This window comes from Haliotis rufescens, unplaced genomic scaffold (genome assembly GCF_023055435.1).
Source record: "Haliotis rufescens isolate VD_foot unplaced genomic scaffold, xgHalRufe1.0.p SCAF_103, whole genome shotgun sequence".
Lineage (NCBI taxonomy): Eukaryota > Metazoa > Mollusca > Gastropoda > Lepetellida > Haliotidae > Haliotis > Haliotis rufescens.
This window is the reverse complement of record NW_025963784.1, coordinates 834,004-972,401: the sequence shown is the minus strand read 5'-3', so window position 1 is coordinate 972,401 and position 138,398 is coordinate 834,004. Positions and strand designations below refer to the sequence as shown.

The 138,398-nt window shown below is 40.1% G+C and overlaps 4 protein-coding genes and 2 long non-coding RNA genes across 6 annotated transcripts; 2 read left to right on the top strand and 4 right to left on the bottom strand.

Moving 5' to 3' along the window:
- Window positions 1-42,197: 42,197 nt before the first annotated feature.
- Window positions 42,198-61,030, bottom strand: LOC124127419 (serine/threonine-protein phosphatase 6 regulatory ankyrin repeat subunit B-like). The gene is made up of 7 exons (XM_048391990.1): window positions 60,760-61,030; window positions 57,961-58,970; window positions 57,273-57,401; window positions 49,841-49,998; window positions 49,092-49,206; window positions 47,685-47,820; window positions 42,198-45,772 (listed from the first exon to the last, which is right to left on the bottom strand). The coding sequence occupies exons 1-7, from the start codon at window positions 60,941-60,943 to the stop codon at window positions 43,032-43,034; spliced, it is 4,473 nt and encodes a 1,490-aa protein (XP_048247947.1). The 5' UTR covers window positions 60,944-61,030; the 3' UTR covers window positions 42,198-43,031.
- A 1,514-nt stretch (window positions 61,031-62,544) lies between these two features.
- Window positions 62,545-75,859, top strand: LOC124114985. Its single transcript, XR_007219860.1, has 4 exons — window positions 62,545-62,676; window positions 71,135-71,349; window positions 75,345-75,393; window positions 75,520-75,859. It is a non-coding gene; the product is annotated as an uncharacterized LOC124114985 (long non-coding RNA).
- A 3,595-nt stretch (window positions 75,860-79,454) lies between these two features.
- LOC125377888 lies at window positions 79,455-81,857 on the bottom strand. The gene is made up of 2 exons (XR_007219861.1): window positions 81,777-81,857; window positions 79,455-80,072 (listed from the first exon to the last, which is right to left on the bottom strand). It is a non-coding gene; the product is annotated as an uncharacterized LOC125377888 (long non-coding RNA).
- Window positions 81,858-102,291: 20,434 nt separating this feature from the next.
- Window positions 102,292-107,008, bottom strand: LOC124125559 (serine/threonine-protein phosphatase 6 regulatory ankyrin repeat subunit B-like). The gene is made up of 2 exons (XM_048391965.1): window positions 103,665-107,008; window positions 102,292-102,931 (listed from the first exon to the last, which is right to left on the bottom strand). Exons 1-2 carry the CDS (start codon window positions 106,967-106,969, stop codon window positions 102,469-102,471), a joined length of 3,768 nt encoding a protein of 1,255 aa, XP_048247922.1. The 5' UTR covers window positions 106,970-107,008; the 3' UTR covers window positions 102,292-102,468.
- Window positions 107,009-107,027: 19 nt separating this feature from the next.
- On the bottom strand, window positions 107,028-113,460 carry LOC125377905. Its single transcript, XM_048391989.1, has 9 exons — window positions 113,275-113,460; window positions 111,442-112,511; window positions 110,600-110,734; window positions 109,932-110,089; window positions 109,274-109,391; window positions 108,854-109,172; window positions 107,279-108,729; window positions 107,091-107,203; window positions 107,028-107,046 (listed from the first exon to the last, which is right to left on the bottom strand). The coding sequence occupies exons 1-9, from the start codon at window positions 113,453-113,455 to the stop codon at window positions 107,028-107,030; spliced, it is 3,564 nt and encodes a 1,187-aa protein (XP_048247946.1). The 5' UTR covers window positions 113,456-113,460.
- Window positions 113,461-122,238: 8,778 nt separating this feature from the next.
- On the top strand, window positions 122,239-123,107 carry LOC124127415. Its single transcript, XM_048391963.1, has 2 exons — window positions 122,239-122,321; window positions 122,739-123,107. Exons 1-2 carry the CDS (start codon window positions 122,264-122,266, stop codon window positions 123,083-123,085), a joined length of 405 nt encoding a protein of 134 aa, XP_048247920.1. The 5' UTR covers window positions 122,239-122,263; the 3' UTR covers window positions 123,086-123,107.
- Window positions 123,108-138,398: the final 15,291 nt, after the last annotated feature.

Here is a 138,398-nt window from a genome sequence, read left to right as displayed (position 1 = left end):
AAATAGCAATAGAGTTCATTTCACCACTATACATTTCTACAAGGTCCCCAAAACAACATACTTAAAGTCCCAAGCAATCCCAGTTTGGGAAATATGTCTAATTTACATAATCCAATATGGCAACCAACTGTCAATAGTATTTCCATATGTTTTGAGGAAAAAACAGCATGTGTTGTGTTGCAAAATAACCATATTATGTTTCTAAAAAGATATTCACAACTATTGATCGTTTTCGACTTTTGAACAATCTACAAAACATCAAGATGGCCGGCAATTTCAAGATGGCCGACACATTTCCTAAATATGAGTTTAGACTGTTGAAGCTTTCATCTCTGAAACAGTGTGCTGGGACGTATATGCATAAAACTTGTCACACTAACTGACTGGCCCAAAACTCCAAGATGACCTCCAAGACATGGACAGACATGGAATATCAATACACTGTTGATCTCTCATGACATATTTGATTGATTAATTTGGGACTTTTAGTATGTTGTTTTGGGGGCCTTGTAGAAGTGCACTGTCCATATTATTTTTTAGCTGAAATAGATATTTTGATATATCTCTGATGGTACTGTCCTCTTCGAGGTCTCATATGGTTTCGTGAGGTTTCAAAACTGTTCTGCAAAACAGCGTATACAATATATGTGTTTGGGCTGTCAACTCAAGCATAATTTCCATATTGCTCTTACCTATCTATAATGTATATTTGTTGCCTCAGGTATAATCCTTGCAATATCATAGTGATGTTGTGCCTCTGCTTTTTGTAAAGCAGTTTCTCCTTTATCGTCTTTCTCATCCACATTTGCCTTGTTCTGTAATAACACCTCCACAACCTCCCTCTGTCCCTGGTCGGCTGCATGATGTAGAGGTGTGCTGCCATCTTGTCGTTTCTCATTCACATTTGCCTTGTTCTGTAATAACACCCCAACAACCTCCCTGTGTCCCTGGTAGGCTGCATCATGTAGAGGTGTGCTGCCTTTCTTATCTTTCTCATCCACATTTGCCTTGTTCTGTAATAACACCCCCACAACCTCCCTATGTCCCTGGTAGGCTGCCTCATGTAGAGGTGTGCTGCCATCTTGACGTTTCTCATGCACATTTGCCTTGTTCTGTAATAACACCCCCACAACCTCCCTATGTCCCTGGTAGGCTGCATCATGTAGAGGTGTGCCGCCATCTTGACGTTTCTCATCCACATTTGCCTTGTTCTGTAATAACACCCCCACAACCTCCCTATGTCCCTGGTAGGCTGCATCATGTAGAGGTGTGCTGCCATCTTGACGTTTCTCATCCACATTTGCCTTGTTCTGTAATAACACCTCCACAACCTCCCTATGTCCCTGGTCGGCTGCCTCATGTAGAGGTGTGCTGCCATCTTGACGTTTCTCATGCACATTTGCCTTGTTCTGTAATAACACCTCCACAACCTCCCTATGTCCCTGGTAGGCTGCCTCATGTAGAGGTGTTTTGCCATCATTACGTTTCTCATGCACATTTGCCTTGTTCTGTAATAACACCTCCACAACATCCCTATGTCCCTGCAAGGCTGCAAGATGTAGAGGTGTGTTGCCATCATTACGTTTCTCATGCACATTTGCCTTGTTCTGTATTAACACCTCCACAACATCCCTATGTCCCTGGAAGGCTGCATGATGTAGAGGTGTGTTGCCATCATTACGTTTCTCGTGCACATTTGCCTTGTTCTGTAATAACACCTCCACAACATCCCTATGTCCCTGGTAGGCTGCCTCATGTAGATGTGTGCTGCCATCTTGACGTTTCTCATGCACATTTGCCTTGTTCTGTAATAACACCTCCACAACCTCCCTATGTCCCTGTAAGGCTGCAAGATGTAGAGGTGTGCTGCCATCTTGACGTTTCTCATGCACATTTGCCTTGTTCTGTAATAACACCTCCACAGCCCCCCTATGTCCCTGGAAGGCTGCAAGATGTAGAGGTGTGCTGCCATCATCACGTTTCTCATCCACATTTGCCTTGTTCTGTAATAACACCTCCACAACCTCCCTCTGTCCCTGGTCGGCTGCATCATGTAGAGGTGTGCGGCCTTCCTTATCTTTCTCATCCACATTTGCCTTGTTCTGTAATAACACCCCCACAATCCCCCTATGTCCCTGGTAGGATGCACGATGTAGAGTTGTGCAGCCTTCCTTATCTTTCTCATCCACATTTGCCTTGTTCTGAAATAACACCTCCATAACCCCCCTATGTCCCTGGAAGGCTGCAAGATGAAGAGGTGTGCTGCCATCATCACGTTTCTCATCCACATTTGCCTTGTTCTGTAATAACACCACCACAACCTCCCTATGTCCCCGGTAGGCTGCATCATGTAGAGATGTGCGGCCTTCCTTATCTTTCTCATCCACATTTGCCTTGTTCTGTAATAACACCTCCACAACCTCCCTATGTCCCTGGTAGGATGCACGATGTAGAGATGTGCGGCCTTCCTTATCTTTCTCATCCACATTTGCCTTGTTCTGAAATAACACCTCCATAACCCCCTTATGTCCCTGGAAGGCTGCAAGATGTAGAGGTGTGCGGCCATCATCACGTTTCTCATCCACATTTGCCTTGTTCTGTAATAACACCTCCACAACCTCCCTATGTCCCTGGTAGGCTGCCTTATGTAGAGATGTGCAGCCTTCCTTATCTTTCTCATGCACATTTGCCTTGTTCTGTAACAACACCTCAACAACCTCCCTATGTCCCTGCCAGGCTGCAACATGCTGAGGTGTCCTGCCATCATTAAGTTTCTCATCCACATTTGCCTTGTTCTGTAATAACACCTCCACAACATCCCTATGTCCCTGGTAGGATGCATTATGTAGAGGTGTGCAGCCTTCCTTATCTTTCTCATCCACATTTGCCTTGTTCTGTAATAACACCCCCACAACCTCCCTATGTCCCTGGTAGGATGCACGTTGTAGAGGTGTGCAGCCTTCCTTATCTTTCTCATCCACATTTGCCTTGTTCTGTACTGACACCTCCATAATCGCCCTATGTCCTTGCCAGGCTTCATCATGTAGAGGTGTGCCGCCATAATTGTCTGTCACATGACTTATTCCCTTGTTCTGTAATAACATTTTAACAACTTCTGTATTCCCATATATACATGCCAAATGAAGTCCAGTTTCACCCTTCTTGTTTGGCATGTCAATGTATACTACTTCCTGTAACAGGTAACTTACAATGCTAACATTTCCAACTGCACATGAGTAATGGAAAGGTGTTGATCCTTCAGGACCTATGATATTGATGCTACGCTGTCCCTTCTTTATAAATATATCCATGATATCTTTGCCCTTTTGACACATGGCTGCATAATGTACATATGTATTCTTTCTTGACCTATACTTGTTCTGGCTCGTCTTCATCAAATGTGACAATCTGGAAGCCATTGCAAACAACCCACCCATACAGGCAATGTCCAAAAGTGAACATTTACCAAACTTTACTCTCAGATCATCTACAACTGCCAACTGCAGTTTGATGATAAGAGGTCTTGGGAGTTCGGGTAGCGTCATACACAACGTATCCAACTTCCAGTTATTTTTGGAACACAAGTTATCGAAGTTGGCCAAACTATTCCCAAAGCAACTTCCAAACAAAGCTTCCTGTCTGTCCTTTACCTTAAACTGAACACTGTTCAATGCTTTCTTCAGCAAATTCGAGTTTTCTGTGATGCTCGCCCAAAAAAGAAAGGAATATCCATATATAATGTCATTTTTTGACAATACTTTCAACAGTTCAGATTTGTCCTTGTTCAGATTATGCAAGAGATTCTCCCAAACCATATCAACAAATGTCTCTACCTGTAATAGGGAATGCATGCACACAAAGGCAAACGTTCTGCCAATTACAGCTGTAGCAAACCGCTTCGCTACAATATGCAGATCATCATGTTTCAATTCGATTTTAAAAGGCACATCTAGTTGTTCCTCTTCGGTTGGATCCCCGCTAGATGTCACATAACGAAATATGAATTCGAGATCCATCCTTTCAACCAACTGCCTCACATCACGTAGCAGTATTTCTCTTAGCTTTATTGCTACTTCATGATTTCTTATTCTATATGAGCCCGCTTCATGATGGAGACAGCATCCCGCCAATTGGGATAAAAAAGGTTTCATCATATTTTCAGTGTATTCTTCTTCATTGATGTCAAAAACCTTGAGTGCCCAAACAATATATTTTTTGTAGGTTTCTCTTTCCACGCGAGTCCCTGTGTCAGACCCTGCCCATAGCATCCTCTCCTCCAGGTTATTCTCCGCCAAAGCAACCACTAACAAGCACGCCATATTCTGCTTATGCAACAGGTGCTGATTCAAACATGGATAGTCCTCTGTATCTGTGAAAATAAATAACGTTTGTTAGAAGCAGTTTACAACATTGCACATGTGGATCTAAAATATAATACCTTGCGTAACGCCTTACAATTACGTAACATAGTAATGATCTCCAGAATGCATACTTTCATCACTGGCGATAGCACAGTCGGTTCCTTCATGTGTTTCATGTCCATCCTCTTCATGAATAGTTGGACCTCCTTGTTCTGTTGTCATTGTACAGCTATTTTCCAGTACATTTCTTGTCTCCAGTGTTACAGTTTGAATTTCGTTTGTGACATTACTCTGTACATCAACTGCCATGATGTGATTTCCTCCACCTTGCATATCTCCCTTGTCCTTGGCATACTGTAGTATCCTCTGAAGCACATACAGCCTGTATTTCTCAACGTGACAGTTCCTCATGATGCCTGGAGACGTCTCCGACAAAATTGCATCAGCAGCCTGAGAATATGAAGGTTAGAAATGAAAAGGTATCTTTTATACGTGGTTATTGAGACACATGTTGCCTTTCATATCAAAAACATAGCTTCAAACCAACCTACCATCAGAACGAATATCCCACAGCTGTGTCCATCAGACTGTTCTATCACTGGGTACTGTTTCTTCATCCATGACTTGCTCCCTTCCTTAGACGTAGATTTCAAGTGGTTTACAAAGAGCCTGAGGAATACATGTATATTACTCGATGGCGATAACATCTTCGACTCATGTGGACTGGTGTTAAAGTAAAGGTAGAGCAGAAGGTAAATACAGCAGTGCCTTGAATATCTGCTTAAGTTATATGACATTTCTGATGTTTTCTCCTGCTTTGTCCATCATTAGGTTTAATGTTAGCAAATACAGATGTTATTGTTTAAATGAATGAGTGACATAACTGTATTTATGGCGTTTAAGTCATTCCCACAGTGTACCCATTTGGGGAACTGAGTAACCCTGTGAACAAGTTGTTCTATATCTTCTACCCAAAAGTAAAAGCTACAAATGTGAGTGTATCGAGATTTTTTCGATGGATCTTATTTACATTCATGTTAGTTTTTGACAAATCACCATTTCAACATTTCAAATTGGATAGCTTGGTTTTAACATTTATAATGTGCAGCCACACGTTCTGTTTTTTTTGGGGTTTTTTTTTTTGGGGGGGGGGTTGTATCTACCTCTAGTGTTGTACAAATGGGTCTTCCACATCTAAGGCTAAGAATTGACCACGCCCACTGTTCTGTCCACCTACCTCCAGTGTTCTACAACTTTGTCCTCCACATCTAAGGAGGCTTTAGAATTAACCACGCAAACTGTTCCATCCCTGACATTAGCCACCAGTAGCACCCAATGTTGATTACGTGGCATGTTCACTGGCATTAAGATCCACGTGTAGTTTGTCAGATTTTCCTGAAAGTTCACAGCAAATGCCTTTCCAGTGTACGATCAATATATCCAAAAACACGTGCTTCACATAAGATGGATATGGTGTAGTAACAGAGATATAAGTGAATTGGTATCATGGACTTGGTACTGAGAACTTCTAAAGAACTCTCCCTGACAACCAGATTTTCACTTCGCACAATAATATGTAGCAAGATGAATATGTTCATGTGCAATATCTGCTTTTGTACCTGCATATTGAAAACGAATAGCATTATGATCAATGGGGTTACTGGCTTTGACTCAATCGAAACACAATTCAGTACATGAATCCATCATGTGCACAATTGCAAGTGGCAATTACTATCATACTGAATACGCAATCATGGCATAGACGAATCATATGTTATCGTAAGAAATATACAATTACTACAAAGTATCTTTCGAGTCTTGACCTTGTTCGTGGTAGGGTGGACATGCAATGGTACACTCGGAATGACAGAATCACAAGAAATATATAAATCTCACGTCACTCACATCTTTCCCCCTTATCCTGTCTGTGTACTGTCCTGCCTCCCACAGTATGATTGTCTCTGTAGGCAGCACCAGGCAGTGGAAGCTGACACGGGAACACCACTCTCCCTCCAGGAGGTGCAGGTATGTGTCCATGATCTGGACAGGTAAGAGTTCATTTATTAGAATATTTATTATATTGTTTAGTCCCCCAATGCTTTCGCTTCAAAAGGAACGCTTGTAATTTCAAATCAAAACAGGATCCGCTGCACATCACATATTCATCATGAAGAAAATATCTCGGCTGTTAGCAATGACTGACAATTAAACTGATGATGTACTAGATTGTGTGCACAATGCCCATAGCAGGTGGGTAGTGTTATCATTGCAGAATCAAGATGCATAGAAATGAGTTGTTACTTAGCACTATTATATGAATTGATAATCAACTAATACTGGTGTAAAAAGAAGAAACCGTTAAACGTTGCCGTATTAATCTTAAGATGGGGGCTCAGTGGTCCAAGGCGCCGCATTTCGCTTTGCAGATTCGCCAGGGGAATCAACAAAGTAGTAAACGTCTAAGATATGCATCACTTTGGAATTTCTTCATAATTTAATCCAACTCATCATGACACTTCTGTTCAAAGAGGCATTTAACCAAACTCACGCTCTAGCTTCCCTACCTCAAGGCACTATCAATGAGTATTAGGTGACTGAACCACTCACCACCCTCACGCCCCCAGTTAATATCCGAACTGACATCATTTGATGAAATCGAAAGCCTCCCATGCTCTATGAATGATTTTCTTGGATGATTAACTACGCATGTAGTTTGTGTGATTGTGTAAATAGAGCAGATGGACTACTTACTTCATCTGTCAGCCACTCGTTGGTTTCCAGGCGAGACAGAATATCTCCTCTGATGGTGTAGCAGCCAACTGTGTATGTACAGTCACGTGTCAGGGGGGCGTCCTCTTGTACATGCTGCAGGTGTGAAGGAGGATCCTTCAGTGTTTTCATAAAGTCCTGTACTTCAGTCCTGGTATGGCATGCTCCAACAAGCACTGCTGCGATGAGGTTTATGTAAACTGACCGGTCTTGGTTCAAGCTCAGCACGTCAGTATTTACAGAACATTTAACCCAGTTTCTTGCTTTGATTGCATCTAGATTCCAGTTCTTGTCGACCTCTTCAATGAGTGACAAGCACGGATTGCCTTTGTTGGTACAGTCCTTGTTCCAGAACCTAGATAATGCTAGGACTTGTTGCACGACCTTGATCACATCACGATTTCTTTCTACGCCTTCAAGAAATGTGTACAGATTAGTGTAGGGTGTGTTAGTGACACAGGTTACAACTGTGTTGTCATTTTCAACTTGAGACTGCCAACGAGGTTTCTTGACAGGGGAGCCTGACGTTGTACCCAAATATTCTATGTCATCATCACTTCTATGATCTCCTGTCGTGCTGCGTTTGTGATTTGTGTCATGATCATTCTTTGTTTCAGTCTCTGACACCTTTGCTTCATTCAGTGTTACCAGTGATTTACCACTGTCTTCCAATTTTGTCGGTGATGAATGATCTTCAGGGTCCAGGTTGGAGTTAGTGTTCTCCGTGACGCCCGACTGCACAGCTCCACCAGTTGATTCTACTTTTCTACATTTACTATCACCTGAAGAATTAACTGTCTGTTGACCACGCTTCTTGCGTTGAGGAGCAGGCTGTGCTTGTGTGTGGTCCCCGATATATTGCACTAGGACGTGTTTCAGAGGCTGGTTGTACAGATACGATGCTTCTCTGACAAAGGCCCTTGTTGTTGTCTTGTCCTCGGTGTAAGCCTTGTGGTACTGCTTCACTATGACTGGACTTGAGCCAGGCTGCTTCCGGGTTCCATCACTTCTAAAGTGATAGTTGTCGTCCTTCCAGATATCTGGAAATAGAATGTATCATCATAGTATTGCAATGTTGTAATCCTGAAGATGAACCGTCCGTCAAAAAGCTTTCTATGTTTGCGTGTCACGTGTAATGTAGTTATTTATTAATGAAACTGTGAAAAGTCAATAGTGTTAAGATACTATAGTATGAAGCAACCTCAATGCAACGTCAACTTAGTTTGTCACAGGCCAACGAACACAACACACACATAGAACTGTGAAGTCTTGAATAAGTATTTAGTATAAGAGGTTGTTGTAATATTGATCATCCTTGGCCATGTTCCTCCACATACGTTTACCTCACCCCCTTCTCCCCGAGGTGTAAAACAATAATTGATATTTGGTTAGCCTATATTGATCAATCTAACAATGGATTTCCTACAGGTTAACATCAGATAATGTTCACTATTTAAGTACTCGATTATCGTAAAGGGGACAGAAAGACTGAAAAGAACAAAATAGACATAACATATTGCAAAAGAGGTTGTTCTAATGATGACACAGACAACTGAACTGAATTGGTATTGCGATGTATTGTGCGACAGTCACTCGTCCCCAATATTAGCGCACATAAAATCTTTCATCACAGGACTGTACAAGGAAGTTGATACCAGGGCGGGGTGACCCCGACGTCATGCAGACTATTACTGAAAACCTACATGTATATGCATGTGTTTTTTTAGGAAATTGATCATGTGTGTTTAACAAACCCTTTGAATTCAAATTGTATAATAAATAATATCAGCTTTCCATGAAATATTAACATTGTTCCTATATATCAATCCCTGACTCATAGTGGCACCAAGCCTGAACGAAACTGCCTCACCTTCTCTCATGCCCGAGGGAATCTTATATAGGTACACCTCCCCTCCCTGGGGTGTGGAGGGGGGTGTCTGGATGGTCTTGCTCTCATCTGGACTCCTCAGAATGTTAACAATCTCCTCCAATTTAAGGGCTGATGTTCTCCCTGTGAGGTAAGGCTCGGGTGGCATCGGGGAATTAGACGCCATTTGCGTTTTAAACCAGAAACGTCACGAATGGTTATCCATTAGTCACACAGGCGTGGGCATCAAGTCCCGTCCTGTTGAACGTATAGATGACAAATGTTATTTGGTAAAATTTACAAATGCATAGCTTTGTTTCTGAAAGTGACTTACTCCGATGTTCGTGAAAACCTCGATACACCTGACTACACCCGAGCACTGACAAAACAATTGCTGAGCTATTGGATTACATTTCGTGATTTTGAACACTCTAATTTTCTTGACCGTCTCCGTGGTGTAATGGATAAGCTATTTCCTTCGTTTGAACATTGGCGAGTAACTATGATATATATATATGGGGGCTCCTTGTTTAGTCCTTGTCCAAGCTTCCTACTTTATAAGCATATATATCATAACTGATTTCACAGCTGCGCGAGACCTGAAATTTTTCAGTAAGGTACTCCATGGCTGGTATTCTGTTTGTTGTGGTTACCAGTCTTGTTTGTGTATGTTTTGGTCTAGTTGTAACGCCTCATTCGAGTACATGTTTAGGTTTATTGTTCTTTGTGAGTGGCGTGTGGGGTGGTTGAAAGATAAAGAGTGGAAGTTCGGTTTTTAGATCACCGGCCGCTCATACCGCATGGTGACACAGCACATAGACACACAGACACAGTCAAAGATCAGGTGAAGTTAAGAAACGTCAGTTGGATGGGGGACTACTGAGAGTTTCTGGGGCTTCGGTCCTGCCTCACACAGAAGCACATGTGATGTTTCCTTAGGAAAGTGACTCTGTTCGAAATGTGCCTCTGTTCACTCAGAAGTACCCGTTGGGATAAGATGACAATGTGACTGTTAACTTTCTAGCGTCTGACAAGGCAGCTTGGGCTGTATACTCATCAGATAGAAGAGAATGACCCAAAGAAGCGCTGCCTAGTCTGCCTAGCCAGGACTTTTCGGAGAATGTGAAGACTCCCCAACACTGCAGCCTTCTGCATTACCCAGATTGTCAGAAGGGCTGTATTCCTGGTAGCGAACCCGGGTACTGTCCCCACGTCAGTCAACAGATTGGGAGGTATCAAACCTAAGGCACTGAGAACATTGGGGAGTTGGACAACTTGGTACCTGGGATGCAAGCGTGACATTTCGAAAGAGGACAGAAAATTCGAAAATATAAATTATTTCATTGGAAGGACCAGATCATTTTATCATTTTCCATGACGCCCTCTACATATTCTGGGTCGTACCATGGATGGACCGGTTTGTGAAAACCACATGCATTGCGAAGACGGTAATAAAATGATCGAGCCACTCCATCATGTCACTTAAGATACTGTGTTGTGCCAAAGCTGGGCATCCACTGAAAATGTGTTGGACAGTCTCATTAAATTCATTTCATATTTACCTTTTTCGTGCAAAATCACACATTGATGGTTTGGAGTGGGAAGTGACTGGTTCTGAGCAGCAAACAGAAAGCCTTCTGTTTCACTTTCCAGGCCAACCGACCTCATCCAAGCGAAGGACTCTGCAGGGTTGCTGACCTTCTCAACACACTGCACATAAGTCGTTTAGATAGTCTATCCTTGCGTCTGCCCCGATTTGATATGGTACTTCACTTGGTTGACACCCATTTCTGTACCGTCCAGTAGTACAGAACCATCAACAAAATCAACACCGACATTAAGGTCATATCCCACATCCTTGGCTCGTCCACGAAAACTGTGGAATGTCTTGTCCCCAACATGAGGCCTGACATGCTTCACAAGAGGATCATCAGACAAGTAAATGTGTGCAAAAGTGCTCAAAACATGAAGAACCCCTCCCATTATGATTGGCAAATATAAGCGACCGAGGGAAGAGCGAGGGCGGTGGGACCCACATCCCTCCTCCCTGTCCAACCATCAACACCAAAGTACCACAAAGGACGGGCAGAGCACAAGCATGGCCCTAACTTCATAGCGATCACCCGTATCCGTACTCTGCCCGAGGTTTTTCCTTGACGTGGACATTCTGGAGTTTGTCCCTAATCTGCATCCCTAAGTACGAATAGGCCTGACCTTCCACGAGATGGTCAATAATTCCTCCTCCAAGTAAACTGACTGATCCTCCCTCTTCAACCTAGCCAGGTTTCAGATGAAGAATGTTGCATGCCGATATCATTAGAAAAGTACTCAACAAGGGGAATCAGTTTTTTTAGTGTGGATCCTCAATTGGCAATAAGTTCAAGGTCATCCATGTAAAGGAGGTGAGTAAGGGGTGTTGGGGATCTGTTCCTAGGAGGTCCAGGGTGATAACCTTCCTCTTTGCTGAGCAAAAAGCTTAAAGGATTTAGTGACAAACAAAAAAGCAACGGATTAAAAGAATCGACCTGAAATAGTCCTCTTCTAATAGAAATTGGTTCCGAAGTAACCACCTGCTTCTGCAAATACATCTCAAGTTGAGTTGACCAGCAATTCATAGGAGAATTGAGTAAAACAAGTTTTATTTCTCTACTTTGACAATAGTTCCTAAATTGAAATTTATAATCGAATCTGAAAGATTGCATAAACATACCTCTTTTAGTTGATGAAAGAGAAAGCTGGACTATTGCTGTTGTCAAACGATACATCTTTTGACTAATTGCCGGTCGTGCCGACGTCTGTATTGGGGGATAAAGGAGCTATTATTAGTTTTTGCTCGATATTTTATAAATTTTATTAATATATGCTGACATAATTGATCGTTATTTCTTGGTATCAAGGTTAGATATGACACTCTTCTTCGGATATAAGACCCTCGGAAAGAAAGCACAGGGAAAGTAATTATATTCCTTCAGTGTTCTTTCCACGAGTCTAACCTCGGAAATTGATTCTGTACATAACAACCAAGACTGCTTACGACAGGTGAATTGTACGGGCACTTAAGGTAGTAGATAGTTTAATACAACGATTGGCTCCTTTGTCCGGACTTTATAAACCTCTGGTGACGTCATCCCGTTGTTTAGTAAGGGGCTTTCTCCTCTGAGCAAGTTCTGGGATTGGACATTTTGTCAACCACTGTCCTGAACACTGGTGGTGTGCACTTTTTACTTCCAGAGGCTGACAGACTGCGAACTGACCTGTAATTATATTCAGCAGATCATAATGGAAGGTTTGTTTAGATTTAACCCTATTGATTTTATAGATTTAGTAAGAAATAAAAAACACTGTTTCAGCCCCTATCGCCTACAAACTCAAAGAGAGATATTTAAGTATACACGTCTGTCAAATGCTCTCATTTTAGGACCAAGGGCATTGTTCATGTCATACGACCGGTATTATTCAAACACTGGGATTCCCCATTATTGCCTCACGCCTTGTAACACACGGCGAGCCTATTGCTGGCGAGCTATGTTTCATTCCTGCCTGACACGGGTCACCCTTCACCCCGGGGCTATATAATACTGCATACATGTATGTGCTGAGAAATACTAATGTATATCTGTACCTAAGGTATACCTCACACACATAACTGCAGACGGAGTTTTGCCACGCTCATATTGCAATTGCATGTGACATAGATGATTATCTTTTCCTTCGACGTGTCCGAGGCCGACGGTCGACAGAGTTAACTCCCTTTTGTCAGCTGTTCCAAACACATACTGACATTAATGACGACTGACAGTGTATTGTCCACAATTTGTCTTGTTGAATAACATTAAAAAGACATATGTCAAGTCGATTACAGTTTGTGTGAGGCATGTGAAAATAACAATGTGTGAGACTGAAATATGACAAGTACTTTCTTATGTAATTCACACTGATTGATGCTATAAGCATTGGTGACACATTAAAAATGTATAATGCGTATATTTAACTTCACACCAGGTCAAGTTAATATATGCTATAACATCACTTGTCAGCTTCTCCTTAACTTGTTCAAATATCTTTATTAATTATACTCATTATAATAGTAAATTATATTAAATACATTTTCATTACGGTAATCCCACCCAACACAGAGCCTAGCGTGTATAGTTTAAGATGACTTGTATCAATTCCATTTCAATGCATTACATCCGCAGTCGGTAAGAATAAAAACGTACTGGCAAGGTTTCGAGGCAAAGTATATATACATATGTTTTGCAATTTTTGCAAAATACTTCAAACTTAAATACAAGTACATGGTATATTCAGTTGTTTGTGAACAGCAAATTGAATCACTTGACTCGAATGGATTTCTGACTACGTTTTCTACACTAATACATGTCACATAGTACCAACGTAATTTCTTGGATCAATAAAGTAGATGATAAGGGTTTAACCACTGGTGTTCATAAAGATAAATTGAAAAGTGAAATTATACTCTGTGTACAATACCTGTAATAAAACATATTATTTAAATTGTACAAATGTAGTCGATCGTCACGTCATTGCAGCTGACCAGTGTTCCTGCACAAGAGAAGACAATATTGTTTCGTTGGAGATGGCGAATTTCACTAGTCCGGACATTCGACACCTTCCATCAGAGGTTCCATGTTCAAACTGGGGATACTCACACGTCATAGTTCTGTTCCATAACTCACTCACTCACTCAAATGCATTTCAAAATATTTTTTTCAGTCATCCGTTATTCAAGATCTGACACTTGCTCTGTTATATCAGATGCTTACTTAATCAATTGTAATATCGGTACAATATCTGAAACCTATAATATTGAGTTTATTTGAGACAATGTGAGATTATTGAAAACTGTAACCATTTTCTATATTACTCTTTCTAACCTGCACATTCAGTTGATAAGAATAAGGTTTTCGCAGGTATAATAATATGTCTTATGATAATGAAAAAGATTACGTCACTTTCATTACTCTGCTTCCCTTCGTCTTTGGGGGATGTATCGGGAGTAGATGTGAGATGATCCGAAAATCCGCAGTCCGAAAGCCGGAACAAGATTGTCACACCTGGTCGCTGTAACGGCTGGTCTACCTGCATGTACATCGAAAGCATGGATATTGGGAGGATGGGTAACCTCACAGCGCCTACTACAATTCCCGCACAGCAAGCAGGGGGAATCTCCTTTCCCTATTCATAGGTGTTAAAGGTAGCTGTGTACAGTTGTCATATTGTCCCGGCGACTGAGGGTGTGTTTCATTTTCTCACTAGAAGTCGTAGATACAGGCAGCATGGGTAATATAGTTCCTTACTGGTCAAGATTCAGATATCAGGTAGGTGAAGATCCCCTTCACGTATTTTCCCAACAATTAATGAATGTTAGCTTGTCACTGTTCATCAGTGTTTATGCGCGTCCTCGTGTGTACACGTGCAATTGCGACTTTATGTTTATTTATGTATACTAGTGTATGTAACATTACCCTACTTCTTGTGACACTACAGTTCTCAATCGTGGTTTAAAACTTGTTTAAAGTTAACAATGTGCGGGATCCAAGCGTCACCAGGAATATGCCTCATTGTGTTCATTTTGATTCCAGAAAATGTCCACGACAGACGACCACATAACCTGCTGTTATAACCATCAGCTTGAACTGAGAGGTACGTTCAGTCGCATTTATCGTTTTACTAAATGTAAGATATGGATTGTGTGTCACGTTATGCTTTATCAGATGCAAGCTTGACATTATTCCCATTGTCTGTGCATCCACCCAAACGTTTTCTTTTTACGTTGTGGTACATTAACAATATCTCTTTGATTTTTGAGTGAATTTAATCTGAAGATCGGTTAAATTAACGTAGAATATTGATAGGGAATTTAAAAATTGACAGTAAATATACAACACAAACACCCCTCCCCCCCATCCCTAAACGTCATCCGTAGTCCGAAAATCCGGAAAAATAATTGCCTCTCACATAACAAATGTCCCGACTGTATTAAGGATTGAAAATTCTAAATATTTTTAGAATGTAATTTCAAGGGTACTGTCTGTCTGTTTATTCTGATTTTGAACATTATTACTAGGTTTGCCGGTTGTAGAATCGTTTTTGATTCATTAAGGACGCCATTTTTTTCTGACTTTATATATTAGCTCTATTCTACTTGTAAGGTCATGAGCTATAGTAGTTTTCAGGAATGATGACAGGTTATGACAGGTCACCTTGTACAGCAACTGGGGTGTGATCACATCTATAGAGAGATGCGCATCATCAATGCAGCATGGGCTGAGATATATATGGACATAAACATTTTCCTTAAAACATGCTTCCTGTGTATATGAACCAGTACCCCATAGTAATGTCTAAACAACGCCGAAATATAGCCTGGTAAATAACAATATGCAACATTTTCTATTGGTCTTATGGCTTAATATACACTAAATATTTTTTTAGATATATGAACAATTATTCATTATGCAAATGTTTTCTGGTGCTTGTTTAGATTGATAACAAATGACAACTGTTGCCATGTTTTCTTCAGTCGTTATAATGCATAAATCTTATATCACAGAAGCAGGTACTTATGTTACAAAAAAATTGCCTCGGACACACAATTTATATTATATTTTGTTATTTCAGTCGAACGGTCATTATTGAACAAATTGTCATGCCTATTTTCATCTTCGCAAATCTAACAAATAAAAAGAAAAGCGATAACATTATCATTTATTTTTTAATTACTATCACATAGTTATGATACCGAGTGTTAGCGTAAAGATGAGCGTGTCCTGTCCCACTGGTTGCACCGTCTTAAAAACATGGAAGCGAAAAGCCAGTGTTATTCAGTGCGAACAAACACTGGCTCATATAGTCCAAATCGGAAACTGCATCGCACGTCATTTTTGCCACTGATGCCACAAATTTTGAAATGTCCTCTTCACCTACCGTAAGACTTAAAACACTTTTGCTTGTAGACTGAGAAGGATGACGGAAGAGATTGGCGTCAAGACGAAGTATGTGTTGATACAGTTGTGACTGTTCTCTCATCTCTACACTACAGAAACAGATTTGTATTGGTGATAAAACTAGTGGCTGCAACAATTCGATTTTATGTGTACAATATTCAACAATATAACCTCTTACATTTTATAACTTTCATAGGACTAAGTATTTCAAGTAAGGTTGAACCATCAAAGGCCTGTTCAAGTCATTTCCATCATTTTATGGTAGACATTCAGAGGATTTTATCAAACATAAAACGCTGCTTGTCAACATCATGCGCGAGGCTTTCCCTTGCCATGACATTACAGGGACGTTTCAATCCTCCTAATAGGACTCATTTGAATTGATGGGATGGTCACGATTGCTCATGATAATGATCACTGGTCTAGAAACGATTATGTTCAGGCCAACGTCGTGGCAGGAACATTGCACACTTACTTCAGTAAATTTCTGGGAGTGGCGGGCCTCCCAAGTAGATCTAGAGCAGGACATGCTCAACATTTTCACGGAAACCTGCTGAAAGCAGATCGTTAAGAAAGGTTTGTTTTACTCATTCTTCATTATATATCTTTCGAAGATTGTATGAATACATTTTCTTCTGAAATTGTCTGGTAGTTTGTTTTTAAGCTGTTTAATAATATAGTTTGGTAACTGAGTTAGGTTAATTCAAAACATATTCTATATCAATAAGTGTTCATGAAATCAGAAGTCAAACCAACTTCTTCAAACTCCCTCAGCTGAGAATCCCCGGGTAACAACATCTATGTTCTGGCTGAATGCGTTTGTTTGTGAGGCCATCGGGTCTGGAATTGCCTTTCAAATGATTTGCGAAACGTTGAATCATATATAGGTTTCTGCAGGCTTCTTTGGGATTGGTCAGGCTCCATATAGAAATGCTCTATATGTAAAGCTGATACATGATTGTCCACTGTGGTTTCCTGTATTTCTCTTTAACTGTTTTACTGTACTATGTTTTAGCTTCCCATGCACATGTTATCATTTCAGGGTTTTTTTCTCTTTTAAATGTTTTGTCGGAATAACAGCTCTCGGGAACTAATATTATAATCTTACATCTAATTACAGCCGTTAAATAACCTTTTGTGCATCTTGTATTTGTCATATAGGTTCAGCACACTGTGTTAACGGAAAACTCAAGACTCCAGTGACTAGACGAGATCTCGGACTTGTTGCGAGACATATCGGGATGGGATTTGAGCATGTCGAGATTGAACTTGGGCTATCCAACAGGGCAGAGTTGCACACCCATGTTCAATGTATATGCAGATCTTGATTATGCTCACTAAATGGAAGCAGTGGAATGGCAGTTCGGCCACCTATCTGGTCCTGGTCAAAGCACTCTGGACAAATAAAGAGAGATGCACGATCGAATGGGAGGACATTCTCAACATCCTGCAGTCACTGTAATCTCAGTAATAATAAACATTCAATAAAGCATCAACTGATTTTGTGGTGGAATCATGATATTTTGATATCGATATCACCCCTCCTGTACAGCGATTAGATGTGTCGAGGTAAAAGTGGCTATGTGATTTGCCTTCATGTATAGCAAATATATATAGTTATCACACCTATCGGGGGATTTTTCCGCTCCCTGTCTGGCCTGTGTAATAATATGAAATACTAAATTCGGAATGCTTTGGATTCCATTTGATCTGTGAAATATTGCTCAGACATATATAAAGAATAATGAAAGATCGTAGTCTTGTGTTTTATCATATTTCAGTTAACTTCAATTGGAAGGAACATACACTACATTGATGAGCTCGGTAATGCGAACAACAATGATTTGTCACATATCCAACATTTCCACGGCTCAAGGTGGTGTCTTATTAGTCTGATGCGTTGCAGATAGCTGTACATAATCAGCGCGACGAAATCCTATGATTGTAAGTTCGAATCCCAGATTTGTGCTGATTATGATTGTTGGTTTGTTAGAAACATACCCATGATCGGAGGTTCTGCCAAAGTGTTAAACGTGAATGATCTGCGCTACAGTTTTCCTCCAAGTTAAGTTGACACTGCAAAAAATAACACATACTTATGGTAAAGTCAGATTCGAAAACTCTGCTCTACGTTTGGCAGATATTTCTAATTATTCTCTGTTCTGTTCCATCATATCTCCATTTCAGAATGTTGATATATGATTGGTTTATGTGATCTTGATAAAATACTATGCATTCTGCCTGGATGGAACATAAATGTCTCAGCGGGAGAATAATCGCTTATACCCCGCCACGAAGAAGACAGGCATCACGTGATCCCTGATCGGGAGAATGAATCCCTTCAACCCCGCTTCGAAGCAAAAAGCCGCACGCATTTTTCCGAGTCAGAGAAAGTCGCGTGACATAGCACAAGTAATCCTCAGCTCAATCGAACATCTGTTTTCTATCAATTTTGATTTTGCTTCAATTCTTTAACAAGTGCAACATGTCAGTTAGATAAATTCGTTTTAGCAGTACCAAGAGGTGTTCATGTGATTAATGCGTCCCGCCCTATGTTAAAAACCATGAGCCGGAGGCTTATAATACTTCCAACTCACAGTGATAGCAATGATAAAAAATATTCAAGTGTTTGTAAACAGTACTCAGAACATATTCGTAACGACATGCATTTCTATTCAATAAGCCTTTTCACGACAGTCCGAAAATCCGAAAGTCCTGAAACGTCGTACCGCCCGCTTTACTATTTACGCACAATTTAACTTTAACGGGGTACCACATACTACAGGTGATGCATAATTATCACACGAAACAGAATAATAAAAGTAACCACTATTTTGTATGCAGTCGTTATACCAAGGTTTTTAACATTTTAAATATTATGTCCACATACCACAAGTGCATCAAACTTGTCATAAACGTTATTGTCATGTTGAGAATCGAACCCGACGTAGTCGATCGTCAAGCCATTCAAGTAAGCCTGTGTCCGGGTACACGAGACGGTAAATATATTTTCTTTGTAAATGGAAAATTACACTTCATTGGTCCAAAAGCCTGTCCCATGTGATTTGTGCACACTTATATGATGAGACATGTGAATGTAGAAAACATGTTATATCATTTCCTCAATACCCCAATCCACATCACTGCTCATATTTCCCCTCATTTCTTCTTCATATTTTCAAGCCCATTCAGCACGTAACTTCGTATACGCCCCTACTGACACTACTCATAGTATGTCATTTCCTTTTCAGCACATCAACATAACTGTTCCTATGTACTGTGATCAACTGGAGAATGACATCATATATCCAACCAACCTTCCCGCAAAAAACTGACACAATGTACACATTCCGGTATGTACAGCTCCTCTAGCGACATGCTTTTACATGTATAACATTTTGTCGGATTTTTGGATCGATGATTTTAGTGTGGTAGATCGGTTTGATCTAATTGATCATATTACGGCGTAAGCTTCCAACACTTACCGATGTTTATACAATCATGTTCCTTGGTAATATTGCTTTGAGACACATATATCATATGCAAAAGTTTTTGTTTGAACATCCTTGCCAAAATACATAGACTGAAGACAGAATCATTTATGATCGTAACATCAAAAGAAGGATGGAATGGTTTTAATGGTTCTTGTCTTGATCAGTTTCTGCATACCGTGTGTTGATGATAAGAAAAATGAGAACACGCGTATCTACAGATGATCTGATGAAAGCCAACATGAACAATTAACTGAATAAACTTAAACAAGTGTAATATTTACTGCACCTGAACAAGACAGATGGCCCAGGTAAGACTAGTATCGATATGACTTGCGTGCAAGTATGATCCAAACACACGTGAAACTCTTATGGATCACAACTTCTCTATTGTTTGTAACGACATTTCAGGGCTACTTCGTCTCCCTTCACCTTCATCGTCACACGATGAACGGGCAAGAAGTTGTCATCCAAACACCTTTCATTTTTTTACATTCTTCTATCTTCTAAATGGCTATAAACACACGACTGACGCAAGTGTTAATACAACCGGCACAAGTATTTCACCCATGCCTATCAGCCTGATATGGCAAATGAAATCCTAAAATCCGAACTGCGATCGGAAAACCGGTAGGGGAATCCCCTTACGCTACTGCCATATACAATGTAAGAGTACTACGGGAATCGGGAATCGGATATATAAAGCCTGTCAGAACAGTCGACAGTATCAGACTGTGTAAGCTGGCTGTGGGATACACATGTGTGAAGTAGAGGCATAATTACAGACAGCATGGGTAATATTGTTTCATGCTGGCCAATATCCCGATATCAGGTGGGTCAAGATGTTATGTATACAGCCATAGGCATATTTCATGTGCTTTCCCTATTCGAACATTAGCGTGTTAATGTTTATAATGCGTTTGTACATGTTCAAGAGAATTTGTCAATGCATTGTCTTGTTTAGATCATGGAAGATTATCCTTGTTGTTTTATTGCTATGCTGGTGTAGCTATCAATCGTGTTTGAAACTGTGTTTATTCGATTCCAGAGACTGTCCACCTCAGAGAACTCGATAAACTGCCAAAATGAACCCAATCTGACAGAGAGAGTTACATGTACGTTAAGTTACATTGTTTGTTATTTTGTTTGCTTGTTTTTTGTTTATTTGCTGTTTGACGTCGCACGCAGCAATATTCCAGCTATATGACGGCGATCTGTAAATAATCGAGTCTGGACCAGACAATCCAGCGATTAACATCATGAGTATCGATCTACGCAATTGGCATACGATGACATGCAACAAACATGTTAGCGAGCCTTACCACCCGATCCCGTTAGTCGCCTCTTACAACAAGCACAGTCGCCTTTTAGTTTGATGTTTTAGTTTTATTGAATTTAAACAATCTGCTTGTCTTATTATGTTTCAGGAAGTTTAGTTCTATGTGTACCAAATGACTTCTTTTTACGTTTCTTTATGTATGTACCCTATTTTTTTGTTTAGTGAAGCTCATTTGGATAATGAATGTGAACTGAATGTTGTAACATCTATCAAACAAAATGAACACAAGTAAATAGGTAGTTTATTGAGACCTTATTGTGAGATGACTTTTGTAGGGCACTGGAACCAAGCATATGCTGTAAATGAAGAGATGTTGGATACTCCTGTATCTGGAAGAGATCTCAGCCTTGTTGCAAGTCACATCGGGATCGGGTTCGAGTCTCTTGGCATCGAACTTGGACTTTCTCTCGTGGTTATCGAACAAGTGACTTTTGCACATCTATGTTCACTATATATGCAAGTTGTACACATGCTTACCAAGTGGATGGAGAAGAACGGGAGAACTGCAACCACCCTGGTCCTTGTCAGAGCACTGCGGAGTTGCAATGACAAGTGTACCATTGAGTGGGAGGACATTCTCAGCATCCTTCAGGGACCGTCCACTGTGTCTGTGTAATCAAGTCGGAGAGCTGTTTTCACCTGACACTGTCTTGCTTTACGCTGTGAATACACGAGTGGGTATATAAGTAATGCTTCACTGAGTTTCCCCGACCACATACAGAGAAATCATCGGGATCGGGTTCGAGTCTCTTGGCATCGAACTTGGACTTTCTCTCGTGGTTATCGAACAAGTGACTTTTGCACATCCATGTTCACTGTATATGCAAGTTGTACACATGCTTACCAAGTGGATGGAGAAGAACGGGAGAACTGCAACCACCCTGGTCCTTGTCAGAGCACTGCGGAGTTGCAATGACAAGTGTACCATTGAGTGGGAGGACATTCTCAGCATCCTTCAGGGACCGTCCACTGTGTCTGTGTAATCAAGTCGGAGAGCTGTTTTCACCTGACACTGTCTCGCTTTACGCTGTGAATACACGAGTGGGTATATAAGTAATGCTTCACTGAGTTTCCCCGACCACATACAGAGAAATCATGCCTACATTTATGTTTTCTCATATACGAGCGCTGCACCGAACACTCTTCTCATGTACAGTTATCATTGTTTCATTGGGTTCCCGCTTTGAATTATCGAGTCGAGATGCTAGGTTCACTGAGGCTTTTGTACATAAATTGGGATCTTGACTGATCTGATTGATTTTCTGTTTCCTCAAGTTGTACACTGAACACTCTTCATTTGAACATTATTTTATTTCCGTTTGTAATACATTGTGATTTTATTTGTATGTGTTGAGAATAAATGCTTTTAATAAATAGCTGTGATGCCTTTTGTAATAACTTGACTTTCTGTCTCTTGTGATATTTGAGGAAGAACTAGCGAGGGATGATTACATGCGCCCTAAACGTCATCCGTAATCCGAAAATCCGGAGACATAATTGCGTCTCACAATATGATTTGATTTTACAGTGTCCCGTCACGATTGAACAGTCAAAATATTTGTGTTATGTTGTTCCAAATGAGCGGTTTCTCTGTTGTCTCCCTATTTGGAACAATTTCACAAGGGTTTGCCGGTCGTAGAATCTTGCTGATTGATTATGGACGACAATTTGTGTTTTACTTTCTATAGTAGCTGTATTCTATTTGTAAGAATATTTCCTGGTTTGAAGTTTGCAAATACTGGTGATGGGCTGTAGTGGTTCTCAGGTACAAAATCACATAGAGATGATACCAGAAGTTCGCGAAAAGGTATCCTGTCCCACTCGTGGCACCCGTCACAGACAAAGAAATGGTTATCCTATCCAGTCCTCTACACTTTTACCATAAAACATTTCGACAACTATCGAAGGATAATATGTGAAAGCTTTTGCATGCTGACTGCAAAGTGATAGCGGAAAAAGATTGGCATAATGACGAAACATGTGTATAAACAGTTGTGACTGCACTTATATCTATGCACCATTGCAACAGATTTGTAGTGGTGAAAAATCTAGTTGTTTCGAAAATCCGATTTTATGTATTCAATAATATACCCTTTTAGATTCTACAAATAGCTTGATAAAGAATTCGAATGAAATACTACTAATGCTGTACTTTTCGATAAAAAAATCTCCGCTTCAGAGTATTGGACAGGCGTAGTCGATCGCCAAGTCATTCAAGAGACGACAACAACGTTTAATTGTCTCGTGACTTAGCTAGTCCGAAAATCCGACATAGTCAATCAGAGATTCTCCGTTCCAACTACATTTATTCACATGTCACAATTCCATTCAAAAATATCAATGCATTTCAAAATAGTTATTCAATTGTCAGTTATTTAAGATCCAACACATGCTCTGCAATAACCAAAGAGCACTTCACCAACTGTAACGTTAGTATCTTATCTAAAACATAATATATTGAGTCTTTTTGGTATAACGTGACATTGTTGTACACTATAGCCATTTTTCTATATTCCTCTTTGTAACCAGTACATTCAATCCAACAGGATGAGAGTATAGCAGATATTCCTTTATCATCACGCATGTAACTTTAATCACAACTTGATGTGTAGGGCGTTGATGTGAGATGATTCAACTGCTGTCTGTTCACATCGAGGTCAATCAAACAGCAGAAGGTTCCGCCTTCACAATCAGTTCAAGTGAAGCTCTTCGCTATGTTGTTATATCCCATTGAGCTCTCAATGCGAACTGACTTACTCACCTATATATGTTTATCTTATATTATGTACTATTGAAAAGGACAACCTTCAAGTGTGTTGGTGCTCACTTACATGACGAGACAGCTTACTTTGGTTAACAACATGATTGTATCATTTCCACAGTATGCAAATCCACACCACCACTATTGTTCCCTCTTCTGTAGCTCTACGTGTTTTCAAGCCCATACAACTCGTAATTTTGTCCCATTAAGTATTTCCTGGATATAATACAATGTGGTCCTTTTCAAATTTCATTTTTGCGAAGGAAACATTCTGCAGAAAAATCTTCATGAAATGTTTGAAGTTGTTGTTGGTCATTTGTCACACACACACACACACACACACACACACACACACACACACACACACACACACACACACACACACACACACACACACACACACACACACACGCGCGCACATACTTATATCATTCATGTGACAATTATACTCACAGTATACAGGTAGTAGAGACAGCATGACCACACAACGCCACATGTTGACTACGAGGTATAGAATCTAATAAACTCTGTGTGTGTCAAGATATAGTATATAAGACACTTCCGTGTTGGGGGAATTCCCAAATTGCGATGTGACGCAGCGTGTTTTTTTGGAAATGTTTGAACAAAATTTCAGTTGTATTACGGCTCGTTTGTTGACACACACATGCATGCATAATACTGTTGTTTTGCCCTGGTCTAATCACTGCGAAACGAGCTAACTATGCCCAAAACAAGAGAATGCGGGATTACGAGATCGCGACATTGTTCAAGTATCGCGACCTCGCGTTCTCGCGTTTTGCTTCAATAAACGCCCGTGGAAAAAAACGCGGCGGTTTTGGTTTTCTGCAACAGAAATTATTGTCGACAAGTTTAGGGAAATCCCCTTCACAAAGCCTACATATAAATATCAAGCGATTGAACGGACAGCAGTTCAGTAAAGCAGAGGGTAAAACGTATGTACAGAGCGGATTTGGGTATCGGGTAAGTGAACTTTAATTATTAGAAACTAACGAGCTCATTGTTTGCATGTCGATGTGCGCGTTTGTGGTTGCATGGTCTCATACAGTCTGTCTTTATTTCTCTGTGTGTGCGTGCGTGTGTGCGTGCGTGCGTGCGTGCGTGCGTGCGTGCGTGCGTGCGTGCGTGCGTGCGTGTGTGTGTGTGTGTGTGTGTGTGTGTGTGTGTATGACAGCACGAAAAGTATATATGACATAAGCTTGCAACATTTAAGTTTATACATGACATGTGATGGTATAAACATCTCCTTCCAGAGACTTCACCAGCCCCACAACAAGATGATCCGTTCATATAATCCATTGGTCACATTGACAGGTTCGTTTATTTAATGTCATTCAATGTGTCCTTTTCATCTTTATCACTTTGATTATGTTAAATATACAATATGAACGTCGCATAATATCTTAAGTACACATATGCTATACTGTAGACGTGGAGAGAATATGTATTCTCCTCTGCATATATTAAGATGTACTATGTCTCGCAACATACTTTCCGTATCTGTTCTGATTTGTAAAGTGTTTGTTAAAATAAAATTTTGAAAAGTCAAAAACAAAATTAGACAAAACTCAAGACTCATCTATAATTTTCATTCACATTTGTTTTGTAGGAAATGAGGAAAGACTGAGAATCCCTGTTTCTCAGAAAGGTGTCGGCCTGGTGGCAAATCATATTGGGATCGGGTTTGAATCTATTGGAATCGAACTTGGACTCAATCTTGTGGCGGTCGAACAAGGCAAAGTTTCACACCCACATTCACTCTATATGCAGACCTTACACATGCTCACCAAGTGGAAGGAGAGGAATGGCAGATCTGCCACTGGCCTTGTGCTCGTCAGAGCGTTGTGGAGATGCAGAGGTAGATGTACGCTCGAAATGGATGCCATACTAAACATTCTCCAATCACCATCGACTTAGTGTGTCATTCGTACTGCACACCTGACCTAACAACAACACTGTCGACTCACTGCTCTAGTATATGTTAAGAATAACGTACATGTTTGATATTTCCTTATGTTTCACGAATAAATGTTGCTTTTTTAAAACTACAGGTTTTTGTGTTCATTTATACATTGCACATATGGATGTTTGTGTCTATGTTAGTCTATGTGGTGTTACTGACAGTCTGATAGTAGTTCCAAGCGTCCCAGCTTATGCTACTGATGATGATCATGTGATTATACTACATTGCATCTGCCCTGTGTATAATCCGGTGATGAATAAGGCACCAGTATCCTATGGTTGCTGCAAGAGCTGACTGGAGCGAATCAGGTTGTCAGAGTTGGTCACTTAGCTGTACGGGTGTCATCCGAACCCAACGGCGTCGTATGCTTTCAGATAAACCTTCATGTTGTTTGTAAGGGGGTTTCCTTCATCTCCATTACATTTAATACCACTTAGTTTTCATATATACCTCAGGGCCCAGCCTGTACATAATGCCTGATGAGCAGTATAACATGAGGTCCGTATCCTACCTAGAACTAACTGCTTGTCTCAACCACAGTGTTATGAACTGATTTTGACAAATAAACGAAACGTCATATGCTATGTCGGATTGTCGGATTGTCTTGTTCACATCTTGCATGAACTATCTGCCATATAGCTGCCCGAAGTGTGTTTCGTTTCGTTTCGTTTTATTGCGTAGTGCCCACAGACAACCCTCATTTCAGACAAACCAGAATTGTCCCTAGTTCGATAGATAGATTAGTATCTGCAGTGAGAGTATGCACAATTGGGTCATATTTTCGAATGAAATTGAAACGTTTATTCACTCCGGAAACGACAGGAGAACATCTGACAATCTAACACTAATATCATCATTATTACTGGAGAAAGTGAGGAAAGTGCAGAAATCCTGCATACGTGTCAGTGTGCCTGTCCACTTTACCGGATTCCCATGATAGGAGACAATTAATTGATACACCATAACTTATATTGATTGATATACTGCTCAACATCAACATATTGTGTTATCCCACACGAATTTAGGATTTTCGAGTACAATAAAACCTCATCACACATATATACAAAAGAAACAAATCATATATACGAGTTTTATTGGTAATAATATGGCGTCTCTCGTCTCAATACTATGATCAAACACGCTTTTACGGCATCTGAAGTAGACAGCTTACTCCACGTGGTGTTGACATTGAGAAGATTTGATAAGCAGCCTATAACCACTGAGTATGAATGAACACATCCCCCCCCCCCCCCCCCCCCCCCCCCCCCTCACCTCCCCGTTGTGACAACTATGTAACTGAATGACATGGCGATTCATAGCCGAAAATCCGGAAATCCGAAGTCCGTGATTTGGAGAAATGACAGCAATTTGTTGATTAGATACGTCTGAGATTTACAGTGTGCCGGTAAATTGTACAAGGGAGTCTCCCCCCCCCCCCCCCCCCCCCCCCCATCAGTTATGCATGTATAAACTGGGCTGGCTACATTGTGTTAGCTGTGTCACAATATCACACGCTGCGGATTCGAAGATCATGGGGAATATTAGATAATGCTTGTCAGGATTTAGATATCGGGTATGCCTTCTTTATCAACTGCAGTGCATGTGAAAGAGACGGCCATCACAGTGTGACACATATAAGGGTCATACTTCGTGTCATGCATGTTAAGTGTCGTGGGACATACAAGGAACTATTATATGTAAAGACATGACGCTACGGTGGTGTCAGAAATACAATGTTTGGTGACCTACGTGTAGTATGCTGATAATACGGGCATAAGGTAAGGATGTGCTGAGATCAGAGAGGGACGTCAGGGGTTGCATCATATGTTTCCTGTGCATGAATGTGTTCGAATGTGTGCACATGTATATGTGAATGCACGACTTTCTCAATATTGTTGGTGTTTGTACATATGAAAGACTCGTAAAGATGCGATTACTGTTATATATTAACGGCTATCAAAAATGTTTACAAGTATACAACCTTTGAGTTCCACACACCAAGGAATGTGTTTGAGTCTTTTGTTCTTTCCCGAGAATTGGCACGAAAGATAACCCATCCTTCCTTATTAACCACCAGTGACCGGCACAGAGCGGTACAATGATTTCATTTGTGTTCAGCGTTTTCTTTTGCTTTCATTGAAGTTGAACACATTGAGCACATGCTTATGATGTGCGTATAGTCGAGATCTATTCCAATTACAGAAAGGGTTTTATTTAAAGATGACGTAATTGAAGAATTGTATTCCATGAGGTCAAGTACGTGTGTTTCCAAATGTCATTCCTTTACAATGCCACACAACTGATGATAAGCTGGTATTGGGAAAAGAACAAATGTCATATATAGTAACAGGATATATATATCGTTTCTTCACCTCGTGTGTGATATGATATGCGACGTTGACTGTAACCTACATGTAACAAATGTAGTAGAATTATAATTCTGTGTAGCTGACGATGGGTGGGTGCTTAGTTTTGGTCTGTGCAACGAAATTTATCTTTTCTGAGCGACTGAATAATAACATCAGCGAATCGAAGATTACATTTTCTGCATGCTACGTTTCACACTAATTATATAAGATACCGTCAGCATGCATGATTTACTGTCATCTGGGCTTCAGAGCTACACATTTTATCTGCCCTAGCTTAACATACATGTTCAGTTGTTTCACAGATATTCTACATATCAACAGCAATAGAAACGCTGTAGTGCAGCTCTGGCTGGAGACCACATTATAACAATTATCATCCCAGAGAGACATTAAAATTGAGCAACTGCTAATTATCCATCCGTCTTTCGAAACAACTAGTCACTCTGCCTCATATGTACACGGGGAAGAGAGAATGAGTGATGGTGTAATGTTTACGCAGCTTTTAGCAATATTTTAGCAATATCACGGCGGTGGGCACCAGAAATGGGCTTCACACATTAAACCCATGTGAGGATTCGAACCCGGGTCTGAGGCGTGACGAGCGAACACTGTAACCACTGGACTACCCTACCGCCCCTCACGGGGAAGAATGGGCAAGTGATAACTAATTGTGTTCTTCTGTCATTAGCCATCTGAAATTCCGGAAACTGAAATTGATGTAACGAACGAACTGTTAATAGAAATGTTGTTGATCATCACATTACCTGCGTTTGAAAGATGTTTTACAAGGCGTAGGAACAAAGAAAGTCAACGATTAGAATGTATGTGAAATTATTGTCAACAAAATTCATGATACGTGGACCTTGCAGTGGACATTTGGAAGAGGTATGATAGTGTGTCCGTCTGTCCGTGTGGACGACTTGACTACAGCTGAAGAAGATCCAATCATGATTATAGTCCAATCATGGACATTTTCGTATTGCTGACACGTCTAAAATCAATTTCTAATCCATTCTATGGTCTTGTTCTTTCAGTTTTTAGGCTGCTGATTGCAGTTTACAAAGCCTAAAATATATAGAAAATATCTGTAGACAGCAATATGTTCCTTAAACACGCTACCTATTTATGTTAGCCGGTATTCCATATCAATGCCAAAATAACGCCCACATATATCCTACACGTTGACCAGGTCACCCAGTACCCACAATGTACCACAGCTTTTGTACACAACATGTATTTAGTTTTGTCTTGCATTATCACAGATATTGTCATGATTTCTAGATACTTATTTAGATTGAGACCTATTATCCTTTTAAAAAGACTATTTTTGTGACAATAATCCCATGTCTATTGTCTTCGTTGCAAGACTAACATATAAGTCATGACACCTTGAAAGGGCTGGTTTGGTTATTGACTGAACAGCTGGACGTAGTGGAGAAAGGCATCTCAGTGAAGTTGTCACTGCTCTCTTATCTATATGTGTAAGAGGCATACTGAACCGCATGTTGCTTTTGTGACCACACGTGAATTATCGACACTGCTGTGATGTTATTTCTTTATTATTGTTGGTCATAGTGTGTGACAACAAACTTAAAATGCACGATAAGAGGTATAACCCCCACATAGGTCTATTATAATCTCTTTCACATACACACCATTTTGCCAAACTCCGCCTTTATATCAGTTTTGAAATCCGAAAATCCGAAATTCCTAAATCTTTGGTTGAAGCTATTGCGAGAGAGAGTGAGACGTTGTGTCCCCTCTCGTGCCGGGGCATCCCGCAGTGCTCACATATAGCCTAGAGTTTTTGATTTAGTCATACCAGTTGAACACACAGAGTGGTGTACGTCAGTGTCATATATGTATAGGCAGCATGGGGAATATTGCCTCGTGCTTCTCCGGACTTCAGTATCAGGTACGTCTTAATAACGCCCTTTTAGATCTGTTCATTAAGGTACACTAATGGTAGTAATATATGTACACATCATTTAACACTACACGTGTGGCTTTCTGTATGCTTAATAGTGGATATAAGGTAACGAAAATACTGTTCAAAGTCTTTATATACTCACTCCTGTTCCGGCAGACATTGTCTCTGTTTATCATTCCATATTCAGTGTTATTGTGTTGAAGTTTATCATTCCATATTAAGTGTTATTGTGTGGAAGTTTGATCCCACCTGAAAAATAATACTGTATTTGAGTTCAACGCCTTTCAGGAAATACTACAGCATATCATCTCAACACACAATTGATTGTGTGTGTTTTTCGTTCTAGAGAATGCACCAGTCAAGCAACGAGCTGATCGAACAGATCATAAGCAGAGGTGCGTTAATTATAACTGCCCATTAAATTGATAATTTTGTGTGACTTCTTTATCATGATTTGTTGATTTCATTTCAGAAATTTGGCAATATATGCCATATTTTGATCGTTATTTTGATGACATATATGTATATGGGACGATTTTGGCAACTTTTTTTTCTGTCAATTTGTATTGCTTATTTTGAATATCGATGAGCATTGGAGATGAATAAAGGTTAATTCGATACCACATGTCAATCACACAAAACAGAAAGAAACCTGTTTATGTGAGCCTTTGTGGTAGAATTGTTGTTACATCAAGTAATACAGATTTCTGTGTAGGTTCAAAACGCTGTGTGAACGAGAGACTGAAGACTCCTGTAACTCCACGACATCTCGGCCTTGTTGCGAGACATATCGGGATGGGATTTGAGCACGTCGGGATTGAACTTGGGCTCAGCGTTGTGGCTATCCAACAGGGCAGAGTTGCACACCCATGTTCAATGTATATGCAGATCTTGATTATGCTCACTAAATGGAAGCAGTGGAATGGAAATTCGGCCACCTATCTGGAACTGGTCAAAGCACTATGGACATGTAAAGAGAGATGCACGATCGAATGGGAGGACATTCTCAACATCCTGCAGTGACGGTCCTCCTTGTCAGTGTAATTGCACCTTGGTAGAAGAAATATTATATAAATATGAAAACAAACTGTGTTTTTATCATTCCGACCATACGTTTTTACCTTGTTCCGAAATATTGTAATCTCAGGTCTACTATACAGCAATCAGTAAACAGGGTCATATCAACAGTCATCATGTTTGGGAAATAAATATATTTATCAAATCACAGTTTCTTTGTGTTTTCTGCATTTGCAAGTTTACCCTAAGAACACGTGGAGTCAGATTGTACCAATGGCGGCTCCTACACGTGGAGTCAGATTGTACCAATGGCGGCTGCTACCTGTTGGGCAGGACATGCGTGCACTTTCACAAGACGTGGTTTCATCAGTGATTATCAGTTATCCATTCCTATAGTTTTCCCCCCTATTTTGCCTTTTACGCCCAATGGAATGTGTTTCGGTAGATAATTAAGACTGGTTATTCTCTGGCGCTGTATATTTATTAAGTTTAGAATGCTACGGATTGGGGCTTACATGGGAAATATCTCCCGGAAATAATGAAAGTCCGATCCATAGTGATGCTTTTAATAAAGTCAGAAACGTAAAATGGAGTCGGCTTACAACAGAGATTTCTTGTGATTATGCAAAGGGTTTTGTCGCTCTTATCCGTACAAACATCTCTGACGAATTCAAATACCTCCACCTCACAGTGATAATGATAAATTACTCAGAAATTCACAAACTTTCTAAATTAAATTGAATAAAAAACTGATTATTCAAGTCAGTAATCAGAACATATTCGTAATTCGTAGTTCGATCACAGTGCTATACAACCTTCATATCGTACATCGTTTCAAATATTCAAATCGTACCTCTGTTTATATCACTAGAGACCGCCTCCGTGGTCTTGTGGTAGAGCGTCCGCCCGGAGAGCGGAAGGTCCAGGGTTCGATCCCGGGCCGCGTCATACAAAAAGACGTTAAAAGATTGTACTTGTTGTTACCCTGTCTGGCGCTCGGCATTAAGGGGCTAAAGCAAGGACTGGTCGGCTCGGAGTCAGTATACTGTGTCTGAGTGGGGTATTCATGTTAAACTGCGGCATGGTATCTCAGTGAGCTAGCACTATAAATCGGCATTAGTCCGGACTAGAACAAGCAGCCACACACACACATACACGTGCATGCACGTCGCTATATAAGTGCGATAATCTTGGACGCGACGTTAAACCCAATTTCACCTCACCTTATATCACTAGAAATAGCATAAGTAAGCGTAAACGTTTTCTCTCCCTTTCTAACAACCTGAACAATAGGTAACAGGTACAATGGTTGTGGTGATCAAAAGATCCAAGTTTCATGTACATGAGATGAAGAACACATTTCGTTCATGGTATGATTTAAAACAGGAAAATACTATTTCAATTCTGGAAAATGAGTTCAACACAAAACAGAACATTTAGAGCTGTTAAAACATCAGTGCACTTCATTTCATTGAACCTTTCGTCATTATTACGTACATTTGCCACATTCAGACACAAAGACATATTAGCCCAGTACGAATAGCTACAGATGATGCCTCTATTGACAATACGCCTGTAAGCATTTTACCCACAGTATCCAGGTCTCGTCAGGATAACTTCCGTACTTTTCAAATGCTAACATAATATCTGAAAACAGAGTTGCCTCCCTTTGACCAGCTACCATAAACGTGGTATGCATTATTCAACCTTTTCTATCCCTGACATTGTCTACAACTGACTTTGTTGACTTGATGCAAGACAGGATAATGTTTGTAACGGCGGTGGCAGTGCGGCTTGGGATAATATTTAATTGAAATGAAATCTTGATAACCTGAGATCGGCAAGGGACAATCCCCATGTTTCGTCAATATCGGGTGTGAGTGGGGCTGAATCTAATTTCCTTTCTAATTAAATCTCCAGAGTGTGTGAGTGAGTGAGTGAGTTGGGTTCAACGCTGCTTTTAACAGTATTCCAGCTATATCATGATGTGTCAGCTTAATGTAGGAGGAAAGCCCGAAGTGATGCAGGTCTCAGACGTTTACCACTTCGTTGAAACCCAAGAGGACGGGTATGGTGCTGACAAACCTAGAAACATAATCGGGGCGAACCGGGATTCGAACCCACACTCACAGGTTTCTCGCGTGCACTGTACACGTACACTTATAGTAGTAATATATGGACTCATCATTCAACAGATAGCGTATTACATTCTACATGCTTAATAGTGGATATAAGGTAACGAAAACATTGTTCAAAGTCTTAATATTCTCACTGCTGTTCCGGCAGACATTGTCTCTGAAAAGTGGAAGTCACCATGCACTGGCAACATGTGTATGTATGTTGTTTGTCATTCCATGTTCCAGTGTTGCAGTGTCAAAGTTTAATCCTATCTGAGGAAAGCTACTGCATTTGAGAGAAAACTTTCAATGAAAACTAATACTTCAGCATATCATCTCAACACACATTTAATTGTGTGTGCTTTTCATTGCAGAGCATTCACCAGTCAAGCAACGAGCTGATCGAGTACTGGATCGAGCAGATCATAAGGAGAGGTGTGTTAAATTCCAACATTAAATTGAGAATTTTGTGAGAAACTTTTTTATCCTAATTTGAGAATTTCATTTCAGGAATTTTATAATATACTAGTTTCAAATGTGTTCAGTGTAACTATTACCATATTTTACTCATTATTATGATGATATAAATCAGTATGGAGGACATAGGCCAATTTCAATTCTTTAATTTTGTAATGCTTATTAAGAATATCGATGAGTATTTGAGATATGGTAAAACAGAAAGAAACCTGTTTATGTGAGCCTTTGTGGTAGAATTGGTGTTACGTCACGTAATACAGTTTTCTGTGTAGGTTCAAAACGTTGTGTGAACGATAGACTGAAGACTCCTGTAACTCCACGTGATCTCGGACTTGTTGCGAGACATATCGGGATCGGCTTTGAGCATATCGGGATTGAACTTGGGCTCAGCATTGTGGCTGTCCAACAGGGCAGAGTTGCACACCCATGTTCAATGTATATGCAGATCTTGATTATGCTTACTAAATGGAAGCAGTGGAATGGAAATTCGGCCACCTATCGCGATCCAGTCAAATCACTATGGACATGTAAAGAGTGATGCACGATCGAATGGGAGGATTTTTTCAACATCCTGCAGTTACGGCCCTCCTTGTCAGTGTAATTGCACCTCGGTCGGAGAAATATTACAAGAAATGAAACTTTGTTTTTATCATTTCGAACATGACTATCGTCACACCTTTTTACCTTGTTCAGAGATATTGTAATCTCACCTCTACTTTACAGCGATCAGTAAACAGGGGGCATATCATCAGTCATCATGTTTGGGAAATAAATATATTTATCAAATCACTGTTTCTTTGTGTTTTCTGCATTTGCAAGTTTACCCCAAGAACACGTGGAGTCAGATTGTACCAATGGCGGCTCCTACCGGTTGGGCAGGACATGCGTACACTTTGTGGAGACATGGTATCATCAGACTGAATGATTTTCAGTAATCCATTCCTATAGTTTTCATCACTATGCCTTTTACGCCCAATGGAATGTGTTTCGGTGGATAATCAAGACTGGATATTCTCTGGCGTTGACGTTGTATATTTATTGAATTTAGAATGCTACGGATTCGATTTTACATGTGAAATATCTCTAAGAAATAATGTAAGTACGTAGTAATGCTTTTAAGTCGTAATATCTTAAAATGGAATCACCTTTTAGAAGAGATTTCTGATGATTTTGGAAAGGATTTTGTCGCTATTATCTGTACAAATATCCCTGTCGAATTCAAATACCTCCACCTCACAGTCATAGCAATGATAAAATACTCAGATATTCACATACTTTCTAAATTAAATTGAATAAAGAACAGATTATTTAAGTCAGTAATCAGAACATATTCATAATGTGACCTCAGGTTTTCCTTTCACTGAAACCTGCCTTCCAACGGCAGTCCGAAAATCCGGCATCACTGACATCTGTCCCCGTCCGCCCGCTGAAGACTGATTTCATGGTTTACTGTCTACACACACAAGTTAACTGTCACACTGCAGCACGACTTGAACCATAATACACAGCAGGACCAGAATAATGACATCAACCAATGGCTTGTAAGCAATCAATGTTCAACATTTTGTTGATGTAATTATTAGTCAGTTTCATTTATTAATTCCATATCACGTAAGGGGCACCAATAATTATCTTAAAAATTATTCATGTTGAGAATGGAACCCCGTCTTAGCCGTGGCGAAGCCAATGCCTCAAGCACAAAGTGACTCCACAACTACGAACATTAACAGAAGCAGGGACTCTGTTGCTCGGCAAACGTCTTCTTTCTTTATTTTCCCTGATGCGTGTGCGGTGCATCAAGTATAGTCAAATATAGAAAATGTGCCAATGGGATGTGACGATTACCTGAAAACTTGGAACTGTTCATCTTCACCAGTGATCACAGTGCTACAAAACCTTCACGTTGTACATGGTTTCAAATATCCAAACCGTCCCTCTGTTTAGAAATAGCATAAGTGAGCGTATACGTTTTCTCTACCATTCTCATTACTTGAACAATAGGTTACAGATACAATGGTTGTGACTGTGAAATGGGCTTGGACCACATCAAAAGATCAAACTTTCACCCTATCATGTAAATGAGATGAAGAACAAATTTGCTTGATGGAAAACAGGAAAATACTGTAATCATTTTCCCACAGTATCCAGGTCTCGTTATGAAAACTTCAGTACTTCTGGCATAATATCTGCAAACAGAGTTGCCTCCCTTTGACCAGCTACCGTAAACGTGGTTTGCATAGTTTCTATGCCGGACGTTGTCTACAACTGACTTTGTTCACTGGACACAAGACAGGATACTGTTTGTAAAGGCGGTGGCAGTATGGCTGGCGATAACCTGCGATTGAAATGTAATCTTGAAGGATTTGAGATCGGCAAGGGACATGCACCATGTTTCATCAATGGCTAGTGTGAGTGGGGCTGAAAACTAATTTCCTTCTCAATCTAATCTTCCCATATGACTTCACAAACGATATTCAGTACAAATACGTTTGCCAAGTATAAATAAGTAGGTTTTTTATTTGATTAAGTCTTTTAAGTGAAATGGAGTTTAACGTTGCGTCCAAGATTATTGCACTTTTACAGCGACGTGTATGCACGTGTGTGTGTATGTGCATGTATGTCTGCTCATATTAATCCGGACTTATGCCATTTTTACAGAGCTAGCCACTAGTACAAGATGCCGAAAGTTTAAAATGAATACTCCAATCAGACACATTTCTGAGACATAAATACAAAGTTTAATTAATAAAGTCTACTCTCAATGTTTGCATTGATAATTAACTCTTTAGTTAATTTAAAGATTTACAGTACATACTATTCAAAACGAACACCCGATTCTTTCATATGATTATGGTTAGTCATTAGAGAAAGCGATAGAGAGATAGTGAGAGAAAGGGATAGTGTGAGAAAGCAAAAAATCGATAGAGCGAAAAAGCGATATTTCCCATAATGCAATACATTAAAACGGTGTTTCCTAATATTCAGTGATCCATTCATATAACTATCACCGCTATTTTGCCTCTTATAATTATATATGGTTAGTCATTAGAGAAAGCGATAGATCCAGATAGCGAGAAAGTGATAGAGAGATAGAGAGAGAAAGGGATAGTGTGAGAAAGCAAAAAATCGATAGAGCGAAAAAGCGATATTTCCCATAATGCCATACATTAAAACGGTGTTTACTAATATTCAGTGATCCATTCCTATAACTATCACCGCTATTTTGCCTCTTATAATTATATATGGTTAGTCATTAGAGAAAGCGATAGAGCCAGAAAGTGAGAAAGTGATAGAGAGATAGAGAGAGAAAGGGATAGTGTGAGAAAGCAAAAATTCGATAGAGCGAAAAAGCGATATTTCCCATAATGCAATACATTAAAACGGTGTTTACTAATATTCAGTGATCCATTCCTATAACTATCACCGCTATTTTGCCTCTTATAATTATATATGGTTAGTCATTAGAGAAAGCGATAGAGCCAGAAAGTGAGAAAACGATAAAGCAATAGAGAGAATAAGAGGGATAGAGCGAGAAAGCAAAAAAACGATAAAGCAATAGATCGAGTGAGAAAGCGATATTTCCCATAATGCAATACATTAAAACGTTTTTTACGGATATTCAATGATCCATTCCTATAACTATCACCGCTATTTTGCCTGTTATAATTAGATTTGTTCAACATCTTGTAGTAGATAAATAAGTTACATATGCATACATGTACATAATGTTATCGCGTTTAGTGTTTATTTTCTTGTAGTGTAGTAAATAAGCAAGATTCACAGACTACAACAGAATAGTCGCTGTTCATATTTTCATTTTGTTCATAAAACACACACACATACACACACACATTCTTTCATCAATCTTAAAACTGAAACTTTAAAGGTTAAATTGAACTGGCACAAATAATGATTTACATATAGATCATAATATTGACAAATAATTGTCAGTATTATCAGCCACTGTTTGTATTGTTTGTAACGTCCAAAGAATTATTTTGTCGGTCATCAGATTTCAAGTTGAAGCCCTAATGTGTGTTCGTCCGATTGCGGGATCACAACTGCATTGATAAAGATGCATGTACATCATGCAGAAAAAAAGTTATACATTTACACAGTTATGTTTCCCTTCTGAATACAGATGGATTAGATATATATTAGGTATATATACACAGACAATGAGTCAGACACACACACAAACACACACACACACACATATATAATTATGACAAAACTAAACTTAATATATTTACATAAAATATTACAATGGTAGCTGATTTAACATATGTTATAGATAATCATAGTAATGCACTTCATATTGTTATCAACGTTAACTCTGTGGCCACACTAATTAGGATGTCTCTCCATATGTGTAGTTTACACATGTACACATATTAACTGTGATAACGCCACAACGATAGGGGGCAGTGGGATAGCCTAGTGGTTAAAGCGTTCGCTCGCCACGCCGTAGCCCGAGTTCGATTCCCCACATGGGTACAATGTGTGAAGCCCATTTCTGGCGTTCCCCGACGAGATATTGCTGGATTATTGTTAAAAGCGACGTGAAACCATTCTCACTCACTCACAGTGGTGTTTATCAAATTACTATATGCAAGTACATATACTTGTAGATGTGCATAAAACAAGAGACACAATTCAAATTGATCATACAGCAAATGTCAAAATGAATATTTACGGACATTAGTATGACATACTGTAACATCATACACTACCGAAAACAAGTTATAGAACACCCACATTTATAAGATTGTAGTTTGCAATACAATCAGCCTTGACTAATTAACCATAGTCTTCTGAACTTCTTTTGAAAAAGTATATATTTAGATTTTAACTTGATTTATTTAAAGCGTATTTCCTTGATCCGCAACACGCTTTCGACGTGATGGTCAGATAAAACTACATAGGGCCATAAACCAATCACTTAAATTGTACGCAAAAATCTGTGGAATGTTTTAAAATCACCTACGACTGTAAAGTTAAATAATGTTTTAAGTAAGTTTAAGTATGTACTTTTAATTCTGCTTCATTCACATGTGCAGTTTAGCTCATTTGGTAACGTCGCTGACTGCGGGTGAAGGGAATACGAGTTCGAATCCAATTCTAATGTATGTTTTTAATATAAAAACAAGTATTATGCACAAAAAAAAAATTGGGGGGACAAAAATAACCAAAATCATCTTAATAATCTTCATTTTATTTACACCTTTCAATTTTGTTATGCTCTGGGCATAGATAGGTGATGTTTTGTAAATCAGCCACTTTCCTGACGTAAATCCCGATGCATTCCCAATGCACCCAATAATTGCAAAAGGTTTCCTTTTAGTCACAACCAATCCACTTGGCATTATTGTCCACAGTGCACCCATATAAACTGTCACAAATAGGACAAATAGTTTGGTTATGACTGCTTTGTTTTTGTTTACGTCTTTTGTTGGACCTTTTTGTGATGTCAGTTGTGGTTTCAACCGTGGGAGTTCTTGACTCGGGGTAAGTGATAGAAGTAGATGTTTGGGGTTTGAAGTTGACCATACAGTGTTGGAAGCGGTTCAGGAGTTTGGGTACTAACATGCGAGGTTGTTGAAATTGGTGCAGCCTGAGTTTGCGAAAGATGTGTGGGTTTCATTAAATGAATCGTTTCATTGTTAATTGGAACGCGTTTGTTAAGCTGGAAGAAAATGAAAACATTAATATATGCATATTTGCGGTTCATTAAACCTACATAATGTGTTTTAAATTGATTGTAAAAGTTTGTAAAATTTATAGTATATCACAACATGTGAAATGCCTTTGGGACTCATTGATACCCCGGTGTGGCCATCTGATGGGGATCACTTGCATCAGATCCTCTGATCTCCAAGTAGGCTTCTATAATCAATAATTTTGTATAACAGATGAAAACCAACATACTGATGCCAGTTGGTGATGAGCTACTGACAATTCCCTGTCGCCGGAGATAGCAGGGTGGAGATCTTGGCTTAGAAAAAGCAAGCATTTAGAGGCAAGCCCTTGCACACCCCACCTGACAGGCCTGGACAAAATCACGTGTTAGATCCAGATGTATAGCAGTGGCACGACGCCATTTTCTCTGACTCTGACGCACGCACGCACACGCACACGCACGCACACACACACATACACAGATTATTTTTTGTGTTTATTAGGAAAATAGTGACATTTATTTCCGAAATTATTTCAGAGAAATAATGATTAAGGAGAATCTTCTAGAAAAGGGTGGAAGACCCACAGTGAAGAAACTCTTCATTACGCCAGAAGATCGCAAAGAGTCAGAAAAGCCCACCCACTGCCATTGATTCCTCTTTGTGGATTTTTTTACTTTAACATCCTGAAACAAATTTTACCAACATAACAATATTTTATACTTCTTTTCATAAATAACAACGAAATTTATTTGTAATACATACACATGTATATTCAACAGTTAAATGTCCATAAAAACATTATGATACAGCACAAAGACTATGAATTGCCTACACTTATTGCTACTTTTAGCAATGCAGCGCGAACTATTTCAAAAAATTTCCATTGATCACTGACGCCAAGGCCCGAATTGGGCGTTACCTGACTGCCTGGACTGCAGGTGGCGGGTCAGAGTAGGAAGCATGGTGGACGGAGAGAGTGGTTGACAAAGTACATTTCAGGTAATTTTTGACTTTCAATTTAGTGTTTTTGACTGATTTAAAGCACAGAATGTGTCCAAATGGTGTCTTCACGTTACGCCGACCTTTAGACATTTGGGGTCAAAATAAACTTTAAAAATCATAATAAATTTTAATTTATTTTCATCAGATGGACTTCGAAGTCGCTGCCAGGAATGCTGCCATATCGCGGTTTCCTCGTGCCACATGGAAGGGATGCTTCTTCCACTTTGCCCAGTGTGTATGGCGGAAGACCCAACAGTGCAACATGCAGAAAGACTATACTGACAGACCAGAGATTACAAAGTTCGTCAAGCAGTGTGCAATAATGCCACTCATTCCTGTTGGCAATGTAAGTAGTAACCAGACCGTTAGATTAGACTCTATTAACTTGATATACGTAATATACATGTTAATGTGTAATATATTCAATATGCATGTTAATGTGTGAAACTGACAGGATTACATTTTTATCTTAAGGTTGAAGACTACTTCCTTGACCTAATGGAGCGCGTTCCAGACGATGAAAGATGTCAAAGACTTGCAGACTACATGACCAGCAAGTGGATCGAGTGCGATCTCCACATCAACCAGTGGAACCACTTCAACAATGATGGGCCAGGTACAAACAACTACCTGGAGGGATGGCACAGTCGACTGAAGATCACGTGAAAGGCACATCCCAACATTTTCGAGATGATTACCTTCCTTTCCAAAGAGCAGAAGTCCTCGGAAATTCAGAGCGCAGTACGAAGCAGTTCAGAAGAGACCTCCCAAGAAGAAGAAATACTCAGAAGTCGACCGCAAGATCGCCAATTTGAAGATGAGGCTGGAGAGGCAAGAAATCGACATCGTCCACTGTGCCGATGTTGCATCAGCCATTCTAATCAAGTTAAAAAAATGTAATAATTCATGTAAATCATGTTCTGTTCGTTGTACCAAATTGAAATTTGTCATGTCGCTGCTTTTGATACTATATAATGTGTGGAATAAACGACACAAAATGCATCATAAATCTGTTGTTTCTACTGTTAGAATGTGTCGTGAACACCATCCAAAAACACCATTCATTGCTTGCTTGTAACAACCTCGTGTGTTAACATAACACGCACACATCAAAGAAAAACCGCGTAACGCGAATAATCTTTTCTGAAAGTCGGCGTAACGCGAATGAACCGTCCAAATGGCGAAGAGGTACTCGGGTTCACAATAACCTGCGCAACAAACGGGGTAATATTATAAGAATCGATGAATGAAAGAAGTTTTCATAATGAATTTTATACGCACCATCATGCGCCAAGTAGTACAGACAACGCACGGACAAAACACCGCAAGGTTTTTGTAGCCACACAGGACCAGTTTATTCTACCAGTTGGGTTCATGGTCACCAGTTGGGTTCATTGTCACCAGTTGGGTTCATTGTCACCAGTTGGGTTCATTGTCACCAGTTGGGGGTTTTCCCCGACCTGATAAATCCAGTTCCTTCAGCCATTTGCTAAGATTTTTAACATATGGCTAGAAATTAAGATGGTCTTTAAAACTTATTCCCAAGAATTTGGCTTCCTTTTTTTAATGTGAGTGCCCGATGGATGTAATTCTTGGTCACTATGTGGTTTATATTTTGGAAATGAAATTCAATGCATTCAATTAAGAATTGATCTTCACTTTGTGCGAGTTCATTGGAGTATGAACCTTCATAGAGTGTAGGGCCAAACTGTATGAACGTCCGAGCTTGCGACTCTATGAGCAGGCATTGTTTGCTGAAGACCTAATTCTAATTCTCTTCACGGGCCGGATATTTTGTCTGCTGGCGTACGCGTGTTCTAGTCTTGGTAACTTATTCATTTTAAATTTAATTTAAGTAAGTTCAGTTATCAGTCAGACAAACTGATGTAAATCATGTTTTTCAACCAATCGGATTAAAGAACACAATCTTATTTTTAGTATTCCAGCCTTGAGTTTCACACAATGTACCAATGTGGGGAATCAAACTCCCAGAACGAACGGACACTTTAACCACTAGGCCACCTCTTCTCCCCAGAAGATGAAATGATTTAACAGAATCGTATAAACATTTAAAGTTTTATTTAAAAAATCCAAAAAAGAATAAATGTTCAACATGGTATTGTTTTTCTAAAGGTATGCACTTGGATTGTGAGTTTTACAAAACCAGTTATGACTCATAGGATAAAAGCAATTATTGGGTGCCATAAGAATGATTTCAATCATGAATCTATAACTCGGGGGGCACGGATGCGCCGCGATTCGCTGTGCAGAGTTGCGTCCCTTGGACACTGAATCTATAACTCAATATTTGACATTGATAACATAACTGAAAGTAGGTCATGTTCAGGTATTAGACACAAGTAACTCAATAACATTTTGTAATTTAGCTGAAAGGCACCAATAACATTCTCTGAATATTTCTTTTTATTATTCAAAGCATTTTAAATATCATTGGACAGTAATACAAATCAGACATGTATTTGAGTAAACGTTTCATGGTTTATATGAACCTCTGTCCATGAAACAAGGACAGTTGCGAAAACTGACATGGTAGGCAACTCCTATGACCTTGCAACAAATAAAAATCAAACCCGAAAGCGGACATAAAATCCACGTTATTTGAATGGCGCTGTTCTCCATGCACAAGCATACTCTAAGCTTAGACATTGAAAAGTGTTCACCCAAAAATCATTCTCAGCTCAATGGAGAGTATACAAACAAAGCTGCCTGTTAGGCGCTAGAAGGTTAACAACCACATTGCCATCTCATCCTACCGGGTACCCGCTCACTGCTGGGTGGAAAAAAGGGACAATTCGAACAAAGTCACTTGCCCAAGGAGACGCGACATCTGTTACACGTACTTCAGACTGTAATAGTAGTACTAAAGTTGGCTATTATTTACTCTTTATTCCATCCGTCCTTGTCCTCAGCTGTAATACTTGCACAATTCTTGACCAGAAGTGCGGCTACAGATTCATTCCCATTCAAACAAGCTAGATCTAGTGCCGTCCATCCGTCCTCGTCCTCAGCTGTAACACTAGCGCCACTCTTGATCAGTAGTGCGGCTACAGATTCATGTCCATTCTGACAAGCTCGATGTAATGCCGTCCATCCGTCTTTGTGTTCAGCTGTAACACTTGCACCATTCTTGATCAGAAGTGCGGCTACAGATTCATGTCCGTCCTGACAAGCTCGATGTAGTGCCGTCCATCCGTCCTTGTCTTCAGCTGTAACACTTGCACCACTATTGACCAGAAGTGCGGCTACAGATTCATGTCCATTCTGACAAGCTACATATAGTGCCGTCCATCCGTCCTTGTCCTCAGCTGTAACACTTGCACCATTCTTGATCAGAAGTGCGGCTACAGATTCATGTCCATTCTGACAAGCTAGATGTAGTGCCGTCGATCCGTCCTTCTCCTCAGCTGTAACACTTGCACCATTCTTGATCAGAAGTGCGGCTACAGATTCATGTCCATTCTGACAAGCTTGATGTAATGCCGTTCGTCCGTCTTTGTGTTCAGCTGTAACACTTGCACCACTCTTGATCAGAAGTGCGGCTACAGATTCATGTCCATTCTGACAAGCTACATGTAGTGTCGTCCATCCGTCCTTCTCCTCAGCTGTAACACTTGCACCATTCTTGATCAGAAGTGCGGCTACAGATTCATGTCCATTCTGACAAGCTACATGTAGTGTCGTCCATCCGTCCTTGTCCTCAGCTGTAACACTTGCACCATTCTTGATCAGAAGTGCGGCTACAGATTCATGTCCATTCTGGCAAGCTAGATGTAGTGCCGTCGATCCGTTCTTCTCCTCAGCTGTAACACTTGCACCATTCTTGATCAGAAGTGCGGCTACAGATTCATGTCCATTATGACAAGCTACATATAGTGCCGTCCATCCGTCCTTGTCCTCAGCTGTAACACTTGCACCACTATTGACCAGAAGTGCGGCTACAGATTCATGTCCATTCTGACAAGCTACATATAGTGCCGTCCATCCGTCCTTGTCCTCAGCTGTAACACTTGCACCATTCTTGATCAGAAGTGCGGCTACAGATTCATGTCCATTCTGACAAGCTAGATGTAGTGCCGTCGATCCGTCCTTCTCCTCAGCTGTAACACTTGCACCATTCTTGATCAGAAGTGCGGCTACAGATTCATCTCCATTCTGACAAGCTAGATGTAGTGCCGTCCATCCGTCCTTCTCCTCAGCTGTAACACTTGCACCATTCTTGATCAGAAGTGCGGCTACAGATTCATGTCCATTCTGACAAGCTACATGTAGTGCCGTCCATCGGTCCTTCTCCTCAGCTGTAACACTTGCACCATTCTTGATCAGAAGTGCGGCTACAGATTCATGTCCATTCTGGCAAGCTAGATGTAGTGCCGTCAATCCGTTCTTCTCCTCAGCTGTAACACTTGCACCATTCTTGATCATAAGTGCGGCTACAGATTCATGTCCGTCCTGACAAGCAACATGTAGTGCCGTCCATCCGTCCTTTTCCTTAGCTGTAACTCTTGCACCACTCTTGATCAGAAGTGCGGCTACAGATTCATGTCCATTCTCACAAGCTTCATGCAGTGCCGTCCATCCGTCCTCGTCCTCAACTGTAACACTTGCACCATTCTTGATCAGAAGTGCGGCTACAGATTCATGTCCATTCTGACAAGCTACATATAGTGCCGTCCATCCGTCCTCGTCCTCAACTGTAACACTTGCACCATTCTTGATCAGAAGTGCGGCTACAGATTCATGCCCATCCTGACAAGCTTGATGTAGTGCCGTCTGTCCGTTCTTATTAACAGCTGTAACACTAGCGCCACTCTTGATCAGAAGTGCGGCTACAGATTCATGTCCATTCTGACAAGCTACATATAGTGCCGTCCATCCGCCCTCGTCCTCAGCTGTAACACTTGCACCATTCTTGATCAGAAGTGCGGCTACAGATTCATGTCCATTCTGACAAGCTACATATAGTGCCGTCCATCCGTCCTTGTCCTCAGCTGTAACACTTGCACCATTCTTGATCAGAAGTGCGGCTACAGATTCATGTCCATTCTGACAAGCTACATATAGTGCCGTCCATCCGCCCTCGTCCTCAGCTGTAACACTTGCACCATTCTTGATCAGAAGTGCGGCTACAGATTCATGTCCGTTAATAGAAGCAAGAAAAAGAGCTGTTGTTCCATTTTCACTTTTGTCGTCAACATTTGCCTCGCTATTGATCAAAATGTGCGCTACATTCTCATGTCCATTTAAACAAGCAATGTGGAGTGGATATGCTCCTGCTAGATACGTATACTCCGTTCCTAAGACAGGATTGTACAATGTAAGTTGAGCTCTATTTTGTACGTCGCCCGTCCTCCTGGAAACCAGATCAGAGACAGCTTCAACGTGACCGTTTTCACAGGCACAGTGCAAAGGCGTCCATCCTCGGTCATCGGTACCTGCTACATCCTCCCCCTGGTCTATCAACAAGTGCATGCGTCTTATATCACCGAGGCTGGCTGCTTTATGCAAACTGTATCTCGTATCATCTATGCTGGTCGACATATTGACTATTGTATACGCAAACGCTCTGGCATTCGTTGACGCTGGATTATTTGTCAGCTTTTCACATGGAGACTCAAGCACTGCAAGAAGGACAACGATATTTCAAATACAGAACCAAACAGGTTAATTCATCATTTAGCAATATATTTGAAATAAACACACTTTTAATCATTATATATTTTAACGCTTACAATGTTTACTACTTGAATCGACATTAAAGAGATTTTGGCTTTTGTACATGCTGTTTTCTTTGTAAATCTATGTATCAACCACAATAAACACCATGTGCCAACATATAAAATTCACATATATTTGATGATCCTCTATGACCGTTCATGAGCATGTGTTTTTTAATCCCTATCAAATATCAGGTGTCCACGAAAAGGCGAACATATCCTGTCCTGCTGGTGATACACATCACAAACACATGCAAAGGCAAGTCAATTGGTAATTTGCGAAACATGGTAACATATGGTACAAGTGAAAACACGGAATTTAGGAACATATTTTAATAGTTGTCTTCCTTTATCATAACCGACATACAACCCCTCTACATTGTTATATTTCGTCAAATCGGGATTTGTTGAATATCCTGTGATAGCAATATTAATATTAAGTTTTTGCCCATTGCGAATATAGAGGTCCGGACACTTTCCAGTATGCCAGGCTTCACTCGTACTTGAATAACAAGAAATATTACAAACATTTCAATACAACCTGTAACATGTACGATGTACTTGCTTTAATATTTCACTTCAACATTGGAAATAATACCAGTCGTTACTTCATCATTAAAAACATGTGAATAATAAGTGAGTGAGTGAATGACAATATTCTCTCAGCAATGTATCAGCAACGATGGTTGACTGATATCTGAGACTCTGATAGAAGGAATTGCGCAAAAGTAATCAAAACAAGCAGAGGTCTGTGACCTTTGGAAAATGGACAAATTTTAGGAATGTGCAGTCAAGTGGAATTGCAGAAAAAAAGGATTTATATAACAAAGCCAAAAGCCATCCATGAAGATATGAATACAGCACTAGGGAAGTATGTCCCACTGTCAACATAACGAGTTAGGCAGCAGAGTTTGAGTGTAACAGGGAGTGCCTTGAAGACGACCCCCGTCCTGGAAGGCCTGTGAAGTCAGCAACACCAGAACTGATACAGAAAACCCACGTTGTGGTGATGACCGACCGGCGAATGACCGAGCGTAATACAGCTAATTCAGGAGCAGTGGATTCGCTACTGGTTTTAGTTTTTCGAATAGCTGGAAACAAGCCAGCAGCGGGTGTCAATCTAATAACTCACGTTAATGTCTCTAAGCATTCTAATGCAATTTGTCTAATATATAGTTATTCAGTAGTATTGAACTACTTAAAAACCTAACCATCAACATGCTTGATATTCAGTTCCGCACAACACATGTAACAAATATTAGCTTCCCATGTTTGACTGTAAAAGGCGACTATGCTTGTAACGGGATCGGGTGGTCAGGCTCGCTGACTTGGTTAAGCATAACAGCGTATCCCGATTGCGTGAATCGATGATCATGATATCAATCACTGGATTGTCTGGTCCAGACTCGATTATTTACAGTCCGCAGTCATATAGCTGGAATATTGCTGAGTGGGGCGTTAAACAAACATATAAACTGAACCGCTTTATGAATTGTCCCTAACTTGCGTCTTACAGTACATAAACGTGGTACGACAATGCTAGATTTAGCGGGAAACGAATAATAACAAAGTTTTCTGACATAAGAAGTACGCCCAGTGGTACGTGGGTTTGGACATTCTAGTTTTGTTGTGGGATATATATTGCTATTGGCAGGATATGTTCACCTTGTCGTGAACACACTATTTGGTAGTGATTCATAAACACATGCCAATGACATGGTCGACTCTGATTGTGTACCATGAATATGGAATGTTTTTTGTCTTTTGTATGTATTTAGGTTTTGAGGTATATTTGGAAAACAATACTTATACTCACTATGTGTGTCAGTATCAGGCGGAATATGTTCACCAGCATATTCTCGCAACCTGCGCCAGATGTACTTCCTGTACCAGACAGTGTGGCAGCTTCTCATGACACTGGGAGGCACCTCCGACAGTACAGCTTCTGCTGCCTGTAACAATATAGAGCCACTGGTGACGAATAATTGACAAAAAAATAAAGCACTGTTCTTCAGTGTTTGACCCCTAAGGTGTCTATAGTGGCAGTATACGGTGTCATATTAGGTAAAGAGAAAAACATTGGGCAAGGCGTGTTTCCGATACAACGCTCTAATGTAAACACAAACGTTAACAATGGAATAAATAAAGCACTAAACGTTAACGTTTAAACAAGATAGAATTATAAGAAAACTGACCTATGTTAACAGGAGTCTGGTGTCAACTGTAACTTGATAGCAGTCCGCTTATCCCTAACAATGGACTTCTATCTGGTCTACTGCTATGTGACGTTATTGGCGTTGCGTTTCTTGTTCGTGACGTCATCTTTTATGTTCAATGACCTCTGTTGTGAGCCTTTTTCCTCTATTAATTTTAGTAATGAAGTCACGAACGTAGTTGTTTTAAAAATTGATGTCTTTGCACATCACAATTAATTTCATTAATACACAAAACCGTGTCAAATAACGGATTTCTGTACCAGAATATTCTTGTGAAATATGTGAAGTTGGTGTATGAAAATCCTAAATGGCTGTTACTGACGGTATACGGTCTCATATCAGGTCAGTGGGGTGGGGTAGCCCAGTGGTCAAAGCTTTCACTCATCACGCCGAAGATCCGGGTTCAATTCCCGGGTACAATGTTTGAAGCCCATTTCTAGGGTCCCCTACCGCGCTATTGCTGGAACATTGCTAAAGGTGGCGTGAAACCAAGCTCGCTTGCTCACTCACTCACTCACTCAGAGCCTTTTTCCAACAGCATGATCCCGTTGAATGTCGATTTAGAGTGCCAGAATACATTGTACACATTGAAATATATTATATTTAAAAATAAAAGTCCACATTGTCTTCTTGCTTTTGTTTTTAATACAAACGTACTGTATAAAAAAACTTGTTAGAACTATGGAAATTTAAGTAAACACATATCGTAGAAACGGATCAGTATATTAATACTGATATGGTATGTTAAGATACTACTAGAAATATTCAGTTTTGATAATGACACATTTGAATGGCAAGTACCCAAGAGCATGCTCATGCGATTGACATTTGTAATATAGTTCCCATGCTGGGTGGAATTGCAGAAGATTTAGTGAAAAAAGTGGAAATGTTGAGAAATTTAAACTGTATAATAAATTATAGCAATTCATCATGTTTAGCTGTATATGCTCTTATCATTGATATTATTCAATAATGAAAGATTTATATATCTTATCTAGCTCACGTACCATATTCACAAACACGCCACAGCTATGTCCATCACTTTGACTCAGTACTGGATATTCTGTCTTTGTCCATGTGATCACTGACCCATCACCTCTCCTCAAACAGCGTGTATATTTTCTGAAATAGATATAGGATATAGTTTACGACCTCTATTTGTTTCCCCTGACTCAAACCCACCTACAACCTAGCGCTATACATTTAGGACTGATTAACTATACATGTTTGTAGCTGAGCCAGATTGCAGCTTTTGTTTCAAAATCGGTAGCAGACATTCATCAGTGTGTACCTCAGCTCTGGTCAGCGCAGTAGTCTTCATCAATTGTAGGCTGTGAGTTGACCACATCACCTGTTCGGCCCACCTACTTACAGTGTTGTTCATAGAGAATCTCACTAGAGTGTCTTTTAGAGTAAAAAATATCAACGAGTGTTGATATATTTGACATCAAAAGACACAAGGGTGAGCTTTAATTTATCATCCAACATCATTCTGCCAGCTGTTTCAGTTTGTAGCAGTAATACGCAGTGTCTTTAGTGTAAAAAGTATTGCTAACAGCTTCAGTAGCAGTCATTAGTGATGTCATTTGTGACGTCGTGGTAACCAATGACGTCACTATGGTCTGCAAAACAGTGTGATGCAATTATGTTGCAGCAATATCTAAACTATATATATCACTTGATCTCACCCAAGCGATATCAGTTTTGGATGATAAAGGTTTATCTCTACATATAGCTGACCACGCCCTCAAATTACCTCCAATGTTGTATAAGTTTGTCCCCTACATCAAGGACAGGCTTAGAGTTGACCATGCCCACTGTTCCATCCTGGGCATTGGCGACCAGAAGCACCCAGTGTTGATTCAGTGGCATGTTCACTGGCATCAGGATCCACGTGTAAGTTCCAAGTTCCTCCTAATATAAAATAAATCCGCAAAATCATTGCCATAATTAAAACAAACACCTTGAATGATACCGACTATATCACGAGCATGTGCTAATAAATCACTGGCAAATAGTGACAATACCAGTTCGCAAAAGGTGACCGTATTCTGTCCACCGGTGGCACCTGTCACAAACACATGCAAAGACAAGTCAACCGGTCGCCCGAGAAACAGAGACATAATTATTGTACAAAAGTCAAAACATGGAATTGCATCGTGTTTGTCACTGATACAAACCAAACATTTTAATGCTTTTCAGACTAACGCCTGGTTTCCAAAAAAGGAAAGAAGCACATACATTTATATTAAAAAAGGAGCTCCACTGAGATGGGGGACAAGCTAGAATGAGGAAAGGGTTATGTCGCTTTTATTTACAGTAAAGGTTTTGGTGAAAAGGAAAATAATATGGTCTTGAATGTTTTACCCTGATCAAGCAAGGTTCATTTGATGCTCTTTAACCACATAGACGTATGTCTATCTACAGATTACTGTATTATAATTTACAATAAGTTCTTTTCCATTTGATCAAGTTTACTGATATTAGCATATCCATATGATTACTTCCCTCTGATTTGGATACATGCGTATGATACTTATGTTGAAATGGCTATGATATTGAACATTTCAAACTCAATAACTAAAGTGGTTAATGTCTGAAACCTGCATCACTTCTTGCTTTCCTCCCACATTAATCTGACACACTGTGAAATAATTGGAACACTGTTGAAAGCGGCCATTAAACCTCGTTATAACCGTAGTTTACTGCACATAGCATGTTGACATATGTCCAGTGATGATATTCTTGGAAAAGGAAAACTGCTGCTCTAGATCTTCAATGAACTGTCTCCAAAACCGACCTCATATCTCTTAGAGCCTAAAGTAGATGCTAAACAAGGATCCATAACCGAATCGAAGATCTTCAAAAGTCTCTTTGGCACTCGTGAAGAGCAACCTCCTCGTGGTGAGTGCTGGGTAACGCTAATCGCTCTTCCCCCGTGTGGAACCGGGGCAGAATATTTCCACAGCACCCCATTGCTGGTCGTAAGAGGCGACCAAAGTGGGCAGCCCGTTTGCCGTGGGTTGCGTCCCTGTGTCGGCGGAGGACGGGAGACTGGTAGTTGAGGGCACTGGTTCCTGGAACTGTGTTCCTTTGCCCAACACACTACTTCGACCCTTACTTCGCCTAGACGGGTGGTAAGATGGGCCCGGTCTTATCAATCGGCTGGTCATGCCAGGCCCTGTGCGTAATATTGTAAATGCACACATGTGTTGTATTTTGATGTATATTTTGGCCTTGGCCATGCATAATTTGTGTGAATTAACTATTTTGGATTATATAAATTGCCTAGAGTCTTACGCCAGAAGGCGGTGGCTCATGGGCCAATCTGGTGATGTTGACCTCCAAATTCAATATGTATCCAATTACTTGTCATGGGCCGAACCAGCCTGGCATTTAATTTGGTATACAAATATTGCTATTTGCGTCATACTTGCTGGAGTATATCATCCCTGTATCCCTGGTGTTTGCATGTTGGAGTTCCGGTGCAACAAAACATCGCTCTTTGTAGCACTCCTTGGTGGGTGGGGAGCAGGGGTGCTGAATTACTATATTTCACCATGTCACACCAAAACCCTGGTTCAACCCGTTCCAAACGAAGACATGTCGATCTTGATGACATTGATCAAAGTGAACAATTATCTCGTGGCTTAGATTCCTGGTCCCGTTTTATTGTGATTGAGGCAGCTAACAAACAACCTATTAAGCTAAATCCATTCGCCATTTCCAAAGCTGTTTTAGGAATTTGCGGAGAAGTGAACAATGTTACACGTCTTCGCAGTGGCTCTCTTCTCGTTGAGTGTACACGGAGACAGCAATCTCTGAATCTTTTGTCTGTAACTACATTCGCAAATATTGAGGTTGCTGTGTCCGTCCACAAAACCTTGAATTCTTGCCGAGGCATTGTTCGAGACAGAGCTCGCTGCCTGTCCGACATGTCAGAGCAGGAAATTACTGATGAACTGACAACTCAAGGGGTAACAGCAGTTAAGCGTTTTACTATGAAATCGAGAGATGGTGACATCATCCCGTCAAACACTTATCTGCTTACATTTGCTCTTTCGGCCCTTCCTAAGTCAATCAAAGCTGGTTATCTCAACATCGGAGTGGAGGTGTATGTCCCCAATCCACTCCGTTGTTTCAAGTGCCAAAAGTTTGGACATGGTTCTAAATTTTGCAATCACTCTGTAGTCTGTCAGCGCTGTGGCGAAGGCCATGACAACACTGACTGCACGGCTGAAGTGAAATGTGCCAACTGCAAAGGAACACATCTGGCTTCATCAAAGTTATGTCCTGAATGGCAAAAACAGACAAAAATCCTGAAGCTCAAACATGAGAACAATATCTCGTTTTACGAGGCTAAGAAGCTCATTGAAAATCAATCTCCACAAACTCCACTAACCAGAACATATTCTGCTGCTGTAGCTATCGCTACTCCTGCAAATCCTACAAAAACATCCATTTCTATCCAGACAGATTTGACATGGATTACATCCGATCAACCTGTTAACATATCTTCTGTAGTAACTTCACATACATCTTCCACTCAAACAGTAGGCCCATCCGAACCTTTGACTGCTGAAGCTGGTGTGGAGTCTGTTGCTAAAGATCCAGAGGCTGTAGAACCAGCTACTATCGAATCTGCCGTTGTTACTCTGACAAGAAAAGAAAGAAAAAATAAAAAGAGAAAGAAAAAAATTAAACAGAAAACAAACTCCTTTGAAATCCTCGTCTTCAGAGGTTTTTCTCAACAACCCCTTTGATGCTCTTGACATGGATGTCACCCCATCTCCAGAGACCAGAAGGGGTTCTTCTTCCTCACATTCTCGTGAGCGTTCACCAATTGAGCCACCGTGACTCAATCATCACATTTAATACAGTGGAACTGTAGAGGACTTAGGAATAATTATAACGATTTACAACTCTTAATTCAAGATTTTAAACCATCAGCGTTATGTTTACAAGAAACATACTACAAAGAAACCGACACATTTGATATACGAGGTTATTCCTCCTACAATGTATTTTCACCTCCTGGTGCTAAGGCCACTGGGGGCTCTTCAATCTTCATAAAACAAGGTGTTATCCATAGCCCCGTCCATCTTGCAACCCCCCTTCAAGCTGTTGCAGTCCGTGTGACTCTGCACATTGTGTTTACATTGTGCTCACTCTATATTCCACCATCTTCTTCTCTCCGACAGTCTGAACTTCAAGCTCTCTATGATCAACTCCCAAAGCCCTGTATTATCATGGGCGATTTAAATGGACACAATCCACTTTGGGGTAGTGTTCAGACTAATAACAAGGGAAAACTTTTGGAAGATTTCATTTCCAGCAACGATTTGTGTATCCATAATGATGGTTCAAATACGTATCTGCATCCCGGTACAGGTACCTACTCTGCTCTCGATTTGTCAGTAACAGATTCTGAATTATTAAACGAATTTGAATGGTCCGTACATGAAGACCTCTGTGGAAGTGATCATTTCCCAACCATTTTAAAACCCGTCTTACCTTCCGATGTTCCTCCTTCAACAAGATGGAACTTTTCTAAGGCTAACTGGCCTTTATTCGAAATACTTGCATCCAAAAAGTTACAACCTGATCTGTTTCTTGATGCTACTGACCCTGTACAATTATTTTCTGATGAATTAAACAAAATCGCTGATGACTGTATTCCTAAGTCCTCTACAAATCCTCACATTCGTAAACCATGGTTTAACGATGACTGCAAACAAGCTAGGAAGGCACGGAAAAAGGCTGAACACTACTTCCGTCGCCATCCAATGGTACATAATTTGAATAAATTTAAAATTTTAAATGCTAAAGCCAGACGTACGTTTAAACAAAATAAACGCCAATCTTGGCAAAATTATGTTTCCAAGATAAATTCTCGTACGCCCATGTCTAAGGTATGGAACATGATCCAGAAAATTAAAGGTAAAGGTTCTAAATCTAGCATACATCACCTTAAAAATGGAGACGAACTATTGACTGATAAATCGGAAATTGCAAATAAACTTGGTGAAACATTAGCAAAACATTCTTCTTCCTCTAACTATGTGCCTAAATTCCAAAACTACCAAAAACTGCAAGAAACGAAAATCATAAATTTTAAATCAGATAATGGGGAAGATTATAACGAAATATTTTCAATCCATGAGCTTCATACTGCTCTTGGACAAGCACACGATACTGCTACAGGAGCTGATAATATACATAATCAACTCCTGAAACATTTACCAGACTCATGTTTAGAAACCCTTCTACTAATTTTTGATGAAATCTGGACATCAGGTGAATTTCCATCCTCATGGCGAGATGCTATAATTGTTCCAATACCTAAGCCAGGACGTGATCATACTGATCCTTCAAATTATCGTCCAATTTCATTGATCAGCTGCGTTTGCAAAACCATGGAACGCATGATCAATAATCGCCTAGTTTGGTACTTAGAAACCAATAACCTAATTACAAATATTCAATGTGGTTTCCGTAAAAATAGAAGTACAATTGATCATTTAGTACGTTTAGAATCATTTGTTAAAAATGCCATCATAAACAAACAACATGCAGTGTCTATCTTTTTCGATCTCGAAAAAGCATATGACACTACATGGAAACATGGTATTTTAAAGGACTTACACGATTTTGGATTGAGAGGCCGTTTGCCTCAATTTATATCCAAATTTTTAACTGACAGACAATTTCAAGTCCGCGTGGGCTCAACCCTGTCTGATCATTATAATCAGGATCAGGGTGTCCCACAAGGCAGTATCTTGTCTGTTACACTATTTAGTATTAAGATAAATAGCCTGTCTAAGGTCTTAAATGATTCCATAGATGGGTCGCTTTTCGTGGATGATTTTAACATATCTTGTTGTGGTAAAAATATGCATTCAATTGAAAGACAATTGCAGTTATGTCTTAATAAAATTCAAAGATGGTCACTTGAAAATGGCTTTAAATTTTCTAAAGCCAAGACAAATTGTATACATTTTAGTCGCAAATATAAACCACATCCAGACCCTGTACTGTATTTGGATGGCACACCTATCAAAATTGTAAAGGAAGCCAAATTCCTGGGACTTATTTTTGATAGCCATTTGACATTTAAACCCCATATCAAATACCTTAAAGCTAAATGCCTGAAGGCACTCAATGTGTTAAAAGTCGTTTCCAATTCAAAGTGGGGAGGTGATCAGAAGACCCTCCTCCAACTATATAGATCTCTCATACGTTCTAAACTGGATTATGGCTCCATCGTTTATGGGGGTGCTTGCAAAAGCAATCTAAAAATTCTGGATTCTATACATCACCAAGGACTACGGCTCTGCCTTGGCTCCTTCAGAACTTCTCCAATTAACAGTCTATATGTAGAGGCTGATGAACCATCACTAAAACTCAGACGTCTAAAATTATCTTTACAGTATATTACCAAATTATCTTCAAATCAGTCAAACCCTGCATATGATTGCGTTTTTCACCCCCTATATGAAGACCTCTACCCAAAGAAATCTTCTCTTATTCCCCCTCTTGGAATAAGGTTGAAAACTGCAATTTCTGATGCAAATTTACACCTTGAAAATATTTCTACTTACCGCCTTTTGTCTTCACCTCCTTGGCAACTTATAAAGCCCGTAGTAGACCTGACACTCACACAACTAAAGAAATCACAAACTAATCCCCTAATTTATCAACAAGAATACCATCAACTGAGAACTAAATATGATACATACAAATCTATTTTTACAGATGGATCCAAGGATGGTGACGCAGTTGCTAGCGCTACTGTCATTGGAACCAGAACAATATCGTCCAGGTTGCCACATGACAGTTCAATTTTCACGGCAGAAGCACACGCCATCTTAACAGCTCTTAAATACATTCAAAATCAATCTAAGCATAAGAAGTTCATAATATTTTCAGACTCTCTTTCATGTCTTCAGGCTATTCACAATATGTCCAGCACACATCCACTTTTGCTCGAAATTGTCGAATTATACAATGATCTAGCTACTGGCCAATACGACATCGTTTTCTGTTGGTTACCCAGCCATGTAGGAATCGTAGGTAACACAATGGCTGATGCTGCTGCAAAAGCAGCACTCAACAAATCTGTGACACCACTTCTTCTACCCTACAGTGATTATAAACCTGTTGTTAGATGTTATATCAGAGATCTAATGCAGAAGAAGTGGGACACCCAAGTGGGTATAAATAAATTACATGAAATTAAACCAAATATCGGTTACACCTACTTGGGCTGTCAGTCCAGGTTTGAAGAGGTCATTATGCGACGATGTCGTATTGGCCATTCAAGATATACAAATGAATATCTTTTAAAAGGTGAGGATCCTCCATTTTGTATCCCTTGTGATGTGAGAATCACCGTCAAGCATGTCCTGCTTGATTGTGTTGATTTTTCCATCACAAGGGATAAATATTTCAAAGTTTCATCCTTAAAGGATCTTTTTAGTATCAATGCTCGTTTAATTCTTGCTTTTTTAAAAGAAATTGAATTGTTACATAAATTTTGATTGATATGTTTTGTATATAATATAGTTTTTATAATTGGTAAAATAAAGTTGATGACTGAGATTGTTAGTGGCTGTATCCTTGAAGGGGGTTGAAGTAACGTAAAATTATTGTCCCCCAGAGAGGATATGTAAGACCACATCATTCAAAGTACATTTATTCTTGCCACAGTTTTAGACGTAGAATATTTGTTTATTTTAAGTGTTGGCTAAATTGCATATAATCACCAGCGGCTGAAGGGATGGTGTAAATCCTGCTGGGGAGTCGTGCAGGTAGCAAAAGTATTGTAAGTCCCCACAGTCCCCAGTACGGTGGCCTAACTTTGGTTGCTGGTGATCTATAGCCCATTTTTATATTGTATTGTTGATTGAAAATGTATTCTTTTTAAAGCTCTCAACTAGTTTTAAAATCACAACTGTGATACTCTAGTTATTTTTACTGTCCTTCGATGACAGGTATTTACTCCATTCAAATTTTTGTATTTTATGTCAGTTCTCGTCACGATATGGCTGAAATACTGCCGATGTGACGTTAAATATTAACTCACTCACTCACTCAAAAGTCTCTTTAATTTCCATCTTTGGACGAAAACCTAATACCAGTACTTTACTCATCACTTTATACAATGTACATGACTATGCTCGTCCAACCTTGCAGGGGTGCACGTCATACTCGTCTTTCTCCCAATGGTTGACAAGGAAAGAATCAAGTACAGCGCAGTGGCGACTGTGGATCCTATTCCACGTGGTCTTCAGGACATGCATGTATGCATTCATCACCTGCAATGGAGGTTAAAGTACAGTTATAACGAACACGCTTATAACGAACTGACGGATATAACGAACTTACTTTTTTGGTCCCGACTATTTGCTGTAGTTATGCTATATATATGCTTATAACGAACTACGGTTATAACGAACTAAAATTAGCAGTCCCTTTGAGTTCGTTATAACCTTAGTTTCCTGTATACAAAACCCCTTCGTCACGTGTTACAACCAGCAATTTAGAAAAACATTATTGCAACATATATCCTGTCTGAACTGCTCAAATAACGATTGAGCGAGTTAATGTTATTTGGCCTGTAAGCAATTTCAACTATTGGAACAAATGTTTTTTTTATCATCTATCAATATTGTACAATTTTCATTTTTAATAATGTTATTCCTGATATCATTATTTGACATGGCCTACCGACCACGACCGAGAAGGAAGATGGTCCTGGTCGATTTTGTACCTTTAATTTGTCCAAGTAATGTTAAACTTTTAGAAAGGATTTTCAGAATAAAATTATATAATACATAAAGAGCAAAATATAAGCTACGAAATCGTAAAAATTACCTCATCGCCAAGCCATGCTGTTTGATCGAGGAGATGATTCCTCTGTATGTTGTGGGGCCCCACCTTGCACATCTGAGGATCCGTCCCATCGTCGTCATCTGTTAAGGCGTTGTCACCCATCACATGTGATGGGTACATATAGAGGGTGTCAACAAACTCTGTGATGTCCGTCTTCATGTGATATGCACCTACTATGACAGCAGATACCAGTGTGTGATACGTATCCTTGCACTGGTCTTCGCCGAGAACATCCGGGCTAAGTCGTGACCACTTCAACCTGTCACTGACTTCTGTGAGGTCATTTCTCCATTTACAGTCGATGTCAGCGATTAATGATAAACATGGACTGTCAAAGGTAGGAAATCTGGTGCTTTTCTCCCAGTATTTTGCCTGCTTCAACACACGTCTTGCGATAACGATATGAGTACGTTTGTTCAGCAAACATTCGGTGAGTGACTTGAGGTTGGTCGGTCTTTCATCATGTTGATGACTAACACTTTCGGTGGTTATGATGTCTATCAAATTGTTTTCAATTACTTGTTCGTTTTCTGAACGTTTAGGAGTTTTCACACGATTTACCATATCAGGGTCATGTGTCCTTTTCCTTGAGCTAACTTCATCTAAGGAAGCCAGGAAGGTAGGAGAGTTAGTATTTGCACGATCATGATCACATTCCATATCCCTGGTCTCCCAATCTCCACCATCTTCATCTCCAGAACCAGCTATTCTCGCGTAACTGTTCACTATCTGGGATTCATGGTGGAGGGCTGTATTCAAACGCTTCTCATATTTTGGATCGGATAATGCTACTGTGCATTTCCCAATGTAGTGTACTAATATATATTTCACGTCTCCCTCGAGCAAGTTGTATGCCTGTCGTTTAAAAGCCTCGGTGGTGGTGCCATCACTTTTATAAGCCACGAAGTCCTGCTTGAGAACCTTGGGTGAAGGTTTAGGCTGTTCACGAGAACCATTGTGCTTGAAGTAGTAGTTGTCATTTTCCCAGGAATCTGTAGAGCAATAATAACTTAACTTAATGATTACAAGACGTCATTTCGGTCGGTTAGGTGTTAGTTTCGGTTATATATTTGGGATATATATTTGAGTTATATATTTGGGATCTGCTGCAATAAAAATAATTCATATAATATACATACAGATTCGATCATGTTTTCCCCCTAAAATTCGCGTTAGTTGATTCAATGTTTCCTGGTTTATAGTTGGTATCTGCTGCAATGAACATAATTTAATATAAACACAGAATCAAGCCTACATCCACGTCCACCATCAAACAGAATGATCAATAACGAACTATTATTAAGGACACAATGTGAAGGTTATAGACAGTGTCTACTAATGACGAATCTGGATGTAACGTTGTTCACGGCAAACAGTCTAAATCCAAATTTAAGAGGTTCTAAGTCGACACAAATTGTAAGTGAGTTTACATTTAAATTCAAGGTGGCTTTCTTCAGACCAAAGATGACAAGAACACGTTCTAATTTATGAATAAATTGAAACTTGTAAATATGAAACAATGTAACAAATATCACAAAATGTTAAATAATGTTGCCACAATATTATGTACAAGGGATTTATAGTGCATCTGCTACCTGATCAGTACCGCACATGCAATCAAACTTTCTTAGTGAATATTTGCATAGCTTTCGGCCCAATCAATACATTGACAATCAACTTCATCGTATGTTCTTTAAGTGCAATTCTTTAGTTGTTTTGTTTTTCTGCATCAAAAGTAGCGTTTGGAAAGAGAAACTGCCAATGCTTTTTAGCGTAAAATGTTTTCATTATCACTGCCTAGCTACGTGCATTGATCTGCAACCTGAATCAATACAAAGAGCTTGGTAGTGCGTTGCATGGCCTCAGATCGGGGTGCTATTTACGAGTTGCAGTCGGGAACGTTTTTTTCATTACAGGTAACACGAGTACGTATATTCCCTTGCAAGATCCGGCTCATTGCCACGAAGTGCGAGCGATGAGCTGTCATTCCATATATACGTGTTGACTGTGTCAATAGCGGGTTATATTTAAACCTTACGTGTGTGTAAATATAACTGATATCACGATCGCGATCACAGCATACTAGTATGTGAACGTTTAGTCAACTATATTTGTATTGTTCATAGGGATCAGTGGGTCTAGTAGGTCGCTATTCATCTCTACATTGTGAAGGCTAAAGCATGAGTAAAGTAACATTTGGTAAAGTGGAGTAGTGGCGTAAAGTGGCGTAGATCTTCATAGGTCATCGACGTTTACAAGCCTAGAATCACATAAAAGACAAATCTGAGATTCGAGCCCAGGACTATTTTAGAAACAATGACTACCCTCCTTCCAAATGCCACTCCGTCTTTTGTGTGTTTGTTTTTGTTCCAGTGATTGATATCATGAGCCTCGATACACGCAATTGGGATTGACGACATGCATCAACCAAGTCAGTGAGCCTGACCACCCGATCCCGTTAGTCGCCTCTTACTACAAGTATTGTCACCTTTTACGGCAAACAGGTGTTGCTGAAGACCTATAAATTCTTCCCCGGATCTTCACTGGTCTGTGGCTCCTTTGACTATTTGACACCTGCTACTTGCTCCCAATACCCACCCATACGACCCCATCACACCACATCCCACAACATGTCACATGACAATAAATAATACAAATAATCAAATTTAGTGTTTCATTAATACTGTCTTATTCCATTATTAATCCTCCCTTTATTAATACTCATCAGATTATGCATTTTTATTAATGTTAAAACTTCAAGACATGCACTCTTTAACCTACCTTCCGCCGAGTCTGCCTCCACCCTGTACAAGTACCCGTCTCCTCCATGGGGTTGAGCAGGGGGTGTTACTATAGCCCGTGTGTCATCAGGGTTCTCCAGTATCTCCAACACTTCAGTGAGCTTCAGTGCCTTGTTCTTCCCCGTGAAGTACGGAGCTATCACCTCTCTGTCCTCCCTATCCATAGCTCTGTCTACTCAATGTCTGCTGTATGACTATGTCCGCGCATCCTTTTGTACAACGCATAACGAAAGAGAACTAGGGCTGTAGTGACGTGGCACTTGATATACGACATGACGGTTGGCTGCCTGTAATACGGGCACACCCAATGAATACCACTGTGCTGTAACGCCCTGTTCGCAGTATACATTATACACATCCATGTCATTATCATATCCCAAAGCAGAACGTTTTGAATAAACAAGGAAACTTTGACGTCAGGCAACGGACTATAGCTTCAGATTCATGAACCCCTGTAATACAGATAGACATGTTTATGTAAAACGTTTAATTATTTTCATGGATTTAATGCCTATGATATCCCCGTATCATTGCCTTGTATCTGAAACTCCGAAATCCGAAGTCCGCTGTACGTTGTCCAAACGTGTGCAGCGACCAGAAGTGGGAAAAACACCAGAGATTTTTTTACGTGTCGCTTGTATTTAAGAAACAGTTAATAAGAGTACTACCATCTGCCCTACTTGTGTTGATTTAAACTGTCTCGCGATGTGCTCCAATGGCAGTGTTAATGCGTCGTCGTCGGACATAGTTGTTAAATGGAGCAATGTATGACATAGTAACGCGGTACAAACCCGGAATACAATTTACAGTTCGCTTATGAATACTTTCTTATTTTCATGGTTATGTGTAATTTATGAATAATTATTGACTATTGAAGTATGTCTTTGCATGTGGGTATTTGTATGAGCAGTTCAAATGAAGGAAATTAGTCACAGGCACTGTGGTAAAAAGGCAAAATAAAGTGCAACTCGTTTTGATTTTTATACAATAGGATATTTTCTAACCAAAACAAAATAGATTTATATGTTTACTTTTTTAACAATATCCTTTGACGACAGGTGATGTTTGCAAATATTGCAAAAAATGAAGCATAGGAAGATAAATATCACCAACAAATGTATTATGTGAAGAAATAATATATCATAGCCTTAAATGTGACAATCTAGTTATATCCAATATATTATAAAACGAGTTTATTATGCTTTATGATGGCGTGGACAATCATGAAATTGTCGTTGAAATATAAACATGTCAATGATATTACAGCTTACAGCTGCGTAACTGAAATGATTTTTGTTGTTGTTGATTAATTATGCAGGTCTTAAATTTCAACATTTCAGAACAGGATGATATGTGTGATAGTATTTAAGATGTTGTGTTATTAAGTAGCAATCTTGGCCTGTAACCTTAGACTCATATTAAGTACCCAAAGACAGATATTGGCGTGAGTAAAGCTTACTCTACAGCCGATCATTAAGATAAGCAACTGAACATGTAACTGAACTGATTGCAAATGTGACAGGAACCACACTAATGATTCATGTACGCAAACATAAAATCGCGTTGTAGACAATATAATGTAACACGATTACATTCAATATCTAACGCTTACTTATACCATCACTACACATGCAATTCACTCCCCTCATTTCAAATCCAAGATCATACACTTGTATCCGGGATCCGAAATCCGCTATTTCTCGTCCAAAGCGATATTCCCCGTCGTCGAAGGGGAATCCCCTTTCTAACCACTATAAGTACATGTAGTACCCTGGTGCACATTCTATTCCAGCTTTACAAGCGATGAACAGTTTCCATATCAGGAGTAGATGCAGTCATAGTGTTTACACTTAACATGGGAAATGTTCTTTGATGTTGGCCTGGATGTCGGTATCAGGTAGGTCTAAGACATTTTTAAATAACCATTGCTTCCTTTACCTGTTAATGTTTTGAGGTACAGTGTAATATTTACATAATCAAAGCTTTATTAGGTCAATTGCACTATAGCAAAATTTGAATTGGGTGTTGTGCTCGTGTGCATATTAGTAATAACTTCAGGCTTACCTCCCTCACCAAGTTGACACGTATTGATAAAGGCTTAATTTAAGTGCGTGAATTGTTTTAACACCACTTTGGACGGGACTGCCTAAAAGTCGGGCCAAGAAAAGTCGGGCCGGGTCGAGCCAGCGGGTAATACTAAAAATGGATTGCAGAATAATAAAACGAAACGTGCATATCTAGGCAAATCTCAAATGTCCAGAAACGGATAGTTTTGCTCATTTAATTGAGTTTGAATCAAAATGTATCTTCAGCAATGTAATGAACTGATAATTATAGCTACATACCGAGAGTTCATACCGAAAAGTCAGTGTTTTGACTGTGTCTTTACTTTGATGAGAAGGTTTCTCACCGACACTAACGTGCAGGGGTGTGATGTCCTGGGCAGGAATTCGAAATGACAGTGTTTTGACTACTCTTCTTTCATTAATTAACATGTTTGGCATACCTAATTAACCTTTACTAATTCATGTTAAACCAACACAGGATGTTTTCTGCAAGTGGATATTCGCGAATGTCATAGGACTGACACGACACGTGTTAATAACTGTCAAAGCGCTTCTAAAAATACAACACATACTTTACATCTATAGACTAATTATAATATCATATCTACCTATATAACACTGAAGTGTCTCATATTGCAGTAGAAAACACGGTGCTGAAAAGTGAAGCCTTTTTCCCTCTACATTCTCTCTATCAGAAGTGCGTTGCTTGTGTTGGGTCCGACTTGGCCCGGGATGTCAAAATCAACTTTAAAAACAGAGATGCATCTTCAAATGTGTTTACATCTATAGATTAGTGTTATATCTACCTATATTCCACTTTATAATGTCACGGTACATCGTATTTAAAGAAAACAAGGTGCTCAAAGTCAAGCATTTTCACTGTATTTTCTTAAGAAAATCTCTGTCAGAAGTGTTCGGTCCGACTTGGCCCGGGCTCTCAAAATCAACTTAAACCTCACAGATGTATCATCAAATGGATTCACATCTTTAGATTAGTATTATATCTACCTAAATACCACTTATAGTGTCTCAGATCGATGTACATAAAGAAAACAAGGGGCTCAAAGTGAAGCCCTTTTCCCTTTACATTCTCAACATAGTCTCTATCAGAAGTGTTTTACTTGTGTTGGGTCCGACTTGGCCCGGGCGGTCAAAATCAACTTTAAACACACAGATGTATCTTCAAATGTGTTTACATCTATAGATTAGTGTTATATCTACCTTTGTACCACTTTATAATGTCACAGTTTATCGCATTTAAAGAAAACCATGAGTTCAAAGTGAAGCCCTTTTTCCTCTACATTCTCAACATGACTAGTATTATATGTACCTATATAACACTTAATAATGTCGCACGATAACTCAAAGAAAACTGGTCTGTTAAAGTCGAGCACTTAGGTAGGTTATTGTGTTTTTAGATGCGTTTTATTAGTTCCGTTTTGATTGAGAATACGCCTGAGGCCTTGAAGTTTTCTAGTTTATTTTGTTGGTTAAGTATTGCTTCTAGAGTGAGAGCCTTGTTTAGATTGAGGGTGGTTTGTTATGTGGTTCGATGTGTTAGGTAGTGTGTGCAGTGGATGAGTGCGTGTTCTGGGGTTTCTAGTTGTTTGCAGTGTGGACAGTTACCTGTAGTGTGTTTTTTTTATATTTTTTAGGGGGTTATTTAGGTTGGCGTGTCCTGTTTGGAGTTTAGTGATTACTCTGTCGATTTTTTTTATGGATGGAGAATTTTTGGTTTGGTTAGTGGTTGGCTGAGCAAAGTTAATCGAATTACTTTCGTGACGTATTTTAGGCCTGCCATACAGTTCCTGAAACAAATATATACAATACAGCCGATGTAAGTCAATCATATTTGGCAAGACTAGATTACGGCAGTTATATAGTTTATCAATATAATCAAACAATTGTTTTATTTTTGTAAAATATATGTTCATTTCAGAAACTAGATGTTAGTCTAGCCAGCGGTCTAAACTCGCATTAATTTGGTTACACGTTTCATGATTTACAGTATTCGTGAAGAATATGTAAAAATTAGCCACAATTAGAGCGTTTGGTAGGAGTAGAGGGATTGGTAAGCATAGACTTGTTAAGTATTTTATGATATTCATGATAGCTCAAAAGAAAATTTGACTTATGTTTGTAGTACACCCCAAAAAGAGGGATAACACAAGTGATATATTGAGATGACATGACATACTTGCGTGTATAAACTACTATCAAACAGTCCGGACAACAGGTGTTTGCATAGAGGTGAGCGTATCCTGCACCACCGGTGGAACAAACACACGCAAAGGCAAGTTAGTTGTTAAACCCGAAAAACACGGAAACGATTAGCACAAGTCAAAACAGACAATTTCATCGGACATAACGCCATTTGCTACTTCTGTGGTAGTCACCAATCAACCCATTTATACTTCATAAAATAGCTTTAACCCTTATAAAGCTTTTGAGAAATTCAACAGTATGGGTTTGGTCTGACAAAGCAAGAAGCACAAATGGGGAATGTTTCGGCCAATGATTAGAGTATTCTTGCAAGTCTAAGGGTCCAACAGGAGGTATTTCTGCTACATGCTATTTCAAAACCCAAAGGTATTAATGAGATTGACCTGGATAGCCTTTTCGCATCTGATAATATTAACATTATCACTGAAGATCTGACTTGTAGACTTAAAGACATATTTGATAAATACATTCCAACTAAAACTGTCACAATACAAACAAAGGATCCTCTATGGATAAATAACGAGATACGCTCTCTTATTAGGAAACGTAATCGTATTCACAAAATTGCTAAAAACAGATACTGACCGTCAGATTGGGAAAAATTTAGGCTTTGCAGGAATAAAGTAATATCATCAGTCAGAATAGCCAAAAGAGCTCATGAACTAAAAATAGATAACATCATAAATACTTCATATGGTACTAAGATCTGGTGGCGACTAGTTAAAAAATATGTCAAAACGCACACCGAAAATTCGTCGTTTCCGTCAATAGTATCAAATAATGTTTTATATGATGATATTGAAGATATTACCAATGTCCTAAATGAATTTTTCACTGACCAAGCAAGAGTAAGAAATCCCGATTCTGACCTTGCATCTATTGGACCATATACAATCGACGATCCATTACTATCTGTGAATTTAAATCAAGAAGAAGTTCAAGATATTCTTCTTTCTGTAGATACAACTAAGGCAACAGGGCCAGATGGTATAGGTAACAAGTTACTTAAATTAACAGCGACTCGTCTAGCTCCGATCCTGACAAAATTATTTAACTTGTCGCTCAGTAACAAAACCTTCTCGTTAGTTTGGAAACAAGCATCAGTAACACCAATTCACAAAAAGGCGATGTACACGAATGCTCAAACTATAGACCTGTAGCACTTACATGTTGCTTAGCCAAAAAATTTGAAAAGTGTATACTCAAATATGTGTTTAACTTTTTCAGAGAAAACGAATTGTTGAAAAATTTACAGTCGGGATTCGTGCCTGGCGATTCCCCATCTTATCAACTGACTTTCCTATATAATCTTATTGCTAGGGCATTAGACGAAGGTAAAGAAATCAGAGCTGTTTTTTGTGATGTCAGCAAAGCCTTTGAAAAGTATGGCACAAAGGAATTATTCATAAACTCAATGCTTACGGTATCCAAGGTGATCGTTTGAAATGGTTTGAAAGCTACTTAGAACATAGAGTCCAAAAAGTAGTCATTAATGGTTATACCTCAGAATCAAAATTTGTACAAGCTGGGGTCCCCCAAGGGTCAGTCCTTGGACCACTCCTTTTTATTGTTTATATAAATGACATTGTCGAAGGTATCGAGAGTAATATACGCCTGTTCGCAGACGATACATCTATATATGTCATCATTATTGATCAAATCTCTGCAGCAAATTGTATCAACAATGATTTGGCAAAAATCTCAAACAAGGCCCAAAAATGGCAAGTAGGTTTCAATCCCGATAAGACCAAAACTATAACATTCAGTCGCAAAGTCAATTCTGGTTTTAGACCAAACTTATACATGGAGAGTACTGTTATTGAAGAAGTACAAAGTCATAAACATTTAGGAATTACACTTCAATTTGATTGTCCATGGAAAATACACATTAACGAAATTACTAGAAAAATCAGTCCAATGATCAACTGCCGAAGGAGCTTTAAATACAGGCTAACAAGAAATACGCTTGAAACTATGTACACATCTTTTATCCTACCAAACTTCGACTACTGCTGTCATATTTGGGACAACTGTACAAACGAACAATCATTTTTACTCGAGAATTTACATTTGGACGCATTGAGAACTATTTGTGGTGCGGTTCGGGGTACCAGTCATGTTAAAATTTATAACGAAACAAACTTTCAGTCCTTAAAAGAACGACGACACCGCTTCAAATTGATTACATTTTACAAAATGAAAAACAGTATTTCACCCGTATATCTCAACGATCTCATTCCAAGTCCAGTCTCTGAAAATAGCAATTATAACCTTAGAAATATATTTAACATACAAACAATCAAATGTAGAACCCAGACCTATGATAAATCATTTCTTCCGGATACGATTAATTTGTGGAACGCTCTACCCAATGAAGTTACTAATTCTTGCTCATTAAAAGAATTCAAATCCTTAATTAATCGTTCTGATACAATTATTAATAATTTTGACCTAAAATACGGTCATAGATCATGCCAAATTGTCCACTGTCTCCTTAGGCTCGGCTGCAGTGACCTAAACGCTGATAAGTTCAGACGACATGTATCAGACATATCAGACTGCACTTGTGGGTATCACTTTGAAGACGCAATTCACTTTTTCTATACCTGTCAAAAATACCATAATATCAGAAACACTATGTACCTCTACACCCATGGGTATGATTTAAAAACGGTATTACATGGCAATAGTTCAGTTAGCAGTTCTACAAACATGACTATTCTTAAATCAGTTCACGATTTCATTGTCAAAAACAAAAGATTCGAGTAGCTTAATTTTATGCATGTAGTAACTGCTATATCTTATTTCACAGACACCACTTGTACTGGCTTCATATATTTCATTTGTGCATTTATTATGTTTATGTTTAGCACTATTTTGCATATAATCTGATATATAACCAGCTGTTGTAAAGTTATTACCTGGAGAGGTATTTACATAAGCAAGTTTTGCTTGTTTACCGATCCAGATTTCTTTTGAAATAAAAATATGTTCAAACCAAAACCCAAAATTCAGAGGGATATATATGAAAAGAAAAATTGAAATAATACAAATATAAATTCCTTCCAGGTGAAGGCTATCACTTGAAATCAAATTAACAAAGCAGATTTTAGTCAATGACACATCGCTTGGGGTAGAAGTTCATCTCTGTCACCATGCTATGGTATTTCTGGAAAGGAAAGTTAACTTACAAAGTTGTAATAAACGTGAAAGGCTTAATGTTGCTGATTAAGCGCAAAGATATAAACTCTTACTGACTGCTCAGTAACATTCATGTAATATTAGTAATATTCAAATAAGTGTGCTTGTTCCAGGTGTGTGTGACGTAGGTACATATATATACTAGCCACATACAGAAACTGTGCACGGAGAAATATAGATATAAGGGCACACCGTCCACATATGAAATATAGGTTTGAACACAACAATTATTGGAGACAGGCAAACGCTCATGCACGTGCCATGCGATATGACGTCATTGATGGGGGCCTATGAACGTGCAATGTGTTACTGCACGTGCACCCTGTGCAGCTGTACACAGAAAGTGCAACTCAAAATTCGCTGTCGCTTTGGAAAGCATGATCTGTGGTCGTTCAAAAATTCAAAACTTCTCAGGGGCAGACACAAGCATATCACAAGCAAATCATGCCAAGATTGACAGCTGTACAGCGTCATGAAGCCATTGGAATGATCCGAGCGGGAAGGTGGCAACAACAGGTGGCAACACATTTCCAATGCCATCGTAACACGATATCGGCATTGGTGAGGCGTTATCAGAACACAAATGACGTTGCCGACCACCCACGTTGAGGACGTCCCCGAGTAACGACGCCAGGACAGGACAGATGGATTCGAGTTACACATCTCCGACACAGGTTCCAAACGGCAGTAACGACGTCCCAGACAATTCCTGGACTGCGCCGTATCCAACCCAACACTGTCAGGAATCGTTTACGTCAGTACGGGATTCGACCACGACGCCCTGCCATACGTCCCACCCTGACACACCGTCATCGCGTCAACCGTCTAAGATGATGTCGAAATCATGTTCGCCAACCTCGAATATGGTGGAGAAATGTTGTCTTTACAGATGAATCGAGGTTCAACATTTCCCACAGTGACGGGCGCCAACGTGTCTACCGGCGTTTGGGAGAACGTTATGCACGCAACTTTATTGTGGAGAGGAATCGTTTTGGAGTTGGCTCTTGATGATTTGGGGTGGGATAACCGCACGGCACCGAACCCCTATTGGTTGTTCAGGGCAATCTCACCGGTGTTGGCTACAGAGATCAGATTCTGAGGCCTGTGGTCATTCCTTTCCTGCAACGACATGGCCCGGGATTGACATTTCAACAGGACAACCCTCGTCCTCACACGGCTAGGGTCGCAATGGATTTCCTTCACCATAACAATGTCATTATACTGCCATGGCCTGCAAATTGTCCAGATCTCTCCCCAATAGAGCATGTGTGGGATGAAATGGAGCGCCGTCTGCGTCGTCTTCCACATCCTCCAGATAACGTCCGTGACTTGGCACAGGATTTGAGGAGGATATGGCAGGCCATTCCCCAGGCCTTCCATGTCCATTTGGTGGACTCCATGCGTCGCCGATGCACTGCTGTGATTCACGCACAGGGTGGTCATACCCGTTATTGACTTTGTGGCTTTGTCGTTTGACCCCTACTCAATTTTGATCTTCTGACGTCATCGTAACAGATGTTGTTCAGGTCCCGTTGACATTTTCTTATGGTCCGATCATTCAGCTGCTACAGCGTCTGCATCATTTTGTTCTTGCTGTGTTGTATTTCAATCCAGAATATATTTTCTCCGTGCACAGTTTCTTTATGTGGCCAGTATATAAGCGTATAGAAGAAACGTCAACAAACTTGTAACTATGTATAAAATAATAAATAAGCCATGTTCTTCATATATAACTGATCTTATACCACCAGCTGTGTCACAGAAGGTCAGTTATAATCTCAGAAACCGCCATGATTTTGTAGTTCCATTTGCACGGACATCTACGTTTTAAAGGTCTTATAGTATAGATACATTAGGCCAATGGAATAATCTAGCATCAGGAATCAGGGATAATCCGTCAATATGTTATTTTAAAGCTGTCGCATCTGAGCAGCCTACATCACCACCTATGCACTATAATGCGGTGGGAGATCTACAAACATATTGCACACTAGATTGAGACACAATTGTAGCACACTAAATTCCAACCTGTTTCGTGTTAATTATCTGATACTATTTCCTGTTAATGCGGAGCTCCTTGTGAAAATTCATTCCATTTCTTCTTCCAATGTACCTTATATGATGATATTAGGGAGACATTACTGACAGCTATCGATAATCTTGGAGGACAAACAACTCTAATTTGTATTCTTTTTGTGATCCAAGACAAATTTATAGAAACGACTAACAGATTCAGTAGCTAGCATATTATTGTTTCCAAACTGTTAATCATTAATATTGTTAAATCTATATACAACACTAACATGTATAATATTAGCATATGTATGAGATGCACACTGTCTTCACTTTCCAGCATATTGTACATATCCTTCATATGAGCACTGTATATACATTTATATTGCGCACTATGTTTCCACAATGTGATGCTTCAACTGTAAATTGTTAATTTTCATTATGCAATATTATTTAAAACTGTATATAGGGAGAAGGTGGTAATAAGTACTGCACTTGTGCCCAATCCCTTGCATGGTCATGTATTATGATCAGGGTCCATTGGTATCCCTTCAGCAAGTGCGAATCAGGTCCTAACACATCTGTTTTGTCATGTATCACGCGCTATACAGTCGAACCTCGCTTATCCGGACAATTTTCTAACCAGAAGTCCTTCCCCTACCTCATTTCTACCGAGGCATATGTGAAATGAATGGCAAAAATATGATTTATGAAGGATCTACCAATTACTAATAAAATACATTGTGCTGTACAGACTAACACAGCATGCTGTGACAGCGCGCTGCATTATTAAAACGGCTGAAGAAATGCATTTGTAGCCTAGTTTAGACTATAGACTTGTTTTGTGTACAGATACGACGGCGAGGTTGGGGCAACCTGACACACATGAGCATCAATAGACATGTTTACCTGTACTAGTTGAGAGCCAAGGTTGAAGTCATCCATGTGTGAAAAATGCTGTCTTTGTCGAACTGCATTATTAAAGTACATCAAGCTGAGACATCATATGCGTTCATCACAGTTTGTGACGGATTACGGATACCAACGAACTAGCACTTGTTTGGCAGGTAGGTTTTGTTCAGATTTATTATCTTGTTCTCTCTCTACCCTCTACTTCCTTAATCACAATTTAAATCCTAAATCGACTTTCGGGCCCAACACTGTGGCAATTTACGACCCTCTGTTTCTGTATTTACTTGAGCTCATTTCCCCTAAGGTTTACACATCTCATAAGACTAAGTCATCAATGATGTCAAAGCTGTCTGTCATGTTTCTTATGAACAGTTTATGAAGCTAAACAATGTCCAAGTGACTTAAACACAAAAACACTTCTGACAGAGATTTTCTTAAAAAAATACAGTAAAAATGCTTAACTTTGAGCACCCTGTTTTTCTTTAAATACGATGTACCGTGACATTATAAAGTGGTATGTAGGTAGATATAACACTAATCTATAGATGTAAACACATTTGAAGATACATCTGTGTGTTTAAAGTTTATTTTGACCGCCCGGGCCAAGTCGGACCCAACACAAGCCAAACACTTCTGATAACTACTATGTTGAGAATGTAGAGGGAAAAGGGCTTGACTTTGAGCTCCTTGTTTTCTTTAATTACAGCGATCTGAGACACTATAAAGTGGTATTTAGGTAGATAGTATACTAGTTTATAGATTTGAATCCATTTGAAGATACGTCTGTGTGTTTAAAGATGATTTTGACCGCCCGGGCCAAGTCGGACCCAACACAAGCCAAACACTTCTGATAACTACTATGTTGAGAATGTAGAGGGAAAAGGGCTTGACTTTGAGCTCCTTGTTTTCTTTAATTACAGCGATCTGAGACACTATAAAGTAGTATTTAGGTGGATATAATACTAATCTGTAGATGTGAATCCATTTGATGATACATTTGTGAGGTTTAAGTTGATTTTGACAGCCCGGGCCAAGTCGGACCGAACACTTCTGACAGAGATTTTCTTAAGAAAATACAGCAAAAATGCTTCATTTTGAGCCCCTTGTTTTCTTTAAATACGATGTACCGTGACATAATAAAGTGGTATATAGGAAGATATAACACTAATCTATAGAGGTAAACACATTTGAAGATACGTCTCTGTGTTTAAAGTTGATTTTGACCGCCCGGGCCAAGTCGGACCCAACACAAGCCAAACACTTCTGATAACTACTATGTTGAGAATGTAGAGGGAAAAGGGCTTGACTTTGAGCTCCTTGTTTTCTTTAATTACAGCGATCTGAGACACTATAAAGTGGTATTTAGGTAGATAGTATACTAGTTTATAGATTTGAATCCATTTGAAGATACGTCTGTGTGTTTAAAGATGATTTTAACCGCCCGGGCCAAGTCGGACCCAACACAAGCAAAGCACTTCTGATAACTACTATGTTGAGAATGTAGAGGGAAAAGGGCTTTACTTTGAGCCCCTTGTTTTCTTTAACTACAGCGATCTGAGACACTATAAAGTAGTATTTAGGTGGATATAATACTAATCTATAGATGTGAATCCATTTGATGATACATCTGTGAGGTTTAAGTTGATTTTGAGAGCCCGGGCCAAGTCGGACCGAACACTTCTGACAGAGATTTTCTTAAGAAAATACAGCAAAAATGCTTCATTTTGAGCCCCTTGTTTTCTTTAAATACGATGTACCGTGACATAATAAAGTGGTATATAGGTAGATATAATACTAATCTAATCATATGAAGCCATTTGATGATACATCTGTGAGGTTTAAGTTGATTTTGACAGCCCGGGCAAAGTCGGCCTAAACACTTCTGACATAGATTTTCTTAAGAAAATACAGTAAAAATGCTTGACTTTGAGCACCTTGTTTTCTTTAAATACGATGTACGTGACATTATAAAGTGGTATATAGGTAGATATAATACCAATCTATAGATGTAAACACATTTGAAGATAAATCTGTGTGTTTAAAGTTGATTTTGACCGCCCGGGCCAAGTCGGACCCAACACAAGCCAAACACTTCTGATAGAGACTATGTTGAGAATGCAGAGGGAAAAGGGCTTTACTTTGAGCACCTTGTTTTCTTTAAGTACAGCGATCTGAGACACTATAAAGTGGTATTTAGGTAGATAGAACACTAATCTATAGATGTGAATCCATTTGATGATACGTCTGTGAGGTTTAAGTTCATTTTGACAGCCGGGGCCAGGTCGGACCGAACACTTCTGACATAGATTTTCTTAAGAGAATACAGTAAAAATGCTTCACCTTAACGGCGCAGATTTCTTTTTAATGCGATACACCTGGACATTATAAAGTGGTGTATAGGTAGATATAATCCTAATCTATAGATGTAAACACATTTCAAGATACATCTGTGTGTTTAAAGTTGATTTTGACCGCCCGGGCCAAGTGGGACCCAACACAAGCCAAACACTTCTGTTGAGAATGTAGAGGGAAAAGTCGGAACCGAACACTTCTGACATAGATTTTCTTAAGAGAATACAGCAAAAATGTTTCACTTTAACGGCGCAGATTTCTTTAAAAGCGATACACCTGGACATTATAAAGTGGTGTATAGGTAGTTATAATACTAATCTATAGATGTAAACACATTTGATGATACATCTGTGTGTTTAAAGTTGATCTTGACCGCCCGGGCCAAGTCGGACCCAACACAAGCAAAACACTTCTGATAAAGTCTACGTTGAGAATGTAGAGGGAAAACGGCTTCACTTTGAGCACCTTGTTTTCTTTAAGTACAGCCATCTGTGACATTATAAAGTGGTAATTAGGTAGATTATAACACTAATCTATGGATGTAAACACATTTGAAGATACATCTGTCAGGTTTAAGTTTATTTTGATAGCCCGGGCCAAGTCGGACCGAACACTTCTGACATAGATTTTCTTAAGAGAATACAGCAAAAATGTTTCACTTTAACGGCACAGATTTCTTTAAATGCGATACACCTGGACATTATGAAGTAGTGTATAGGTAGATAGAACACTAATCTATAGAGGTAAACACATTTGAAGATACATCTGTGTGTTAAAAGTTGATTTTGACCGCCCGGGCCAAGTGGGACCCAACACAAGCCAAACACTTCTGATAGAGACTATGTTGAGAATGTAGAGGGAAAAGGGCTTCACTTTGAGCACCTTGTTTTCTTGATATACCGCGATCTGAGACACTATAAAGTGGTATATAGGTAGATATAATACTAATCTATAGATGTGAATCCATTTGATGATACATCTTTGAAGTTTAAGTTGATTTTGACCGCCCGGGCCAAGTCGGAGCGAACTGTGTGACTGTTGAGAGTATAGGGAGAAGAGAGCAACTTTAACCAACGTGTCTGCTTTAAATACAGTGACGTTATAAAGTAGTATTTACTTAGATATAGTACTATCCTATAATATAAACGCCATGCCGATAGATGGAAATTCGTATCACGATATCTGAAAGTATTTGATACGTGTCAAATCTTATTTCGTTTAACGATTGCTCTTTTACATGTTACCTAGATCAGCGACGCTAACACATAGCTCCACTTTCCAGTTTTCAAGTGATTTACTCCGAATTACTTAATTATGCTGCACGTTTTGGATTGGTGATTGTTCAGTAATGTCATGTGTGTATGTTGCAGCAATAATATGTAGGTATGATCGCCGATAATGAAGTAATTAGCCAATAACACTTTGGCCCGTCTTGGCCCGGCCCGGCCCGACTTTTAGGCAATCCCAGTTATATCACGGAGTGTCGACTTAGTGTGGGAGGAAATCCCGAAATGATGCAGGTCTCAAACGTTTACCCAGAGCACGGGTATGCCGCTGACAAAACCTAGAAACATATAGGCACCAATGGACGCAAGTCTGCACAACAAATTGCGGCACCTCAGACGACTGGGCCCCACGTCTTGATATAAATGTAATACCGTTAACCAATACACACTCACTACTATAACATGAACCCTTTAAACCCTACTCACTTATACTGAACAATTTATATGTTCATTATTTTGTACATCTTTATTCCATATTTACAGTTAGAAAAATGTTAACATTTCCATTACAGCGACTAGACACTGAACCGGTTAACCACAATCAAGAGAGAGACAGACAAGGTTCGTTAGCCGTTCCGAAAGATACTCAGAATGAGGTTACTGCTCATGTAGCATTTCTCAAATCATTTGATCATGCAAGATTCCATTTAATGTTAATCACATATTAATAAAAACATGTTTTCCTAGGTTTATCACACCGCAACTCGCCATACGATGTTGACGAGGAAACACTAATGATTACTGTTTCAAGATCAGATCTTGTGGCAAGACATATCGGTTTCGGGTTTGAGGTCCTCGGCGCAGAACTTGGACATTCTCTCATTATAATAGAGCAAATCAAAGCTGCACACCCTCTCTCACTTTATATGCAGATCTTATACATGCTTGCCAAGTGGAAGGAGAAGAACGGGAGATCTGCCACCAGACTGGTCCTCGTCAGAGTGTTGTGGAGATGCAATGGCAGATGTACCATTGAGTGGGAGGAAATTCTCAACATCCTTCAGGCATCATCATCTGTGCCAGTTAACTAAATCTAAGAATGTTGCCCGAGGGCCTTCTTTATCCCATCTACCGATTACCTTGTGACATAACTGACCCCTTGTCCTGTGGTTTCTTGGGAAAACAAGCGGCAACATAGAACATTTGCCTGTTTCATTGGCGGAACAAAGCAGAGGTGTGCACTAACTCTTTCCATGCCTTTACAAGTTGAAGTTAGGAGGTGGGATTCGTGTTTTTTACACAGAAATCATGATTTCTTCCCACAAAGAGTTTTAATGTCTCATAAATAAAGATTGTTTTCGTGTAAATATTTGTGTATGACTTGTTGATATTTACACATATTGTATGTATTTGTATTTTCTCTAACAAATAAAGTTTGTTTACGAGTAAATATGTGTTCATGTCCTGTTGAAAGATACGGAATAGGTAGAACATTTTAAAGTAGGTCGACATTAATAATAGTATTGTATCTAATTGTTTTGACACGGATAAGCTGGTCCCTGATGAGCGGATATGTTTACGTGATGCAGACGGGATCCACAATCCAGAATTTGACAACCCGTACAATCCATATTTTCTATGTATGTCATAGATAACTACTGTGCTTGTGTCTATGCAGCATAAGTCATTATACTTAATCATACCACACATCATTGCTTCAATAAGTGGGAGTTATATGTCTTAAGCACAGTGTTGATGGAGCCATACTTGCAGTGGTGAGACGTTGAGTAATAATCGATGTGTCTGTCCAAAGTGAAGTCGATCCATATCATGAATATTCGCCTATGCAGAGCGAGTGTGAATTAAACGTAAGCATTTATGTTAGGCAAGAATAGTTTCCTTAACACCCACCCACGTGACTCCTATACCTACTAAGTAGGAAATCGGAAAATCCGAAATCCGAAATCCGCTATGTCATGCCCGAACATTGTTTGTATCACATATTTCCTCTACCCTATCGTCTGGGGATCCATGGTCTGTAAAGTACAAATTATACACTTCATTTCTGTTCACAAACCACATGAATCATGTTCATCAATATTAAACGGAAAATGTTTTTAACACGGTATTGTTTGTGTCCAGGGTATATTCTTAATTACCGTTGCAAAAAATGTATCTCTAAATGTGCTTCTAATAAATCGTTGAATGTTGTTGAGTCATGTTCATGAGGGGACACGGGTGGCCCAGTCGTCTAAGGCGCCGCGATTCGCTGTGCAGAGTTGCGTCCCTTGGGCACGCCAGAAACCTATGATTGTGGGTTGGAATCCTGGTTCGCCCCGATTATGTTTCTAGATTTGTCAGCACCATACCCGTGCTCGTGGGTTTCACCGAAGTGGTAAACGTCTAAGACCTGCGTCACTTCGGGCTTTCCTCCCACATTAAGCTGACACGCCACGATATAACTGGAATACTGTTAAATGTGGCGTTAAACCCAACTCTCTCACTCACTCATGTTCATGAGTGAATTGATATACTAGGGTCTTAACGATGTAAGCAAGTCTATCAATAGCAGCAATGCGACAACGACTTACCCTGTCGAACACTAAAAAGGGATACAGGCCGTCAGCACTGTAGTGGCGATTTATAACAGAAAATGATTCAATCTCAGGTGTAAATGACGGAGAGCTATCCGAATTATTTTATTATTTCAGGAATGTTTGGATGGCGCTATATATATGTGTACAATTCGAAATATCCGAATGTATGTTTATGTTAATTCAACGAATAAACCTGAAAGATACGGAACTGGCCTATCACTTCAAATATCAAAGCGCAGACATAGGCTTCTTATATCTCATCAATATGAAAATAGTGAACAGCATTTCAATGAAATAAACAACTGCTACATTTTGACAGATACTCCAGTATCTCGTTTCGCAATATTGTTGTGCCCCGTGGGGATTCCGGTTTTATATTCCGGGCACTTATATTATACCCAGGGCACAGTGAACACCAAACTTAAAAGGATCCCCTTCTTTGAGATGAATTGTTTAGTTGTAACATTCCATAAACATTTGTGTGTCTTACTCAATGGGATTTGTTCACGGCGAGTGCTCTCCTTCAACCTCCAACGTCAATGAAGGACGTGAAGTGTCTTTTGTGAACTGGCTAAAAAAAACTGTCTTGTCATATAAATCAATTTTGGGGACCATGTGGAGCATGGTGAAAGATTTTATGTTTTCTTTGACCATGAGGGGGCACGGGTGGCCCAGTCGTCTAAGGCGCCGCGATTCGCTGTGCAGAGTTGCGTTCCTTGGGCACGCCAGAAACCCATGATTGTGGGTTGGAATCCTGGTTCGCCCCGATTATGTTTCTAGATTTGTCAGCACCATACCCGTGCTCGTGGGTTTCACCGAAGTGGTAAACGTCTAAGACCTGCGTCACTTCGGGCTTTCCTCCCACATTAAGCTGACACGCCACGATATAACTGGAATACTGTTAAATGTGGCGTTAAACCCAGCTCTCTCACTCACTCATGTTCATGAGTGAATTGATATACTAGGGTCTTAACGATGTAAGCAAGTCTATCAATAGCAGCAATGCGACAACGACTTACCCTGTCGAACACTAAAAAGGGATACAGGCCGTCAGCACTGTAGTGGCGATTTATAACAGAAAATGATTCAATCTCAGGTGTAAATGACGGAGAGCTATCCGAATTATTTTATTATTTCAGGAATGTTTGGATGGCGCTATATATATGTGTACAATTCGAAATATCCGAATGTATGTTTATGTTAATTCAACGAATAAACCTGAAAGATACGGAACTGGCCTATCACTTCAAATATCAAAGCGCAGACATAGGCTTCTTATATCTCATCAATATGAAAATAGTGAACAGCATTTCAATGAAATAAACAACTGCTACATTTTGACAGATACTCCAGTATCTCGTTTCGCAATATTGTTGTGCCCCGTGGGGATTCCGGTTTTATATTCCGGGCACTTATATTATACCCAGGGCACAGTGAACACCAAACTTAAAAGGATCCCCTTCTTTGAGATGAATTGTTTAGTTGTAACATTCCATAAACATTTGTGTGTCTTACTCAATGGGATTTGTTCACGGCGAGTGCTCTCCTTCAACCTCCAACGTCAATGAAGGACGTGAAGTGTCTTTTGTGAACTGGCTAATAAAACTGTCTTGTCATATAAATCAATTTCGGGGAGCATGGTGAAAGATTTTATGTTTTCTTTTACCATGAGGGTGTACGGGTGGACCAGTCATCTAAGGCGCCGCGATTCGCTGTGCACAGTTGCGTCCCTTGAACACGCAAGAAACCTATGATTGTTGGTTCGAATCCCGGTTCGCCCCAATAATGTTTCTAGGTTTGTGAGCACCATACCCGTGCTCGTGGGTTTCACCGAAGTGGTAAACGTCTGAGACCTGCATCACTTCGGGCTTTCCTCCCACATTAAGCTGACACGCTCTGATATAACTGGAATACTGTTAAAAGCGGCGTTAAGCCCAACTCACTCACTCACTATAAATCAATTTTCTATTTGAGTAAAGTTTAATTCCTTTGTTTTGTTGTACTTGTATCTACTTTGATGGCTTTTTCTTTTGTCATTTATGTGAAACACAGTAGCAGTAAACGAATGGGAATTAAGGGCTACAATTCATGTTACATATGTTTATTGATAAATCATAAATGTAAGGTTATAACATCATTTTCAGACACCAGATATAATAACACATACCCAATGCACAATCGGCGTTAAATTGATATTAAAAGAAAAGTATACTTCGTTTTGTTGTAAAACGCCACAGGCAGCTACATCCCATCTATGTTTCGGTGGTCTGTACACAATCGAGTCTTGGGGTCTATTTTAACCTGCAAAACCATGGGGGCGTCTGTGATAGATGTCCCATGTTTGCAAGTGTCTGTTATAAAAATGAAGTTGAAATCCTGATCTCACAACAGATGATATGGAAGGCCATACAGTCCAAATAGCCTTCCCAAATAGCTCACAGACACCAACTGTTTCTTTTCATCCATCAAGTAACTCTCATAGAATGTCCAAGAGTGATGACGTATCGCCAAATCACAACCTGCAGACTGACAGATGCGCAAAGAGTACCATGCTGTTCCAAGACAAGATCATATTTAGAGAGATATGATAAGCACTGATGTTGATTCCAATGGCAACATGTCCAATTCTCATGTGCACAGACATATGCTGATCTTCCATGACACCATGAATGATACCTACGTAGTTTGGCCTGGTCCGTGGATCTGAAATGATAAATGACACTGTAGACTACACTGCAACAAGAATACATCCCATTGACGTCACAGTATATGTTAATATTAAAGTTGTTGCCCCCTTTTGTGCTTAGGTAAATGATACAGTTAAATGATACACACTGTGTATTAAGACTTTGGGTACCTTAACATGTTCCCCATACCGCACCAACTACTTACTGAACATATAGGGACGTGAACTACCGTCACCTAGCAATTGCAATTAGTACGGATAATTGGATTGGAAATACCTGCCAGGGTGGAGTGTATTTTCAGATTGTGCATGATACCATTACAATGCATCCATACGAATACACTGTCATTGACAATACGGTTAGTTCCATGACTGAAAAGGTTTGATGATTGATCTACATGTTGTTTATACATTATCTAATCTGTAGCCGCACTTTTGATCAAGAGTGGCGCAAGTATTACAGTTGTTAATAAGAACGGACGGACGGCACTACATATATCTTGTCAGAATGAACATGAATCTGTAGCCGCACCTGTGATCAAGAGTGGCGCTAGTGTTACAGCTGTTAATGAGAACGGACGGACGCCACTACATATAACTTGTCAGAATGAACATGAATCTGTAGCCGCACCTGTGATCAAGAGTGGCGCTAGTGTTACAGCTGTTAATGATAACGGACGGACGGCACTACAAATAACATGTCAGAATGAACATGAATCTGTAGCCGCACCTGTGATCAAGAGTTGTGCTAGGGTTACAGCTGTTAATGAGAACGTACGGACGCCACTACATATAACTGGTCAGAATGGACATGAATCTGTAGCCGCACTTTTGATCAAGAGTGGCGCAAGTATTACAGTTGTTAATAAGAACGGACGGACGGCACTACATATATCTTGTCAGAATGAACATGAATCTGTAGCCGCACCTGTGATCAAGAGTGGCGCTAGTGTTACAGCTGTTAATGAGAACGGACGGACGCCACTACATATAACTTGTCAGAATGAACATGAATCTGTAGCCACACCTGTGATCAAGAGTGGCGCTAGTGTTACAGCTGTTAATGATAACGGACGGACGGCACTACAAATAAATGTCAGAATGAACATGAATCTGTAGCCGCACCTGTGATCAAGAGTTGTGCTAGGGTTACAGCTGTTAATGAGAACGTACGGACGCCACTACATATAACTGGTCAGAATGGACATGAATCTGTAGCCGCACCTGTGATCAAGAGTGGCGCTAGTGTTACAGCTGTTAATGAGAACGGACGGACGGCACTACATATAACTGGTCAGAATGGACATGAATCTGTAGCCGCACCTGTGATCAAGAGTGGCGCTAGTGTTACAGCTGTTAATGATAACGGACGGACGGCACTACATATAACTGGTCAGAATGGACATGAATCTGTAGCCGCACCTGTGATCAAGAGCTGTGCTAGGGTTACAGCTGTTAATGAGAACGGACGGACGCCACTACATATAACTTGTCAGAATGGACATGAATCTGTAGCCGCAAGTGTTGCAGATGAGGACAAGGAAGGATGGACGGCACTACATAAACCTTGTATTGTTTTTTATTCTCAACTCCCTGAGGATTTGACACTATTCTTGAAACCATAATATTTTATCAAATGAAATGCATATTTCCCAATAATTCATTCGTATGAAAATAGGTATTTTCCGGTTTGAATATTAAAGAAAATTACAAACACTTACCTCTAAACACTGGAACATGGAGAGCGACAGTTAGGAGCCCGCTGACACCCATACCGGATGAAACAAAATGACATTGGGCTCGCCACAAACCTTTTTATACCTTACTATTTATTTCCTGTTTCTATGATTCTATGTTACTTAGTGCTCTGACATTCCTACATTGTTAGCTGAGATCCTGGGTATAAACACCTTCCTTGCCTTCAGCGATGCAATGTACAATGTAGAAGTACTGAGGGATGTATTTCTGCACTATGTTCTACCCTGGTCATTAACGTTGTTACGAATGACTGTTTTCCCACAATCAGCCCGACAGGGTGTGCTGATACGTGTTTCTGTCACTGTGCATCCGTGTGTGTGTATTTGTACGTGCGTCTCTCTCTCTCTCTCTCTCTCTCTCTCTCTCTCTCTCTCTCTCTCTCTCTCTCTCTCTCTCTCTCTCTACCTCTACCTCTACCTCTCGCTACCTCTCGCTACCTCTCGCTTCCTCTCTCTCTCTCTCTCTCTCTCTCTCTCTCTCTCGCTACCTCTCTCTCTCGCTACCACAAGCAGATATAGTTACTTTGACAAGGTAAAGAGGACTTGCCCTGAACATATTAGTGTTTGTATATGGTTAAGTCATTCAGAATTATATGTTTACACAGCCGATAGACGACTGGCTGTGTGACCCGATTTGAAGCGCTCAACGTTGATCTATTTATAACACAGATGGTCCCGACATTTGCCAACAACCTGTCCTCTCAAAAGCTGTCGCCGGTGAACTGTTTATAGCGTGACGTCACACGTCACACCCCTTTTCTTATCATCAGTGAATGACCTGCGCGACAGTTTTCCTCCGAAATTAAGTTGACACTGCATTAAATAACACAAACTCTCCATTTAGCAGATATTTCTAATTATTCTTGTAAAGGGTTTTGTTGCTATAATAATATCTGCCAAGTTCAATTGGAGGTATTCCATCATACCTCCGATGTCAGGATTTTGAGATCTGATTGGTTCACGTGGTCTTGATCAAATACTATGCATCCCGCCTGGGAGGGATTTTTTTTTATCGATTTTACTTTTACTTTTACTTATTAAGCAGTATGTATTAGCAGTGTAGCAGCAGTATATCAAAGGCATTATGACGTCACAAACATACTGATATCCGTCAACTATGATTATGTTTTTACGTCACCCTCTATTGTCATAAACTGTTACGTCACAGATATTATGACGTCACAAATACTGCTTTGCGTCGCCTATACCCCGTTAAAGTTTTCACCTAAAGAGCCGTTCGGCGGAGAAAGATTTTGTGTGCATAAAAGAGTTTTGACAAGCACACATATCTACACAATCCTTTTTGTTTATTTGAAGCTTATACACCTGAAGAAATTACTTGTTATCCATTTGACATTCCTAATCAGCAATACAAGCTGACAGAAAAAGAAACTGTATATTTTGTCCCGTGTCCGTGCGTGCGTGCGTCAGTATGTTTCCTGTTTTCTAAGCCACATGATTGTCGCACATATGTTCCTTATGTATCAAAAGAGATGAAGAAAATATGCTGATTGGACGTGACATCAACCTACATATTTGGACATTGTAATCATCTTCATCCTGTGTACAATCCATATTGTGCAATGTGTATCTGTGCCTGTATACAAACTTGCGTCCCAGTCTTACTACTTTACACTAAGTGTACATGGATTTGTCTCATTTCCTTATCCATGTTCGAAAATCTGGAAACAGAGTCGATAGAGTTACCTCCCTTTAATCAGCTATCACAAACCCACATTGACATCACTGACAATGTATTGTCTACGACTTTTCTTGTATATTAGTGCACACTGGAGACATGTGAAAACCATGTTAACAACGACCGTGGCAGATTGTGCTATGTAGTGGGTGATGTATGTGATAAGAGAGGTTTGATGTGAAATTGGGATAGGTTCTAACGACAACACTTCACCAACAGTGCAATGCTCAGGAGGTCAAATGTATACAAAAATGTTGCGTATTCATCTCAGAAACAAATGGTGTATGGGGACTAGCATTGTTAAAGATGTATAGTGGAAAGATTCAATTGTAACTTCTGGTGATTGGCTACTGGTTATTTGAAAGAAAGAGTTTTCGGTTTCACAACGTAAGTAGATCAGAATATCTTATCATGGTGTACAAATATCATTCCCATTTTAAAATGATAATCATTATGCTAATAATTCTACCATAAATTTGTAAATTACTCGATTCTGATTGGTCAATCAGGGGGTATTAAATCACAAGAAACCCCCTCTGATTGAAACAGCTGGTTTGACGGTCAAAGGTATCATTTGTATCTATTCTGGCCGAAGTCAATTTTACACTAAGTATTTATCACTGCATGATTATCTTATGCACTATTAACAACAAAACAAGTCCAAGTGTTTTAGTGCAAACTTATATGATGAAACATGTGAATGTAGATAACCACGTATATTATCATTTCCTCAATATCACAATTCACCGCTCATATTCCCGCTCATTTCTTCTTCAAATTTTCAAATGAATGCAGCACGTTAAATTGCATACATCCCGCTACTGACATATGTAATTCATGTATATCATTTCTGTATCGGCACAGCAACATAATTTTTCCTATGTACTGTGATCAGCTTGAGTATGACATCATATATCCAACCAGCCTTCCCGAAAAGCCCTGACACAATGTTTACATTCCGGTATGAGATCCTGGGTAGTTCCTCCAGCGACATGTATTTATAGCCTTGTTCGGATTTTCGGATCAAGGATTTTTATCGAGATCGATCGGTGCAAACAAGGTTCACTTTCAATGTATTATATACCAGTGTCAGATTCCTACACACACCGATATATACATATAGTTTTCCTTGGTAATATTGCTTTGAGCCACAAATATTATGTGCAAACACCTTCAAGGCATTATGTCGGATGATATCTGAATGTGTATACTATTAATTGACTATTTTAGTATTTATGATTTATTGTCTGTAACATAGACTGAAGACAGAAGCATTTGTATCGTAACCTCGAAGGAAATGTGATGGGATGTATTTAATGGTTCTTTTATTTATCAAATTCTGAATACCGTGTATTGGTGATAAGGAACATAAGAACGACAGGCTCATCTACATCTGAGCTGATGAGGGCCACAAGTGAACAAGTGAACTGAATACATCAAGTAGTGAAATGGTAACTACAAAAGGAATCAACTCATTTTGGTTGAATCTTGCTGTTAATATCTCTGGATAAATTTAAAGTATTAAACCAGGTTCAAGACAAGTTATTATAAGTAAATACAACTTTTAATAATTCAAATCACCATTAACAATCTTCAGCCTAATTTATAAGTACATTTTGTACAATTATCGTTTGCAACACAAGACGTCTTATTCAATCAATAATAATTTGAGTGAGAGGTAAAGTTTTACCCTGCTTACATTCCAGCAATCACGACGAGAGACACATGACGTCCTACATTGTCCCCATGATGGGAATTTTAACTGGATCGTCGTTGTGTTGAGCCAACGCTTCAACGGCTTAGGTATCACACCATCCCAATATCAAATCACAATCTGACTTCATTGAACATAAGGCAACATAAACACGTTTATTATTTACTGCATCTGAACATGACAGATGGCCAAGAAAGGACACATATCGATATGACTTGTTGAACAGCCTACAAGAAGACAGACATGAGACTCTTATGGATCACAATTTTCTCTATGATTTGTAACGACGTTTCAGGACTACTTCTTGTCCCTTCACCTGCATCATCACCGGCCTATTTTACCCATACCCATCAGCCTGATATGAAATCCTAAAATCCGAACTCCGCGATCTGCGATCCAAAAATCGGTTGTAAGTTGACTGTAACATATGCCTGTGACTGACAATGTACTACAATGTGCTACACCACAGGGGAATCCCCTTATGCTACTCCAATATATAAATCCTGTCAGAAGAGTCGACAGTATCAGATTGTGTCAGCTGACTGTCGGATACACATGTGTGGAGTAGAGGCATAAATACAGACAGTATGGGTAATATTGTTTCATGCTGGCCAATATCCCGATATCAGGTGGGTCAAGATGTTATGTTTACAGCCATAGGCATATTTCACGTGCTTTCCCTATTCGAACTTTAGCATGTCAATGTTTATAATGCGCGTCGGCGTGTGTACATGTTCATGTGAATTTGTCATTGCATTGTCTTGTTTAGTTTATGTAAGATTATCCATATTGTTTTATTGCTTTGATGGTGTAGCTATCAATCGTGTTTGAAACAGTGTTTATTCGATTCCAGAGACTGTCCACCTCAGAGAACTCTATAAACTGCCAAAATGAACCCAATCTGACAGAGAGAGTTACATGTACGTTAAATTACATTGTTTGTTGTTTTGTTTGCTTGTATTTTGTTTTGTTGTTGTTTAAAGTCGCACTCAGCAATATTCCAGCTATATGACGGCAATCTGTAAATAATCGAGTCTGGACCAGACAATCCAGTGATTAACATCATAAGTATCGATCTACGCAATTGGGATACGATGACATGCAACAAACATGTTAGCGAGCCTTACCACCCGATCCTGTTAGTCGCCTCTTACAACAAGCATAGTCGCCTTTTAGTTTGATGTTTTAGTTTTATTGAATTTAAACAATTTGCTTGTCTTATTATATTTCAGGAAGTTTAGTTCTGTGTGTACCAAATGATTTCTGTTTACGTTACTTTATGTATGTACCATATGTTTTTGTTTAGTGAAGCTATTTGGAATAATGAATGTGAACTGAATGTTGTAACATCATCTATCAAACAAAATGTACACAAGTAAATAGGTAGTTTATTGTGAGTTTAATGTTGTAGGGCCAACACACTGGAACCAAGCATATGCCTTAAATGATGAGATGTTGGATACTCCTGTATCTGGAAGAGATCTCAGCCTTGTTGCAAGTCATATCGGGATTGGGTTCGAGTCTGTTGGCATCGAACTTGGACTGACTCTCGTGGTTATCGAACAAGTGACTTGTGCACATCCATGTTCACTATATATGCAAGTTGTACACATGCTTACCAAGTGGAAGGAGAAGAACGGGAGAACTGCAACCAGCCTGGTCCTTGTCAGAGCACTGCGGAGTTGCAATGACAGGTGTACCATTGAGTGGGAGGACATTCTCAGCATCCTTCAGGGACCGTCCACTGTGTCTGTGTAATCAAGTCGGAGAGCTGTTTTCACCTGACACTGTCTTGCTTTACGCTGTGAATACACGAGTGGGTATATAAGTAATGCTTCACTGAGTTTCCCCGACCACATACAGAGAAATCATGCCTACATTTATGTTTTCTCATATACGAGCGCTGCACTTAACACTCTTCTCATGTACAGTTATCATTGATTCATTGGGTTCCCACTTTGAAATATCGAGTCGAGATGCTAGGTTCACTGAGGCTTTTGTACATAGATTGGGATCCTAAATGATCTGATTGATTTTCTGTTTCCTCAAGTTGCACACTGAACACCCTTTATTTAGACAGTAATATCTTTTCCGTTTGTAATACATTGTGATTCTATTTGTATATGTTGAGAATAAATGCTTTTAATAAATTGATGTGATGCCTTTTGTAACATCTTGTCTTTCTGTCTCTTATATTTGAGGATGAACTAGCGAGGGATGAATACTTGTGGTCTTAACGTCATCCGTAATCCGAAAATCCGGAGACATAATTGCCTCTCACATAACGATTTGCCTCTACAATATCCGGTCACGATTGAACAGTCAAATTATTTGTGTTATGTTGTTCCAAGTGTACTGTTTATTTGTTGTCTCTTCTTTTGCACAATTTCACAAGGGTTTGTCGGCCGTAGAATTTTGCTGATTGATTATGGACGACAATCAGTGTTCTACTTTCTATAGTAGCTCTATTATAGTCCTGGTTGGAAGTTTGCAAATACTGGTTATGGGCGGTAGTGGTTCTCAGGTATGAAATCAAATAGAGATGATACCAGAAGTTCGCGAAAAGGTATCCTGTCCCACTGGTGGCACCCGTCACAGACAAGGAAATGGCTATCCTATCCAGTCTTCTACACTTTTACCATAAAACATTTGGACAATAAGTGACTGCATTCATATCTATGCACCATTGCAACAGAGTTGTAGGGATGACAAATCTAGTTGTTTCGAAAATCCGATTTTTTGTATTCAATAATATGCTCCCCTACATTCTACAAATATCTTGACAAAGTATTCGAATGACAAACATACAAGTCATATTCTCAATAATAGAGAAGCCTGAAACACTGTCACATTTTTATGCATAGAAAAGATGAAATAGTGATGAAAAGTATATGAATGGATCACCGGAAATCAGTGATGACACCAGGTATTCCACAGAATGATTAGCATGTAATGCTCTACCAGAAGCACCCGCCACACTCATAAAATTCATAAAAGATGTAAGCTGTTTGTTGTTGCCAAATGCCGCCACCAGCAATACTCCTGACATATCACGGTGGCCTGTAAAGTATCGAGTCTCGACCAAAGAATCCAGGGATCACTATCATGAGCAATGATTCACGTCGTCGGGTTACCACTTCACGCTGTCAACCAAGTCAAAAAACATGACCACCCGATCCATTTAAGTAAGTGAGTAAGGAGGTGTGAAATCTCCCTGTAAAGGTCATAGTATGGGATAGAATTGAAAATCACTTTGACAGGCAGCATGTCATATTTCGTAAAAAAATCTACCTAATTTCCTACTTCTGGAATGACTTGATCAGGCCTATGATGCCGAACCTTGATTTAAGTTTAGCTTAGTTGTAAGAAAAATGTGTGTTTCCAGGAAATTTAATGATATGCACATGCGTTTAAGTACATAAGCAACAGGGAAATATGGATGACATGAGTTGAAGCTTAAGGCATATTATTCCACGTGACATTCACTTTGAAACATCACTAGAACGAGATGTTTGTATAGTTTGTCCCATTTCTACACTAATGTATGTCACATATGCATTTTATCCCTTGGGTTCAATAACATTGTCAAAAGCGGGAGTTTAAAATGTTACTTCATGTAAAATACCTGCACTCTAACTATGAAAACCATTGAAATGAAATACTATTTACTTTGTACCTTTTCGACAAAACAATCTCAGCTTCAGGGTATAGGACAGAAGTAGTCGAGACCCGGTACAAGAGACGATAAGAACGTTTACTTGTCGGCGGCGATTGTGACGTAGCTAGTCCGAAAATCCGACACAGTCAATCAGAGATTCTCCGTTCCAACTGGATTTATTCACGTATCTATTCAAAAATATCAATGCATTTCAGAATAGTTATTCAATTGTCAGTTATTTAATAATAACACATGTCAAAATTCCATTAAAAAATATCAATGCATTTCAAAATAGTTATTCAATTGTCAGTTATTTAAGATCCGACACATGCTCTGCAATAACCAATGCGCACTGCAGCACCGTTACCTCAGTACCATATCTAAAACATATTATGTTGAGTCTATTTGGCTAATGTGACATTGCTGTATACTGTAACCATTTTTCGATATTTCTCTTTGTAACCAGTACATTTAATTGAACAGGACGATATATTTGCAGATATTCCTTTATTATTACCCAGATATTCTTTTGTAACCAGTACATTAAATTGAATAGGAGGAAAATATTAGAAGATATTCCTTTATTATTACCCATGTCGCTTTTATCAAAACTTGATGTATAGAAAATAGATGTGAGATGATTCAACTGCTGTACGTACACATCGAGGTCAATTAAACAGTAGAAGGTTCCGCTTTCGCAATCAGTTCAAGTGAAGTTCTTTGCTATGTTGTTATATCCCATTGAGCTCTCAACGCAAAATGACCTGCTAATGTGTATAAGTTCATATCATATTATGTACTATTGAAAAGCAATTCACGTGTATTGGTGCACGAGACGATTTACTTTGGTTAACAGCATGCTTGTCTCATTTCTCATGTATGCCAATCCACACCACCACTATTTTTCCTCTTATGCAGCTATTCATGCTTTCACGCCCATTCAACTCGTAAAATTTGCCCCATTAAGTATTTCCTGGATATAAAAACATATGATCCTTTTCAAATTTCAGTTTTGCGAAGGAAACATTCTGCAGAAACATCTTCATGAAAATGTTGAAGTTGTTGTTTGTCTTTTGTTCGTTCAAACACACACACAAACACGAACACACGAACACACACACACACACACACACACACACACACACACACACACACACACACACACACACACACCCACACACACACACACACACACATACACGAACACACGAACACACACACTCACACACACTCACTCACTCACTCACTCACTCACTCACACACACACACACACACACACACACACACACACACACACACATACACTATTTTAACTGTATGTATGCCAAATGCCGCTACCAGCTATACTCTTGACATATCACGGTGGCCTGTAAAGTATCGAGTCTCGACCAAAGAATCCAGGGATCACTATCATGAGCAATGACTCACGTCGTCGGGTTACTACTCCACGCTGTCAACCAAGTCACCAAGCATGACCATCCGATCCATTTAAGTAAGTGAGTAAGGAGGTGTGAAATCTCCCTGTAAAGGTCATAGTAATTATAAGGGATAGAATTGCAAATGACTTTGACAGGTAGCATGTCATATTTAGTAAAAAAATTACCTTATTTCCTATTTCTGGGATGACTTGATCAGGCCTGTGATGCCGAATCTTGATTGAATTTAAGCTTAGTTGTAAGAAAAATGTGTCTTTCCAGGACATTTGAATGATATGTGCATGCGTTTAAGTACATAAGCAACAGGGAAATGTAGATGACATAAGTCGAAGCTGAAGGCATATTGTTCCACGTGACATTCACTTTGAAACATCACTAGAACGAGATGTTTGTATAGTTTGTACTATTTCTACACTAATGTACGTCACATAATACTAACATTATATCCAGGAACACTAACGTGGATGTTAAGTGCTTTTTACCCCCTGGGTCAATAACATTGTCAAAAGGGGGAGTTTAAAATTTTACTCATGTAAAATACCTACAATATAATTATGAAAACAACTAAAATGAAATACTACTCATGCTGTACTTTTCGATAAAAAAAAAAGTATAGGACAGGCGTAGTCGATCGGCAAGTCAATCAAGAGACGACAAGAACGTTTACTTGTCTTGTGACTTAGCTAGTCCGAAAATCCGACACAGTCAATCAGAGATTCTCTGTTTCAATTGGATTTATTCACATGTCCATTCAAAAATATCAATGCATTTCAGAATAGTTATTCAATTGTCAGTTATTTAATAATAACACTTCATCAACTGTAACGTTAGTATCATATCTAAAACATAATATATTGAGTCTATTTGGGATAATGTGACATTGTTGTACACTATAGCCATTTTCTATATTCCTCTTTGTAACCAGTACATTCAATTCAACAGGATGAGAGTATAGCAGATATTCCTTTATTATCACGCATGTCACTTTAATCACAACTTGATGTGTAGGGAGTAGATGTGAGATGATTCAACTGCTGTCTGTTCACATCGAGGTCAATCAAACAGCAGAAGGTTCCGCCTTCACAATCAGTTCAAGTGAAGCTCTTCGCTATGTTGTTATATCCCACTGAGCTCTCAATGCGAACTGACTCATCACACACACACACACACACACACACACACACACACACACACACACACACACACACACACACACACACACACACACACACACACACACACACACACACACACACACACACACACACACACACACACACACACACACACACACAAAACACACCAAAAAACAACAACACAAAACCAAAAACACACACACACACAGCCTAGGACGTTTCCGCTAACTAGTTGACATTGTGAAGTGAATGTACAACAAGTCGGATTTTCGGATTTATGATGTATAGCATGCATTACCTCTCAGTCTTCTTAGTTGCTACACCCTGGGAAAGACCTCGCGTTCTCGCGTTTTGCTTCAATAAACGCCCGTCGATAAACACGCGACCGCTTATATGCAACAGTATTTTTTGTCGACAAGTTTAGGGAAATCCCCTTCACAAAGCCTGCATATAAAGAGCAAGCGATTGAACGGACAGCAGATCAGTAAAGCAGAGGGTAAAACGTATGTACAGAGCCGACAATGGGGAATTATGTGTCATGCTGGTCCGGATTTGGGTATCGGGTAGGTGAACTTTAATTATTAGAAACTAACGAGCTCATTGTTTGCATGTCGATGTGCACGTTTGTGGTTGCATGGTCTTATACAGCCTGTCTTTATTTCTGTGTGTGTGTGTGTGTGCGTGCGCGCGTGCGTGTGTGCGTGTGCGCGTGTGTGTGTGCGTGTGTGTGTGTGTGTGTGTATGACAGCACGAAAAGTATATATGACATAAGCTTGCAACATTTAATTTTATACCTGACATGTGATGGTATAAACATCTCCCTTCCAGAGACTTCACCAGCCACACAACCAGATGATCCGTTCATATAATCCATTGGTCACATTGACAGGTTCGTTTTTTTAATGTCATTGAATATGTCCTTTTTATCTTGATCAATTTGATTATGTTAAATATACAATATGAACGTCGCATAATATCTTAAGTACACATATGCCATACTGTAGACGTGGAGAGAATATGTATTCTCCTCTGCATATATTAAGATGTACTATGTCTCGCAACACAATTTCCGTATCTGTTCTGATTTGTAAAGTGTTTGTTAAAATATAATTTTGAAAAGTCAAAAACAAAATTACACAAAACTCAAGACTCATCTATAATTTTCATTCACATTTTTTAAATCATAAAACGTGATGTTAATTTGTTTTGTAGGCCCTGTAAATGAGGAAAGACTGAGAATCCCTGTTTCTCAGAAAGGTGTCAGCCTGGTGGCAAATCATATTGGGATCGGGTTTGAATCTATTGGAATCGAACTTGGACTCAATCTTGTGGTGATCGAACAAGGCAAAGTTTCACACCCAAATTCACTTTATATGCAGACCTTACACATGCTCACCAAGTGGAAGGAGAGGAATGGCAGATCTGCCACTGGCCTTGTGCTCGTCAGAGCGTTGCGGAGATGCAGAGTTAGATGTACGCTCGAAATGGATGCCATACTAAACATTCTCCAATCACCATCGACTTAGTGTGTCATTCGTAGTGCACACCTGACCTAACAACAACACTGTTGGCTCACTGCTCTAGTATATGTTAAGAATAACGTACATGTTTGATATTTCCTTATGTTTCACGAATAAATGTTGCTTTTTAAAACTACAGGTTTTTTTGTTCATTTATACATTGCACATATGGATGTTTGTGACTATGTTAGTCTACGTGGTGTTACTGACAGTCTGATAGCAGTTGCAAGTGTCCCAGCTCATGCTACTGATGATGATCATGTGATTTTACTACATTACATCTACCCTGTGTAGATTCCGGTGATGAATAAGGCACCAGTATCCTATGATTGCTGCAAGAGCTGACTGGAGCGAATCAGGTGGTCAGAGTTGGTCACTGAGCTGTGTGGGTGTCATCCGAACCTAACGGCGTCGTATGCTTTCAGATAAACCTTCATGTTGTTTGTACGGGGGTTTCCTTTATCTCCATTACATTTTATACCACTTAGTTTTCATATATACCTCAGGGGCCAGCCTGTACTAAATGCCTGATGAGTAGTATAACATGAGGTCCGTATCCTACCTAGAACTAACTGCTTGTCTCAACCACAGTGTTATGAACTGATTTTGACAAATGAACGAAACGTCATATATTATGTCGGATTGCCGGATTGTCTTGTTCACATCTTGCATGAACTATCTGCCATATAGCTGCCCGAAGTGTGTTTCCTTTCGTTTCGTTTTATTGCGTAGTGCCCACAGACAACCCTCATTTCAGACAAACCAGAATAGTCCCTAGTTCGATAGATAGATTAGTATCTGCAGTTAGAGTATGCCAGTTGCTTAACAAAATTGGGTCATATTTTCGAATGAAATTGAAACGCTCATTCACTCCGGAAACGACAGGAGCACATCTGACAATCTAACACCAATATCATCATTATTACTGGAGAAAGTGAGGAAAGTGCAGGAAGCCTGCATACGTGTCAGTGTGCCTGTCCACGTTAGCGGTTTCCCATGATAGGAGACAATTAATTGATACACCATAACTTATATTGATTGATATACTGCTCAACATCAACATAGTGTGTGTTATCCCACACGAATTTAGGCTTTTCGAGTAAAATAAAACCTCATCACACATAAATACAAAAGAAACAAATCATATATACGCGTTTTATTGGTAATAATATGGCGTCTCTCGTCTCAATACTATGATCACTTGTGATTAAAACGTACCTCCTTTTTCTACAACCTGATCTTCATCACACAGCTATCAAACAGGCTTTTACGGCATCTGAAGTAGACAGCTTACTCCACGAGGTGTTGACATTGAGGAGATTTGATAAGCAGCCTATAACCACTGAGTAAGAATGAAAACATATCCCCCCTGTTGTGACAACTATGTAACTGAATGACATGGCGATTCATAGCCGTAACCCGGAAATCCGAAGTCCGTGAATTGGAGAAATGACAGTAACTGGTTGGTTACATTCGTCTGAGATTTACAGTGTGCCGCTAAATTGTACAAGGGAGTCCCCTCCCATCAGTCATGCATGTATAAACTGGGCTGGCTACGTTGTGTTAACTGGGTCACAATATCGCACGCTGCGGATTCGTAGCTGGGATAATGATCATGGGGAATATTAGGTCATGCTTGTCAGGATTTCGATATCGGGTAGGCCTTCTTTATCAACTGCAGTGCATGTGAAAGAGACGGCCATCACAGTGTGACACATATAAGGGTCATACTTCGTGTCATGCATGTTAAGTGTGGTGGGACATACTATCATATGTAAAGACATGACGCTAGGGTAGTGTCAGAAATACAATGTTTGGTGACCTACGTGTAGTATGCTGATAATACGGGCATAAGGTAAGGATGTGCTGGGATCAGAGAGGGACGTCAGGGGTTGCATCATATGTTTACAGTGCATGAATGTGTTCGAATGTGTGCACATGTATATGTGAATGCACGACTTTCTCAATATTGTTGGTGTTTGTACATATGAAAGACTCGTAAAGATGCGATTACTGTTATATATTAACGGCTATCAAAAATGTTTACAAGTATACAACCTTTGAGTTCCACACACCAAGGAATGTGTTTGAGTCTTTTGTTCTTTCCCGAGAATTGGCACGAAAGATAACCCATCCTTTCATATTAACCACCAGTGACCGGCACAGAGCGGTACAATGATTTCATTTGTGTTCAGCGTTTTCTTTTGCTTTCATTGAAGTTGAACACATTGAGCACATGCTTATGACATGCGTTTAGGCGAGATCTATTCCAATTACAGAAAGGGTTTTATTTAAAGATGACGTAATTGAAGAATTGTATTCCATGAGGTCAAGTACGTGTGTTTCCAAATGTCATTCCTTTACAATGCCAAACACCAACTGATGATAAGCTGTCATATATAGTAACAGGATATATATATCGTTTCTTCATCTCGTGTGTGATATGATATGCGACGTTGACTGTAACCTACATGTAACAAATGTAGTAGAATTATAATTCTGTATAGCTGACGATGGGTGGGTGCTTAGTTTTGGTCTGTGCAACGAAATTTATCTTTTCTGCGCGACTGAATAATAACATCAGCGAATCGAAGATTACATTTTCTGCATGCTACGTTTCACACTAATTATATAAGATACCATCAGCATGCATGATTTACTGTCATCGCTGTAGTGCAGCTCTAGCTGGAGACCACATTATTACAATTATCATCCCAGAGAGACATTAAAGTTGAGCAACTGCTAATTATCCATCCGTCCTTCGAAACAACTAGTCACTCATATGTACACGGGGAAGAGAGAATGAGTGATGGTGTAATGTTTACGCAGCTTTTAGCAATATTTTAGCAATATCACGGCGGTGGGCACCAGAAATGGGCTTCACACATTGAACCCATGTGAGGATTCGGACCCGGGTCTTAGGCGTGACGAGCGAACACTGTAACCACTGGACTACCCTACCGCCCCTCACGGGGAAGAATGGGCAAGTGATAACTAATTGGGTTCTTCTGTCATTAGCCATCTGAAATTCCGGAAACTGAAATTGATGTAACGAACGAACTGTTGATAGAAATGTTGTTGATCATCACATTACCTGCGTTTGAAAGATGTTTTACAAGGCGTAGGAACAAAGAAAGTCAACGATTAGAATGTATGTGAAATTATTGTCAACAAAATTCATGATACGTGGACCTTGCAGTGGATATTTGGAAGAGGTATGATAGTGTGTCCGTCTGTCCGTGTGGACGACTTGACTACAGCTGAAGAAGATCCAATCATGATTATAGTCCAATCATGGACATTTTCGTATTGCTGACACGTCTAACATCAAGTTCTGATCCATTCTATGGTCATGATTTCTAGATACTTATTTAGATTGAGACCTATTATCCTTTTTAAAAGACTATTTTTGTGACAATATTCCCATGTCTATTGTCTTCGTTGCAAGACTAACATATAAGTCATGACACCTTGAAAGGGCTGGCTTGGTTATTGACTGAACAGGCTCTCTTATCTACATGTGTAAGAGGCATACTGAACCGCAGGTTGCGTTTGTGACCACACGTCAATTATCGACACTGCTGTGATGTTATTTCTTTATTATTGTTGGTCATAGTGTGTGACAACAAACTTTAAATGCACGATAAGAGGTATAACCCCCACATAGGTCTATTATAATCTCTTTCACATACACACCATTTTGCCAAACTCCGCCTTTATATCAGTTTTGAAATCCGAAATTCCTAAATCTTTGGTTGAAGCTATTGCGAGAGAGCGTGAGACGTTGTGTCCCCTCTCGTGCCTGGGCGTCCCGCTGTGCTCACATATAGCTTAGAGGTTTTGATTTAGTCATACCAGTTGGAACACACAGAGTGGTGTACGTCAGTGTCATATATGTATAGGCAGCATGGGGAACATTGCCTCGTGCTTCTCTGGACTTCAGTGGCAGGTACGTCTTGATAACGCCCTTTTTGATATGTTCATTAAGGTGCAATAATGGTAGTAATATATGTACACATCATTTAACACTACACGTGTGGCATTCTGTATATATGCTTAATAGTGGATATAAGGTAACGAACATACGGTTAAAAGTCTTTATATACTCACTCCTGTCCCGGCAGACATTGTCTCTGTTTATCATTCCATATTCAGTGTTATAGTGGAGAAGTTTGATCCCACCTGAAGAATAATACTGTATTTGAGTTCAACGCCTTTCAGGAAATACTACAGCATATCATCTCGACACACAATTGATAGTGTGTGTTTTTCGTTCTAGAGAATGCACCAGTCAAGCAAAGAGCTGATCGAGTATAACATCCAACAGATCATAAGCAGAGGTGCGTTTACTATAACTGCCCATTAAATTGATAATTTTGTGCGACATTCTTTATCATAATTTGAAGATTTCATTTCAGAAATTTTGTAATATATGCCATGTGTTCAGCATAACTTTCAACATATTTTAATCGTTATTATGATGACATATATGTATATGGGAGGATATGTGCAACTTCTTTTTCTGTCCATTTGTATTGCTTATTTCGAATATCGATGAGCATTGGAGATAAATAAAGGTTAATTCGATACCACATGTCAATCACACAAAACAGAAAGAAACCTGTTGATGTGAGCCTTTGTAGTAGAATTGGTGTTACATCAAGTAATACAGATTTCTGTGTAGGTTCAACACGCTGTGTGAATGAGAGACTGAAGACTCCTGTAACTCCACGAGATCTCGGACTTGTTGCGAGACATATCGGGATGGGATTTGAGCACGTCGGGATTGAACTTGGGCTCAGCGTTGTGGCTATCCAACAGGGCAGAGTTGCACACCCATCTTCAATGTATATGCAGATCTTGATTATGCTCACTAAATGGAAGCAGTGGAATGGCAGTTCGGCCACCTATCTGGACCTGGTCAAAGCACTATGGACATGTAAAGAGAGATGCACGATCGAATGGGAGGACATTCTCAACATCCTGCAGTGACGGCCCTCCTTCTCAGTGTAATTGCACCTCGGTCGGAGAAATATTACAAGAAATGAAACTTTGTTTTTATCATTTCGAACATGACTATCGTCATGCCTTTTAACCTTCTTCAGAGATATTGTAATCTCACCTCTACTTTACAGCGATCAGTAAACAGGGGGCATATCATCAGTCATCATGTTTGGAAAATAAACATATTTATCAAATCACTGTTTCTTTGTGTTTTCTGCATTTGCAAGTTTACCCCAAGAACACGTGGAGTCAGATTGTACCAATGGCGGCTCCTACCGGTTGGGCAGGACATGCGTGCACTTTCACAAGACATGGTGTCATCAGTGATTTTCAGTAATCCATTCCTATAGTTTTCCCCGCTATTTTGCCTTTTATGCGCAATGGAATCTGTTTCGGTGGATATCCAAGACTGGTTATTCTCTGGCGCTGACATTTTATATTTATTGAATTTAGAATGCTACGGATTCGATTTTACATGTGAAATATCTCCCGTAAATAATGACAGTTCATAGTGATGCTTTTAATAAATTCATGATCGTAAAATGGAGTCTGCTTACCACAGAGATTTCTTGTGATTATGAAAAGGGTTTTGTCGCTCTTATCCATACAAACATCTCTGACGAATTCAAATACCTCCACCTCACAGTGATAGCAAAGATTAATTACTCAGAAATTCAAATACTTTCTAAATTAAATGGAATAAAAAACTGATTATTCAAGTCAGTAATCAGAACATATTCGTAATTCGTAGTTCGATCACAGTGCTATACAACCTTCATATTGTACATCGTTTCAAATATTCAAACCGTCCCTCTGTTTATATCACTAGACATAGCATAAGTAAGCGTATACGTTTTCTCTCCCTTTCTCACAACCTGAACAATAGGTAACAGGTACAATGGTTGTGGTGATCAAAAGATCAAAATTTCATGTACATGAGGTGAAGAACAAATTTGCTTCATGGTATGATTTAAAACAGGAAAATACTATTTCAATTCTGGAAAATGAGTTCAACAACAAAACAGAACATTTAAAGCCGTTCAAACATCAGTGCACTTCATTTCATTATACCTTGCGTCATTATGACGTACATTTGCCACATTCAGACACAAAGTCATTTAAGCCCAGTACGAACAGCTACAGGTGATGCCTCTATTGACAATACGCCCGTCAGCTTTTTACCCACAGTATCCAGGTTTCGTCAGGATAACTTCCGTATCAAATGCTATAATATCTGAAAACAGAGTTGCCTCCCTTTGACCGGTACCAGCTACCATAAACGTGGTATGCATTATTCAACCTTTTCTATCCCTGGCATTGTCTACAACTGACTTTGATAAGACAGGATAATGTTTGTAACGGCGGTGGCAGTACGGCTTACGATAACATGTAATAGTATTCCAGTTATATCACGGCGTGGCAGCTTAATGTGAGAGGAAAGCCCAAGTGATGAAGGTCTCAGACGTTTACCACTTCGGTGAAACCCAAGAGCACGGGTAGGGTGCTGACAATCCTAGAAACATAAACTGGGCGAACATTGATTCGAACCCACAATTAAAGGTCTCTGGCGTGCCCAAGGGACGCAACTCTGCACAGCGAATCACGGCGCCTTAGACGGCTGGGCCACTCGTACCCCGAAAATCTTCAGACCTGACTTCACAAACAATATTCAGTATACTCGTGCCGAGCATAAATAAGGAGGCATTTTTTATTTTTTTCCCTTATTTGATTCATTCTCTGTAGAGGTGAGGCAAGGCAAAATGAGGTTTGAGGTTTAACGTTGCGTTCAAGAATATTGCACTTATATGAGGTGACGTGCATGCACGCGTATGTGTACATGTATGTGTGTCTGCTCATGTCGTTTTTACCGAACAAGCCACTGATACACCATGCCGAAGTTTTAACATGAATACCCCACTCTGACACAGTAAACTGACCACAAATGGACCAGTCTTATCCCCTTAATGCTGAGCGCCAGGCGGGGTAACAAGACCACCACAATTAAACGTTACTGGGCAGATACTCTCTCCCTTTACGCAAATGCTTAAGGAAGTTCAGGTGTGGTATACATACCCTCAATATACAATTATACAGACACTCCAAAGATAATGATGTTTTAACATCGACGTGTCCTTTATGCAAATATAACCAAGAAAATGAATACCATGTTTTATTGATATGTCCAGTATATGAGGATATAAGAATCAATACCTGCCTAACTACGTATCCATCACAAAGAACATTTGTACAGTTAATGAACAGCAAAATAACTACTTTCTTCTCAGATTTGCAGTTTGGGTTTTAAAAGATATTTGAAAGAAGGATAATACATTGAATATTAATAAAACTGTGTACACTATATTTAGCTACAATCTAATCAGTATACAAGTGGTGCTTCACGACGAATTGTTTTAAAACAAAATGTCATTGTGCTATTGGCCTCATGGCCACACATACGAAATAAGTCTGTCTGATACTCTATCCATACGACAATAGAGGCCGTCTAGCCCACTTTATTTCAGAGGAAGGTATTTACAAATGCAGTGGTGTATGATGACAATTCTAGCAGGCTGTCTACCTGTATACATATTCAGATATATACTCATAAAGGAACAATCGGACCCAATTGCCTCGAACTCCTGGGGACCAAAGAAATAGTTCGACTTATCCGAACTATTTGAATTCGACCTGGATCTTGATAAGGTTTGGGGACTTTAAATTGAACTCAAAACACCCATGTCGAGCATTCAGGTAACAATACTATAAATATGGTAAGATTTTGGACTGTGATTTCGCCAGGACCCTGGAATCGGCACATCCGAGTTCAAGACATCGGGGTTCGACTGTATATGTACGTCTGCATAATATCATAAGGGTTTTCATATGTTTGTCACATGAATGAAACTGGTGACATTTTAGAAATTAACAGTAATCGTTACTGTATGTTTATACTGTATGGCACAGTGTTACGAGGGGATTTCCGCGAAGGTTTACTTAGAAAACGGTTCAAACTATATTGCCAAATCAGTAAATCAGCAGAAATTATAAATGAATAAAAAAACAACTTCTATATTGAAAAACATAATTGTAGGTCTACAGTCACAAAGGGGTTATACAATGGGTCAACTATGGGCAATACATAACAGGCCATTTAACTAGTGCAGCACTAACAAGAGTTATCTGATGATAAAAGTATATAAATTACACCATGTATGTTAGTACAATAGTGCTTCCAACATCAATTGCTCCTTAGATACGTTTTCAGATACAATGTTTATAATAAAAACGATATCTTACGGGGATTCGTTCAGTGATCTATCACATAATGTCACATAAGAATATGTCAGATATCATAGAAGAATGTAATACCGGTTGGTTTTCCCCATGACTATAAAGTCTGTATTTGTTTAAGGGACACAGCTCAAAGAATTCTATTTGATCTTAGCATTTTCATGTGTGCCAAGACATCATGGAAATTAATTGGATAAATTGCTTTGAAATAAAACAATCATTATATTCCTGAATATGAGAAACATACTTTAAAGTCTATATTGCATGTACAACAGGTTACATGGCTTCGTATTGAGAGTGAGACTTCACAACTCTGACACTGGAAATGGTGCAGAAACAAATCAAAGTGACAAGACCGACAATGATAGAAAGACACCCACGTGTTCCTGCAAGTACATATTTTACACAGTGACATGTAGCTGCAAACATTCATTGTGTACGTCAAGCTGAACTCACTCCCACTAATTTCAACAAAATACTTTGCTTTAAGAAAGTTTGGAACACACTGAAATCTGCATATGTCCAGTTATAAACATTTGTAAGAAACTGTTATGTTATCTGCTAAACATTAAAGTTAGCCATGTTACTAGAATTTGTAAAGTACAATGGGTTTTTATGGAATCGAAATGCATACAGAAACGTCAAAACTACATGGGTTCGAATCCAGGTTCGCCCAGATTATGTTCCTAGGTTTGTAAACACCATACCCGTGCTCTTGGGTTTCACCGAAGTGATAAACGCCTGAGACCGCCATCACTTCGGGCTTTCCTCCCACATTAAGCTGAAACGCCGTGATATTACTGGAATACTGTTAAAAGCCGCAGCGTTAAATCCAATTACACACTCACTCAATTCAACTTAAAACAATACAGGAAAGTTCGGTACACACTGAAATGTGCATATGCCCAGTTAGGAACATTTGAAAGAATCTATTATGTAATCCTCTAAGCAACATAAAGGATTTTTTCGTCAGGAAGTTAGCTTAGTCCTAGCATTTGTAGAGTAAAATGGTTTTTTTTTATGGAATTGATATGCTTACCGAAACATCAATGCTACATCGACACAAATTACAAATAACTCGTTATTTTCTGCAAACCAAATTCGGACGACTGACTCCGAATGGAGGTTGTAAAACTGTTTATGTATACTGAAACACTGGACACCATAATAACAATGATAACTCCTTTCTAGACCACTTTTAGAGCTGCTGCAGCTCTATCATTTCCCCAGACTCAGTGTAGTGAATGATGACATTCTCAGAATTACTAGTGGCATCTGAACTAGGCAATGTGTCACCAACTACTGGAGCATGGACATAGGTGGGAACATGACTTGAGATTCCATATATGGTTTCTGATCTTTGATTGGGTGAACGTATCTCCAAGCGTGCAGGATCTGTAAGGAGGTTGTTAAGATTTCCGTCTATATGATATGGTTGGGATGACTTCAAGGCGATGTATCTCTCTTCCATAACACTTTGTCTGTCTGTGGAAACTGCCTGTCCTAGTTGGCCCGGAACATACACCCCTGGCAGTTCTACTGATGTCTGGTTCACTGGGCACGTTGATGTTAGTGGTGTGGATGTAAGCCAACCGCCATTGTTATAGCTTCCGTGTGGAATTGACGATGATTTCATAAGAAACTGGCCATCGGTTGTCACCCTGAAACAATATCACATGCACTTGACACAGTAATTCAGAGAAAATAGGACTTAATCAAAATAATGATGCTATTGTGATATATAATACAAAATCAAGATGTAAAAGGTTCCAGCGAAATCATTCAATAGTATACACAGTGAAGCCTAATTAAGTTCAAATATTGGTTAACATAATTTTAGCGTTTTTGCAAAGTCCCCATTGACATATGTAGCCCATGGAAAATAAGGTTTCACTTGGAACAAATAGCAATAGAGTTCATCTCACCACAATGCATGTCTACAAGGTCCCCAAAACAACATACTTAAAGTCCCAAGCAATCCCAGTTTGGGAAATATGTCTAATTTACATAAGTTTAGACTGTTGAAGCTTTTATCTCTGAAACAGTGTGCTGGGACGTATTTGCATAAAACTTGTCACACTAACTGACTGGCCCAAAATTCCAAGATGACCTCCAAGACATGGAGAGACATTCAATATCAATACACTGTTGGTCTCTCATGACATATTTGATTGATTGATTTGGGACTTTTAGTATGTTGTTTGGGGGGCCTTGTAGAAATGCTCTGTCTATATTCTTAGATAAATGATAGATATTTTGATAAATGTCTGATGGTACTGTCCTCTTCGAGGTCTCATATGGTTTCGTGAGATTTCAAAACTGTTCTGCAAAACAGCGTATACAATATATGTGTTTGGGCTGTCAACTCAAGCATGATTTCCACATTGCTCTTACTTATCTATAATTGTACCATGGTTGGTTGTCAGGTCATGTAAAGTTGTTGCCTCAGTTATAATCCTTGCGATATCATCGTGATGTTGCGCCTCTGCTTTTTGTAAAGCAGTTTCTTCTTTATCGTCTTTCTCATAAACATTTGCCTTGTTCTGTAATAACAACTCCACAACCTTCCTATGTCCCTGCCAGGCTGCATCATGTAGAGGTGTGCTGCCATCTTGACGTTTCTCATCCAAATTGGCCTTGTTCTGTAATAACACCTCCACAACCACCCGATGTCCCTGGTAGGCTGCAAGATGTAGAGGTGTGCTGCCATCTTGACGTTTCTCATCCACATTTGCCTTGTTCTGTAATAACACCTCCACAACCACCCGATGTCCTTGCCAGGCTGCACGATGTAGAGGTGTGCGGCCTTCCTTATCTTTCTCATCCACATTTGCCTTGTTCTGTAATAACAACTCCACAACCTCCCTATGTGCGTGGGAGGCTGCACGATGTAGAGGTGTGCGGCCTTCCTTATCTTTCTCATCCACATTTGCCTTGTTCTGTAATAACAACTCCACAACGATCCAATGTCCCTGGTAGGCTGCAAGATGTAGAGGTGTGCTGCCACCTTCACGTTTCTCATCCACATTTGCCTTGTTCTGTAAAAACACCTCCACAACCACCCGATGTCCTTGCCAGGCTGCACGATGTAGAGGTGTGCGGCCTTCCTTATCTTTCTCATCCACATTTGCCTTGTTCTGTAATAACAACTCCACAACCTCCCTATGTCCGTGGGAGGCTGCAAGATGTAGAGGTGTGTGGCCTTCCTTATCTTTCCCATCCACATTTGCCTTGTTCTGTAATAACACCTCCACAACCTCCCTGTGTCCCTGCCTGGCTGCATCATGTAAAGGTGTGCGGCCATCATCACGTTTGTCATCCACATTTGCCTTGTTCCGTAATAACACATCCACAACCACCCGATGTCCTTGCCAGGCTGCACGATGTACAGGGGTGCGGCCTTCCTTATCTTTCTCATCCACATTTGCCTTGTTCTGTAATAACAACTCCACAACCTCCCTATGTCCGTGGGAGGCTGCAAGATGTAGAGGTGTGCGGCCTTCCTTATCTTTCCCATCCACATTTGCCTTGTTCTGTAATAACACCTCCACAACCTCCCTGTGTCCCTGCCTGGCTGCATCATGTAAAGGTGTGCGGCCATCATCACGTTTGTCATCCACATTTGCCTTGTTCCGTAATAACACATCCACAACCACCCGATGTCCTTGCCAGGCTGCACGATGTAGAGGTGTGCGGCCTTCCTTATCTTTCTCATCCACATTTGCCTTGTTCTGTAATAACAACTCCACAACGATCCAATGTCCCTGGTAGGCTGCAAGATGTAGAGGTGTGCTGCCACCTTCACGTTTCTCATCCACATTTGCCTTGTTCTGTAAAAACACCTCCACAACCACCCGATGTCCTTGCCAGGCTGCACGATGTAGAGGTGTGCGGCCTTCCTTATCTTTCTCATCCACATTTGCCTTGTTCTGTAATAACAACTCCACAACCTCCCTATGTCCGTGGGAGGCTGCAAGATGTAGAGGTGTGTGGCCTTCCTTATCTTTCCCATCCACATTTGCCTTGTTCTGTAATAACACCTCCACAACCTCCCTGTGTCCCTGCCTGGCTGCATCATGTAAAGGTGTGCGGCCATCATCACGTTTGTCATCCACATTTGCCTTGTTCCGTAATAACACATCCACAACCACCCGATGTCCTTGCCAGGCTGCACGATGTACAGGGGTGCGGCCTTCCTTATCTTTCTCATCCACATTTGCCTTGTTCTGTAATAACAACTCCACAACCTCCCTATGTCCGTGGGAGGCTGCAAGATGTAGAGGTGTGCGGCCTTCCTTATCTTTCCCATCCACATTTGCCTTGTTCTGTAATAACACCTCCACAACCTCCCTGTGTCCCTGCCTGGCTGCATCATGTAAAGGTGTGCGGCCATCATCACGTTTGTCATCCACATTTGCCTTGTTCCGTAATAACACATCCACAACCACCCGATGTCCTTGCCAGGCTGCACGATGTAGAGGTGTGCGGCCTTCCTTATCTTTCTCATCCACATTTGCCTTGTTCTGTAATAACAACTCCACAACCTCCCTATGTCCGTGGGAGGCTGCAAGATGTAGAGGTGTGCTGCCTTCTTGATGTTTCTCATCCACATTTGCCTTGTTCTGTAATAACAACTCCACAACCTCCCTATGTCCCTGGTAGGCTGCACGATGTAGAGGTGTGGTGCCATCATTACGTTTCTCATTCACATTTGCCTTGTTCTGTAATAACACCTCCACAACCTCCCTATGTCCCCGGTAGGCTGCATCATGTAGAGATGTGCGGCCATCATCACGTTTGTCATCCACATTTGCCTTGTTCCGTAATAACACATCCACAACCTCCCTGTGTCCCTGCCAGGCTGCATCATGTAGAGGTGTGCGGCCTTCCTTATCTTTCTTATCTACATTTGTCTTGTTCTGTAATAACACCTCCACAACCTCCCTGTGTCCCTGGTTGGCTGCATGATGTAGAGGTGTGCGGCCACCATTACGTTTTTCATTCACATTTGCCTTGTTCTGTAATAACAACTCCACAACCTCCCTATGTCCCCGGTAGCCTGCATCATGTAGAGATGTGCTGCCATCTTGACGTTTCTCATCCACATTTGCCTTGTTCTGTAGTAACAACTCCACAACATCCCTATGTCCGTGGGAGGCTGCAAGATGTAGAGGTGTGCGGCCATCATCACGTTTGTCATCCACATTTGCCTTGTTCTGTAATAACACATCCACAGCCTCCCTGTGTCCCTGCCAGGCTGCATCATGTAGAGGTGTGCGGCCTTCCTTATCTTTCTCATATGCATTTGTCTTGTTCTGTAATAACACCTCCACAACCTCCCTGTGTCCGTGGTAGGCCACATGATGTAGAGGTGAGCGGCCATCATTACGTTTCTCATTCACATTTGCCTTGTTCTGTAATAACACCTCCACAACCTCCCTATGTCCCTGGTAGGCTGCAAGATGTAGAGATGTGCTGCCTTCTTGATGTTTCTCATCCACATTTGCCTTGTTCTGTAATAACACCTCCACAATCTCCCGATGTCCCTGGTAGGCTGCATTATGTAGAGGTGTGCAGCCATCATTACGTTTCTCATGCACATTTGCCTTGTTCTGTAATAACACCTCCACAACCTCCCTATGTCCCTGGTAGGCTGCAAGATGTAGAGGTGTGCTGCCTTCTTGATCTTTCTCATCCATATTTGCCTTGTTCTGTAATAACACCTCCACAACCTCCCTATGTCCCTGCCAGGATGCATCATGTAGAGGTGTGCTGCCTTCTTGATGTTTCTCATCCACATTTGCCTTGTTCTGTAATAACACCTCCACAACCTCTCTATGTCCCTGCAAGGCTGCATCATGTAGAGGTGTGCTGCCATCTCGACGTTTCTCATTCACATTTGCCTTGTTCAGTAATAACTGCTCCACAACCTCCTTATGTCCCTGACGTCGCTATATAAGTGCAATAATCTTGGACGCGACGTTAAACCCCATTTCACCTCACCTCACCTTATGTCCCTGCCAGGATGCATCATGTAGAGGTGTGCGGCCTTCCTTATCTTTCTCATCCACATTTGTCTTGTTCTGTAATAACACCTCCACAACCTCCCTATGTCCCTGCCTGGATGCATCATGTAGAGGTGTGCGGCCAGCATTATCTTTCACATGAATTATTCCCTTGTTCTTTAATAACATTGTAACAACTTCTGCGTTTCCATATATACATGCCAAATGAAGCCCAGTTTCACCCTTCTTGTTTTGCTCACCAATGTCCACTACTTCCTGTAACAGATAGCTTACAATGCTAACATTTCCAACTGCACATGCGTAATGTAAAGGTGTTGATCCTTCAGGGCCTTTTATATTGACATTCAGTTTTCCAATTTTTGTACTTGTATCCATGGTATCTTTGCCCTTTAGGCACAAGGATGCAAAATGTACATATGTATTCTTTCTTGACCTGTTTTTCTTCTTGCTCATCTTTATCAAATGTGACAATCTGGAAGCCACTGCAGACAACCCACCCATACAGGCAATGTCCAAAAGTGAACATTTACCAAACTTTTCTCCCAGATCATCTGCAACTGCCAACTGCAGTTTAATGATAAGAGGTCTTGGGAGTTTGGGTAGTGTCATCCACAACTTATCCAACTTCCAGTTTTTATTGGAAAACAAGTAATCGAAGTTGGCCAAACTATTCCCAAAGCAACTTCCAAACAAAGCTTCCTTTCTGTTCTCTGCATTCAATTGAACACTGAACAATGCTCTCCTCAACAAATGTGAGTTGTCTGTGATGCTCGCCCAAAACAGAAAGGAATATCCATGTACAATGTCATTATTTGACAATACTTTCAACAGTACAGAACTGTCCTTGTTCATATTATGCAACAATTTCTCCCAAACCATATCAACAAATGTCTCTACCTGGAATAGGGAATGCATGCACACAAAGGCAAACTTTCTGCCGTGTAAAGCTGTAGCAAACCGCTTCGCTACAATATGCAGATCATCATGTTTCAATTCGAGGTTGAAAGACACATTTAGTTGTTCCTCTTCAGTTGGATCATCTCTAAATGTCACATAACGAAATATGAACTCGAGATCCATCCTTTCAACCAACTGCCTAACATCACGTAGCAGTATTTCTCTTAGCTTTATTGCTACTTTATGATTTCTTATTCTATATGAGCCTGCTTCATGATGGAGACAGCATCCCGTTAATTGGGATAAAATAGGTTTCATCACATTTTCAGTGTATTCTTTTTCATTGATGTCAAAAGCCTTAAGTGCCCAAACAATATATTTTTTGTAGGTTTCTCTTTCCACGCGAGTCCCTGTGTCAGACCCTGCCCATAGCATCCTCTCCTCCAGGTTATTCTCCGCCAAAGCAACCACTAACATGCACGCCATCTCCTGCTTATGCAACAAGTGCTGATCCAAACATGGATAGTCCTCTGTATCTGTGAAAACAAATAGCGTTTGTTAGAAAGCAGTGTACAACATTGCACATGTAGATTTAAAATATAATACCTTGCGTAACGACTTACAATTCCGTAACATAGTAATGATCTCCAGAATGCATACTTTCATCACTGGCGACAGCAGAGTCGGTTCCTTCATGTGTTTCATGTCCATCCTCTTCATGAATAGTTGGACCTCCTTGCTCTGTTGATATTGTACAGATATTTTCCAGTACATCTCTTGTCTCCAGCGTTACAGTTTGAATTTCGTTTGTGACATTACTCTGTCCATCAACTGCCATCATGTGATTTCCTCCACCCTGCATATCTCCCTTGGCCTTGGCATACTGTAGTATCCTCTGAAGCACATACAGCCTGTATTTCTCTACGTGACAGTTCCTCATGATGCTTGGAGACGTCTCCGACAAAATTGCATCAGCAGCCTGAGAATATGAAGGTTAGAAATGAAAAGGTATCTTTCATACGTGGTTTTTGAGACACATGTTGCCTTTCATATCAAAAACATAGCTTCAAACCAACCTACCATCAGAACGAATATCCCACAGCTGTGTCCATCAGACTGTTCTATCACTGGGTACTGTTTCTTCATCCATGACTTGCTCCATTCCTTAGACGTAGATTTCAAGTGGTTTACAAAGAGCCTGAGGAATACATGTATATTACTCGATGGCAATAACATCTTCAACTCATGTGGACTGGTGTTAAAGTAAAAGTAGAGCAGAAGGTAAATACAGCAGTGTCTAAAATATCCGGTCCTTGCATTTCTGATATTCTCTCCTGCTTTGTCCACCATTAGGTTTAATGTTAGCAAATACAGATGTTATGGTTGAAATGAATCAGTGACATAACTGTATTTATGGCGTTATAATCATTCACACAGTGTACCCATCTGGGGAACTGAGTAACCCTGTGAACAAGTTGTTCTATATCTTCTACCCAAAAGTAAAAGCTACAAATGTGAGTGTATCGAGAATTTTTCGATGGGTCTTATTTACATTCATGTTTGTTTTTGACAAATCAACATTTCAACATTTCAAATTGGATAGCTTGGTTTTAACATTTATAATGTGCAGCCACACGTCCTCTTTGTTTTTTGTATCTACCTCTAGTGTTGTACGAATGGGTCTTCTACATCTAAGGCGGGTTTAGAATTGACCACGCCCACTGTTCTGTCCACCTACCTCCAGTGTTCTACAACTTTGTCCTCCACATCTAAGGAGGGTTTAGAATTAACCACGCCCACTGTTCCATCCTTGACATTAGCCACCAGTAGCACCCAATGTTGATTACGTGGCATGTTCACTGGCATTAAGATCCACGTGTAGTTTGTCAAATTTTCCTGAAAGTTCACAACAAATGCCTTTCCGGTGTATGATCAATATATCAAGAAACACGTGCTTCACATAAGATGGATATGATGCAGTAACAGAGATATTAGTGAATTGGTATCATGAACTTGGAACTTAGAACTTCTAAAGACCTCTCTCTGACAACCAGATTTTCACTTCGTAAAATAATATGTAGCAAGACGAATATGTTCATGTGCAATATCTGCTTTTGTAACTGCATATTGAAAACGAATAGCATTATGATCAATGGGGTTACTGGCTTTGACTCAATTGAAACCCATTGCAGCATATGGTCGCTTCGTGCGCACAATTGCAAGTGACAACTTCTAGCATACTGAATACGCAATCATGGCATAGACGAATCATATGTTATCACAAAAAATATACAACTACTGCAAAATATATTTCGAGTCTTGCCCTTGTTCATGGTATGGTGGACATGCAATAGTACACTCGGAATGAAAGAATTATAAGAAATATAAAAATCTCACGTCACTCACATCTTTCCCCCTTATTCTGTCTGTGTACTGTCCTGCCTCCCACAGTAGGATTGTCTCTGTAGGCAGCACCAGACAGTGGAAGCTGACACGGGAACACCACTCTCCCTCCAGGAGGTGCAGGTATGTGTCCATGATCTGGACAGGAAAGAGTTCATTTATTAGAATGTTTATTATACTGTTTAATCGCCCAATGCGTTTGCTTCAAAAGGAACGCTTGTAATTTCAAATCAAAGCAGGATCCGCTGCACATCACATATTTATCATGAAGAGAATATATCGGCTGTTAGCAATGACTGACAATTTGACTGGTGATGTACTAGATTTTGTGTACAATGCCCATTGCAGGTGAGTAGTGTTATCATTGCAGAATCGAGATGCATGGCAATGAGTTGATAATAAGCACCATTATATGAATTGATAGTTAACTAATACTGGTGTAAAAAGAAGAAACCGCCAAAAGTTACTGTATTAATCTTAAGATGGGGTCTCAGTGGTCCAAGGCGCCGCATTTCGCTATGCAGATTCACCATGGGAATCAACAAAGTGGTTAACGTCAAAGATGTGCATCACTTTCTTCAGAATTTAATCAAACTCACCATGACACTACTGTCAAAAAGAGGCGTTTAACCAAACTCAAGCTCAAGCTCCCCTACCTCAAGGCACTATCAATGAGTATTAGGTGACTGAACCACTCACCACCCTCACGCCCCCAGTTAATATCTAATACTGACATCATTTGATGAAATCGAAAGCCTCTCATGCTCTATGAAATGATTTTCTTGGATGGTTAACTAGGCACGTAGTTTGTGTGATTGTGCAAATATTGCAGGTGGACAACTTACTTCATCTGTCAGCCACTCGTTGGTTTCCAGGCGAGACAGAACATCTCCTCTGATGGTGTAGCAGCCAACTGTGTATGTACATTCACGTGACAGGGGGACGTCCTCTTGTACATGCTGCAGGTGTGAAGGAGGATCCTTCAGTGTTTTCACAAAGTCCTGTACTTCAGTCCTGGTATGGCATGCTCCAACAAGTACTGCTGCGATGAGGTTTATGTAAACTGACCGGTCTTGGTTCCAGCTCAGACCGTCAGTATTAACAGCACATTTAACCAAGTTCCTTGCTTTTATTGAATCTAGATTCCAGTTTTTGTCAACCTCTTCAATGAGTGAGAAGCACGGATTGCCTTTGTTGGTACAGTCCTTGTTCCAGCACCTAGATAATGCTAGGACTTGTTGCACGACCTTTATCACATCACGATTTCTTTCTACTTCTTCTAGAAAAGTGTACAGATAAGAATAGTGTGTGTTATTGACAAAGGTTAAAACTGTGTTGTCATTTTCAACTTGAGGGTGCAAACGAGGTTTCTTGACAGGGGAGCCTGACGTTGTACCCAAATATTCAATGTCATCATCACTTCTATGATCTCCTGTCCTGCAGCGTTTCTGATTTGTGTCGTGATCATTCTTTGTTTCAGTCTCTGACACCTTTGCTCCATTCAATGTTACACCTAGAATACTGTTTGATTTACCATTGTCTTCCAATTCTGTCGGTGATGAATGATCTTCAGGGTCCAGGTTGGAGTTAGTGTTCTCCGTGACACCTGACTGCACAGCTCCACCAGTTGATTCTACTTTCCTACATTTACTGTCACCTGAGGTATTAACTGTCTGTTGGCCACGCTTCTTGCGTTGGGGAGCAGGCTGTGCTTGTGTGTGGTCCCCGATATATTGCATTAGAACGTGTTTCAGAGGCTGGTTGTACAGATACGATGCTTCTCTGACAAAGGCCCTTGTTGTTGTCTTGTCCTCGGTGTTAGCCTTGTGGTACTGCTTCACTATGACTGGACTTGAGCCAGGCTGCTTCCGAGTTCCATCACTTCTGAAGTGATATTTGTCATCCTTCCAGATATCTGCAAATAGAAATTAATATCATAACATTGCAAACAATGTTGTAATCCTGAAGATGAACTATCCCCCAAAATTCTTTGTGTGTTAGTGTGTCACCTGTGATGTAGATGTTAATTAATAAAACTGTGAACAGTCAATAGTGCAACATAACTCTAAAATCAACCCACCTTAATGCCAAATCAGCTGTAAGGTCATGCATAAATATGTTGTATTAGAGGTTGTGATGATAAATACCATGTCCTTTTCTCCTTCCCTGAGATGCAACACGATACTTGATTCTTGTTTAGCCCATATTGATTAATCCAACAATGGATTTTCTATAAGTTGACATCAAACAATGTTCATTATTTAAGTACACAATTGTTGTAAAGGGGATGGAAAGAGTGAAAAGAAAAACAAAGATAGAACATTTTGCAAAAGAAGTCGTTTTAAACAATGATATAGACAAATAAACTTAATTCACGTAGTCACTTATTGCATGACAATCACTTGTCAACAATATTAACGAACATAAAATCTGTTATCACAGGGCTGTACAAGGAAGCTGATACCAGGGCAGGGTGACCCCGACGTCAAGCAGACTATTACTAATAACGTACATGTATATGAATGTGGCTTTTGAGGACATTGGTCATGTGTGCATAACAAACCCTTTGAATTCAAATTGTTTAATAAATAATAACAGCTTTCCATGAAATATTAACATTGTTCATATGTATTAATCCCTTACCCGCGGTATATTGAGCCTGAACACAACTGCCTCACCTTCTCTCATTCCCGAGGTTATCTTATAGAGGTACACCTCCCCTCCCTGGGGTGTGACGGGGGCAGTCTGGATGGTATTGCTCTCATCTGGACTCCTCAGAATGTTAACAATCTCCTCCACTTTAAGGGCTGAGGTTCTCCCTGTCAGGTAAGGCTCGGGTGGTTTCGGATTAGGCGCCATTTTGTAAAGTTATTAATAGACCCATGAGTCACACAGCCGTGATAAATAATCAGTTGTTCATTTGAACCTATAGATGACAAAAGGTTATATGCTGAACTACACCCAAGCATGAATATTCATTATGTACCCTGTATTTGTCTACGCATCAGTGTTGGTCTTGTTATAACGCCTCAGGGCTTCATAAACGTCTCTCCTTGTACCGCATGGGACGTTCTGTTATTGGTTTGTTGTTCTGTGTGTGGCTTGCGGGGAAAATAAAGCGAGTCTGTCCGGAGAGCGGAAAATAGGTGGTTCGAGCCCCGGCCGCGTTTTACCAAACGACGTTAAATGATGATATTTGTTATTACCCTGCATTATTTCTGCAGTACACTGTGTGACCATATTTCAAGATGAGCATTGTACATGTCCGAGTAACAATCCAAAAAAGCGTCAGTCTTCGTGATCAGGTGAATCCACTTAATATACATACTTTATTGTGGTTTCAAATCAGGTCTTGATCAAAATATAACATAATATTACAAATTACAATATTGTTGTCTGGCGACATGAGTAGAGAAATGTTACTCAGTTAGAAACCTATTGTTTTCAAAGGTTTCTGATATTGTAACAATGACCTCTGTTGATCTTTATTGCCTGGTTCAACCTTTGCTCACTGAGAGAATGAGTGAGTGAGTATGGTTTTACGCCGCTTTTAGCAATATTCCAGCAATATCACGGCGGGGGACACCAGAAATTGGCTTCACACATTGTACTCCTCGTCGCCGAGGATGTTTTTTTAACAATTTTCATAATAACCTGTACCCCAACTTACACAGATAATTATAATTAATAATGTCTTCCTCCATTGAAGTATCCCAGCATTGTCATTGTTCTCATGTTGAAATTTGGTTGATCTGAGTTTGCTTACTTGAAAAACATTGTATCAACATTGTTTCAACTCCGTTCGATATTGATATCATCCATAACAATTTTGTCTGAGATATTGAAATGGTTTCAATCTGACTTTCAAAAATGAAAAGTAAACTAAAAATCAATATTTCATAAAAAAAAATCACAGGTTGTTTATGAAATATGTGTTTTTGTTGTTAGTTGGAGTCAATATATTTAGACTCAAGACGTTTTAGACCAAACGATAATGATTAAGTAAGACTCGGAAGGGAAAGACTAGTGAAGTTGAATGAAGCCAAGCCAAATTTAGCTGTACCAGATGATTCTGCACCCATGTGGCGCTCGGCATTAAGGGGCTAAAACAAGGACTGGTCGGCTCGGAGTCAGTAAACTGTGTCCTCACCTCACCTTAAGGCAAATTACCAGATGATTCTGCACCCAGATTCTTCAAGACAAGACATGTGCCATATCCGCTCCAGGAGGATGTTGAAGCTGATCTGGATAGACTTTGAACAGTCGAGTATCATATCCAAGCTTTGATCTCAGTGATTTGGACGCACCCATCGTTCCCATCGTTAAAACATGACCAGGTCAGACAATGTGGATACTTTAAGATCACTGAAAACCCAGTGCTGCTGACGCATTCAATGCGAAAGGTAGACGTTATTTCACGAAGTAAGACCTGAAGGGAAAGAAACTTGGGTTTAAGGTCACGTCTAAGTTTAGTACACTTATATAGCGACGTGCACGTGCCTTCCGCTCTCCGGATGGATGCTCTATCACTAGACCACAGAGGCGGTTTAGTGATAGAGCCGTGTGGCAGAAGTATTGTTTTGAGTGCAGCGTTAGGTGAGTAGGAGGTTATATAGATACAGCAGGGCATGTTTACCCTTTCGTGAGGACCTGGTGTCATACCTGATTGATTTTGTCTCTGATCATATGAACAATTTTACATTTACAGGCTGTGGAACCTGTTTCGCCACATAATAGAGACTGAATATTCTCTGGCTCAGACGATTTGAATTAAAAGGTAAGAGGGTAAATAGAGGTGGGTGACAGGGTGGACAGGGTTGACCAGATGGATGTAGATCTCGTTCGTTCGTTCGTTTGTTGTTTAACGCCACACTCAGCAATATTCCAGCTTTATAACGGCGGTCTGTAAACAATCGCGTTATGTAGCCAAGTATCTACATGTACGCAGTTTACACTTGGGAAACACTAAAACGTTGAAATAGCGAGTAACCATACTGGATTCAATGAGTTTCCTGGACATAATATGCAGCAGTAGTGTCTTAGCTGAACCGTAAACAGTATTGCAATCAATTATTTTCTTGTGGATGTTTACTTCTTTGAGTCAGTTGTTAAATGTCATTTTCACCTTCCCACACACAATGACATGCAGCCCTAAATACTCTAAGCACGTTTTCGCCCACTAAATGATATTGCGAAATGAATTAAATGCCATGTGCAGTACCTGATAATCTTATCAGTTACACCTCCCCCTGGAAGAATACTGTATGCACACTGCTGTCACATACATTAACCAAACAACATAGCTGCCGGAAAGGTTCAGCTTAATATTGTCCACATATGACGCCTTTACATTGTGTATGGCTTCGCAGGCCCCGTTTCACAAAGCGATCTTAGCGCTACGACTGTCGTAGGTCTATGCTCAAGTGTGGGAGTTACGGTCGTCCTGGTGCTACGATCGCTTTGTATGAATGACGGGTGCTACCGGTAGGACAGGACATGTGCACCCTTTCCGCGAACACCTGGTGTCATCATTGATTTTCAATGGTACAGTCATATATTTATTCTCATGCATTGAAAATTATATATTGTGGAACGGAACCCTACCTTCGATCTTAAACTCAATCGGTGTCATAGTGTACGAAAACCACTTGAGTGTGACATCATAACTCCAACGAACCTTTTGCCAGTCACTGCTACAATGTATATACGCCGGTATGTGCATCCATGTAGCGACATATATTTATAGCCTTGCAAGGTTGACGTTTGTCGGATTTTCGGACCTAGATCGGTTCAAACACTGTACCGTGGTTGTCAAAGGGGCATGTGCAGTTCGTGATCAGGTGTTACGTATTAGTTTCATCAAGGCACGTCTGTAAGCCAAATCCTCACCTGCACCGGAGTCATCAACTCCTCAATTAATTGTTGGGTTGCAGATACAAACAACTGGAACAGACAGACAGACAATGTCCTTTCCTCTATAGCTAAGGCTGTTATATGCCTTTAATAGAGCTTTGACTGCTCCAAATTAACTATCGACTGTTGAGTATGTTTGCATTGAAAAAAAACACCTTATTTATTCTGTATTAGAATAGTATCGTTATGCGTACGGGTGTGTTTTTCCTCATTATCTTATTTGATACATTTTACATCATAAATTTATTCCTGATTTCAAATACAAACTTTTGAAAAATGTGCCATGGCCTGTAATGTAATCCCCACTAAACTTCCTTTACATGAAGGGCGATAACACAGCAAGACACCATACACTGGGCTCGTATATATATCTATTACACAGCGCTAGGCTGAAAAGACTGCCAGGTCACATCACCACAATCTCTGATGACTCTTACATCATTTGAGGCCTACATTCTGTGTATTGGAAACTCGAATTTGATACTATTTGTACACTATTGGTTCGATCGTATTAGTTGTGCGACAGGGACTATCCCTATTTATGGGCCGCTATTTATAGACAGGCGGACGATATCTCTCCTGGCGAAGTCAAGTGTGTAGTGAATGAATATGTCAATACCTGGCACACGTTCTGTCGGATTTTTCGGATGATAAGAAACGTGTGCTGAGAACAACAGGCAATTATCCCGCGATATGCCAAGGAGAGGCACGGGCCACCGAGCCGTGGGTTCCCGTGCCTATAATAAAAACAGAAGATGAGGTTGGGTTAAATGGCCGAGGGTGTGCAGGTACTAGTGGGCTACTTAGCTGCTAATTGTGTACACCAAAAAGCAGCTAGCGCTGCTGGCCTGGGACTGCTACCGCTGTCCGGCCCCCACGGTAGCATATTTAAACGCTACCATTGCTTGGCAACACCCACGCTGCCAAAAGCAGCTCCACGCTGCTGGCCTAAGTCAGACTACCGCTGCCCGGCCCCAGGTAGCCGGCCAAAGCAGATCACACTGCCCGGCCCCATTAGCAAAACAACCGCCGGGCCCATATACGGGGCAATTGTTTGCCCCAACGTATGTTATTTTACGATTCCCCGGCTGAAAAGTCGGGAAAGACAAGGTTCCCACTGAGAAGCAGGTAACCCCAGAAAGATTCCCGCTGAAAAGCAGGTAGCCTTAAGCACGAGTATTAATTTGGAAGCAAGTTAATTTGTTACTAGCAGTGTAGCCCACAAGAACCCCGCAACAAAGCCCCCGAGTGCTACCCCACACCCACGGCCACGCGATGCGCGGAGATAGCATTGTTGCCCGGCTTGCCTATGTACTGAAAGGAAACACTAACCTGTGGAGATAATATCTTTACTGGCGCAAAACGAGCGCCAGGGCATGCAATAAATTGTCCGTAAACACACACAGGCCTTTGTCGCTGAGGTGGACGCCCTCCCAGGCGTACCATGTCTTGTCTTTGACTCGGTTGGCCTGTCGGCGGTTGATATTCTTCCGCATCCCCTCGATCTTTAGTGGGTCCCTGGCATCGTGCCAGTAGCGCCTGGGCAGCATTGAGGATACGATGATCCTGGTGTCAGGAAGCTGGAGTTGTATCCGAAGGATTGATGCCACCATGTCAAGGTAGAGTTGGCTGCCCTTGACCGAGCACAGGTCGTTGGAGCCCAGGTGAATGATGAGGGCTCTGGGGCTGCGCCGTGGCGGCTTCCTGCCTCAGATCAGCCATATGTTGCACGGGATAGGTGTGGGGTTCTGGTCCGCGGCTGGTGCTGCCTCTCGGAAGCGTTTGAGCTGAAACCTCGAGAGAGCATCGGCAATAGTGTTAGCAGTGGAACATACATACTTCGCCTTAAACATAATATTAAATCGGAGACACTGCAGGATTAGGCGACGGAGTAGGCTCATCACTCTGGGGGCCTTGGTTGACTGCTTGTTGATTATTGTAAAAGAGGACCTTTTTGTTTGCGAGTTGCTTGCCCCAGATTTGGATGGCCAGTGTGATGGGGAACAGCTCCAGGAGCGTCAAGTCCCGTGTAGTTCCATCCGTCACCCACTGGGTTGGCCATGCGCCGTTAAACCATTTGCCCTGCATGTAGGCCCCAAAGCCGGCGCCGCCCGCTGCGTCTGAAAACAGCTGGAGGAAATCGCTGTCCACCCATAGTTGGTCCTGAAACACTGAAATGCCGTTGTAACTCGTAAGAAATGTTAACCACATTTGTAGGTCTTCCTTGACCCAGGTGGTAATCCTAATGTGGTGAAATGGTTGCTTACCTTTGCTAAGCAGGTCGATTAGCCTGCGGCTGAATGCCCTTGCCATTGGTATAGCCCTGCACATAAAGTTAAGCTTGCCTATGAGGGACTGAAGGGCCCTTTTTGTGACCTTGATGTTACCTGTTGACAGGATGTCATGGATTTCTCTTGTTGCCTCCTTGATCTTGGGCTCTGGGATTCTGATCTGCATTGCAATGGTGTCGATTTCCAGCCCTAGGAATGTCAGTTTGGTTGTGGGGCCCACCGTCTTGTCGTGCGCAATAGGAACCCCAAGCTGTTCAAGTGTATTCACGCATCCGTTGAGGTTGTCTGAGCAGTGGCTGGTGCCTGCTTGGCCCCCCGTTAGGAAGTCATCCAGGTAATGCATGATCGGACGCGTTGGAAGATGCGATTGCATGCACCATTGCAAGAAGGTACTAAACGTTTCAAATATGGCGCAAGATATGGAGCAGCCAAATGGTAAGTATTTATCGAAATAGAACTCACCTTCGAATCTGATGCCTAGCAGCTCGAAATCGGATGGGTGGACTGGTATAATTCTAAAGGCCGACTGAATGTCGAATTTTGCTAGTAGTGCTCCCTTTCCCAGTTGTTGAACCATATGGGTAGCTTCATCAAATCGAGCGTACACAACGGAGCAGGCCTCTGTGTCTATGAAGTCATTTATAGATTTACCCCTGGGATAGGATAGATGGTGAATTAGACGGAATTCCTCCGCATGCTTACCCAGGTGCTGACCATATCCTGGCTGCTTCATGGGCACCAGGCCCATTGGGGATACTTGGAGGTTGTCTAGGGGGGTGTCCTTGAAGGGGCCCGCCATCCTGCCAAGGTCGACTTCCTTTTGTAGTTTTTGTTTCACGTAGCCTGCCGTGTCTTGGTGCGTGGCTGATCGCAAGTTTCGTGCCAGGCGACCCGTGCGGCTTCCCTGGAACTCGAGCTTAAAGCCAAAGCTAAATCCTACCCATAAATAATTTGCATCTCTGTAATTGACCCTAGCATATTGGCGTAACCAAGGTGCCATTTCATTGAGGTCCACGGGGGAAGGGGCCATTGAATTTACCTGCCTTGCCGGCTTGTTTTCTGTTAGGAAAAGGCTGATTGGGCTTGTATGGGGTCGGTTGGACCCCATTCCCTCGAAAGCAGGTCCTAGAGCTGTGGGAATGTTTGCCACACTTACCGCATTTGTGAGTGTACTTACAGTTGACCCTGCTACAGCCAAATTTATTGAAATCCCAGCATACCTGACTGGCGATGTCCCCCTGTACGCGTGTCATTGCGCCCCGTCCGCCTGATTCTGGTTGTCGTACCGGCTGTGTTACCATGTACTTCAGCCACAACTCCCCGTCGATGTTGTCCCAGCGTCGTGAGGGGTCCCTTGACATTCTGTGTCGGAATTGTTGGTCGTAGGTTGACCAGGCATCCCCCCCGAATCGAAGTGCCGCCGTCCTTATGGTTTCCATGTAGGACAGCAACCCCTGGGGTGTGCGGACTTCGGAGTGCCTACTAACATATATACACATGAAAATGTGGAAAGCTGAAGTCCAGCTTGCCAGGGACAGACGCTTTGGTTGCTGCTTAATTGGTTTAAAAATTACCTTACCTGAGGAGTCGTACGCCATGGTAATCGTACCGTCCTCGTGACCTCCCTCGTTGTTTGGTAGTATTGTGCCGAGGTCGACATACTCGCCACGCCAGATTTTTTCCCTCACCTGTTGTTTGACGTGCGCGTCTATCCCGTCCGCACGGAAAGAAAGGGAATCCCCGTATCTTGCGGTGTGATTGGCTGGCCAAGCCGCGTCACCGTCGGCCTCGTTGAGAGCATCGGGGATTCTCCCTATGTTGGGCGAAATGGCGGGAGAACTAAAACCACGCCTTACCTGTTGGTTTGCGCTAACCGGGCCAGGCGCTGAATGTTCCAGCAACTGGAGTATTTTTTCCAGTTGCTCGTTTACCTGGGTAGCCGAGTTGGCAGCCTGCACGGCATTTACAAGCTGCGCCGATTGTACGTTAATTCTGTTGCCACCTTCGATATTTCCGTAATTGGAAGACTCACCATCAGCTGTTGCCTCCTGCATAATGTGTACTCCCGGGGTTTGTCTTCTGGTTGTCCTGGGCTGCTTGGCTCCCCTCACAAGCTTGTGGTTGACGGTTGCTCTTCTCTTGGGAGGCATCACGAAAGGTCGAGGTGGTGAGTTGGTATTCCACAAGCGTAAATTGTCCCGAGGGTGAAGTTCGGGAGTAGAACGGAATAAATGCGATACGGCGAGTGCTGAAAATAGATGGTATTTAAAGCGTTATCGGCGAAACGGTCGCGATTGTGTAAATGCGATACGGCGAGTGTTGGAATAGATGGTATTCGAAGCGTAATCGGCAAAACCGTCGCGACTGGGTACAAAAGAAACGTCCAAAGCGAAAGCGATTAGCTACAGTGACACACGTGTGTACTTGGGGAAGGGTTGCTCGCGAATGACGGACTAACAAAGGGCGGGATGATGCTTGCGCGGGATTATTCCCCGGGCACGGTGCCGAGTGGTGGCCCGGGGTGATTGGGTTACGAGGGGTGGTTCGGTTACAGACGTAATTAGCCCATGGTTTGGATACGCGCGATAAAGTCATTTAGTCGTTAGTACTAAATGTAAATGTTTTCATGAGTTGATGAAAGCAACACGCTCAAAGTAAAGAGATAGATCATTTAATAAAACAGAAATATTATTAATTATAGAAATTAAGTGCCAATATCACTACATATCCGGATGCCCCTTTACCTACACGTACACTCTATAACCGCTGGGCTACCCACCGCCCCAGTATCAATGCACACGATGTGCATACTGATGATTCAACTCAAACCAACCAGTCGTTTAATGCACCTGGACTAGAAAGCAGGCCCAGTGAGTGAAACAGGTACTTACACCGCCACTGCTATTTCACCCACACACACCCCAAGACTGAAATGGCTTATGAAATCCGAAAATCCGCAGTCCGAGAGCCGGAACAAGGTTGTCACATCTGGTCGCTGTCCCTCAGCGCCTACTACAATTCTCGCCTTGCAAGCAGGGGGAATCCCCTTTCCCTATTCATAGGTGTTAAAAGTAGTTGTGCACAGTTGTCGCGGCGACTGAGGGATACACATGTGTGTTTCATTTTCTCACGAGACGTCGTAGATATAGGCAGCATGGGTAATATTGTTGCATACTGGTCAAGATTCAGATATCAGGTAGGTGAAGATTCCCTTCACGTATTTTCCCTAAAATTAATGAATGTCAGCGTGACACTGTTCATCAGTGTTTATGCGCGTCCTCGTGTGTACACGTGCAATTGCGACTTTATGTTTATTTTTGTATACTAGTGTATGTAACATTACCCTACTTCTTGTGATGCTACAGTTCTCAATCGTGGTTTAAAACAGGTATAAAGTTTACAATATGCGGGATCCAAGCGTCACCAGGAATATGCCTCATTGTGTTCATTTTGATTCCAGAAAATGTCCAAGACAGACGACCACATTACCTGCTATTATAACCATCAGCTTGAACTGAGAGGTACGTTCAGTCGCATTAATCGTTTTACTAAATGTAAGATATGGATTGTGTGTCACGTTATGCTTTATCAGATGCAAGCTTGACATTATTCCCATTGTTTGTGCATCCACAAGTGAGTGAATTTAATCTTAAGATAAGTTAAAATAACGTAGAATATTGATAGGGAAAATTGACAGTCAGTATACAACACAAACACACACACACGCACACACACACACACACACACACACACACACACACACACACACACACACACACACACACACACACACACACACACACACACACACACACGCACACACGCACACACGCACACATACGCACACACACGCACACACACACACATACACACACATGCATTCATGCACACACACATACACATGTGAAGTACATGCTTATTGTGAATGGTTCTTGTAGGTACAACACCCTGGAACCAAGCATATGCTGTGAATGAAGAGAGGCTGAATATCCCTGTATCTGAAAGAGATATCAGCCTTGTTGCAAGTCACATTGGGATCGGGTTTGAGTGTGTCGGCATCGAACTTGGACTTACTCTCGTGGTTATCGAACAAGTCACGTTTGCACGCCCATATTCACTGTACATGCAGGTTGTACACATGCTTACGAAGTGGAAGGAGAAGAATGGAAGATCTGCCACCAGCCTGGTCCTCGTCAGAGCACTGTGGAGATGCAATGAGAAATGTACGATTGAGTGGGAAGACATTCTGAACATTCTTCAGGGACCGTCCACTATGTCAGGTTAATAAAGTGCTGCTCTGAACATCCTTCTCAAGTATAGTTATCACTGATTTATTGATTGGGAGGATATTCTCAACACGCTTCAGGGACTAACATCTATTTCTGCGTAGCCATGCACCTGCATGTACGAATCACATTTAGAGGAAACATCCGCTTTGAAATATCGAATCGCGATACTAGATTCACTTCGGTTTCTGTGCACAATTTGGGATCATGACTGAACTGAATGATTTTTGCTTCCTCGTGCAAGTTGCGCACTGAACACTCATCATATGTACAGTTATCATTAATTTGCCGTATATAATACATTGTGATTGTATTTGTATGTTAATAAACTGCTATGATGTCCTTTGTAAGAACTGGTCATTCTGCCTCTTGTGATATTCGCGGAACAGTGACCGAGGGATAACAAGCTGTGCTCTAAACGTCATCCGTAGTCCGAAAATCCGGGAACATAATTGCCTCTCACATAACAAATGTCCCGACTGTATTAAGGATTGAAAATTCAAAAATATTTTTAGAATGTTATTTCAAGGGTACTGTCTATCTGTTGACTCTGATTTTGAACACTATTACAAGGTTTGCCGGTTGTAGAATTGTTTTTGATTCATTAAGGACGCTATTATTTTCTGACATTATATATTAGCTCTATTCCTTTTGTAAGGATATTTCCTGGTTGGTATATAAAACATATTGGTCATGGGCTGTAGTAGTTCTCAGGAATGATGACAGGTTATGACAGGTCGTCTTATGCAGCATCAGTGGTGTGTGATCACATCTATAGAGAAATGCACATCATCAATGCAGCATGGGGTGGGATAAATATATGTGAGATAAATATGTTCCTTAAAACATGCTACCAATGTTTATGAACCAGTACCCCATAAAATATCTAAACAACACCGAAATATAGCCTGGTAAATAACAATATGCAAAATTTACTGTTGTTCTTATGGCTTAATATACAATAAATATTGTTTTAGATATATGAACAATTATTATGCATATGTTTGCAGGTGCTTGTTTAGACTGATAACAAATGACAACTGTTGCCATGTTTTCTTCAGTCGTTATAATTCACAAATCCTATATCACAGAAGCAGGTACTTATGTCGCAAAACATTGCCTCGGACATACAATTTATATTATATTTTATTATTTCAGTCGAACGGTCATTATTGAACAAATTGTCATGCCTATTTTCTTCTTCACAAATCTAACAAATAAAAAGAAAAGCGATAACAGTATCATGTATTTTTTTAATAACTATCACATAGTTATGATACCAAGTGTCAGCATAAAGATGAGCGTGTCCTGTTCCACTGGTTGCACCGTCTTAAACACATCGAAGCGAAAAGCCAGTGTTATCCACTGGGAACAAACACGGGCTCATATGGTCCAAATCGGAAACTGCATCGCACGTCATCGCCACTGATGCTTCCAATTTGGAAATGTCCTCTTCACCTACCGTAAAACTTAAAACACTTTTGCTTGTAGACTGAGAAGGATGACGGAAGAGATTGGCGCCAAGACGAAGCATGCATGTGTTGATACAATTGTGACTGTTCTCGCATCTCTACGCTACAGAAACAGATTTGTATTGGTGATAAAACTAGTGGCTGCAACAATTCGATTTTATGTGTACAATATTTAACAATATAACCTCTTACATTTTATAACTTTCATAGGACTAAGTATTTCAAGTAAGGTTGAACCATCAAAGGCCTGTTCAAGTCATTTCCACCATTTTATGGTAGACATTCAGAGGATTTTATCAAACATAACACGCTGCTTGTCAACATCATGCGCGAGGCTTTCCCTTGCCATGACATTACAGGGACGTTTCAATCCTCCTAATAGGACTCATTTGAATTGATGGGATGGTCACGATTGCTCATGATAATGATCACTGGTCTAGAAACGATTATGTTCAGGCCAACGTCGTGGCAGGAACATTGCACACTTACTTCAGTAAATTTGTGGGAGTGGCGGGCCTCCCAAGTAGATCTAGAGCAGGACATGCTCAACATTTTCACGGAAACCTGCTGAAAGCAGATCGTTAAGAAAGGTTTGTTTTACTCATTCTTCATTATATATCTTTCGAAGATTGTATGAATACATTTTCTTCTGAAATTGTCTGGTAGTTTGTTTTTAAGCTGTTTAATAATATAGTTTGGTAACTGAGTTAGGTTAATTCAAAACATATTCTATATCAATAAGTGTTCATGAAATCAGAAGTCAAACCAACTCCTTCAAACTCCCTCAGCTGCGAATCCCCGGGTAACAACATCTATGTTCTGGCTGAATGCGTTTGTTTGTGAGGCCATCGGTTCTGGAATTGCCTTTCAAATGATTTGCGAAACGTTGAATCATATATAGGTTTCTGCAGGCTTCTTTGGAATTGGTCAGGCTCCATATAGAAATGCTCTATATGTAAAGCTGATACATGATTGTCCACTGTGGTTTCCTGTATTTCTCCTTAACTGTTTTACTGTGATATGTTTTAGCTTCCCATGCCCATGTTATCATTTCAGTTATTTTTTCTCTTAAACTGTTTTGTAGGAATAACAGCTCTCCGGAACTAATATTACATTCTTACATCTAATTACAGCCGTTAAATAACATTTTGTGTCTCTTGTATTTGTCATATAGGTTCATCACACTGTGATGACGGAAAACTCAAGACTTCAGTGACTAGACGAGATCTCGGCCTTGTTGCGAGACATATCGGGATCGGCTTTGAGTATGTCGAGATTGAATTTGGGCTCAGCGTTGTGGCTATTCAACAGGGCAGAGTTGCACACCCATGCTCACGAAATGGAAGCAGTGGAATGGCAGTTCGGCCACCTATCTGGTCCTGGTCAAAGCACTCTGGACATGTAAAGAGAGATGCACGATTGAATGGGAAGACATTCTCACATCCTGCAGTCACTGTAATCTCAGTTATAATATACATTCAATAAATGGTGGAATCATGATATTTTGATATCGATATCACCCCTCCTGTACAGCGATCAGATGTGTCGAGGTAAAAGTGACTATGTGATTTGCCTTCATGTATAGCAAATATATATAGTTATCACACCTATCGGGGGATTTTTCCGCTCCCTGTCTGGCCTGTGTAATAATATGAAATACTAAATTCGGAATGCTTTGGATTCCATTAGATCTGTGAAATATCGCTCAGAAATATACAAAGAATAATGAAAGATCGTAGTCTTGTGTTTTATCATATTTCAGTTAACTTCAATCGGAAGGAACATACACTACCGTGATGAACTCGGTAATGCGAACAACAATGATTTGTCACATATCCAGCACTTCATTTCCACGACTCAAGGTGGTGTCTTAGTAGTCTGATGCGTTGCAGATAGCTGTACATAATCAGCGTGACGAAATCCCATGATTGTGAGTTCGAATCCCAGATTTGTGCTGATTATGATTGTTGGTTTGTTAGAAACATACCCATGATCGGAGGTTCTGCCATAGTGGTAAACGTGAATGATATGCGCTACAGTTTTCCTCCGAGTTAAGTTGACACTGCATAAAATAACACATACTTATGATAAAGTCAGATTCGAAAAATCTGCTTTACGTTTAACAGATATTTCTAATTATTCTCTGTTCTGTTCCATCATATCTCCATTTCAGAATGTTGATATATGATTAGTTCACGTGATCTTGATAAAATACTATGCATTCTGCCTGGGTGGAACATAAATGTCTCAGCGGGAGAATAGTCGCTTTTACCCCGCCACGAAGAAGACGGGCATCACGTGATCATTGAGCGGGAGAATGAATCCCTTCAACCCCGCTTCGAAGCAAAAAGCCGCACGCTTTTTCCGAGTCAGTGAAAGTCGCGTGACATAGCACAAGTTATCCTCAGCTCAATCGAACATCTGTTTTCTATCAATTTTGATTTTGCTTCAATTCTTTAACAAGTGTAACATGTCAGTAAGATAAATTCGTTTTAGCAGTACCACGAGGGGTTCATGTGGTTTAATGCGTCCGGCCCTATGTTAAATACCACGAGCCGCAGGCTTATAATACTTCCACCTCACAGTGATAGCAATGATAAAAAAATATTCAAGTGTTTGTAAACAGAAATCAGAACATATTCGTAACGACATGCATTTCTTTTCAATAAGCCTTTTCACGACAGTCCGAAAATCCGAAAGTCCTGAAACGTCGTACCGCCCGCTTTACTATTTACACACAATTTAACTTTAACAGAGTACCACAAACTACAGGTGATGCGTAATTCTCACACGAAACAGAATAATAAAAGTAACCACTATTTTGTATGCAGTCGTGATACCAAGGTTTTTAATTTTAATTTATTATGTCCACATACCACAAGCGCATCAAACTTGTCATAAACGTTATTGTCATGTTGAGAATCGAACCCGACGTAGTCGATCGTCAAGCCATTCAAGTAAGCCTGTGTCCGGGTACACGAGAAGGTAAAATATTTTCTTTGTAAATGGAAAATTTCACTTCATTGGTCCAAAAACCTGTCCCATGTATATTCAAATGTATAATTTATTCAATCACCAATTACTTAATATCTGACAATTGTTCTGATGCTCACTGATGGGTACGATATATTAACCATAAAATATTGAGTTTATCTGGGATAATCGTACATTGTTGTATACTATAACCATTCTGCATATTCCTCTTCAGCTGATGAAGATTAGGTTTTAGCAGATATTCCTTTTATAATAATGAACAGAATTTTAACTACAGATGATCCCTCAGTCTTCGCGGTATATATCGGGAGTAGATGCGAGGTGACTGAACTGCTTCCCATGCACATCGACATCAATCAAACAGTAGAACGTTCCACTAGACAATTAGTTCAAAGGAAGTTCTTCGTTATGCACTCATGTCACAGTGAGACATCATTTATACCTATTCTGGCGGAAGTCAATTTTACACTACGTATTGATCACTGCCTGGTTATCTTATGCACTATTGACAACTACACAAGTTCAAGTGTTTTGTGCACACTTATATGATGCACACTTATATGATGAGACATGTAAATGTAGCGACATGTTATATCATTTCCTCAATATACCAAACCACATCACTGCTCATATTTCCCCTCATTTCTTCTTCATATTTTCAAGCCCATTCAGCATGTAAAATCGTATACACCCCCTACTGACTCTACCCGCGAACTCATATCCTTATCCGCACAGCAACATAACTGTTCCTATGTACACATTCCGGTATGTACAGCTCCTCTAGCGACATGTATTTACATGTATAACATTTTGTCGGATTTTCGGATCGATGATTTTAGTGTAGTAGATCGATTTGATCTAATTAATCATATTACGGCGTAAGCTTCCAACACTTACCGATGTATATACATATCATGTTCCTTGGTAATATTGCTTTGAGACACATATATCATATGCAAAAGTTTTTGTTTGAACATCCTTGCCAAAATACATAGACTGAAGACAGAATCATTTATAATCGTAACATCAAAAGAAATGTGATGAAATGGTTTTAATGGTTCTTGTCTTGATCAGTTTCTGCATACCGTGTATTGATGATAAGGAAAATGAGAACACGCGTATCTACAGATGATCTGATGAAAGCCAACATGAACAATTTAACTGAATAAACTTAAACAAGTGTATTATTTACTGCACCTGAACAAGACAGATGGCCCAGAAAAGTATGATCCAAACACACGTGAAACTCTTATGGATCACAACTTCTCTATTGTTTGCTACGACATTTGAGGACTACTTCTTCACCTTTCACCTGCATCCTCACACGATGAACGGGAAAGAAGTTGTCATCCAAACACGTTTCATTTTGTCACATTCTTCCAACTTCTAAATGGCTATAAACACACGACTGACGCAAGTGTTTATACTACCGGCACAAGTATTTTACCCATGCCTATCATCCTGATATGGCGAATGAAATCCTAAAATCCGAACTGCGATCCCAAAACCGGTTGTAAGTTGCCTGTGACTGACAATTCCCTACCAAAGGCAGGGGAATCCTCTTACGCTACTACCAAATATAAAGATTGTCAGAACCGTCGACAGTATCAGACTGTGTCAGCTGGCTGTGGGATACACGTGTGTGAAGTAGAAGCATAGATACTCACAGCATGGGTAATAATGTTTCATGCTGGTCAAGATTCCGATATCAGGTGGATATATATACAGCCACAGGCTTATTTCATGTTCTTTCCCGATTCGAACGTTAAGGTATCAATGTTTATAATGCGCGTCGGCGTGTGTACACGTGCATTTGTTATTGCATTGTTTTGTTTAGTTTAGTTTATGTAAGATGATCCATTGCTATGATAGTGTAGCTATCAATTGTGTTTAAAACTGTGTTTATTCGATTCCAGAGACTGACCACCACAGGGAACTCGATAAATTGCCATTATAAACGCGACCCGGCAGAGAGAGGTACGTTGGAACACATTGTTTCATTTTTTTAGTTTCATTGAATTGAAACGATCTGTTTGTCTTATAATATTTGAGGAAGTATAGCTCTATGAGTACCACAATGATTTTTTCCACATTACCATATGGATGAGTGGATGAATTGATGGACGGGTCGTATTTTTTGTTTTTGTTTAGTGAGGCTAATTTAGAATAATGAAAGCGAACTGAGTGTTGTTACATCTATCACACACAATGTACACAAGTAAATAGGTAGTTTATTGTGAGTTTAATGTTGTAGGGCCAAGACACCTGAACCATGCATATGCTGTAAATGAAGAGATGTTGGATACTCCTGTGTCGGGACGAGATCTCAGCCTTGTTGCAAGTCACATCGGGATCGGGTTCGAGTCTGTTGGCATCGAACTTGGACTTACTCTCGTGGTTATCGAACAAGTGACTTTTGCACATCCATGTTCACTATACATGCAAGTTGTACACATGCCTACAAAGTGGAAGGAGAAGAACGGGAGAACTGCAACCAGCCTGGTCCTTGTCAGAGCACTGTGGAGTTGCAATGACAGGTGTACCATTGAGTGGGAGGACATTCTCAACATCCTTCAGGGACCGTCCACTGTGTCTGTGTAATCAAGTCGGAGAGCTGAATGCACATGACGCTGTCTTGCTTTACGCTGTGAATACACGAGTGGGTATATAAGTAATCGTCACTGAGTTTCCCCGACAACATACAGAGAAATCATGCCTACATTTATGTTCTCTCATATACTAGCGCTGCACTGAACAGTCTTCTCATGTACAGTTATCTTTGATTGATTGGGTTCCCGTTTTGAAATATCGAGTCGCGATGCTAGGTTCACTGAGACTTTTGTACATAATTTGGAATCCTGACTGATCTGATTGATTTTCTGTTTCCTCAAGATGCAAACTGAACACTCTTCATTTAAACAGTAATATCTTTTCCGTTTGTAATACATTGTGATTGTATGTGTGTGTGTTGAGAATAAATGCTTTTAATAAATTGCTGTGATGCTTTTTGTAACAACTTGTCTTTCTGTCTCTTTTATTTGAGGATGAACTAGCGAGGGATGAATACATGTGGCCTAAACGTCATCCGTAATCCGAAAATCCGGAGACATAATTGCGTCTCACAATATGATTTGACTCTACAATGTCGGGTCACGATTGAACAGTCAAATTATTTGTGTTATGTTGTTCCAAGTGTACTGTTTATCTGTTGTCTCTTCTTTTGAACAATTTCACAAGGGTTTGCCGGTCGTAGAAACTTGCTGATTGATTATGGACGACAATCAGTGTTTTACTTTCTATTGTAGCTGTAATCTATTTGTAAGAAGATTTCCTGGTTGGAAGTTTGCGATACCGGTCATGGGCTGTAGTGGTTCTCAGGTATGAAATCAAACAGAGATGATACCAGAAGTTCGCGAAAAGGTATCCTGTCCCACTGGTGGAACCCGTCACAGACAAGGAAATGGCTATCCTATGCAGTCTTCTACACTTTTACCATAAAACATTTGGACTATTAGTGACTGCACTCATTTCTATGCACCATTGCAACAGAGTTGTAGGGGTGAAAAATCTAGTTGTTTCGAAAATCCGATTTTATGTATTCAATAATATACTCTCTTACATTCTACAAATAACAAGAAAAAGAATTTGAATAACAAACATACAAGTCATGTTCTCAATAATAGAGAAGCCTGAAACACTGTCACTTTTTTATGCATAGAAAAGATCAAAAATAGTGATGAAAAGTGGAATGGATCACTGAAAATCAGTGATGACACCAGGAATTCCACAGAATGATTAGCATGTAATGCTCTACCAGATGCACCCACCACTCTCACAAATTTAATAAAAGATGTAAGCTATTTGTTGTTGCAAAAAGTCGTTACCAGCATGAAGCTGAAGGCATATTGGTCCACATGACATTCACTTTGAAACATCACTAGAACGAGATGTTTGTATAGTTTGTACTGTTTCTACACTAATGTATGTCACATGTTACCACCATTAGATCCTGGAACAATAACGTAGATGTTGAGTGCTTTTTACCCCTGGGGTTCAATAACAATGTCCAAAGCGGGAGTTTAACATTTTACTTCATGTAAAATGCTTGCTATATAACTGTGAAACCTGTTGAAATAGAATACTATTCACGTTGTATTTTCGATAAAAAAAAAAAAATCTCCGCTTCAGAGTAATGACAGACGAAGTCGATCGCCAAGTCATTCAAGAAAGCCAGAGTCCCGGTACAAGAGACGATAATAACGTTTACTTGTCGGCGGCGATTGTGACGTTGCTAGTCCGAAAATCCGACGCAGTCAATCAGAGGTTCTCTGTTCCAACTGGATTTATTCACATGTCACAACTCCATTAAGAAATATTAATGCATTTCAAAATGGTTATTCAATTGTCAGTTATTTAAGATCCGACACACGCTCTGCAATAACCAACGCGCACTTCAGCAACTGTTATATTAGTACCATATCTAAAACATATTATGTTGAGTCTATTTGGGATAATGTGACTTTGTTTTATACTGTAACCATTTTTCGATATTCCTCTTTGTAACCAGTACATTAAATTGAACAGGAGGATATATTAACACATATTCCTTTATTATTTCGCAGATATTCCTTTGTAACCAGTACATTAAATTGAACAGGAGGATATATTAGAAGATATTCCTTTATCATTAGGCATGTCGCTTTTATCAAAACTTGATGTTTCGGGAATAAATGTGAGATGATTCAACTGCTGTACGTACACATCGAGGTCAATTAAACAGAAGAATGTTCCGCCTTCGCAATCAGTTCAAGTGAAGTTCTTCGCTATGCTATTATATCCCATTGAGCTCTCAACGCAAAATGACCTGCTAACGTGTATATGTTCATATTATATTATGTACTATTAAAAAGGAAACACATTTAAGTGTATTGGTGCACACTTACATGACGAGACTTTGGTTAACAACATGACTGTCTCATTTCTCCAGTATGCCAACCCACACCACCACTATTTTTCCTCTTCTCTTCTGTAGCCCATTCAACTCGTAACATTTGTCCCATTAAGTATTTCCTGGATATAATACAATGTGGTGCTTTTTTTAAAAAGAATTCTGCAGAAACATCTTCATGAAATGTTTGAAGTTGTTGTTTGTCTTTTGAACATTCAAACACACACACATACACACACACGCACACACACACACACACACACACACACACACACACGCACGCACGCGCGCACACACAGAGACACACACACACAGACACACACACACACACTACTATATCTGTATGAACATACTATTTGATAATCAATGCTGCACGAACACCAACATCTGACCCCCACACCACATTTTTTAATGGCAGATACAATCCGAAAATCCGCCGTCCGAGATCAATTGTAAGTAACATGTGGAGCTGGAAAGTATCCCGAAAACTCAGTCAGCAAGTAGGCGAGTCTCCATATTTCTATAAATAAAGGCAGTTGTGTACAGACGACAGTGTCATTGTTTCTCAGTTTCTGAGGGGATACGGTTGTGTGTTTCACCTTCTCTCTGGAGTGTTAGATACAGGCAGCATGAGCAATATTGTTTTATGCTGGTCAGGATTCAAATATCAGGTAGGTCAAATTCATTTCTCGTAATTTCCTTGTTGGTATGTCAGCGTATCAATGTTTATGCGCGTCCACGCGTGTGCACGTCCATTCGCGACTGTTTTTTATGTTTGTATATATGTAAGATTGCCCTACTTACGGCTGTCAATCGTGTTTTTAAACTGAGGGAAATATTTTGATGCAGCGAGTATTCACGAATATTTCTCATTGTGTTTTGATTCCAGAAAATATCCAAGACAGACAACCCCATAACCTGCCATGATAACCCACAGCTGGCACAGAGGGGTACGTCTAATCCTATTTATTGTTTCATTGACTTTAATAGACGGATTGTGTGTTTTGGTATGATTCATCAGGTCCGAAATTAGCATAATTCCTATTTTTTATGTGTACCCTAGAATGTTTTCATTATATATTGTGATATAATAACAATATGTTTTGTTATTGGATTTTTGAGAGAATTTGATATTAAGATACGTTAAGATAATTTAGAATATTAATGGGTAATTTGAAAGCCAATATATTACACAAAACACACGCACATGTAAAGAGTATGCTTATTGTGAGATGACTGTTATAGGGCCAACACACTGGAACCAAGCATATGCTGTGAATGAAGAGATGTTGGATACCCCTGTATCTGACAGAGATCTCAGCCTTGTTGCAAGTCACATCGGGATCGGGTTCGAGATTGTCGGCATCGAACTTGGACTTATCGAACGAGTTACGTTTGCATACGGTTCACTGAGGCTTCTGTACATAACTTTGTATCCTCACTGATCTGAATAATGTCCTGTTTCCTTAAGTTGCACACTGAACACTCTTCAGTGTTATCCTTTCCGTTTGTAATACATTGTGATTCTATTTGTATGTCTTAAGAATAAATGTTATAAATAAATTGCTGTGATGCCTTTTGTAACAACTTGTCTTTCTGTCTCTTGTGATATTTAAGAATGAACTAACGAGGGATGAATAGATGTGCCCTAAACGTCATCCGTTCTCCGAAAATCCGGACACATAATTGCCTCTCACATAATGATTTGCCTCTACTATGTCCGGTCACGGTTGATTTTTTTTGTAAAGTTGTTCCAAGTGTACTGTTGATCTGTTGCCGGTCGTAGAATCTTCTTTCTGAATTATTATGGAAGCCAATTAGTGTTTTACAACAGCTGAATTCTATATGTAAGAATATTTCGTTTTTGGAATTTTGCACATTCAGGTCAATGGCTGTAGTAGTTCTCATGTATAAATCAAATAGTGATAATACCAGAAGCTCGAGAACAGGTGACCGTATCGTATCCCACTGGTGGCACCCATCGCATACATTGAAATGGCTATCCAGTTTTCACCAGAACAAACACGGATCATATGGTCAAAATAGGGAATTGCATCGGACTTCATTTTTGTCACTGATGCATCAAATTCAGAAATGTCCCTTACACTTGTACCATAAAACATTTTGACAACTAGCGAAGGATAAAGTGATTGCTTATTGCAAAGGGATGGCGGAAAACATATGTTAATACTCATATCTATGCACCATTGCAACAGATTTGTAGTGGTGACAAAACTAGTTGTTTCGAAAATCCTACATTCATACATTCAAAAATATCCTCCCTTACATTCTACAAATAGCTTCAAACAGAATTCGAATGACAAACATACAAGTCATGATCTCAATAATAGATAAGCCTGAACTACTGTCGCTTTTTCAACTGCTGCCCGCACACATCGAGGTCAACTAAACTGTAGAATTCCGCCTTCACAATTGGTTCAAGTGAAGCTATGTTTTCATATCCCATTGAGCTCTCAACGCAAACTGACCTGCTAACGTGTATATGTTCATATAATATTTTGTACTATTGAAAAGGAAACACATATAAATGTATTGGTGCACACTTACATGACGAAACGGTTTATTTTGGTTAACATTATGATTGTATTATTTCCCCAGTATGCCAATCCACACCACCGCTATTTTTCCTCTTCTGTAGCTCTACGCGTTTTCAAGCCCATTCAACTCGTAAAATCCCATAAACCCCGTTAAAGCCACCTATACCTTACAGTATGTGCTATTGTTGTCAGCATCCCAGAAAGGATATAATACACTGTGGTCCTTTTATATTTCATTTGTGTGAAAGAGACATTCTACAGAACAATCTTCAGGAAATGTATGAAGTTGTTGTCTGTCATTTGTACATTTCCGGATTTTCGGATTTATGGTGTACATCATGCACTACCTCTCAGTCTTGTTAGTTGCGACATCCAGGGACGGATATTGCGTGCAAATTATTGTCGTTTTGCCGTGTCTTATCACTGCATGAGTTTCGTGGCATCTAATACTTCAATAAATGCCCATCAACACACACGCAATGGACGCGTGGTGTTATTTGTTTCCTGCAACAGACATTATTGTGAGATAAATAATTATTACATCGTCGCCAAGACTGGCCACCAGTTCATCCCTCTGTGCTCTGTTCTAAAAACTAAGAGTGAGTGAGTGAGTTGGGTTTAACGCCACTTTTAACAGTATTACAGTTATATCGTTGCGTGTCAGCCCCATGTGTGAGGAAAGCCCGAAGTTTGAAAACTAGGAAAACAATGTTGACTAAGTACATATATATATATATATATGTTTCAAGGGTGTTTTAATTTCATTCAATGGTCATTTCAGGCAATTGATACACCATAACTTCAATTGACTGATTATACTGCTCAACATCAACATATCGTGTGTTATCCCACACGATTTTAGGGTTTTCGTCTCAATACTTTAGTCACTTGTGGTTAAAACGTACCTCCTTTTTCTACAACCTGAGCTTCATCTTCATCTTCACAGGTATCAAACACGCTTTTAGGGCATCTGAAGTAGACAGCTTACTCCACGAGGTGTGGACATTGAGAAGATTTGATTAGCAGCCTATAACCACTGAGTATGAATGAAAATGGCGAATGACATGGCGATTCACAGCCGAGAATCCGAAGTCCGTGATTTGGAGAAATGACAGAAATTTGTTGGTTACATAAGTCTGAGATTTACAATGTGCCGGTAAATTGTACAAGGGAGTCCCCTCCCATCAGTCCTGCATGTATAAACTTGGCTGGCTACGTTGTGTTAACTGTGTCACAATATCACACGCTGCGGATTCGTAGATGGGATATGATCATGGGGAATATTAGGTCATGCTTGTCAGGATTTCGATATCGGGTAGGCCTTCTTTATTATTACTGCAGTGCATGTGAGAGAGACAGCCATCACTGTGTGACACATATAAGGGTCATACTTTGTATCATGCATGTTAAGTGTCGTGGGACATACAAGGAACTATCATATGTAAAGACATGACGCTACAGTAGTGTCAGAAATACAATGTTTGGTGACCTACGTGTAGTATGCTGATAATACAGGCATAAGGAAAGGATGTGCTGGGATCAGAGAGGGAAGTCAGGGGTTGCAGCATATGTTTCCTGTGCATGAATGTGTTCGAATGTGTGCACATGTATATGTGAATGCACGACTTTCTCAATATTGTTGGTGTTTGTACATATGAAAGACTGGTAAAGATGCGAATATTGTTATATCCGAAAATCCGAAAATCCGGTTGGGCAGGACATGCGTACACTTTCGGAAGACATGGTGTCATCAGTGATTATCAGTAATCGATTCCTATAGTTTTCCCCGCTATTTTGCCCTTTACGCCCAATGGAATGTGTTTCGGTGAATAATCAAGATTGGTTATTCTCTGGCGTTGTATATTTATTAAGTTTAGAATGCTACGGATTGGAGCTTACATGGGAAATATCTCCCGGAAATAATGAAAGTTCATAGTGATGCTTTTAATAAAGTCAGAATCGTTAAATGGAGTCTGCTTACAACAGAGATTTCTTGTGATTATGCAAAGGGTTTTGTCGCTCTTATCCATACAAACATCTCTGACGAATTCGAATACCTCTACCTCACAGTGATAGCAATGATAAATCACTCAGAAATTCACATACTTTCTAAATTAAATTGAATAAAAAACTGATTATTCAAGTCAGTAATCAGAACATATTCGTAATTCGTAATTCGATCCCAGTGCTATACAACCTTCATATTGTACATCGTTTCAAATATTCAAACCGTCCCTCTGTTTATATCACTAGAAATAGCATAAGTAAGCGTAAACGTTTTCTCTCCCTTTCTCACAACCTGAACAATAGGTAACAGGTACAATGGTTGTGGTAATCAAAAGATCAAAATTACATGTACATGAGATGAAGAACAAATTTCCTTCATGGTATGATGTAAAACAGGAAAATACTATTTCAATTCTGGAAAATGAGTTCAACACAAAACAGAACATTTAAAGCTGTTTAAACATCAGTGCACTTCATTTCATTATACCTTTCGTCATTATTACGTACATTTGCCACATTCAGAAAACAAAGTCATTCTAGCCCAGTACGAACAGCTACAGGTGATGCCTCTATTGACAATACGCCTGTAAGCATTTTACCAACAGTATCCAGGTCTCGTCAGGATAACTTCCGTACTTTTCAAATGCTAACATAATATCTGAAAACAGAGTTGCCTCCCTTTGACCAGCTACCGTAAACGTGGTATGCATTATTCAACCTTTTCTATCCCTGACATTGTCTACAGTTGACTTTGTTGACTTGATACAAGACAGGATAATGTTTGTAACGGCGGTGGCAGTGCGGCTTGCGATAATATTTAATTGAAATGAATCTTGATAATTTGAGATCGGCAAGGGACAATCACCATGTTTCGTCAATGTCGGGTGTGAGTGGGGCTGAATCTAATTTCCTTTCTAATTAAATCTCCAGAGTGTGTGAGTGAGTGAGTTGGGTTCAACGCTGTTTTTAACAGTATTCCAGTTATATCACGGCGTGTCAGCTTAATGTGAGAGGAAAGCCCGAAGTGATGCAGGTCTCAGACGTTTACCGCTTCGGTGAAACCCAAGAGGACGGGTATGGTGCTGACAAACCTAGAAACATAATCTGGGCGAACCGGGATTCGAACCCAGGATCACAGGTGTCTGGCGTCCCCAAGGGACGCAACTCTACACAGCAAATGGCGGCGCCCTAGACTACTGGGCCACCGTACCCCGAAAATCTTGAGGTTTAACGTTGCGTTCAAGAATTCTGCTCTTATATGAAGTAACGTGCATGCACGCGTGTGTGTATATGTATGTGTGTCTGCTCATGTCGTTTTTACAGAACAAGCCAC

Coding starts and splice junctions, on each gene's coding strand:
- LOC124127415 (XM_048391963.1), top strand. CDS start 122,264: ATGTCCAAGACAGACGACCACATTACCTGCTATTATAACCATCAGCTT. Junction 122,322..122,738: donor CCATCAGCTTGAACTGAGAG/GTACGTTCAGTC, acceptor TGGTTCTTGTAG/GTACAACACCCTGGAACCAA.
- LOC124125559 (XM_048391965.1), bottom strand. CDS start 106,969: ATGGATGAGAAAGATCAAGAAGGCAGCACACCTCTACATCTTGCAGCC. Junction 102,932..103,664: donor CATGGTACAATTATAGATAA/GTAAGAGCAATG, acceptor ATATTGTTTCAG/GGTGACAACCGATGGCCAGT.
- LOC125377905 (XM_048391989.1), bottom strand. CDS start 113,455: ATGGCGCCTAATCCGAAACCACCCGAGCCTTACCTGACAGGGAGAACC. Junction 108,730..108,853: donor TGCTGTCGCCAGTGATGAAA/GTATGCATTCTG, acceptor TTGTTTTCACAG/ATACAGAGGACTATCCATGT. Junction 107,204..107,278: donor CATCCTGGCAGGGACATAAG/GTGAGGTGAGGT, acceptor CAGGGACATAAG/GAGGTTGTGGAGCAGTTATT.
- LOC124127419 (XM_048391990.1), bottom strand. CDS start 60,943: ATGGATAGGGAGGACAGAGAGGTGATAGCTCCGTACTTCACGGGGAAG. Junction 57,402..57,960: donor CAGCATGGCTTGGCGATGAG/GTAATTTTTACG, acceptor CCTCCATTGCAG/GTGATGAATGCATACATGCA. Junction 45,773..47,684: donor GCCTGATACTGACACACATA/GTGAGTATAAGT, acceptor TCCTTCTTGCAG/TGCTTGAGTCTCCATGTGAA.